This window comes from Leuciscus leuciscus, assembly GCF_965113295.1.
Source record: "Leuciscus leuciscus genome assembly, chromosome: 23".
In the NCBI taxonomy this organism is placed as follows: Eukaryota; Metazoa; Chordata; class Actinopteri; order Cypriniformes; family Leuciscidae; genus Leuciscus; species Leuciscus leuciscus.
This window is the reverse complement of record NC_138747.1, coordinates 22,077,824-22,199,502: the sequence shown is the minus strand read 5'-3', so window position 1 is coordinate 22,199,502 and position 121,679 is coordinate 22,077,824. Positions and strand designations below refer to the sequence as shown.

At 39.0% G+C, this 121,679-nt stretch overlaps 9 protein-coding genes and 1 long non-coding RNA gene across 10 annotated transcripts; 6 read left to right on the top strand and 4 right to left on the bottom strand.

Annotated features, from left to right (window-relative positions):
• Nucleotides 1-7,972: 7,972 nt before the first annotated feature.
• LOC309487579 (uncharacterized protein) lies at nucleotides 7,973-17,642 on the top strand (the record flags this gene model as incomplete). The annotated part of the gene is made up of 13 exons (XM_082155307.1): nucleotides 7,973-8,258; nucleotides 8,511-8,758; nucleotides 8,845-8,913; nucleotides 9,036-9,113; nucleotides 9,187-9,234; nucleotides 9,317-9,442; nucleotides 9,825-9,998; nucleotides 11,617-12,083; nucleotides 12,170-12,480; nucleotides 14,229-14,407; nucleotides 14,493-14,665; nucleotides 16,356-16,570; nucleotides 17,482-17,642. The coding sequence occupies exons 1-13, from the start codon at nucleotides 8,060-8,062 to the stop codon at nucleotides 17,640-17,642; spliced, it is 2,448 nt and encodes an 815-aa protein (XP_082011433.1). The 5' UTR covers nucleotides 7,973-8,059.
• Nucleotides 17,643-17,652: 10 nt separating this feature from the next.
• On the bottom strand, nucleotides 17,653-20,675 carry LOC309487735 (uncharacterized protein). The gene is made up of 3 exons (XM_082155530.1): nucleotides 20,652-20,675; nucleotides 20,341-20,525; nucleotides 17,653-19,126 (listed from the first exon to the last, which is right to left on the bottom strand). Exons 2-3 carry the CDS (start codon nucleotides 20,523-20,525, stop codon nucleotides 18,355-18,357), a joined length of 957 nt encoding a protein of 318 aa, XP_082011656.1. The 5' UTR covers nucleotides 20,652-20,675; the 3' UTR covers nucleotides 17,653-18,354.
• A 2,947-nt stretch (nucleotides 20,676-23,622) lies between these two features.
• LOC309488519 (uncharacterized protein) lies at nucleotides 23,623-26,305 on the top strand. The gene is made up of 4 exons (XM_082156796.1): nucleotides 23,623-24,049; nucleotides 24,372-24,509; nucleotides 25,159-25,284; nucleotides 25,508-26,305. The coding sequence occupies exons 1-4, from the start codon at nucleotides 23,880-23,882 to the stop codon at nucleotides 25,767-25,769; spliced, it is 696 nt and encodes a 231-aa protein (XP_082012922.1). The 5' UTR covers nucleotides 23,623-23,879; the 3' UTR covers nucleotides 25,770-26,305.
• Nucleotides 26,306-29,600: 3,295 nt separating this feature from the next.
• Nucleotides 29,601-33,050, bottom strand: LOC309488489 (uncharacterized protein). The gene is made up of 2 exons (XM_082156763.1): nucleotides 30,155-33,050; nucleotides 29,601-29,977 (listed from the first exon to the last, which is right to left on the bottom strand). Exon 1 carries the CDS (start codon nucleotides 32,998-33,000, stop codon nucleotides 31,264-31,266), a length of 1,737 nt encoding a protein of 578 aa, XP_082012889.1. The 5' UTR covers nucleotides 33,001-33,050; the 3' UTR covers nucleotides 29,601-29,977; nucleotides 30,155-31,263.
• A 20,675-nt stretch (nucleotides 33,051-53,725) lies between these two features.
• On the top strand, nucleotides 53,726-54,916 carry LOC309488584 (uncharacterized protein). Its single transcript, XM_082156820.1, has 6 exons — nucleotides 53,726-53,821; nucleotides 53,935-54,096; nucleotides 54,215-54,259; nucleotides 54,347-54,439; nucleotides 54,565-54,651; nucleotides 54,811-54,916. The coding sequence occupies exons 1-6, from the start codon at nucleotides 53,795-53,797 to the stop codon at nucleotides 54,901-54,903; spliced, it is 507 nt and encodes a 168-aa protein (XP_082012946.1). The 5' UTR covers nucleotides 53,726-53,794; the 3' UTR covers nucleotides 54,904-54,916.
• A 538-nt stretch (nucleotides 54,917-55,454) lies between these two features.
• Nucleotides 55,455-117,380, top strand: LOC309487613 (uncharacterized protein; the record flags this gene model as incomplete). Its single annotated transcript, XM_082155335.1, has 5 exons — nucleotides 55,455-55,501; nucleotides 55,584-55,742; nucleotides 55,818-55,881; nucleotides 110,269-114,154; nucleotides 117,303-117,380. The coding sequence occupies 4 exons, from the start codon at nucleotides 55,455-55,457 to the stop codon at nucleotides 110,422-110,424; spliced, it is 426 nt and encodes a 141-aa protein (XP_082011461.1). The 3' UTR covers nucleotides 110,425-114,154; nucleotides 117,303-117,380.
• Nucleotides 62,718-65,740, top strand: LOC309488513 (uncharacterized protein). The gene is made up of 3 exons (XM_082156789.1): nucleotides 62,718-62,741; nucleotides 62,868-63,052; nucleotides 64,267-65,740. The coding sequence occupies exons 2-3, from the start codon at nucleotides 62,868-62,870 to the stop codon at nucleotides 65,036-65,038; spliced, it is 957 nt and encodes a 318-aa protein (XP_082012915.1). The 5' UTR covers nucleotides 62,718-62,741; the 3' UTR covers nucleotides 65,039-65,740.
• On the bottom strand, nucleotides 65,751-82,709 carry LOC309487578 (uncharacterized protein; the record flags this gene model as incomplete). Its single annotated transcript, XM_082155306.1, has 12 exons — nucleotides 82,618-82,709; nucleotides 82,463-82,531; nucleotides 82,263-82,340; nucleotides 82,142-82,189; nucleotides 81,934-82,059; nucleotides 81,378-81,551; nucleotides 79,293-79,759; nucleotides 78,896-79,206; nucleotides 68,986-69,164; nucleotides 68,728-68,900; nucleotides 66,823-67,037; nucleotides 65,751-65,911 (listed from the first exon to the last, which is right to left on the bottom strand). The coding sequence occupies exons 3-12, from the start codon at nucleotides 82,317-82,319 to the stop codon at nucleotides 65,751-65,753; spliced, it is 1,911 nt and encodes a 636-aa protein (XP_082011432.1). The 5' UTR covers nucleotides 82,320-82,340; nucleotides 82,463-82,531; nucleotides 82,618-82,709.
• Nucleotides 69,812-78,879, bottom strand: LOC309488493 (uncharacterized protein). Its single transcript, XM_082156767.1, has 11 exons — nucleotides 77,244-78,879; nucleotides 76,729-76,801; nucleotides 75,725-75,840; nucleotides 72,779-72,874; nucleotides 72,399-72,541; nucleotides 72,201-72,285; nucleotides 71,897-72,068; nucleotides 71,452-71,645; nucleotides 71,038-71,185; nucleotides 70,803-70,930; nucleotides 69,812-70,718 (listed from the first exon to the last, which is right to left on the bottom strand). Exons 2-11 carry the CDS (start codon nucleotides 76,793-76,795, stop codon nucleotides 70,413-70,415), a joined length of 1,455 nt encoding a protein of 484 aa, XP_082012893.1. The 5' UTR covers nucleotides 76,796-76,801; nucleotides 77,244-78,879; the 3' UTR covers nucleotides 69,812-70,412.
• Nucleotides 86,767-89,424, top strand: LOC309488145. The gene is made up of 3 exons (XR_014202043.1): nucleotides 86,767-87,557; nucleotides 87,658-87,807; nucleotides 89,070-89,424. It is a non-coding gene; the product is annotated as an uncharacterized lncRNA (long non-coding RNA).
• Nucleotides 117,381-121,679: the final 4,299 nt, after the last annotated feature.

Here is a 121,679-nt window from a genome sequence, read left to right as displayed (position 1 = left end):
AGAGCAAATGTTTTATTAGTAATCTTTAAAAGTAAGTCCAGGTGAGATCATTTGAATCATTTCATAATTGAAAGCAAAGAAGGTTAAGTGAAAGGTCTGATAAAAAAAGAGAGATGTAGTATGAATAAAAAAGTGCCAGTAAAAAATTTAATAAAAAATAAGTGGGGTATGGTTAACATGTAAAATTAAATGCTCTTTTTTTTCCGTTCTACCGAAAATATGTGCTGGGAGCCGACTATTGCTATAGTAACAAACTAAACTTTTACTTGCATCTGATTGACAGATAAATCATGCAATCTCATTTCACTGTTGTTGAGGGTTTTCAGCTTTGTTTGCTTCGTACATTTAGTTTAATTGTATTGTTAAAGAGGGCGAGCTTTACCTTTCAAATGAACTGTGTTAATGTTTTCAAGACACTTACATTGTTCTTGCTCCGTCCATGCAATAACGGTGTCCATGTTATGAGCTGAGTTTTTTATTTACTTCAAATGCTCAGTGCTCTGGTAATATCAATGGGATGACCAGGGCCGGTTCTAGACATTAGGAGGCCCTAGGCAAAATTCATGTTGGAGGCCCCCCACCCCCAATAAAAAAACACTTGAAACAAATATGATTCCTAACCTTTTTTATTTATACAACATTTAATTTTAAAAGCAGTATATTTTTACTTACACAGTAAAAAACACTTTTAATGTTTTTGAAAGAAGTCTCTTATGCTCATCAAGCCTGGATTTATTTGATAAAAAATACAGAAAAATAATATAGGCTAGTGAAATATTATTAAAATTTAAAATAATGGTTTTCTATTTTACTATACTTTATATTTCTGTGACGCAAAGCTGAATTTAGTGTCACGTGATCCTTCAGAAAACTTTATAATATTCTGATTTATTATCAAATGTTAGAAATGGTGCTTAATATTTATTTTATAACCTGTGATACTTTTTTTCAGGATTTTTGATTATTAAAAAGTTGTTTTAAAAAAGTCTTCACTATCACTTTTTATATAGCCTATTTAACACATCCTTTCTGAATATTCCTATTTTTTTCTGTATTTTTGATCAAATAAATGCAGGCTTGTAGAGCATAATAAGAAACTTCTTTCAAAAACATTAAAAATAGTAATGGGTCCAGACTTTTACCGGTACATATTAATCAAACTTTATCTAAGGTAATCTCTTTTTTGTTTAATGAAGATGTTGTTGTTGTTGTTATTTTGCTGTTTTATTCAATTTATTCACAGTTCCAGAATCCCACTAAGTGCTTTTATATTGCATTGCTACCTTAAATATGCTATACATAAATCAAGTGGAAGAGAAAGACACGATCGCTACTGAGCAGAAAAAAATATATAAACTGATATTATTGGCGTAATGTCAGGGTATAATCTAATCATCAGCAGAATTTAGAAGATAGACCCATAGATATGAGATCCTTTATTTGAAACATTTAAAAATGTTGTATAGTGTGTTGGCTTTTTAACTTGTCTTTTAATTTTGTAGCTTTTTTACTAGTCAGCTCCCGACGCGATGTTATTCATTGTACGCGCAAATTCAAAGCGTCGCGTCTGGGCACGTTAATGACGCTCGCGCTCTTTTAAACTCGTAATAAAGCGGTGAATGATTTTTCCAGAAATGACGCTGGTCTACAGTACAAGTTTATATTTAGAATACATTGCAATCACTCCAAAATAGATGACGACAACTCACACACCTGCATTATGAGCTGTGCTTCTTTGTGTGCTTATTAGGCTTTTGCCTCGCAGCACCTGATGGATGCGTTCGTTACACATACTTTCAGAAGCCGGCACCCGCTTTGTAACGGACACATTAATTGGTTTAACTGCAGTAATGTAACAGTCTATGGTTAAGATAAACATCTTCACATTGTACATTTTATTATAATTTTTTTTTTTTTTTTTTTTTTTTTGTCCCTCTGTCTGGGCCCCATCCCGCCAATCGGGCCCTAGGCACGTGCCTAGTTTGCCTTTGCGTTAATCCGGCTCTGGGGATGACCCATTTCAGGATTTGCCATAATTACATTTTAAAATCAGAATATGAGCATAGCTCACACTTACATTCACTAAAATATGGAAACGTTAGCGATACAGATTCTAAACACGAGCGCCAGTGATTGAATGTCAAAGCGCGGTTTGAACGCCCCGCCCCCCAGCTGAACTGGAAGTTTTGATTGGTTTTGCACCCGAGTCAGACCTGTCTGTTATTGGCTGAAGCGCTTTCAGAACTGTCTGTGATTGGCTGAAGCGCAGGGCTGAGGGCTCAGCCTCCACCACACGCAGTAGTTTGAAAAGTGTTTGTGAAATGTTAGCTCGCCCTGTAGCTCCGTCGGCATCAAAGTACTCTGTACTTTTGGTGAAAAATAAATGTAGCGAAGTTGAATACTTTATTTTTATTCTACTCAAGTAAAAGTAAAAGTACCACAATTTAATTATACTCAAGAAAGTAGAAAAAATCGAAAAATCTACTCAAGTACTGTAACGAAAGTATTTGTAATTAGTTACTTTCCACCACTGCTTAAGGTAAACTTGCACTGTTGGACTACTGAGACGTTACTCACGGCCCGCTATTTCATTGTAGCCTATTTTGTTATGTTTTGTTTTTCTGTGCAGAGTTATCTTGTTTTCAACTTCTTATTTTTTTTTGTCCTGTAGGCCTAATTGATAACATGCAGTCAGAAAAACGCAGATGAAATAAACGATTAAACGAGGCTGCATGAAAGCATTCGGTAAGAATGAATAGCCTCGATTTCTAAAGGCTAACATAAGAAAAATACACGATTAATTAAATTAACATTATAACTTAAAGTTATGCAGTTTATTAGACTATAGGTTAGCCTAGGTCTTGTGAAGCCGAGGGAATGAGATGTATAGGGCAGGCACGACAGCGCGATAGCTACATAGCCAATAAGCCAATAAGAATATCGCTCTGTAAAAACAACAAAAGCATACTACTACAGGAACATTTAAGTTTATTGACCTTAGGCCGGCGACACACTAGCTAGCGTGGCGTGTTGAGGACTCGTTCAGTATGTGCGCACTAGTGGACCTTTCAAACGTAGCCTACACTTAGACCGAATGGACACAGGAACCTTAACGTGAAGGCTGTGTGCGCGAAAATCAATGGACTGTGTTAATGAGTAAATTTACGTCACGGTGAAAAATGAAGTCTATATTCAGACAAACTGTTGAAGGTGTTCATTGGAAAATGGAGAAGAGTGATGTGGAGGTCCATGCTCTGTCATTTGCGCAAATAACAGTGCGCGAGCTCAACAACAATTTGTTTGAAGTTCATGTCCAAGCTGATGAGATGCATTTGTCATAGTAAATGAGGAGGGAAGTTGTTGAGGTGGGGGGATTGGGGGTGTAAGAATGAGAAAAACAGTTTTTTTAAAGTGTTTTACTGCAAGTTTGAAAATACCCTAGCTTTAAGAGCACTTGGTTTCTTTTGTATCGTGTTGTATTCATAGTGTAGGCCTATCACTTTGTAGAAGTGATGAGATGTGACATTTGGCTTTAAGGTGTAGTGAAATACACGTTTCAAATTATGATTGTTTAGTGCTTGTAGTGGAAAAATTCAAGTGCCGTTTTTAACCAAAGTGGGTGGGGCTTTTATTGTGGGCGGGGGTTGGTTGTTTTCCTCAGTAGTTTTGGATTGAACATTGGGGGGTGGAAGTGTGAACCGTTTAACAGGTTACCAGGGCACATGCTCCATCGTGAGGTCTATTTGTTTGTTTGTTTGTTTTTTGCATAATGGTCCAAACATGCAAATTGGAGCATAACACATGCAACATAACTGCAATTAAGTAGCCTATAGTTAAGTTCGTTGTTTAAAAAGTGCAATGTAGAGTCCAACTAACTTTACTTAAAATGTACTCCAAATTGCCAATTTCCTGTCATCTTCCTGGAATATCTGTCATAGCAGAACACATTTTCTACATGGGGAAAAGCAATTGTTAAGTAGATAATTCAATAAGGTCTTTATTTTAAAGCTCTTTTTTTTTAATTGTGCTCGGCCTTCAAAGTAACATCTTGTAATTTTTTAACTTTAGCATGTGTTACAATGAGGATTAATTTACAAGTAAGATTATTGATGGCTCCTCATAAGGCCTATGCTTAGGCCAACGTTCCTTTTTTATTTTATTTTTTTATCTATAGCATTTGTTATGGCAAATGGCAACCTACTCAGTAAGAAACTATACCTAAAATATGCCACAGTTGTAGCTAGTAAATATTTAATGAAAAATCTATTCCCTTAACAGAGATTATCTATTAGGCTATAAATTCAACAACTTGTCAAAATTTACCACAATAAATAGAAAAAGCTTTCTAATTTGAGTGCCTCTCATGCAAAATTAAACTTCGGTCACAGTCATATTAAGCAGATAATTGATCCGTTCAGTTTGTTCAGATTATGAAACCTCTGTATGGAAGTAGAATAATGTCAAATGTTTTTGAAATAAAAAGCCTGTTGAATTGCACTACTTGAAAAAAAATAGGCATTGCATTAACCCCTTACCCGTCTGGGATCACTGGTGATCCCGGATTTCATATTGTTTACATTGATCGCGCGTTTACAGTATCATTTTGTGAAGTAATAAGGTTAACCAATACATTGTTTGAAAGATACAACACTGTATATTCGTCTCGTTATAAGCATTATACAATCAAGATAACTTTGCAACCGTTTTTTGTTATTCTGTATCAACATAAACAATGTGATACAACTATGAAGAGGAGGGGGGTCCTTACCTTTTTTGTGTTGTGGAAATGTAATGCTTGGCAGAATAATGATGACATCGATCTTTTTACCATGGGAAGAGTCCAGTGTATGATGTCCATGGTAAAAATTTGTCCAAAAATATGCAAACTGTTAAAAATATCCATAGAACTTCTATTGTTTACATCCTGAAATTTGCTAATCACGAGGGCGTTGTCCTGTTTATTCGACGAATTCTCCACATCTAGCGCATTATTCAATGAAACATAACATATCAGAGTATTTAGTAGAGTGTCTGGAAATGAATGAGATCGGCCCAGAAGATGTCCGATGAAAACTGGCCATGTAATTTTAGAAAGGATTGAATGATGACAGGCGCTTTTGGTGACGTGTGATCATGCATAATAGGTGTGTTCGACATCGGCTGCGGCTGGATGTAACCGATCGGCGAGAGTAGCCGCGTGCAGGTGGGGAGGAGCTGCAAACGGAGACGTGAAGTCGGACACTTTCTGGTTCCCGTAGTGACCGCTCACGTGGTGTTTGCATACTTTACCACAGCTGAAGTGAAATAAATGTAATATTGGCCAAATAATACACAGATGTTTCAGAGACATTTTCATTCAATAGGCCTACTATGGCAAGCCGTTTTAGCTTAAATTGTACCCAGCGTTACTCGTCGTAATTGCATTTTTACTAGTAAGAATTCAATTAGAGAGCTCTACAATTCAATTCTTACTAGTAGAAATTACAATTAGAGAGCTCTCTAATCCAATTATTACTAGTAAAAATTACAATAAGAGAGCTCTCTAATTCAATTATTACTAGTAAGAATTACACTTACAGAGCTCTCTAATTCAATTCTTACTAGTAACAATTCCAATTAGAGAGCTCTACAAATGAATTTTTACTAGTCATATGTCTCCATTGACTTCCATTCATTTTTAATTACAGAGCTCTACAATTGAATTGTTACTAGTAAGAATTACAATTAGAGAGCTCTACAATAGAATTGTTACTAGTAAGAATTACAATTAGAGAGCTCTCTAATTCAATTATTACTAGTAACAATTACAATTAGAGAGCTCTACAATTCAATTATTACTAGTAACAATTACAATTAGAGAGCTCTCTAATTAAATTCTTACTAGTAAGAATGTAATTACAGAGCTCTCTAATTGAATTTTTACTAGTAAAAAAACGAATTAAAGATATGTATAATTGCAGAGCTCTGTAATTGAATTAAAGAGCTCTAAAATTGCATTCTTACTAGTAACAATTGTATTAGAGAGCTCTCTAATTGGAATTGTTACTAGTAATAATTGGATTCGAGAGCTCTCTATTTAAATTGTTACTAGTAAGAATTGAATTAAAGAGATCTGCAATTGCATTCTTACTAGTAACAATTGAACTAGAGAGCTCTCTAATTCAATTAAAGAGCTCTGCAATTGAGTTGTTACTAGTAAGAATTGAATGAGAGAGCTCTCTAATTGTAATTTTTACGAGTAACAATTGAAATAGAGAGCTCTCTAATTCAATTGTTACTAGTAAGAATGCAATTGTAGAGCTCTTTAATTCTATTAGAGAGCTCTCCAATTGGAATTTTTACTAGTAAGAATGCAATCGCAGAGCTCTTTAATTAAATTCTTACTAGTAAGAATGCAATTGCAGAGCTCTTTAATTCAATTATTACAAGTAACAATTCAATTAGAGAGCTCTCTAATTCAATTGTTACTAGTAAGATTTACAATTAGAGAGCTCTCGAATTGAATTCTTACTAGTAATAATTCAATTAGAGAGCTCTACAATAGCTATTCCTACTAGTAACAACTGCATTGTGGAGCTCACTATTCAGTGCCATCTCATTATGATAATCGTGCCTCATGTTTATTCATCTGCCGTGTATAAATAGGCAGGCGGGAAAAATTGGCCCACATATGAAATGGACGAAGTAGGCCTACAAGGTGGCGACGGAGCACAGGATGCATTATCTGCATTTGATCGTGTTTTAAGCGCAGTTTCGCGTGTTCGACAAGAGTTGCAGCAGTCAGGGGACACTAATATTTTGTCATCTACAAGACAGTTGTTTCGCCGATCCCGGAGTGAAGGTAAAATTCGATGCAACAACACTTAACAAAAAACCGTCATGACAGTGCTGTCTGAATTACAGGAATGATTCATATGTATGTTTTTCATTTAGGATCAGGCCGTTACTCCCGATTTTCTTGGCTTAAGCATTGGTAGTAGTGGTGCATTTACAAATCTGTAACCGCACGTAAAGTTAGTGAGGCTGAATTAACGTTAAGTCATAACTTTTTCGAAATTTCAACGCTTCATCATTTATGTTAGCTTGTCAAAATTGATGGATGATCGAAACTTATAATTTCAGATCAGCCAGAACAATTATTACATCTTTTTATGAATGTTATCCTAGAGATTTCATTGTAACTTAGGCCTACGTTCAACAGGACGCTGGTTATAATTGTGAATTAACACCAAAATATGTTTTTACATAGGCTATTTTTAATAATAAAAAAATACCTGTTAACTTTGAGTTTTGTTTAATAGCACATGTAAGTTAGCCTATGTCTGGCCGACATCGGCCCATGCAACAACAAACGTCGGCCTCCCTCCTTATAACATCGCAGAGGTAGACTATCGGCCAGGTACCAGTAACTTATATGCAGATGTCCTGTCAGTCAGTGCTCTATTTGTTTATATTTGTTTCTCTATTTCTCTGCTGCTTTGGTCGCCCCTCTTTACGGGAGGCCAATGTCGTGTTTATATCTATCGCGTTTATATCTATTTGGCTGTAACCTGCCCCACCCCTACTTTTCTGAATATTACCATTCTTAAGTTGTATTACATTTCGTTGTGTCTGATTGTATTCTGCTGTATGCCCCGTATACATAATTCTCCTTACATGTACTTTTACTGTTCATTGTAAAGTGTCTTTGAGCCCTGGAAAATATAATATAAAAATAAAAATATATAATAAAACTTATTTTATGTTTGCGTGTGTCAATCTCTTTGCATTCAAACAACAATGTATTTTATAATTAACCATTTTAATAAAGGATGTGATAAATCTCTTCAATTCAATTAGAGAGCTCATCAGAGGAGTGAGGTTTATTCGCACAGTGACTACTAGCTGGCCTCCGTTACATTTGCAGATTCAAGGTTGATGAAGACAGGTGCATATGTGATTGAATGAGATGAGAGATGACAGAAGTTTTGCAGTCTAGGATATGTCCAGATAACTTGCATGTCCAGGGTGGGGGCAGTCTGGTTGCTACTTAAGTTTAATTTTGAATTCAAGATACTGTATGGTTGTGTGCTTTATTAAAATTATTCATGGTGGTGTAATGAAATTTGTTTGTGGTTACTTTTTATGTTGTGTAGGTCAGCCCGCTGGAAGAAGGGTGAGGCCGACATGGCATGTGAGTATTTTTCTGCTTCCAGGACCTAACATCTCCAGGCTACCTTCAGCCAGTGAACGTGCTCAACAATCACAAAATGGATTAGGTAACTAAACTTTAATAATTACTACTTGCTTGTTGTATGGTTTTGTAGCAGTCTGGAGCGTATTTATGTATAATATTTGAGCTGTAGCTTTTAAGTTACTTTTTAATAATGTGACTTTTAAATGACCAATTTAATGTTGCCTCAGACATACTCCTAAACTGCCAGTATTTATGAATTCAAGAGGGTTGGCTAGTGGGTGGTTTAGCCTCAGGAAGTGCAGTCTTTTTCATTAATGTTTTTTTTTTTCAATAGGGAGGCCGCTTCATGAAACGCAGCAAAATCAGTTCTCCAAAGTTAATCTAAATTGGAGTCTATCTGAGTTCAATCAATACATTTGCCAGAGTTACCCACAAGTAAGCCTAAATTTGGTAGGCTTTGAGTTGGCCAGGGCAGGCAGATGCAAGAAACTCCAAAAAGTTCAAGTTGCCTCTGTTAGGGAGCTGAAGGTAGCCATTGGTAAAAGTAGACTGTATATCATACCTTTGGCTGAGGTATATCAGGTATGTCAAGCAAGTTGTGTTGGTACTGTAGTCTCTAACATGTGATTTGCTCCTATGAACGGTCCAATATTGGCAATGTTTCTTAGGAATTGGGATCTGATGACATTGCATCTTCAGAACAAATTGAAGAAACAAGACATGCATGCATCACTGAGGTAACTAAAATAAGTTTATTTCTGATTAATAAGCAGTTGACAAGCTAATTTTGGATAAACATGAGTTAATTACTTTAAAAATGAAGTACTCCTTTCTACACTGAATTTATTTTTATTTTTAGACCATTGAGGAACGTAGGGCTATGTGCGAGCAACAGGATCGTGAATACAACGCATCATTATTGGCAGACAGAGAAAAGGTATGCTTTTACATGGTACATTCAAATAAATTAATTTAAAAGAACGCATTATCAACTAAATTTCCTACATTAGGAGATGAGACAGCAACATTTACAGGCCCTGGAAGAAAGACGCCTAAAGGTAACTGTTTCCTTAAACTTTGTAATTCAGTCTTAAACTTTAATTCTTAAAGCTGTCAAATATAATAATTGATTTGTTAAAGGCAATTGACGAAAGACGACAGAGGATGGTATTGTTCCCAGAGCCTTCTGATGGTGTGCCTCTTCGCTTTAAATTCCCAAATGGAATTATGAAAACCAGAAAATGTATGATGTCAGAATCAATTCAGGTAATCTGTCATAGTATGATGTTTTGTTTATGGTACTTAAACATCCCTGCAAACTTGTCATCTTTAGGCAAAATTCACCAATCTGACATTGAAATTAAATAAAACTACTGATTTCAGCACATTTCTAGAAGAATTCTAATTCTAGATCTGGTTGATCTGCCTGTCCTTCTCACAACCTGCTTGATACTGTTCAATCCTCAGCACCCATCCATTTATTAAAAAGTTGTAGCAGGGTTGGAAATATTACTGTTTTTGATTGCATATATTCAAATGAGCATTTTAAATAAAACAATAGCATTCCATTAAAAAAAAAAGAACTATCCATTTTGATTTCATGGTAATGTTTCTTTTTTTCTTTCTATTTAAATTTATTTTCCCCCAGACATTGTTTGATTTTGTGGGGCAAGAAGACTCATCCACTGAACATTTTAGCATAAGAGAAGCCACATCTGGCATTCCGATTCACAGTAATGTCCTGTCAGGATCAATCGAGGACCATTACATAATGGGTTTCTCAACTCTCTATATTCTATGGACTCCCGCAGTTGAGGAAGAGGTACAGTGTTTGGTGTTTTTATCTTTATTTTTTATTTGCAGTGTCTTTATCATTGATTGAACAAATGCTGCCTGTTTAAAGTGGTTCTATTATGCCCTTTTACAAAGTCTTGATTTTGGGGTGTACTAGAATATGTTTCCATTAGGGGTGGGAATCTTTAGCCTCCTCACAATGCGATTCTGGGAGTCACGATCAGATTCCAAAATTATTCTTTATCTACTGTTTCTAAGATTACCAACTCAAAATAATTTCATTACATACATAATCAGCGGGAGATCTAATAAGCTGCGTTAATGCACAGATCTCTTTAGAAATATACGAAGATGTGGTAAGTCGGAAGTTCTGTCCGTTTAATCACTTAAGACATGACTGACTGTTTACATTAATTTCGCGTCATAAATGTATTTTGAGATGCAAGTACATTTAACCACTGTAAACAAAGACATACACATAACAACATTTTAGTAACTAAACTGAATTTTATTAGGTTTAGTGACAATATGTTACAATGTTTACATGGTACAATTTCTGGTAAGCTACGCTTTTTTTATATTATTTCAATTCAATTCTTGTGATTTGATTTAATATTGACTCATTTGGATAAATATTAGGTACACAAGATAGGCGTTAATTTTTCTCAAAGAGTTGAGAAAGTTGGCAGCTCTGCTTTCCAAACATTATAAAAGATTATTTCATGGAATTTGTGTGAGCAATTGGAAACAAGCAGAACATGGGTGTTTCTCAAATGCATGCAGTGTCATCATGCATCTGCAGATAAAAAAACAATGGTCAGAATCAATTTTGAAATTCTCAACAGATTGTTTTTTTTGTTTTGTTTTTCTCCCACCCCTAGTTTTCATACTTGGTGGTTTGGAAAAGCACATTCTTATTCAGATTTTACATTACAGCTCCTCTTTCCCCTGTCTGGCTTGAATGCCCTGTTTAGTTCTTGTTTCGAGAAAGGCCCTCCATCCAAAATGTAGAATGTGCTGTGATTTGGTTTGCTGTAGGGAAAATCAATTCACATATCACTTGTTTTTCTATCTTCTGCCGATTTGAATCAATTTACAAACTTCTAAAATCGATGTTCCAAATGTTTATTAATGGGGTGATGTTGGGTCAAAGAAGGTGAAAGGCACTCGCGAGAGCAGTCTTACACATTAGAGCAAGCGCACAGGTTTGCAATGAGGGAAGCATTTTGACTGAAGCTGGCTTGATGACAACAACAGTTTCCATTTCTTTTAACCAATATAAAAAAGCCTTAATCTTTAGTTACAAGCAGTTCTTGCGATCATGTGTACTTTTTACACACAAAAAGTGCATTCAACGTGGACTCGCAAGCAGTTTTTCTGTGGTAATGCCTATAAAAGCAAATTAAAACATTCTGTGAGGCTAAAGTACTAATATTGAGAATGCAAAAGCCTGTATTATACATTTCTTATATCCACTATATCCACATCCACTGATAGGATTCAGCTGATAATCACTTTCTTTGATTCTAAATGTCAACGCTTGCATAAACCAATCATAAACTGTAAAATGGCCCCTTAACTGTTTTGATGTTGTCATTTATTTGTGTATTGTAAACCAACCTTTACCTTCTATTACCCATCACCAGGTACCATCAGAGTTGCAGATGGCCTACACTATTGCACCTCCACGCACATCTGCCCCTTCACCTTCATCTCCACCTCCATGCATGTCTACCCCTTCATCTCCACCTCCACGAACGTCTGCCCCTTCACCATCACCTCCACGCATGTCTACCCCTTCATCTCCACCTCCACGAACGTCTGCCCCTTCACCTTCACCTCCACCTCCACGCATGTCTACCCCTTCATCTCCACCTCCACGCACGTCTGCCCTTTCACCTCCACGCACCTCTGCCCCTTCACCTTCACATTCTCTCTCACCTCTACACATATCAATTCCCTCACCTACCCATACACACCTGCATGCACAGTGGTCTCCTGGACCTTCACCTCCTGGATCTCCTGGCATCTCGGGTTCTCGCTGGTCTCCTACGCCTCCAAACTGGTCCCCTTTAACTATTCCCTCTGAAACATTTGAGGAAACTGATTCTGTGTATGCGTTTCATGACATTGGCTTTTGTAGTATTGCTACAATATTTTATGTCATTGCTGAAATGTTTTTCTTTTTTTTCTTTACAGAGCTAATCTGCAGGCCATTTTAATGAAGCTGGTTAGCAAAGTGGATTCCAATAGATGTCCCACCAGCAATCAAATAAATGTGTGCAGAGAAAATATTTTAAATGGAAGCATGCAAGCATTTAAGCGACGCCGTTTTGACCCAAGTGGAAAATTAGATATTATTTTCGTTGACAAGGAGGGTGTGTCTGAGGGGGCTGTAGATGAAGGAGGTCCTTCCAGGGAATATTTCCGATTATTAATGAAGGCAATACAGCATGCTAAAATCTTTGAGGGGCCTGAACAATGTAGGCAGTTAACGCTTGATACACATGGTAAGTATCTAAAACATCTGTTACTATTGTTATTAGGGCTGTAGGATATTGGAAAGTGGACATTGTAATATGTTATTTTTGATTTTATATATTGCGATAAGAACTTCATGAGATGACTTGAATAGCTCTATTTGTAAAGAATTAATAATTCTAGAACAATTGGGATGAATATTGACACACAAAGACATAAGCAACTGCGATTTCAAGGATACCTTCTGAGATTGGCATTTTGACATTTGTGTGTATGTCCATTCTGGCGCAAATAGACGCCGAAGAGAACACTTCCACTGTGTTATGATGGTTAGACTTTGCAATTGGTCCATACAAATAAACAATCTCTGTAGTCTGTACTAGACGTCGCACATCCTGTAATGTGACTATTGCGGATACGCACATCACTGTATGAAAGCTTAAATATATCATGCAGCCCTAATTGTAACTCTTGTTTCCTGATGAAGGGAATGGAGACATTAGGCTTGTTAAACTTAAAGCGGCACTTATACAGAGCTGTCTGCTCTAATTGCTCTTGTGGTACTTTGTCATACACTGATCAGTCTGTGCAGTGCCTCTTTAAGTTTAACAAGCTTTTTATGTTTATACTGTCATATTAGGGTCTCACTTAGGAGCCTACTTACATCTGAGTAGTAAAGAAATTGCTAGTGGAATTTGCTTGGCAAGCTACTCCCCCAGACAAATGGGTATATTAGATGGCAGACTATTATACAAGATGGCAGCCTGCATCTGCTCCATTAGCTCTATGCTGAGGAGCTGAGACTGTCCTGGCCAGCAAGAGATATGATTATTTGTTTGATTGCAAACTGTGACTGGAAGAGCGATCGCTGTGTGCAACCATAGACAGTCAAAGAATTGGACACAGCGAACCCATAGACTTCAACAGAGAAAAGTGAAGCAAATTAGAAGCACTCACTTCCTGATGGCTGAGCGTACTGCGCAGACTCAAACTGAGCTTGACGACATAGATGTGACGTGAGCAACCTGTCTGTCTTCATTCCAGAAATCTGAATCATTCCCTTCCGAAACTTGCAGAGACGGAGATCGTGAGTAGGAGGTGTCCACGAGCTAGGAGCAGGAGCAACTTTTGCTATAAGTATTCTGATTAATAATTTTGTAATTTTGCCTACTAGTCCCCCTGATTGCGCACGAGCTTCTCCTCCTGTCTATACGTTAATCTCTCTACTGTGCGACAGAGAGTCGCGTGGTTATGACGCAATCGTTAGCCTATTTTTACAAAAACTGTTTCTACGGGGCCATAACGTAAGATACAATGTAATGGAGCCTTTTTTTACATTGTCGTGTTTCTTTAGAAATAAACAATGGATAAACAGAGTTTTTAAACACCTCAGATGTAAAGTTATTCGCTGTCTTAAGTGACGCCAACATGAATGGGAGTCAGTGGAATGCTAACAGCAGGTGATGGCTTGTTAGCCAATGGCAGCCCCCAGGGAAGGTATGCTTTCCAGGTGCTGGATTACCCCCTTGTGTGCAACCACTCTGCTTCAAAACAAAGATCTGAGTGGATGCAAGCCGCCATCTTGTATACCCCCATATGTCTGGGGAAGTAGCTTGCCATGCAAATTCTATTGATCATTTCTTTACTACTCAGTGGTGATTGGGCTTCCAAGTGAGAACCCAATATGTCAGTATTAACATGACGTGACACATTACTGACAGAAAGGGAGCTTTTAATTGATTAACTCAAAATATACACATCTGTGTTTTGTTTTCAGCTCTTGACACCAGGCTCTATGCATTAATTGGCATGATGATTTCAGTGTGTGTCATTCATGGTGGTGTTGGCCCACACTTTTTTTCCAAACGACTGTTCCTGCAGCTTTGTGGGGAAAAAACAGAACCTGCTGTCTTTGATGAAGTTGGAGACCACTCCTTCAAAGAAAAACTACTCAAGGTAATCTATTAAGACCATAATCTCACAGACAGGATCTATTTTAAACATCCAAAAAGTCAGCTGTTTTAGTAACTGCTTGTTTTAGATAAAGGAGGCAGAGACCGTAGAACTGGCAAACAATGCCATAAGTGAGGCAGAGGACAGCCTGAGCATAATGGGAGCACTTCGAACTGTCAGATCGTTGCAAGAAAGAGATCTCTTGGTCCAGTCGGCCTTGGGTTTCTACACCGATGGACGTACTCGTGCTGCTTTGGCACAGTAAGTGATTACCCCCTAACATGCTGACTTTTATGCTAGTACTGTTAGGGACCTCCGCACTAGGGATGAAACTATTACTTTTAAGTTAAGCAATATCTCATGTAGGTTTTATTTATTTGTGTTTTATATACTGTCTGCTTGGAGGTGCTCTAGGCATATGTTATCTTTGATTTTGTTTTCCCTGAAGAGAGAGATACGTGGTTTTTGAAAACGCAATTACACAATTACACGTTTGCTACATTTTATCTGTGAAATGAGAGTTTAGTGTGTCTAATAAAATCAACACAAATGATTTATCTCTCATGCACACGCGATATTATATATTTTTTTATTTGGTCTGCCTGATCCGCGGATATAACCTTGTTCCGCTTCGGACAAATCAGCATGATCATAACATCTGTGATCTTATTTTTCCTGTAGATAATGAGTAAAGAGACCGAATGACACAAATCAAGGAAGAAATCTTATTTCACTATTTAAAATAGCCCGTTGGGCTGGGCATTGATACATTTGGTAGCCCGACTGAAAGCTACAATAGCCCTGGGATGTCGGGATCACAAGATATTCCTCACGAATTACAACGCATAAAACTCCACAGGCGCACATACTGTAGCTTTGTAAAATCAAATGTTGAGGAACTCAGAGGAGTTTTTTTTGGTGTAGTTATGACTCAGAAAACTCTAAAAATGTCTTGAGGGCTTAAAGGGATAGTTCACCCAAAAATGAAAATTCTGTCATCATTTGCTCTCCCTCAAGTTGTTCCAAACCTGTATGATTTCCTTTCTTCTGCTAAACACAAAAGAAAATATTTTAAAGAAGGTTGGTAATTAAACAGTTGCTGGTCCCCATTGACATCCATAGTATTTTTTTTTTCCTACTATGGAAGTCAATCCCCCAAGCGACGAGAATACTTTTTGTGCGCAAAAACAAACAAAAATAACGACTTTATTCCACTATTCATTTCCTTCTCTCTGGGCCTCGTAGTGTTTTTGCGCTGCGCGTCTGTGTTATACGTCATCACGCATCACACACATGACCAGCGTCGGCCAATAGTGAGCCTACGTGGTGACGTGTAACACAGACGCGCTGCGCAAAAACACTATGCGAACCAACTAGAGGTCCAGAGAGAATGAAATGAATAGTGGAATAAAGTCGTTATTTTTGTTTGTTTTTGCACACAAAAAGTATTCTCGTCGCTTGATAAACTTAAGATTGAGCCACTGCAGTCACTTGGACTATATTAACGATCTCTTTAATAACTTTTCTGGGCCGGCAAGTTTCAATCACTTAGAAGCCTATGGAGAAGTGATCAGCTCTCAGATTTCATAAAAAATATCTTAATTTGTGTTCCGAAGATGGACGAAGGTCTTACGCGGTTGGAACAACATGAGGGTGAGTAATTACTGACAGAATTTTCATTTTTGGGTGAACTAACCCTTTAATAATTCAGTGAAACGATGTTATTGCGAATATTATTGTTACTTGTTAATCATTGTGTCAGTGTTTTATTCGCTTACGGGTATATGATATTGCATTTTTGTCAACAGATCCACCTAAATATACTGTATTGATATCCTCAGTTTTGCAGGACGGGAGATCTCTAGGAGCAGGATTGGGCACTCCTGGTTTAAAGGGTTAATGATTGATATTGTGACTTCCATATTTTTCCCCTAATCTGCTTGTTTTATAGGTTTGAGGATGGGTTACAAACCTTGGGTCTGCTTGAGGAAATCAAGAGTCAGCCTCGTGTTTTTGAAGACCTTTTTATTAACCTTGAAAAGCCACTACAGGCAAAAGATTTGTCGTCTTTGTTTGAAGTGTGTTTTTCACCAGTCGGAAGCAACAGACGGCAACAAGAGAACCAGACCATCTGCTTCTGGAGAGACTGGCTTATAGATGTGGAAGGTATGCATTACATTAGAATATGTGCAAAAATAGAAAAACATTACTTTCAATTGTAATATTTCACACTATTTTTGTTATTTATTTATTTTTGATCAAATAAATGCAGCTGGTGAACATATGAGACTTCTTTCAAAAATATTAATGTTTCCAAAGTAAAGTTTTGACCGCTATAAAACAGTTTGTTCTGGTTCTTGAACCTCATTGGCTGAGAGCCTTTTCCAGCCATGATATATTTGTGTTTATTGCTTTATAAGCAATACATTTTATTTTAATGTACATGTACAGTACTGGTCAAAAGTTCGGAAACATCACTATTTTTGATGTTTCTGAGAAGTCTCTAATGCTCATCAAGCCTGCATTTGTTTGATCAATAATACAGAAGAAAACAATAATATTGTGAAATATTAGTACAATTTAAAGCAATTGTTTTCTATTTGAATATACTTTTAAAATATAATTTATTTCTGTGATGCAAAGCTAAATTTTCATGAGCCATTACATTAGCCATTTTGCCACATTAGCCATTTTGTTACATTTTATCAGCTTGGAAAATACACCAATTTGATTATAAACACTGGAAATGTAATGCATCATTCTGGTTACGAGTCAGGTGTGAATTCCGTGTTCAGGAAAAACAGTGGAAACCTGGCTATTGACATACTATTAGTTTTTATTATTCATATTTTTAAGTTTTTCTTTAAAAAAGTTTTTTTTTAACTGAAGTACTGATCCAAGTAGACAATTTATTTGAGTAAATGTTGCCTTGGCAACTAGCTGAAATAAAATATGAAAATAAAAATTATGTATTTTTTAATTTTCAGTTTACATTCATTTTATTCCAATTAATGTAAATGCCTTTTATGGTTTTGGACAATTTTTTTAATTATTATTTATGTTTACCTTGTTTGTAGAAGGAGAATGCAGTCCTCTAACAATGGAGATGGTCCTTGAATTTGCTTCAGGAGCATCAACCGTGCCTCCACTTGGGTTTTCTCAACCTCCCCAAATCCAGTTTCTACATGGAACTTCAGACTACAAACGAATATATCCTGAGGCCAATACATATAATTAATAATACTCAGACTGCCACTTCACAACAGTTATGATGACTTCAAAACATACATGACTGACGGAATAATGCAGGCTCCAACCTTTGGTATTCCATAAGAATGACGTGACTCATTTTTAGAGTGCCATAAAAGGGTCAAATTGTGATGTTTGGAGACTAATTTACTTAATCAGTTCGTCACTTTAATACATTTCTTCTGAAGTCACATGGAGCTTCTAGACCTATTGTTAAATTGGTTTTCTGTTAATTTCTTGCAGTTTAGGAGAAGTTTATATCTAAAATTACTACAGCATTTCATTTTTTTCTTTTTTTTTTAAAACGATGCTGAAGTTTTGGAAAAACCTTTCTGAAAAAAGTGATTTTGAAAAACTACAATGGCTTTATGCTGGCTTTTTTATTTACAGTCACCTAGACCTATTGTTCGCAATCTGGTTATCTGTTGTTCTCACAGGTTAGGGGAAGTATATAAAATGTCTATTTTCCTGTTATAGAACAGAAATGGGGTTTTGAAAAACCTTTCTGAAAGCAATGATTTTGAAGAACTACAATGCATTTGTTTTATTGTAAAAAGAGTTTCAAATGTATTTCTACAAGTGAACAAATAAAGTAATGCATTTTGATAAACAGGCCTAATAGTACTGTACTGTATAAATCTCACACACTCTACAGTGTTTTAACTTGATGGCTGAATGGTCTAGTTATACATATTTTTAACCTAATCTTGTAAGAATCTGGAAATTTCTCTGCAGCAAGTCATATATTTTTCCTTCAGGTCAGTAATTCTTATCAGTGTATCTTTAAGTATTTGCCATTGTCTGTGATGCAAGTTAATTTGTGGTTGAGTAACCACTACAGCTCTTTCGAGGGCATCCTGATTAACTTCCAACTGAGTAAGCTGGACTCCATATCGCCCCAGCATGGTCTCAAGTTCTTCATTGTATGGGTCTCTGCTGAAAACGTTGTTAATGGCTGTTGTGTCCTGTTGACGGTTCGCAACCATACCTTCCATCCATATCTGGTTGGGTGTACGATTTGATTCAGTACGTAGCCTGTGACCGTTCCATGCTGCTCTGAAAGTGTCCAATCTTTCCTGAATGACTGGCAGGTAAACTTGTTGTACAGAAAATCTGTGTATGTCATTGTCTGGATCCAGAATTTGCTCATCCTCAAAGGAATAAAACAGGTGGTAAAAGTATTGAATTACCTGGGTAAAAACATCTCTCCAGAGCCTTTCGATACGCTGGTTGTGTACAGATCTTCCAGTGATGTGACTCCTCCGTTCATCACCATAAATCAAATTCATAAGCAAAGCAACCTGAGTGTTTTCTCCACCACTGTCAGACCTCACTCTGGATGGAAGTCCATACTGAAATGTTGCTCCAACAAAACTGGCCAACACTGTCAAAGCAGTGTTATCAAGGTTTGCTCTTAGGTAAGTGATGACTCGAGAGTGTCCATCGATCCCTCCGTGTGTCACTATTCCCCATCTGTGTATATAAATTAAATTATTCAATTTAGCAAAAAACTTGTTTACACCCCCTTTTTGAACAACAGTTAATGTTTTCACATTTTGTAATAGTTGTGAACAAGTCCCTTGATTGTCTTCAGTGTAAAATGTTGGATCTCAAAATCATGCATGAATCTGCAGGACCTGGAGAATTTGTGTACTATAGGCAGTTTTACTGCTTAGTTGTTTACTAGTCCCTTATTTAACCCATCAAAGAATGTGAAAAATCCAGGTAACAACAGAATATTAAGAATCAAAGTGTATATGTGAACTTTAGAATGGTTTTATAAATCCAGCAATTTTGTCTCGAGTATACGGTAGGGCTGCACGATATTGAAGAAAATTGCAATAAACTCATTAAATAATGCAATATGCGATACGATAATGCTTAAAGTGTGTAAAATAACTTAAATTATCTTTAAAATATATTTTAAATGATATAACCTACATGCGTGTTTCACATTCTTTTTGTGACTAGAAAACACCCCTACAACTTCTGAAAGTGAACAGCAGTGTTTTACTGTGGCATAAGAGGTGTTATTTTAACATCAGTGTAAACCATGGGGTTTAGGGTTTCAGGTTATCCTACATTAGGGTTATTTAACAACAGAAACTGAATAATCAAATGTAAAAATAAAACACTGCTTAGTTTTCACTGTATGAATTAAATATACAGTATGTAGTATACTGATTCTTATTAAAGCTACAAAAGTTATTCAGCCAAGAGCAGTGAGTGATTTTCTCTTTCTTTTGTTCATGACCCCAGTTATTGCAAGCTGTTGCGATATGCATATCATGATATATAAATTTGCGATATTTAGATCATTTTGATATATTGCGCAGCCCTAGTATACAGATGTAAACATGTATACTCATGCAAACTGTTATGTGAAATAGCTTATTTGGGGCAGTAAAAAAAAAAAAAAAAGAGAGAAATGCAAATTTTTTCTAGCACTTAATTGTGTTAAATTATAACATTTGCACATTCTGCAAAGTGTATGCAAACTTTTGACCATAACTATATGTGACAGAAACATATAGTTTCTGAGTGTGTTTCGACAAAATGTGAGTGAGAGAGATTGTGTGTTGCAACTTGCAACTGTAAGAGAGTGAGAGTGTTTAAAATGTGTGTATGAGTGAGAAAGTGAATGTACAATGGATTTAAGTGCACAGACAAAACGTTTCAGTTAATACCTTATAAGCCGCATGTGCCCATCTATGTGCCAAAGACTGTTTGGAAGCGGGACAAAGTATGTCCGTCTTGCAACAGCACAGCTCCACCGTTCAGCTGCTGCTGCTGGGTTAATTTTACTGAGCATTTTACGCACACGTTGTCTTGGTACATGTATCCCCTCAGCTGACAGGTATCCTTGCATCATCTGTTTTAAAACAGAAACTTGTGAAAACAGAGTGCTTGTTCATGGTTGATTAGAAACAATGATTTTTTATTTTCAAAAAAAAAAATTGTAAGAAAGTAAAGGTATGTACAGGCCAACAAAATGTACCTCATAACCTGATTTGGGATACTGTCCATGAAGACTTTGTACACACTGCTCTAGATCATCATCATCAATTTGGGTAAATCGGTCCCTCATTCGTATACCCAGGGCACGGAGTTTGTGGTACATGTAGGAGGTTGAGCATCCAAGCATCCTTGCCATGGCCTTGGCTTTGAACCCCTGTTTAAGCAACAGCTGCAGTTGTTCCCTGGTCACGTCTAAGCTTGGTCTACCCCTTGAACCTATTGCATAAAGTACAACAAAACAAACTGAATTATTCCTTCACAAAACAGAATTGAACATGTGGCAAAACACTATAGTTAAATACAGATTTAAGGTTTATTTACCAGAATATGTTATGGATGTCATATAACAATTTAAAAATACATAATCTAAAGATATACAATCTTTGGGGTCAGTAAGATTTTTTATGTTTTTAAATGAAGTCTCTTCTACTCACCAAGGCTGCATTTATTTGATTAAAAATACAAACAAAAACAGTAATATTGTGAAATATTATTCCAATTTAAAACAGCTGTTTTCTATGTGAATATACAGTAAAGTGTAATTTATTCCTGAGATCATAGCTAATGTTCAGCATCATTACTCCAGTCTTCAGTGTCACATGATCCTTCAGAAATCATTCTAATATGAGGATTTGATGCTCAAGAAACATTTCTCATTATTATCAATGTTGAAAACAGTTGTGTACAATTTTTTTTCAAAATTCTTTGATGAAAAAAAAGTTCAAAAGAACAGCATTTATCTGAAATCTAAAGTTTTTGTAACATTAAACACTACCGTTCAAAAGTTTCAGTTTAAATAAATGCTGTTCTTTTGAACTTTCTATTAATCAAAAAAAAATTACAAAAAAATTGTACACAACTGTGTTAAACATTGATAATAATAATGAATGTTTCTTGAGCATCAAATCCTCATATTATAATGATTTCTGAAGGATCATGTGACACTGAAGACTGGAGTAATGATGCTGAACATTCAGCTTTGATCACAGGAATAAATTATATTAAATTAATAAAACATTTAATAAAATATATTAAAATAGAAAACAGTCATTTTAAATTGTCATAATATTTCACAATAAATAAATGCAGGCTTGTTGAGCAGAAGATACTAATTTGTTTGTCAAGTTTTTGTCTTCTTTTTTAAAAACCATTAAAAATCTTACTGACCCCAAACTTTTGAACGGTAGTGTGTGTGTATATATATATATTGATTGTGTATGTAGACCGATGTAGACATACCTGTTCGTATGAGCGGGGCAGTGGTGGAAAGGACTTGCTGATGCCTCGATGTGATGGCTGTCCGTAATACCCGTAGACTGTCAAGGAGATCATTGTATTTCTCCAAATCATCTTGGCTTATTCTCTGTATATTGTTAAGCAACGAGTCGATCACACTTAAATCATAAAGCGTACAGTTCCCACGAATAAAATTTCGTTTGATAGATAAAATCTTTCTTCTGACTGCATTAATCACGGATAACGCCTCCATTTATGTTCTCTGTTGGCGGCACCGGATATAAACGCGTGACCTGAGACAAAACATTCAAAAGTGACGCGCATGCGTCTTTGAAAGAACACAGGTTATACCAGGCAGCAGGCACATATATGTTTTCCAATTAAAAACATGGTTGAAGATGTTGGCTCCTAGGCTACATCCCAGTCATCATAATGTAACAGTAATATGAATGCAATTTGTTATATAATATAGTAATGTCTAACCACGCCTAAAGGGGCTTTTATTTTGAAAAGTAGGAAATGGGTGTAATTTGTTTTTTTGCATCTAATGAATACAAGTTTTTACTAGTAATAATTGCATTAAAGAGCTCTCTAATTGTAATTCTTACTAGTAAGAATTGAATTGTAGAGCTCTCTAATTCAGTTTTTACTATGATCTAATTGAATTAGAGAGCTCTGCAATTACATTCTTACTAGTAACAATTCAATTAGAGAGCTCTACAATTCAATTATTACTAGTAAAAACTACAATTAGAGAGCTCTCTAATTGTATTATTACTAGTAAGAATGCAATTGTAGAGCTCTGTAATTACATGAAAGAGCTCTGCAATTGCATTCTTACTAGTAAGAATTCAATTAGAGAGCTCTCTAAATCAGTTTTTACTAGTAATAATTGCATTAAAGAGCTCTCTAATTGTAATTCTTACTAGTAAAAACTGATTTAGAGAGCTCTCTAATTGAATTCTTACTAGTAAGAATGCAATTGCAGAGCTCTTTAATATAATTACAGAGCTCTACAATTGCATTCTTACTAGTAATAATTCAATTAGAGAGCTCTCTAAATCAGTTTTTACTAGTAATAATTAAATTGGAGAGCTCTCTAATTGTAATTGCTACTAGTAAGAATTGAATTGTAGAGCTCTCTAATTGAATTCTTACTAGTAAAAATGCAATTACGACGAGTAACGCTGGGTACAATTTAAGCTAAAACGGCTTGCCATAGGCCTACTTTATGTACTGCTTCATACAGCGTCTGTTTGAACAAGAATAAAGTTCAACATAATTGTTACTATTAATGAAGTGGAGTCTATACGTTCAGTTTTAATTTGATAAACATGACACAATATAACATACGACATGAAAAGAGTGTTTACTGATATAAAAAACTGATTTGAGAGCTTTAGAGGAACTAAAGGTGATCGAATAAACACGGAAAACACGTGATCGTTGTCATGCGGTGAATCCGGCCAATCGTGGGACAGCTGTGTCGTCATCAGCCCTCCTGCAGCCCAGTGCAGCCGCTCTTGAGAAGCTGCGCTGGCTGAGTTCTCCGGCTACTCTCGAAATGCTCTCGCGGTACTTTGATGGCATATGTCACAGTCACGTGGCGTCGGCGCTGTATCAAGTCGGACAAAATTTCTAACCGGCATGCACTGCTTCAAGTCAGCCGCCGATCGGTCTGCGCAGAGCTGTATGAAGTCGAACAAGCCTAATGCTAATATGTGTGGTAAAAAATAAACCAATAGCAATGGGAAACTTTTTTGTTGTCATCCAATGTGAAGCCTATGCCATAACGAATACGCCCATGTGCGGTTTTGCATAATCTCGCGTTTATAACAGTGTTCCTTTGTTTGCGCAACCATTTGCTTCCTGGAAATTTACGCACACGTGCTTCTCGTGACGCACAGAGGTTGTCCTGCCTCCTGTTACACCTGCTCTCTAGCGCTCGCTCCGTTTACATTCGCCTGCTGCAATGGGTTCACGTCGGGGACAGAAGTTATTTTCTCCTGCTGCTGCATTGGAAGAACTTCTGCGAAGCAGTGATGAAGAAAACGGGAAATATTCAGAAGAGAGTTTTGTATCCAGCGTCGACTCTGAAGAGGAGGATATGTTTTTAGAAGGTCTCGATCCAGTTTTAGATCGGTAAGTGTCTAAACATTTTAGTGAGTTTGTGTTACATTGCTTTTTAGTTTTGATTTTCTGCACTATTGCCGCTTATAAGTACGTTACATTGAAATGCAGTGAAATTCCATTGTTATTCAAGCGCTGAATTAGAAGAAACCCTGTACAACATTGAACATATTACTTTATGTAACGTTAGCTATATAGGCTATTGCTTTGTATGTAGAACGCAAGACGAAGTTCAAACAACTTTTCAGAGAAGAACATGTAATTATATGTGTGTAAGATAATCAGTTCTGTTAGGTGTAACGTTAGTTCTAATCCTTTTTGTGTAATTCAACAGTGATGAAACTTCAGATGATGAGAGGGTACCAGAGGCCTCTGGACAACATGCAAAGCGTCCATGTGTGGCTGCAGCATCTTCAGCCTCCAGAAGTTCAAGAGGAAAGAGCGGAAGAAAGAGACAGCCCAGCACTTTGTGGTAAGTAAATAATGTGAAGCAAGTAAAGTAATGTTTAGTGAGAGAAAAAATTGCATTTTAGGGCATTATTATTGTCTGATTACAGTCTGCATTGTTAGCTGGTAGTGTAAATGTGCAATCAGGGAAGCAATAGAGTTGGTGTAGAGGTAGATTGCTGTATGTGAATGATCCTTTGAATATAAAATCTGTAAGCTGCTAGTGTAAATGTGCAATCAGGGAAGCAATAGAGTCGGTGTAGAGGTAGATTGCTGTATGTGAATGATCCTTTGAATATAAAATCTGTAAGCTGCTAGTGTAAATGTGCAATCAGGGAAGCAATAGAGTCGGTGTAGAGGTAGATTGCTGTATGTGAATGATCCTTTGAATATAAAATCTGTTAGCTGGTAGTGTAAATGTGCAATCAGGGAAGCAATAGAGTTTGTGTAGAGGTAGATTGCTGTATGTGAATGATCCTTTGAATATAAAATCTGTAAGCTGCTAGTGTAAATGTGCAATCAGGACAGCAATAGAGTTGGTGTAGAGGTAGATTGCTGTATGTGAATGATTGTTTGAATTTCAGATTTGAAAAGGCAATAATATGTATGTATTTATGTGCAAGATAATCAGTTCTGTTAGGTGTGTTTCTAATCCGTTTTGTGTAATTCAACAGTGATGAAACTTCAGATGATGACTGGGAACCAGAGGCCTCTGGACAACATGCAAAGCGTCCATGTGTGGCTGCAACATCTTCAGCCTCCAGAAGTTCAAGAGGAAAGAGACAGCCCAGCACTTTGTGGTAAGCAAATAATGTGACGTGCATGACTCTTGAGAAAATAAAATATGTTAGGGCATCATTATTGTCTGATTGCAGTCTGCATTATTAGCTGGTGGTGTAAATGTTCAATAATGTTAGCAATATATTGGGTATGAAGGTAGATTCCTGTATGTGAATGGTCATTTGATTTTGAAAATAAAATGTGTATATATAAAAATTTCTTTTCCTGTTTGTTATTCAATAGTGATGGCAATTCAGATGATTCACCCAGCACTTCAGGGACAGGATGGTGTAGTAACATGGACAGCACAGAACCTCCTGAAATCATCTTTAGGCCTCTTCATGCTGTTGGAGCAAAGCTTCTAAAAACAGCTTCGTACAGTCCTCTGCAGCTGTACAGTCCTCTGCAGCTGTTCCAGCTGTTCTTTTCAAGTGCGTTGCTACAGACACTGATTGCTAAAACATTTTTTTTTTTACATTTTTTGAGATGTTTAGCACTGTGTTGATTGCTAATAACTAAGAAACTGTTGTTTGTAACTATATACAGATGTATAAATAAAAAAAACGTTTTATTTGCTAAATAATGTGTCATTCTTAACCATTAAATGGATGGTAGTGAACAAAGACTTTCTTATATATACTTTTTATAAACAAGTTGCCAAGTGTCACTTTAGGGTACTTTTGGAGCCTTTTCCAAAAATGCACATAAATGTATTTTTATAAACATTTAGAATGTAAACAATACACCAGAGAAAGTATACAAGTTGTGCTTTGTCATAATGTAATAAGAAAATATATTGAAATGATCAAACAAACTTGTTATAGCTCATGGTAAAAGTTGGTTACCAAGTGTCCCTTTGGAGACTCCAAGTGGCCTTTTTGGGTAGGTGCCTAGACATGCGCTGAAATAAATGCTTGTAAAAAAATCATTTTTGCTTGTATGAACTTCAAATTTGAAACATACATTGTTAAGAACTATGGCTTTAGATTGCTTGTGTTTCCAGGCCTGTATATTTTTGCTTTAAGCTATTTTCTTTTTCATAAACATTTATAAAAAAAAAATAAAAAATTGTCCATTGTTTTTGAGCTTATTTATCTCTCTAATAGTAATTGCTAGAGCAATTCTAAGTATTTCATAGTAAACTGTCAAGTGTCAGCTTTTAAATGATATCTTGGTTTTGTGTAGTCAGAAGGACTCATTAGCAACAACCATTTTATTATGGGTATGTCATTTTGCACTCGATTGCCAAAAATGGGGGCGACTGGTAAGGGGTTAACCATGCTTGCATTTTAATGCATTGTATTTTTAGTGCTTACATTTTTATGGGCTAAAATTCAACATGGTTGAATATTTAAGCTGTGAATATTTCAATTAAAAACATTTCAAACACCTTTTCATTATTAAAAATTCAATAATCCATATTCACCTTTCATATTTCACTTCCAAAATATTCAAACTGTTTAAAAATACAACCAATAATATTCAACAGGCAATTTTCGGTCCATTTTATTTCGCTTTGCAAATTCGCTTCCACAAATTCAGTGGTTCAAATTCGACAGTAAATTCAACATTGACGTCCAGGAACTGCAGGAAAAGCAGTAGATTGCCGAGCATACTCTCCATCTGCTGTTAGTCGACCTCACCATCAGATGGTGCAAAAGCGCTTGTTGCTGACGAAGACATTCATTCATAAAATGAAAATGATTATCTGTGTCAGTATATGCGGAAAAGATGATAAACACACAAAAGCTGTGTTTATGTTTCATTCAATAACTTCATTGTTACTTTCCCTGTGTATTCTACATGTCATCAGCTTTCTCTACCATGAACAGGATTATAATCGGTTTCCCTCAATACCTCATACTCAAGGATTTCCCTTCCGTTGATAGTGATATGAAAGACCAATCTTGCACCTTATTAGGGAAGTAGGCTGTAGGCTATTATATAGCCTAGGCTACAGGCAAGAAGATGGACTCAGAATATGAACTTAACGCGCAAAGTTTCATGCTGAGCGTTTCGTGATATACTGGCATAAAATCAACACACATATATATAGTATGCATACGTGTATTGCATTAGCTTAAACTGTCACAGCACTTGCATATTGTCCTCCTATTGTTAGTTTAACTGTAAATCGCTTTGGATAAAAGCGTCTGCTAAATGACTAAATGTAAAAATTGGCTTGATATTGGACATTAGCACATTTAGGGATCGTCTCTAAAGTTGCATTCAACATTGGCATACACGTTTCTAACTTCAATAGCAAACTTAAATTTATTTGAATAAATATTAAAAATCCAAAGGGTGCGCATTATGCCTGACACTAAATGAACACTTTACAGTTGGTTTTATGACTGTAAGTCGTTCTATTCAAATTCTATCGGAGTTAGAAACGTGTATACCAAAGTCGTATACACTTTAGAGACGGTCCCTAAATGTGCGAATGTCCAACATCAAGCCATCTGTATGCCAATCTATCACTGGGAAACGCTCAGCATTAAGCTTTACGCGTTATTCTGAGTCCATCTGCTTGCCTGCGAGTTTGGTCTTTTACATCACTGTAGTCCATTAAGCTACGTTAAGCGTTGTATATGTCCAGCAGGGGAATCCTTAAGTATTGAGGGAAACCCTAATAGCCTGCATGCAGCACATCGCCACAATATAAAGTTAAGGCAACTAAACAACCAAGAGAAATATATGTCAACCTCAAAAATTTAACATTGGATCTGTATATCCGCATCGGGGAATAACATTATAATCTCGTTCACGGTAGAGAAAGTTGCATGTAGGCTACACAGGAAAAGTAACCGTGAAGACACTGAATTTAACATAAAACAGCCGTCATAATAATCACAAATACACTTACATTGCTGTAAATGAGTTTTATGAATGAATGACTTGTTCTAACTGTTGCTGGTCTTCAACACGCTTTTGCACCCCCTGCTGGTGAGGTCGACTAACAGCAGATGGAGAGTATGCTCGGCAATCTACTGCTTTTCCTGCAGTTCCTGGACGTCAATGTTGAATTTACTGTAGAATTTGAACCACTGAATTTGTGGAAGCGAATTTGCTAAGCGAAATAAAATGGACCGAAAATTGCCTGTTGAATATTATTGGTTGTATTTTTAAACAGTTTGAATATTTTGGAAGTGAAATATGAAAGGTGAATATGGATTATTGAATTTTTAATAATGAAAAGGTGTTTGAAATGTTTTTAATTGAAATATTCACAGCTTAAATATTCAACCATGTTGAATTTCAGCCCATAAAAATGTAAGCACTAAAAATACAATGCATTAAAATGCAAGCATGGTTAATGCAATGCCTATTTTTTTTTTCAAGTAGTGCAATTCAACAGGCTTTTTATTTCAAAAACATTTGACATTATTCTACTTCCATACCTCTGCATGTGCGATGTAGGCTACCTATACAATTCATACCCTGATTCTTAATTGCGTGACCCTAAAGTTTCATTATTGATCATGATTGACTTAAGATTATTTATTTATTTATGTATTTATATATTTTTTGTATGTATGTGAGGGACCGAGAAGCCAAAACCAAGGAACACAAGCTTTGCACAAAAAATGGGTCTTTATTTGAACCCAAGAAAAGAAATTAACTTTACAAACTCATAAATTTCTTACAATAAAAATAAAATAAACAGAAAATGAGATCAAAACAGTTAGACAAAAACCAAACAAACAAACTAAAACTGACCCGCTCAAATGAACAAAGCAACAGCTTATAAAGGAAGAGATGGGCCCATTACAAATTAAGAGGGGAAACAATTCAACTTTACATTCAACATATAACCGTCAATTAATCAAAATCAAATCAAACAGAGATATATAATAAATAAAGATAAGGAAAGCTAAATGTAATCAAATATCATAAATGTACAACTAAATAAATCAATTAATAAAGACAGTAACGTTTCTTCCTCCCCCGGGCAATTCCAGCAAATGGTATGTTCGGGCGGAACCAATAACACTTAAGTTCTGTTCCTGCCCGTACTCTAATCTTCGTCACGCCAGGATGCGGCTGCAGCGGACCATGTCTTTGACCATGTCTGAAGTTCATCACAGACGGTAAATTTAAACTCAAAATAGAAACAAATATAAGTAACATATACAACGTAACTAATTTGTGTGCACTTCAAATCAGTAACAATGTATATAAAATGTGCTGTAAACGTAAACAAAAACACAAAGAAATGATTAATATTGTTTGTTTTGTGTGGTTATTGTGATCCATCATTATACTGAAACAAATTAATATGAATAACAAAATAAGTTTAAATAAAGATTCCTTCGTGTAAATGTATGCATGTTAGCGTGCAGGCTTGGGAGGGTTACTTTAAAAATGTATTCCGTTACAGTTACAAATTACTTCATGAAAAAAGTATTCAGTAACGTAATCCAAGTACCACAATATGAAAGTAATGTAATCTGATTACTTTTGGATTACTTCAAGGTCACATATATAAATAAAGTCAAGCAAGAAGAAATATATATTTTTTGAAAACCTTTTATTTATTAAGAATTTGGTCCGGTGTAAAATATTTGAAAAATATAAACTATTTAAGAAAATGTCATATAGCTGTAAGTAACTATGTTGTAGCTAAAAACCTATTAAAACTAAGCAATCATGTCTCATTTCCACAACTTGGGAACACACAGCCCTGAATATTTATGTAAAGACATCTAGTGTCTACTGTATGGTATTACAGATTATTTTATTTTTATTTTTAACTAACATGTACAAGGAAAAAAACAAAAAACACAACATTTTAAATTTCTACTCAATCTAAATATTAGTTTATTTTAAAATAGGCCTAGGCTACATGTTGACTAAAGCCGTGATCTTTCTTAATTTGCCTGACTGAACTTGGGGCGTTGGCAGTGGGAGTTCCCCTACGTTACCTAGGCAGCGAACATCCCGTTAAGTGAGAAGAGATTAAGAAAGGACATATTGGTACAATCATGTTGTTTGCATTTTCTTCTTTGAAAACAAAATATCAGCAGAATTTCCATGAATATAAAGCGTTTTTGTCCCGCGGGCAACGTTTCTACTGGCAGCAGTGATTCATTCAGCATCAAGGAGATTGTAGAAAGCTGTTATTTGCACACGCACCAGCGGGTGGCACACGTGAGTCATTACTGGCAACAGAACGTACTCGGTTACTAACGTAACCTCGGTTCTCTCTAGAAGAGGGAACGAGTACTTGCGTAAGATATCTTACGCTAGGGGAAAACCTCTTTTCCTCGAGATATTGAAGCCAAAAATTATCCTTAATTTTGCAATAATGTAAAACGCATTGCAGCAGCATGCAGACATGGGCGAGACAGCTCGCGCGCCCATTGGCTGCTCTGCGGCAACTGCACCAGCCTATCGATAGAGGCTCCTCATGACGTCAGAACCAATGAGGGCGCTTCGCGCCCATTACGTCATGTCCCGCCGAAATCGGGTGGGGCCAGGGCTATAAATACGGCCCAGAGAGGCTGGTGTGGTCAGTTTTTCATCGCTGAAGCGAATCAGAACATGACGCATGCACGGCAAGATACGCAAGTACTCGTTCCCTCTTCTAGAGAGAACCGAGGTTACGTTAGTAACCGAGTACGTTCTCTTACGAGAGGTCTCTCGTACTTGCGTAAGATATCTTACGCTAGGGGAACACAATGTAAAACGTTGTGCGTGCTTGAGACATAACACTAAAGTCCCAAGGGCAGGTGCCCGGGGCTCATACAGTGCCTAATCACAAGGGACTCACAGAGAATCCGGGAAGAGGGGCTAGAATAGCATCATTCCTGTAATATGGAGCTCTGATAAGAGCATATTATATTAAGTGTTCCACACAGCCAGGGCGAACACGGCCTGGACTGATAAATATGGGGGACTTACGCACTGCCCACAGAAGTATACATACGATCAGTGATCGACGCTCTAGCGGTTTCAGCATCCTGAGCCGATAGGATCGGGCGGGCAATACTGAAAATTTAAACCGAGAGCAACCTAGCTTGTAAAGCGGGAACCTCGAGGTTATAAAACCTTATAAATGTAGACGGGGAGGCCCAGCCTGCCGCCATACAGATATCTTGCAAGGCAATCCCACTGGACCAAGCCCACGACGAGGCCATGCCTCTTGTGGAGTGTGCTTTGACACCTATCGGGCATTGCAGGCCCTTGGATGTGTAAGCTAGCGCTATAGCATCAACTATCCATCTGGATAGACTCTGTTTTGACGCAGCTAGTCCCTTAGAACGTCCGCTGAACAAAACAAAGAGCTGCTCCGTCTGTCTGAAAACAGATGAGCGAGACACATAGGCTCTTAACGCCCTGACCGGGCAAAGGAAGCCTGCGTCCCCTTCCTCTTCAGATACCGGCAGGGCCGACAGGGAGATAACCTGTGCCCTAAACGGTGTGTTGAGGGATTTAGGAACATATCCGTGCTTAGGTTTGAGTATGACTCTCGAGTCATTCGGCCCAAACTCCATACACGTCGCGCTCACTGAGAGCGCTTGCAAATCCCCTATGCGCTTCACTGAAGCGAGAGCCAGAAGAAACACTGTTTTGAAAGACAAGAGTTTCAGGTCTATTGACTGTATTGGCTCGAATGGGGCACCTTTCATGGCTTCCAGAACCGTGGAAAGGTCCCAAACGGGAACTGAAGGTGGTCTGGGAGGGTTCAGCCTCTTAGCTCCTCTAAGGAAGCGAATGACCAGATCGTTCCTTCCTAATGACTGGCCAAGCGGTGGTTCAGCGAACGCTGCTATGGCCGCCACATAAACTTTGAGCGTGGATGGGGTTCTGCCCTTATCCAGAAGTTCTTGTAAAAAGGAGAGAACCTCCGGCACCCCACAGCGTGAGGGTGAAGTGCCACTCGCTGTACACCAGCTAGTGAACACAGACCATTTTGAGGAATAGAGCCGCCTCGTAGATGGAGCTCTAGCCTGCGTGATCGTGTTTAACACTCCCGCTGGGAGGTTAACGGGTACCCGTTTATGGCCCACACATGTAGGGACCAAAGCTCCGGGCGAGGATGCCAGATCGAGCCGTTCGCCTGCGAGAGGAGATCCCTCCTCACCGGTATCGGCCACGGGGCGGTACTCGTCAGCTGCATCAGGACTGGAAACCAGACTTGGTTTGTCCAAAATGGGGCGATGAGTAACACTGGGCATCCGCTCTCCCTGATTCGCTCTAACACCTGGGGTAGGAGCGTGACAGGGGGAAACGCATAGAGCGGGCAGCGGGGCCAGACATGAGCCAGCGCATCCCTGCTCTTGGAGAAGAATTCCTGACAATGAGCGTTCTCTTGAGACGCAAATAGGTCTATTTCCGCTCTGCCAGATGTCCTCCATAGCATTTTGACTGTCTGTGGATGTAAAGACCATTCTCCTGTCGGCAGATTGTTTCTGGACAGTCTGTCTGGTCCCACATTCAGATGGCCGGGCACATGCGCTGCCCTGAGCGAGCGCAGATTGTGCTAAGCCCAGACCAGGAGGCGTTCCGTCAGCCTGTGAAGGATTCTGGATCTGATACCTCCTTGGTGATTTATATAAGCCACCACTGACATGTTGTCCGAACGGACCAAGACGTGGTGTCTTTTTATCTGGGGACAAAAGCGCCTCAGCGCGTTGTCGACTGCCATCATTTCCAGGCAGTTTATATGCAGAAGCTTTTCCCGTTCCGACCACTGGCCGAATAACGGTCTGCCCTCGAGCAGCGCTCCCCATCCCGAGGTTGAGGCGTCCGTAGACACCACCTTCACACTCGAGGAAGTCCCCAGGCCAGAGGTGGGAGTAAGTCACACATGTGCAAGTCACAAGCAAGTCTCAAGTCTTAACCTTCAAGTCTCAAGCAAGTCCGAGTCAATTTTGTGAAAAGCAAGTCAAGTCAAGTCAAGTCACTGCTTTATGTCAAGCAAGTCAAGTCAAGTCGTAGCTTGGGTCACAAGTCACTGGCAAGTCATACAAACGTTTGATGATTTCACTGAATTTATATATTAAAATAAGTTAAAACTACATAAGCTGTGGACTATGGTTTTATTTGCAAATTTTTTTTTAAAATATGCATTTCCACATACAGCTGAGTGGTTACTACAATAAAAAATAAAAATTTTTTTTTTTTTTTTAAATGTCAAACTACATAGCCTAAAATGTAAATGTAACTGAAATTAGGCCAACATTAAAGCATGAAAAATAAATATGCCTCAAACATTGCAGAAGACCATTAAAAGGTATTAAACAATTCACAATTCAAGTATAATGGTTCCTATGCCACCAAATGGCATTCTTCAAACTGGCATCCCCTTTATGGAACATGAACACATCCCAACAAGTTAGATCTTTCCTTTTTAACAAAAGAATAACAAGAAAAAAACAGTAATAATTGAATTGACACAAAACTTACACCTGTCAATCAGGTGGATTGACTATTGTACATTATTAATCTGTGTGAGTGAGTGATTTATTAATATTTGTGAATGAATGTGTGTGCATGTGAATGTGTATGTGTGAAAAGTGTATTGTTTGCATGTGTATTGTGTGTGTGTGTGTGTGTGTGTGTGTGTGTGTGTGTGTGTGTGTGTGTGTGTGTGTGTGTGTGTGTGTGTGTGTGTGTGTGTGTGTGTGTGTGAGAGAGAGAGAGAGAGAGAGAGAGAGGTGATTTGATTGAGTGTGATTGATTCATTAATATTTGTGAGTGAATGTGTGTGTGTGTGTGTGTATGAGTGAAGAGTGTATTGTTTGTTTGCATGTGTGCATGGTTGTGCTTGCAAGTTTGAATTTTTGTTTTGTGTATTTGTGTATGCATGGTTCGGTTCGAAAGTCTGTATGTTTTTTTTCTTTGTGTGTCGGTGTCTTTTTACAATCTTTTAGTGGTATTAACTAGCGATTTCTTTTTACTTACTCTATGCCCAATATACTAGCGTTATAAGCTAAACAGTTTTTAGAGATAAAACTCTTTACATTCGATTATCATGAAAACAAATCCCAGAGAACGGTAGACTGTACCAATGCATTATTAATTATTAATTATTCTCTCTCTCTCTCTCTCTCTCTCTCTCTCTCTCTCTCTCTCTCTCTCTCTCTCAAACCACGCTTGTGCATTTTTTTCTTCTTCTCTGATTCGATCATAAACTTGCGCATTACGTACCGTTTCAAAGCTGGCGAACGATCCCGCGCTTCAGCGTCATCACTACGACACTGCATTATTACGGCTTTTGTTCACACAGCGCGCGTTCCTGCTGCGTCACGTGATTGTTGCGGTGCGTTCAAATACAGATATTTATTTTTTAAAAGACAAGTTATTTTGAGTCATTTACCTCAAGTCCGAGTCAAGTCTCAAGTCATGAATATCAAGTCAAAGTCAAGTCAAGTCTTTTATTAATATTTGTCAAGCAAGTCTCAAGTCCTAAAATTTGCGACTTAAGTCTGACTCGAGTCAAGTCATATGACTCGAGTCCCCCATCTCTGCCCCAGGCTTACACCTGACCGGTACTAGTCGGTCACTGTCCAAGGTTTCAGAGCTGCGACGCATTTCTGATCGACCTTGAGGCGCGCGAGACCGGAGGTCCAAGCTCTGCGCGGCGTGCGCTTTCAACCAATACTGCAGCGGGCGCATGCGAAGCAGACCCAGCTGAAGCACTGAGGATGTGATGCCATGAGACCCAGCATCCTTTGAAACTTTTTGAGCGGGACTAAAGCGCCGTGGCGAAAAATCTCTGTCATGCGCTGAATACTTAGTCTGCGCTGCGGCGACAGCTGTGCTGTCATAGACAGCGAGTCCAGATCTGTGCCCAGAAAAGATATTTTCTGACTGGGAGACAGTGAACTCTTTGCGCAATTGACTGTGAGACCTAAATTCTCGAGGTGATCGAGTAATATGGTCCTGTGTTCTATGAGCTCCGACTGTGATCGAGCTAGAACCAGCCAATCGTCCAAATAATTCAGCACTCGTATGCCTCGGAGCCTGAGGGGTGCGAGCGCTGCATCCATGCACATCGTGAATACGCGAGGTGCCAGGGATAGGCCAAATGGCAGGACTGTGTACTGATATGCCTGGCCCTCGAAGGCGAATCTCAAAAATCGCCTGTGACGTGACGCTATTTGTATTTGAAAATAAGCGTCTTTCAGATCTATCGACATGAACCAGTCCCCTTGGCAAATTTGCGAGAGGATTTTCTTGGTCGTGAGCATTCTGAACCGTCGTTTCAGAAGTGCTTTGTTTAGTCGTCTTAGATCTAAAATGGGTCTGAGACCCCCGTCTTTTTTGGGTACCAGAAAATATCTGCTGTACATGCCCCCTTCGCTCTGAGCTTGTGATAGGGGTTCTATAGCCCCTTTGCTCAGTAACTTCGCTATTTCGGCCCGAAGTAGGTGTGCTACTTCCTTTTTCACCGTAGTATCGATTCGCGCCGCTTTGCGTTGCGGGCGTCGACCGAACTGTTGCGAATAGCCTCTTTCTAATGTCTAGCACCCACTTCGAAACCCCGGGTAGCCTTGCCCATGCGTTTGCACGAATGGCTAGGGTTGAATGCGAAGCGCGCTCTGGTCGCTCAGCAACAGAGGGGCTTCAGTGTGCTGCAACATAAGCGTCGCGCTTATGACATTTGAGGCATTTGAGGCACCACATTTAATGCGCAATCGATCTGGGTCGATTTCATGTGCGCGAGCCCTGTGCGACGGGCTGTGTTTCTGTGTAGGAATGAGCACTGGGCAGTGGGCATTTTGTCTACACTCATAACACCATCGGCCGTGGCCGGAACACCAGAAAATACACTCTATGGGATTTATCTGGGTAGCCGTAAAGCGGCGTTTGTGTGCAGGCAAGCGGGCTGTGTCGCCGACTTGTTTACTGCAGAATACACTGGAACAGTCGCATTTACTGGAACTGAACGACGAAGAAGTTGCCATAGAAACAGAGAGCATCAACATGCTGGCGTTTGTTTGCAGGCGTGCGTGCATTACAACAGCCTCGCTCACTGCAGTATGACATTTCCAGTCACCTGAACTTCAGAGGGAATGAGAAATGTGTGAGAAATAGAATTCGGCCCGGCCGCAGCGGGACATTAACACTCTTTTCTCCTTTCGCCAGTGACGCACGGGAACCATAGAAACGGTGTTTGGGTGCAGGCGAGCGGGTTGTACAACGCACTCGTTGGCTGCAAAATGCACATCTGCAGTCGCCTTTCAGGGAACTGACAGAGCGAAGCATTGGAGGCATAATTAATCTGCCGTTAGACCGAGATTCGAACACCGGTCTCTCGTGTGAAAAACCAAAGATTCCGCCACTGAGCCACAGGGGGGAACACAAAGGCTTTCAGATGCACGAGCATATAAGAGCGTCAACATGTTTTCTTCGGCGTTTGCTTGCCGGCGCTGCAATATTTATATTTCCAGTCGCCTGATCAGGGAACTGAGAAATGTGTGAGAAAATTCTGGTCAGTCCAGCCTCGGCGGGACTAAAACACTATTTTCTCCTTTCGCTGGTGATTGACGCGTGAATGGGGCGCAGAGGCAGGGTAGCTTTCTTGTACGTAAAGAAAAACGAACCCCGACCGTCCGCTTCCAGCCTCCCCTGTGAACGGCGCATTTTGCGTGGCTCGAACAGAGGGAGAGAGAAAGCTAGCCCCGTGACCGTCCGCTCCTGACATCCCCTGTGAACGGCGCGGTTTGCGCGGCTCGAACAGAGGGAGAGCAGGTATCATCCTCCAAGCAGGCAAGGCAAGCGGGCGCACCGGCGAGCTTTTCGGGTTAGGGGGGAAAGGGGCATCTTGAAAAAGACGCCCGGCTCTTTTAGTGCAATGAGAGTGTGTGTCGCGGCGGCGAACACACACACACATACACAAAACACAGTAGCAGAGAAAAGGATATGTACGCCGGAAAGCGTCAGCAGGAACGGCGACTGAAGGCGGCGAGTTGTCGACCGGCAGCTTCAGATGCAGACTAATCCCGCTGGGTGCTTGCAATCAGACGGCGCGGCTTCCTCTCAAGATCCAGCGATGCGTGAGCCCGTTGAAGAGATAAAAAACTGACCAAACCAGCCTCTCTGGGCCGTATTTATAGCCCTGGCCCCACCCGATTTCGGCGGGACATGACGTAATGGGCGCGAAGCGCCCTCATTGGTTCTGACGTCATGAGGAGCCTCTATCGATAGGCTGGTGCAGTTGCCGCAGAGCAGCCAATGGGCGCGCGAGCTGTCTCGCCCATGTCTGCATGCTGCTGCAATGCGTTTTACATTATTGCAAAATTAAGGATAATTTTTGGCTTCAATATCTCGAGGAAAAGAGGTTTTCCCCTAGTGTAAGATATCTTACGCAAGTACGAGAGACCTCTCGTAAGAGAACCAGGAACTACTGTATAATCAAGCAGCGCTTAATATAGTGTTATTATGCCAAAATACTGATTTATTTAAGTTTTAAATTAAACCATTGTAATCCTGAAAGTATTCCCCCTTTTTTCAAAATGTAACTATAATCTGATTACTACGTTTTTTGACGTAACTGTAACGAATTACAGTTGCTGGATTTTTGTATCCTGATTACATAACGCCGTTACATGTATTCCGTTACTCCCCAACCCTGTTAGCGTGTGTGTGCGTATCCACATTACCGCTCTTGTGCGGCCACCACTCGGGCCGTCACAATGTATATGAACATTTTTCTAACAAATGTACCAATCAATATTGCTATAGCTATTTGCTCTATTGTTGTGTTGTATATTTATTTGGCAAACAAAGTATAAATGGATGTGATTTTTCCAATTACATAATTGAATGAATCATATGCTCGATGCCTCTCTCTCTCTCTCTCTCTCTCTCTCTCTCTCTCTCTCTCTCTCTCTCTCTCAATAAACCTGTCTTCTGGGTTTCTTTTTTAAAAGGAAGGGTATTTGAGTTTCTCAACAAAGAACACTTTTTTGGACTTGGAGGTGATCAGGATTGTTGTTACTGCTCTTCTTTAGTTACAGCATCTAAAGATCATTTTTCTATAAAGCATCTGAGATTACTTTAAAGAGGGTGGCACAAGTGAGTAATATCTTGAGAATTAAATCTTGCAAATATTAATAATCTATTAAATGTATATGTAGAATTTACGTATTGAAACATTGTTTACAAAACATCTTATTGTCTTCGTAGGCAAGTTCACCATACCATGTCACTGTCCAGATCGTAAAAGTGGTAAAAGGAGCCACTGGCATTGTCCTAAGTGTGCCAAAATAATAAATAGATCCGGAGATTTCAAATCCCACTTAAAAAAGCATGGTAGGTCAATGTTAACAATTAAAATCATACTCTTTGGATCTTTGACAAGTTTAAAAGTCAAACTACATCTGTCAAATGTATTATTCCTTTTCTTTGCTACAGGTCTGATGGTAATAGCAACACCTTCTGGTGAGTACACTGATACATTTAAACCAAACAGAAGTAGAGATACAACAGTAGTTTATAACTGAAATTAGCATAATCAAAATGGAATGTATCTTATTTTTCTCAGATGTGGAACAACCTTCTGTGCCTATTGTTGAAACTGACCAAGCCCAACAAGGAACCAATGTATGCCCTATATGTGGGATTCATTTTAGCACCACCTCAAACTTGAGACGTCATGAAAAAGAGCAGCACGATGGACAAGAACCCATGATGTGCATTGACCCAAAAAATGGACTCTATGTGACAACAAAACATTCCCATGGTATTAGACTTCCTATACATGTACAGAAGTGTTTACCAGCACGGCTGTATGATTGTGAAGTGGATGAATGTAGGGACTTTATGAGCATAGCTGCCCAAAGTGGAAACCCTGGTAAAGAATGCTACCACCTAGAGAGGACCAGAAAAGCCCTTTCATATATTCCACCACCAATACTGAAAAATGAGTCTGTGAATGAGATGGTGGAAAAAGGACTCATCTCAACATCAAGGCAAGAAGAATGTGTGGCACTCAACCAACTTGACTACTCAGAGGAAGTCGACTGTGTGTTTCCAATTTTCTGGGGAAACGTCTTCTTCTCAGTCTACACTGGTGAGAAGGACAACTGGTGTAGGTTTGGAAGGACGATTTCAACATTTGATACCAAATCAGGTAAATGGCACTGCAAGTGTATAGGATCAAAAAACAGAATTAGCTGTTTACATAGATACTTGTCTATGTAAACTTGTCGTGGCTGTTCCAAGAGCATCCAAACCTGGCCAAAAATGCAGTGGATACCTCAAATGAGGATATTGAAGACATTGAGGAAATGGTCAGTGGAAATCTGGGTATGCATTATCAGCCAGAATTCACGTATAGTAGTGTGATCATTATGACCAACTACTTGTGGAATTCCAAGAGAATCCCAGAGGATCTTCCACTTGATTTAACGAAGACAGAGAAGCCCGTTCCAGAGAAATTTGAGCCTGCAGAAGCAAATTGTCCTTACTGTCCAGGGCCGTGTAATGGGAGATTTTTGATTTTCATTACTTACTTTGATTTTCATTAACATACACAGGATTGACTTCTATGTATGCTGTTGAACATGTGATATAATGATTGATGTGAAAGGCCTGCGAAGCAGGAGAAGAGGGGGAGAGCTTTGAAGGCGGAAGCCCTGACCCCTAAGGTCAAAGGGCTGTCCAATTTAGGACTTGCAGGCTGCAAGTTAAGCTAAACTAAAGTTCAGTGTATAATAGGATCACTGGTGGTGTCTTATCCATCTATGGAGTTTAAAGAACCTTGGAAGATAACAATAACACAGTATAAAGACTGGCCTGCCTCTCTCTCCTGGTCGCACTTGTTCCACAGACTGTACTTGTGACTTCTGTGTGGCAACTGGGCCTTCTTGCAAGAATAAATTACTTTTTTTTTTATTTTAACCTTTAGGTTAAAATACTTTAACCTTATTTGGATCCGGCAATACATGATAACTACAGACCTATTTCCAAATTGCCTCTCATGTCTAAAATCTTGGAGAGAACTGTTTATTCCCAGCTCAACTCCTATTTAAATACATTTAACATTCTGGATACATTTCAGTCTGGTTTTAGATGTTTGCACAGCACTGAATCGGCACTACTGAAGGTCACAAACGATATCTTACTCTCTATTGATTCAGGATCACCTGTTGTCCTTGTCTTGTTAGATCTCAGTGCGGCGTTTGATACTATTGACCATCATATTCTGTTAAAACGTCTAGAATATATGGTGGGCATCCAGGGGAAAACCCTGCAGTGGTTTTCTTCCTATTTAAAAGAAAGGACTTTTTCTGTGAACTTGGCCCAATTTTCTTCTGCCTCGTCTCCGCTAGTATGTGGTGTCCCTCAGGGGTCAATCTTGGGACCCTTGTTATTCTCATTGTACATGCTTCCCCTGAGTTCGATCTTTCAGAAATATAGTGTATCATATCACTGCTACGCCGATGATTCTCAATTCTATTTCCCTGTGAGTATAGACAAAAATTGCAACTCTGACAATGCTCTGAATTGTTTTAAGGATATCAAACATTGGCTGGCTAATAACTTTTTACAATTAAATGAGAGCAAAACGGAAGTTTTGGTTCTTGGCTCTTCCTTATCCCGCTTACCTGGCCTAGCCGTCGAACTAGGCCCGTTAGCATCTAACGTTAAAGACCATGTGAGGAACCTTGGAGTTATTTTGGACTCATCTTTACTTTTCAATAAGCAGATCAGTGCTGTTGTAAAAAGTAGTTTTTACCAGCTGAGACAAATTGCTAAAATAAAATCTCTTCTTACTCCGTCTAACTTGGAAATTGTGATCCACTCTTTTATTACATCTCGGTTAGACTATTGTAATTCACTGTACAGTGGACTGCCCCAAAATGCATTATCTCGCCTACAACTTGTTCAGAATGCTGCAGCCAGGCTATTAATGGGATTACGGAAAAAGGATCATATTTCAGCAGCATTGAAAACTCTACACTGGCTCCCTGTCAAATTCAGGGTGGATTTCAAAATTCTGATGCTTGTTTACAAAGCTATAGCTGGTATTGCTCCTAAATACATCATTGACCTGATTCATCTTTATTCTCCAACTAGAACACTGAGATCCTCCGACAAATTATTACTGACAGTTCCTTCCTGCCGCTATAAAACTAAGGGTGACCGTGCTTTTTCGGTGAGGGGCCCGAAATTGTGGAACAGTCTTCCCCTTCATGTGAGGTCTTCTTCATCTTTAGCCATTTTTAAGTCGTCTTTAAAAACATATCTGTTCTCTTTAGCTTTTAAATAGATCATGAATTGTGTATTTTGATATTGATAGAATGATTTAATTGACGAATGTTATGATGTCAATCAAATGTTCATTTTATTTTCTTATCTGTAAAGCACTTTGGGTCAACCTCTGTTGTTTTTAAATGTGCTATATAAATAAAGGTTGACTTGACTTGAAAGGTTGACTTTTTAACGATCATTTGATTCCAGACTGTCTCTTACGCCAAAGATGATTGTTTAGTGAATTAAACTGCCATAACAGTTGGTGTCAGAATATTGGGATCAAAATTCCTTGAAAGGCCTTCTGGACCTGATCAGCGGACGGTGGAGGGAAAACGCCCTGAATGCAATAGGCTTCAGTCTCACCTCGAAAGTGTTCAGAGAAGGAGAACCAGCCGCTTCAGGCCCGGGAGGACTTCCACTGGAATTCGGAAAAGAACCCAGGTGGCAAAAGAAAATCTTGGGTAAGAGATAGCAAATTTAATTTTTCATTTGGGGATTTTGGAAATGAAAATTTTGTGGATGAACCATAGTGGCTGTATTTGAGAACTGAAACTAGAGCTGTGGTACGAGGAAAAGAAGGCTTTTAAAAAGGGAACGGAAATTGAGACCTAGGGTAGGTCAAGAGATTGTCCAGACCGAAGCCGAGTACTCGTTATTGTGAGATTAATAGGAGCTGAAATAATTGATCACTGGAACACTTCCAGGGAGTCAATTGAGAGTATGCAGAAAAATTAATTCCAAACCTTTCCTGATTTCCGGTGAAAGTCAGAGTAAGCGCGCTGAAGTAAAATCCACAGGCAATAGTGAAGGAAGGAGAATAACAGCCATTATGGGGACATCTAATAGTAAATACTGCACACCGGTATACTGTGCAATGAAGAAAATTATGGGCAAAATGCATGCAAGTCAAATTAAGTGAACAAAGGTTTTATTAAGCAGAATGGGGAACAATTATATATTTTATTGGTAAAATAATGATGTCTAGAGAATTTTCGTAACAAGAGTTTAAGGAGGAGGCAGCTATAATGGCTGTCTGTGCATTTTAGGAATTGAGATATGAGTAATATGATTTTTATTTTATTTTTTTGTGAAACAGCAGAGATAAGTGGGACTGAGAAAATAATTATAACATTAAGTTGAATATGCAGACTAACCATTTGATAGAGGACAGAAGAGAGCAAACGCTGTAAGCAGCTGTGCTCTGAAGCTCACTTCAAAGAAATGTGGAGAAATTATAAAGTAAATGGTTGTCAGGGTTTTGATTGTGTTTGGAAATTTAAACAACAACTTGACTGGCTAAACAAAGAAAGAAACTGAAAATGTAAAATTTTTTAGCCTTGTATTACTTCCGATGATTACAAAAAACAAGTAAATGTAATTATGGGTTGGCGATCATTTCCTTGGACAAATGTGATTCATGTTAAACAGGAACATTGTGAAAACCCCTTGGAATATGTTGAGTGATTTTCTGTGCAGCTTATGAAAATTAATGTGCTGCCAATGATAATGATGAAGATTATGATGCGGCTATTGCAATTGAATCCGCCACTGGTGGACTGTCAAAAGAATACAGAGAACGTCTCGCATACGGATGTAACCCTCGTTCCCTGAGTGGGAACGGAGACGTTACGTCGGATGACGACGATTGGGGTTTCGCTTAGAAGCCTATCACCTTCGAGTATATAAAACGAGCCAATGGCAATGAAATGCCATGGGTCTGCGGAATTTGCATAGCGTAACTCCGCCCGCCGCAGGGGGTATATAAGGAAGTACGCTGGCACAATGCAGATATGTCTTCCCTGAGGAGCCGAGACTAGCCCCAGGCGTTTTTCAGCGGTACAGCGGAAGTGGCAGGAAGACGTAACGTCTCCGTTCCCACTCAGGGAACGAGGGTTACATCCGTAACCGAGACGTTCCCTTTCGTGGTCACTCCGAGTTACGTCGGATGACGACGATTGGGGTTCCAGTCTAATCACGCCACCTCGGCTGTCTTCCAGTGCCCTGCGTAAGTCTGAGCTCCCTGTTGTGAGACTAGCACGAACGAAGGAGTCCTACTTAACACAGGGATACCAAGGTACACTGGGAAGCATATCTCCAGAGAGAAATATGCAATTATGCCCAGCCATTGATGGGGGGGACTTAGAATACACATATGACCCAGAGGGCTACATATGGAAAATCACTGGGGTGTCCAGCCGCAGGTGGAATTTTAAACCCCAGGGGTGGCAAGGTGGCTTGCCAAGGGAAAGACACACGCTCACAAGGAGACTTTCAGTGGAATACACATGTGGGGGTCGCCCAGAGGGGAACCATGCACATGGAGGCACCTAGTCAAGCGCAAAAGCTGCGTTATGGCAGATTGGCATAACTCAGGCGTTGACGTAACCAGTGCTGGAGGAACTCAGAGCTTATCAGACTCACCTGAGAGAAATATCGCACGTATCCCGTCCGTGGAGAGGAATGGCGAGCAAGCGAAGACACCTGAGCAGAATCTAGCACCGGCTGGTTGAAGCGAGTACATGAGAAGAAACTGGCTCTACTCGGAGATTATAGAATCTCGCGAATGTGTTGGGTGTCGCCCAGCCTGCAGCTCTACAAATGTCTGTTAGCGAGGCGCCATCCGCTAGAGCCCAAGAGGAAGCCACACTACGTGTGGAGTGGGCTTTCACACCAAGGGGGCACGGACGACCTTGCTGCTGGTATGCCAAAGCAATGGTATCCACTATCCAGTGGGATAACCTTTGCTTTGAGAGAGCCTTTCCCTTCAGCTTCCCACCATGACAGACAAAGAGCTGGTCTGAGGTCCTGAAACACCGCGTTCTGTCTACGTAAGCACGGAGGGCGCGTACTGGACAGAGCAGTGCCAAGGCTGGGTCTGCCTCCTCCAAGGGCAGCGCTTGCAGGTTCACTACCTGGTCTCGAAAGGGTGTGGTAGGAACCTTGGGCACGTATCCAAGCCGGGGTCTCAGGATCACGTGAGAGTTAGCCGGCCCGAATTCCAGGCACGCTTCGTCAACCGAAAATACCTGCAGGTCCCCTACCCTCTTGATGGAGGCCAATGCAACCAGGAGCGCTGTCTTCATTGACAGGAACTTAAGCTCCACTGACTGTAAAGGCTCAAATGGAGCACTCTGCAGGGCAGTTAGAACCACTGAGAGGTCCCAAGAGGGTACGAAGGGAGGACGAGAAGGATTTAGTCTCCTCGCTCCCCTCAGGAACCTGACGATCAGGTCGTGCCTTCCCAGAGACTTACCATCAACTGCTTCGTGATGTGCGGCAATGGCGGCAACATACACTTTCAGGGTGGAGGGAGACAGCCTTCGCTCCAACCCTTCTTGCAGGAAGGAAAGCACGACACTGATCGGGCATTTCGTGGGTTCTTGATGTTTAGAAGAACACCAGTTGACGAAGAGGTTCCACTTCAACGCATAGGCATGTCTCGTGGACGATGCTCTAGCGGAAGTGATGGTAGCCACCACCGCAGGTGGTAGGGTACTCAAACCTGCCTCGTCCCGTCCAGGAGCCACACGTGGAGGTTCCAAAGATCGGGACGAGGGTGCCATAAGGTGCCCCGTCCCTGAGAAAGGAGGTCCTTCCTCAGAGGAATTGGCCAGGGAGGTGCTGTCGCGAGGAGTACTAGTTCGGAGAACCAGGTCCGGTTGGGCCAATACGGGGCAACCAAAATGACCTGCTCCTCGTCCTCCCTGATCTTGCGCAAGGTCTGCGCAAGAAGGCTCACTGGGGGAAACGCATACTTGCGTAGGCCCCGCGGCCAGCTGTGCGCCAGTGCATCCGTGCCGAGCGTGCCCTCGGTCAGGGAGTAAAACAGGTCGCAATGGGACGAGTCGTGGGAGGCAAACAGGTCTACCTGTGCGTCGCCGAACTGATCCCAAATCAGCTGGACCTTCTGGGGATGGAGTCGCCATTCTCCAGCGAGAGGCCGAACTCGAGACAGCTCGTCGGCCGCCTGGTTCAGGTGTCCCGGGATATAAATGGCTCGAAGCGACCTCAGATGCTTCTGACTCCATATGAGGAGGTGGCGAGCGAGTTGCGACATACGGCGGGAGCGTAGACCACCCTGGTGGTTGATGTACGCTACTGTTGCGGTATTGTCTGATCGGACTAGTACGTGCTGGCCCCTGAGCAGCGCATGGAAGCGGTGCAGGGCGAGACGTACAGCCAGCAACTCGAGGCAATTGACATGCCAAAGGCGCTGGGGTCCTGTCCAGGAGCCCGCGGCAGCATGACCATTGCACATGGCGCCCCAGCCCGTGTTGGAGGCATCTGTTGACACAACAACATGCCGGGAAACTCGTTCTAAGGGCACTCCGGCCCGTAGAAAATTGAGGTTCGCCCACGGGGTGAAGGTCTGACGGCAGGCTGGAGTCACTGGGACTCGGAGCGTGCCGTATTGCCATGCCCACCTCGGGACTCGATCGCGAAGCCAAAGCTGAAGCGGTCTCATATGAAGCAATCCCAGCGGCGTTACTGCGGCTGCGGATGCCATATGCCCCAGGAGCCTCTGAAAAAGTTTCAGTGGAACCGCACTCTTGTCCTCGAACTGACGAAGACAAGTCAGCAGTGACTGCGCGCGCTCGCTCGTAAGCTGCGCGCACATGGCGACCGAGTCGATCTCCATACCGAGAAAAGAGATCCTCTGCACGGGGCAGAGTTTGCTCTTCTCCCAGTTGACCCGAAGGCCCAGACGGACTAGGTGCCGGAGCACTAGGTCCCTGTGTTCGCAAACCTGGTCTCGAGAGTGAGCTAGGATAAGCCAGTCGTCGAGATAGTTCAGGATGCGAACCCCGTGTTCCCGAAGGGGAACAAGGGCTGCCTCGACGACCTTCGTAAAGACGCGAGGAGACAGGGCTAGCCCGAAAGGGAGAACCGCGTACTGGTATGCCTGCCCCTCGAAAGCAAACCGTAGAAACGGTCTGTGTCGAGGTAAAATGGAGACATGGAAGTAAGCGTCCTTCAGGTCGATCGCTGCAAACCAATCCTGCGGCCGCACACACTGGAGGATGTGTTTGGCCGTTAGCATCTTGAACGGCAGCCTGTGAAGGGAGCGGTTCAAGACGCGCAGGTCGAGGATTGGCCGTAACCCACCGGACTTCTTGGGTACAATGAAGTAAGGGCTGTAGAAGCCGGACTTCATTTCGGCTGGAGGGACAATCTCGATCGCACCCTTCGCCAGCAGGGTGACGACCTCCGCTCTCATGACAGGGGCATTGCCACCGACCATAGTGAAGCGGACTCCGCTGAAGCGGGGAGGAGATCGCGCGAACTGAATCGCGTAGCCGAGCCTGATGGTTCTCGCGACCCAGCGGGACAGTCTGGGAAGCTCTAGCCAGGCCTCCAGAAAGTGCACCAGCGGGGTCATACGAACCACAGACGTACCGTCGGTGGGGCAGCGAGGCGGAATGACCGGCACCGGCGAGGGTGGCATCGCGGCCCTGTGCGGGGGCACGGTCATTAACCGCGTCCTGCCAGAGGAGGCCAGGGGAGGGCGCGCGTCCCACGGGGGCGTGCTCTGGCAGGGGTCTGGCGACAGAGGGGGATGAGAGGAGCGTGGCCCGTGGGCGGCGCGTGCTGTCATCCCGCACCTCTGGGACAGAGGAGGGCGGCAGTGGCGGGACCCGAGGGTGGCGCGCACTGCGGCCCTCGGACTCTGTCGGCTCAGGATTGGGGAATTCAATTCTGTCTTCAACCACAACAGAGTACTGCTCGTCGTTGGACGAGCAGCGGGGAGTGGAGAACAAAAGATTCTCCCCCGGCCCTCCACCGGGGGAAGGAGTGGCCCTGCTACCAGCTCCTGGGACAGAATTGAAGCCAACCCTGAGCAGCCCGTCTCAGGAGCGCCGCTTGGCCTGGCGTTTAGCGGGCGGCGGGGCTGGAGAGGGCTGTGGCGCCTGCCTGCGGCTCCCTCCACAACGCGGCCCGGGTGAAGGTTGCTGCTGGGGCCGTGCGGGAGGGGCGGCCGCGGGAGGGCGCCCTCGGCGGCGAGCAGGCTGAGGATTCTGTGCCGACGGCTGAGCAGCGGAGCGTCGGGGCAGAATGTGCTTGATAGCCTCAGTCTGCTTCTGGGCGGTCGAGAACTGTTGGGCAAAATCCTCGACCGCACCGCCGAAAAGGCCGGCCTGGGATATGGGAGCGTCAAGCAGACGAGTCCGCTCGGGCTCACACATATCAACCAAGTTCAGCCAGAGATGTCTCTCCTGGACCACAGCTGTGGACATCACCAAACCCAGGGAGCGCGCGGTCACCTTCGTCGCTCGGAGAGCGAGGTCGGTGGCGGCGCGCAGCTCATCAACGAGCCCTGGGTCCGTCCTGCCCTCGTGCATGTCACGAAGCATCTGGGCCTGGTAGACCTGCAGGATGGCCATGGCATGCAAAGAGGCAGCTGCCTGTCCCGCCGCACTGTAAGACTTCGCCACGAGAGTGGACGAGAATCCACAGGCTTTGGACGGGTGCTTTGGACGGGATCACCACGTGATGAAGCGCCTGCCGGACACAGCTGCATCGCGACAGAACGTTCAACCGTGGGAATCCCAGTGTACCCACAAGCATCAGCTCTATCGAGGGGAGGAAAGGCGGAGAAAGCCGACGAACGATCGCGGGAAGACATGGGAGCCTTCCAGGACCGCGTGACTTCCTCATGCACTTCCGGGAAGAATGGTATTGGGGTTGGGCGGCGACGAATGTCAGCGGCCGCTCCCAAAAACCAATCATCCAGCCGCGAGCGCACTGGATCGGGCGGCGAGGACCACTCGAGCCCAATGGCCGCGGCTGCCCGGGAAAGCATGGCAGTCAGCTCGGGATCAGACTCGGGCAATGCTGGCACACCCGAGGGCGGCAACACAGCCGAATCCTCACTTCCCGAGGACTCATGCCCACCTTGTGATGCAGTGATCGACATTGCATCCTCCTGTGGAACGCCAAACGAAACGCGCGGGGCCTCCGTAGAGGGACCAGCGGTTTCGGTTTGCACGCTCGCGGGTACCAATGCTGAAGAGGGGTGTGTGGACCGTGGACGTGTCGGCGGTTTGTCCCACACAGATACCCTCAGGTCACCCTGGCCACCAGCTGAAGTACAGCCTCTCGGGGAGACCGTAGATCGGGGTGTGGATGAGGGGACTCTCGCTCTGATGAGCTCATTGAGTCTCGACCGCAGCATGGAGATGGTCATGTTCCCGCAATGAGAACATGAATCATCCACAAACGCTGCTTCAGCGTGATCAACGCCCAAACACGCTAAGCAGAGATTGTGCCCATCAGGAGAAAATACATCGCGACCACAACCAGAAGTGCACGGGCGAGACATCTTTAAAAAGACGTGCCACATGCAATGCTCTTTTTGTGAGAGGAAAACTCCGCGGATGTTGAAGCGAACAGGGAGAAATCACACTAACTGTCAGATCACTGACAAGATCAGCAGGGAAGTGTGCACTCGCTGAAATCGCCGTCACACCAACACCGGAGAGCTCGCTCGTCTCGAAGGAATGAGAAGAAATAACTCAGAATTTTGGCTTACAAGGAGTGGAGAAGTTCTCGGCTCCGAAGCGAAAACATATCTGCATTGTGCCAGCGTACTTCCTTATATACCCCCTGCGGCGGGCGGAGTTACGCTATGCAAATTCCGCAGACCCATGGCATTTCATTGCCATTGGCTCGTTTTATATACTCGAAGGTGATAGGCTTCTAAGCGAAACCCCAATCGTCGTCATCCGACGTAACTCGGAGTGACCACGAAAGGGAACTGCTTATCAGTGGCTCTGTTTACATTCCTGTTCGGGACACACTGCTTCAAGGGTGTGCAGTAAGTTGGAGCCGTTTGAAAGCTCAATGATCAAACTAGGCAAAGAGAGTGTTTTAATTGTGGTCAGCGGGGCCATTTAGCCCGTAATTGTAAATGGACACTCAGAAAAGAAAGTTAAAGGAAAGTGGATAGATGGAAGTCGTAAGAAGATTGAAGGTTAAAAGAAGGTTGAAAGATTTAAGTCGGGAATCCTTTTGAAGGAAAGAGCTGCTGAACAAAGGTTTTATTAAGCAGAATGGGCAACAATTATATATATAATATATATTATAGGATTGAGGAATACAGGTTGATGTAAAATGACAGATAATGACAAAATATGAGTTGCTAAATGTAAAATGTGTAGAAATGCATCTGATTAAACAAACAGCTTGTTAGTGTTTTGAACGTGGATGGAATAGTGTTGACCATGAAAGAACTAGGAGCTGATGTTTTGCTTTAAAAAGATAAGCTTGTAAATGGCTGAAACAGTTTGCTTATTGAATCTGGTGTGTGCTGTGGCTGAAACGGCCAGTGCGACAGAGACACGATCTGAGTGAAAATTTGTAATGTCTAAAATTCCCTGATGTGGGCAAAAGACAAATATGAAATATGGTTGTTGGAAAATACATGTAAATTCTGGCAAAGATGCCTAACGCTGGGCTAGAGTTAAAAGATGGTAGATAAAGTTTGATTTTAGAAGTTTATGAGAGTGCAGTGTTCCAGTCCTAAATGCTTCAGGGTCTCTCTCTCATTCAATGTCAGCTAAAAGCTGTTAGTGCACCAGATTAATGCATTTATCTTTAAAATGTACACATTTTCTTCCAGGGGGGCATGCCCCCCGACCCCCCTAGGGGTACCGAGCTCCACCCACAAACACAGGCTATATGATGGTCTATGAAAAATACAAATTTCATTATCTTATTATTAAAATGCATGATCAGGATTTTACCACTTCCGCCTAGTTTTGAGCCAGGAAAAACCCTGCATGTGCAATATAAAGTAATGAACATCGTTCTTTCTTTCTGTTTTATTGCTTTAAAAATAAATAGCATATTAAGCCAATTAAGCAAAAACCTGTCAACAAAAGTCTGAAAAAAACTGGTATTACACTTGACATTCTGTCCCCCTCACTTTTGAAATGATGGCTACGCCCCTGCCGCCTACAGTCGTAGGCCGAGCAAGATAGCCGGTGTGCCGCGCAGCTGTGCTAATGGCGGACAAACAACTAAAACTGCCAATTTCTCGAGTGGCACCTGCTCATACAACAAAGACAGGTAAACGGAAAAAGACCGATGACGATAAACAAGCCCGTCGGAGCCCATTTACTCAGTGTCAAAACTCTGGCCGCATAACATAGGCTACAGATAAAATGTCACGCACTGTGCAAAGCAACAATAGAAACCTGCTAATTCACTGGCTTGTCATGTTGCTGAAATAATGTACTAGCAAACCTTATTTAGCATTACACATCGCTAGAATAATTACTTACATACTTTAACGTTACCATTATATTATTTTGCTAGCTATTTATAACTTATAGAAAGAGTGCAATGTTATGAAGTTACATTACATGTAGGGATGCACCGATCCACATTTTTTCACTTCCGATCCGATCCCGATACCTGAATTTGGATATCGGCCGATACCGATACTATTCCGATACCAGAGCTGTGTTTGCTTTAATATTATTATTATCATTATTGTTTATTTTATATGATGCTGAAATAAACTCCTCTCTCAACAGGCAAGTATGATATGTAGGCCTACATATTTATGCATGTATGGTAAGTATAAGGTCAGAAAAGGAAGTCAGAAAAACAGTAAATCCTGTTAACAGGAAAAATCCCATTCTGAAAACAAATATGCAACTGTAGGTCATGTCAATATTTATTACATTCCCAAAATGTCAAATACTTGAGTCTTGAAATATAAGAAAAGTGCAAGTGTAAACATCTTACACACACACACTATCTAAAGGGTGATCCTCGCTCCGATGCTGTAACTCTCTCGATGAATGCTCGATCAACATCAGCCATGTTGCAAACAGACAAGCGGATTTCGCCTCAGACGCGCGTCAATTTCGCTTCAAACTTTTGCTTTTTGCGAGCATCAATTTCGCTCTGGGCGCGCGAATGGATTCAAAATATTCAAGCGTCCAACTAATTTGACGCGCTATTCGCGTTTGGTGTGAACGCACAGTAACGTGGTGTTTTTTAAATGTTTGATTGCATTCGTTGTGTTGTACGACGCGAGGGAGCTTCAACGAGCTCTGAATTACGGCTTTGCAAACATTGCATTTTGCTGTCTTGCTCTGCGGTGTTTCCAGTGTGAAGAATTTCCACACAGCGGCCGCAAACTGCGGAATGGATTTCCTGAGCGGTGGCGTGTCTCATAACTCTGTGTCTCATTGAGCCGCGCCTCCGTTCAGGAAATCCATTCCGCAGTTTGCAGCCAGCTAGCAGACTAACCGGCGGGAATCACTTTTGGAGTCATTTCAGCAGACAACGTTAAAGCGCAGACATGACTCAAGGATATCGGATATCTCCGCAGGTTGGATCGGGAAAATCCGATACGTGAATTACGCTGGTATCGGTCCCGATACCGATACTGGATCGGATCGGCCCCATCCCTAATTACATGTATTGCAAAATACATAATGATTTGAGGACCAAGTTTGTAGTCAAAGTATGGGCAGGCCATAGTCAATGTAAAGCATATTGTTGATGTTTCATCCCTACCAGTGAACTGTTTATCCGCCGTCATCAGTGGCCCTGCATGTTTACTAGCCTGCGCATTCGCGGCAGGCTCCGTTGTGGGGGAGGAGCTGTGGAGGGAGGGCTGTAGCGCACCAGAGAGCGAGGGGGAGTGACCTGTAGCTGTGCTTGTTCAAATTTTCAGGCTAAGTCAACGTTTTCTAAAAGTTCCCTACTGCAGCTTTAAGTTACATTTCTGTACAAATATTTAAGTAAAAATTCACAATTTGATTGATGCCATGCATTTTTATTGTACTTCAATTAAATACATGACAGAATGAACCTTACAAATTTCATTCTTTAGGTGCATCTGGCAATCCCTTTCAAAGCTCATTGTCATACTCTGCCTTTGCTCCATGGATGGGGCAACATACACGCACCAGTGACACCCTACCGAAAACTGAAGTTTTCAAAGGGCTATCCTTCAGTGACAGGGCCAGCAGCAGTCGTGTTGCAAAGGACATCTATGAGGACCAAATTTTACAAATTCTCGATGCAAAATCGGTAAAGTACAATGTACATTGTTTTCTTACATTCACATTAACATGCAACACATTACCTAAAAATACTGCCTTCCTAAACATTGATTAATGTAAATGATCATTTGATCAGCCAAAAAAGGATGACCTGATTAAAGCCTGCAATGTCCTCGGAGTGTCAGCAAGTGGATCCATCGCTGACATGATAAACAGACTTGAGGAGCTTCTCCTTTATAAGAATGTTTATCCTCAAATGTTTGAGAAACTCAAAAAAGCTGGAGGTAAGATGGGTTTTGTTACTCTTTGGCATGTATATAATTTATAGTAGGGAACAATATATTAGAAATGTTCTTTTGTAATACAATATCTTTTTGGTTAAAATAACCTACTCTGTTCCAAATATTTGTTGTAATACAGGTGGAGTTTTACACATGAGATGCACCCACGGAGTGGTCTACTATGCATCACCTTTATGGTGGCAGGAGTCCGCTCGGGACCATGGGGATGCCTTGTTGAGTTTCAAACACCCTCCCACTGTGTACATATGTGACATTGCTGGACATGTTGCCAGACATGTAAACAATCGCACACAGCAGCGATTTTTCCAGCCACATGATGTATGTGAGCCAACAGAGGCAAACATATCATTGGCTTCTGCTGGCAAATTGAGGGTACATCCTGACTGGGTTAACAACATCAAGATGAAAGCAAGACTCAACTCAGAATCCTCAACAATGGACAGTTTCTTACAAGCACATCCAGAAACTGGAACATCAGACCGCTTCTCCTTTTATGATAGGTTCCACCAAAAGAACCAAAAACGACCAGAGGAGAAATTGCGGAGTCTGAAAATAATCCCTGAACTGGCTTCTCTTATCAACACTTCAGAAGACGAACAAGTGAATAGGGAGCTGTCCTCAAGCCGGTATTCATTGTGCCAGATGAGAGATACACACTACATGTTTTCATTACGCCTGTACTTCCATCTACACAATACCAGGAAAAACTCTGCATTTTTTAAAGAAATGCAGAAACGTACAGAGGAAAACATATACCTAGGACTACAGGGAAAACTGATGTGTGGGCAAAAAGGTAATAATGTGAAATTTGAAGTAATGTGTGCGGTTACACATTTTCATTATAGCGAATCTGTAATATTTACTGTGGAGTAATGTATTCATAAATAATAGCAGAAACAAACACACGACCAATGGAAGAACAGGGCAGAGATCCACATGGCCCAACAAAATTTGACAAATTGCCTGAGGAGGGGAAGAAGTTTTCTGTGGCAATGTTCCCCATTGAGCAGATGCACAAGGTAACAACATTGGAATTTTCACACCAATGACAACCATGAACAACAATAAGAAATTGAACAGTACTATCAACATATACGCTTAATAGTAATTCGTTGTACTTTCTCATCATTAGGAGACAATCTCCAAACTGTACGCTGTAAAGAGGAAAGAAGATGATGTCATTGCCAGGATTTCTCGCTTTGCCATTTTATTTCTGAAGGACCTGAAATCTGTTCTCCCCCCTCATCTGTTGAGTGACACAAGCAGTATAGCAATGCCTTGGCTAACTGATAATGTAAGTATGAAATGCTATAAAACATTATAAAAGTTGTCTTATCCATAAATTTAATATTTATTTTGTGTCACCCCATACTGTATATAACAATAAAAAACGTTTTTGTTGTTGTTGAAAGGCTGTCAATTGCCGCATTGCTCAACTTGCGGAAGAGACTAAGGATGTAAGTTATTCAAACAGAACATATGACTTACCTGTGACATTAATAGTTTGTTATATAAAGACTAAAACCTGTGATTTTGCCTTCCAGGTTCTGGCTCTGAACACAGACACGTTTATTCTATGGCACAGAGATTGGCAGAGTAATGCAACAGTGTCAGACGAGCACTTGAAAGTTCTTGGGGTATTTAAAAAAATGTGCAGTACAAAATGCACATATTTTTCAGCATAAGCATCAATACTAATAGTTTGACATAATAGTGTCATAAATGTCTCAGAAGTGAATGTTTACAGTTTTCTTCATTTCAGAATGCTTCAGATCTCCAGAAAATAATTTTTCCAAGGATTGTTGGACCTGGAGATAACCCAGAGATGGGATGCCACTTCATTCTTTGGGTAAAAACAAATGATATACTAATGAAATATTACTAGTTTTACTAGTAACTATTACCCATTTTTCCAGCTTTAGGCTGCTTTAAACTGGACCACTATTTCATATCACAGTAGCCATTGCTTTTTCATATGTAAAATATGTTATTTATTTTTACTTAACAGGTTTTTGACATGACTACAAAAAACATTAGACTTTATGACAACACAAGTCAATATCTGACAATATCCGACCTCGACATGGAAATTCTGAAGTAAGACTTTCTTACTGTAATTCTTTTTACACACTATTTCATGTAATTACAAATTGTGCCCAATGTATAATGATTTGTAAATAATAAATTATAAAAAAAATTCAGAGATGCTTTTAGAAATATCGCATCCTTAGAAGATTGGACTGTGTCCAGTCCAAAGCAATGGAACAGAGATGATGGAAGGAACTGTGGTGTTTTCGTATGCACAGTGAGTTAACTGTTTTTATATAAATGCATTATGTTGATTTTGTTTATATATTTTGTGAAATATTTTTTATATGTAACTGTGACTGATTCTGTTAAATCGTTTTTGGACTAGATGGCAGAGATGGAAGCTAAAAATATTAAAATGTGCCAGGAAATTCTGCACAATGAGCAGATGGCATATCTTCGTCTTTACCTCGTGCATGGTGAAAAATCTGCAACCAGAGGTATTGCTGGGAATTTTAAAAAAACTTTACAGTTTACAGGGTTTGCCAAGCTTAACATGAAAAAAATTCCTAGGACTTTCCACCTGAGGTTAAAGCAGTCCAGAGTGCAACAAAAAACAGCTGTATGGCCCAGGATTTTGAACTCTGCATGTACCAAAAATATCGATCAAAGTATGTAATGACTTTTTCATTTCCATTTGGTCTACAGTTTTGATTAAGCAGTTACTCATTGTTATCATGTATCTGTCTGCAGAGTGATGCACCCACAAATCAAGTCACTGGGCTGGATTCAGTGTGACCTTTGCCAAAAATGGCTGCACGCTGACTGCGCTGGCATCAATCTTGAAGTGGTCACAGCAGAAACATCATTCAGCTGTGGATGTGACACTAAACATGTGCATACCTTTGAGAAGTATGTTTTACCTTAACTTATATCTTTTGCATAATAAATTACAATACAGCTTTTAATGCCACTTTGATTTTACAGAACATTGGCACTCTTGGAGCAGGGCTGGTTGGTTGACATGGTAATAGAGGATCAAGAGATCTTGGTAAATATTAACAATTACTAAGCAAACCATTTTACTACTTATATCCTAGCTGTATCATTCCCATTGATAAATACAGTGCAAATAGTTCCGTCTCTTTGGATAAAAGGGAAGTGGAAATAAAAATCAATAATAGGCTGAACTGTACCATGATAATATGTCCGTAACGTTTAGACTACCACTCTCGTCTTTTATTTACATCAAAAGGTAGGTAGGCGTGTGTGACATAAGTAGGCTATAAATAATTTTGAAAATTGAATAGAAACAAAATTTATATTTATGAATGTAAGCATGTGTAGCCTACTCAGTTCACATGAAAAGAAAGAGACAGAAAAGAGAGAAGCTAGAATCAGTGAACGTACATTAATACTGACAAAATTACCAGGTTTGGGATTAATTAAAATCACGTCGGTTGAAGAGCACGGCATACCTTTAAAATGTTATTAGTGTTATTATAAAACGAATAAAATTTCATTACATACTGAATTGGTCGATGTTTCTCTGAGTTATCTTTATTATGTTGGCTTAAGAAAGCCAGCATATATTTAAACATTATTATTATTATTATTATTATTATTATTATTATTATTATTGTTATTTATTATTATTATGAGAAATTGACTCCGCCTAGAACTTTAATGCTTCACCAAATTCAGCTCAGACCTTCAGACTGGTCTGACTCGCTTATATCTTTTCTAACTGGTCAGACTTACTTTCCCAAAAAATCCATTGACTTGCGTTATCTGAGCAATGAAGGCCGTACTACTTAATGCTGTCCACTAGAGGGGGCGACAGGATGTGTTTTCTACTTTTTCCCTGTTTGCATTAGTTTAAATGACAAATAAATGCATGAATTTCATTCATAAATAGGCCATATCTGTGTATCCACTCTCAATTTTATTTTAAGATATTGTTATTCACACTGGTTTTTGCATTTAATGTTTGTCATCTGGAACTTTTATTTGTCATGAGCTCTAAGATGTAGCCTACTAGAAAAAAAATATGATTCAACAACACAAACTCTGTTTTTACTCAGCAAATTTGTTTTCCTTTCAAGTAGGCTATAGCCTACAAGTCATCCTGCTTTTTGCCATGGCTTTCCATACTGCCCAGAATAAACAATATTTTCTCCACACAAGATGTTTAAAAAATCTGCATGTAGTTTTTGTGAAGACGAGCATATATCTTACAAAGGTTCCAGTTCTGTTTATGTTCCTAAATGTATATAGGCCTAACACATTTAAACATCTATCTATCTATCTATCTATCTACAGTAACATGTATTACGTAATCATATTTTTTTATATTACAAGTAATGCATTACAATAACGTGCATTACGAAATCAGATTACTTTTTGATCTAACAAGTAAAGTAATGACAAGTCACATACATTATGTAATCACATAACTTTTTTGATGTCAATGAAAATTACATTCTAATAATACAAATACATTTATTTACAGTCAAAAAAGTCACTGCAGATTAAGTATTTTCAAAAACAATATTCACAGTATAAGTATGAACTGTAGCTGAAATATAGCCATTGATGCATGAGGTCCACTATAGTGGACAGATGATTAATCAGATTTTTCTCCCAATCTAAAACCCAAACTTGGAAAATGTAACTGTGATAGGACTCATTAGATATTGCTTGATGCTGCAATATATATTTTTTTACCTACAAGAGTCTCCTAGGACAGAAGGAATGGGTGGATATTCCAGAGCAACTTGGCATGTCTGACTGACACTTGGCCATCTTGGTTTGGAGGGGGAAAAAATCAAAACACAACGGCTTGCCACTTGGTTGCAATGTATAGGATGATGCATCAGGGTCCAAAATGCTTTTTTAATAGCTGTCCACTGTAGTGACCACTATGCATGAAAGGGTTAATTCATTATATGTTTTTTTTACATTAAAGTTTTAGTATTATAGCCCAAATAATTTGCTGTTTAGCACGAACAATGTCATTTCCACCACAACCTGTCTTTACCACCACAATGAACACCGTGGTGGAAATGACTGTGGTGGAAATTACATTTCCCCCTTTCTCTCTAAAATATCATGCTATGTTAGCCTGCTAATATTAGTTTTAGAGTTAAGCATTAAATATACACAAATTACTCATTATTAAATTAAATTTCTCCAGTTATTTGTAGGTCCATGTGAAATATGAGCCGTTTGGAAATGACGACTAATAAACATACTCTCAGTTTTAGTCATATTTACCTTGATTTTTCTTCTTTTCATTACCCCCTAAAGAGGTCACCCTTTCACCCAGCCTTGTGTTCCACTGTGGGGTTTCTGTTGCTATGGTTACTAAGTATACAAACCTAAAACAATGATCCCAGGATTCTATTTTGTACAGTGTGGTGGAAATGACAGTGAACCCAACACTGTTAGCAATTGATGTAATTTTTACAATAAAATTTACAACAACATATTGTATTCATGTTTTTATTGTAAATACAAATGCATGATGGGAAATTTATGGACAGTCCTGTAATATTGTTGTAACTACACTGTAGAAGCATTATTTTACAGCCACCGCATAGCATTGTGGGATTGCTGCGATTTGAATTTTGAAATTGCGCGGTACCGTGGCGGCCAACGGCACCAGAATCAAACACTTTTGGAAGAAGCAGCTTTTGGAAGGAACACATCTCAGGTATGAAACGTTAACATGAAATCTATTTTTATAAGTCTATGGATATATTAATACCGGTCATATGAGTGGTGATTGTTTCGTTTGGTTTTATTTCAGTGACATTAGCTTCTGTGACGTTCGCCCCGACTCGACTCGCTCACTCCCGGTAAAACAACACCATGAACTGACCGCGGTGAAGTGGCGTCTTCTTACTCAACCCATACGGAAAAAAGTTACCACATGCAGCTACAAGGTACGAGATATTCACAATTTTTCGCTTGGTATATTTCAGTAACATTAGCTAGAGTAATGTTAGATATAACGTTAGCTCAACTCGCCCCGCTCCCTCCCGGGTAACGACGTTATAAACCTGAACTGACCGCGGTGAAGCGGCGTCTTCTTTAAGTTACTCAATCCATAAAGAAAATGGTAACGTTACCACATGCTATGGCAAGCCGTTTTAACATTTAATCATTTAAACCGACTAGTCTCTATTTTCATGCTACTAGTACTTATTTTTTAGATACTAGTATCTATTCCATTAAGTACTAGTGTTTATTCATTAGCTACTAGTGCTTATTCTTTAGGTACTAGTGCCTATTCTTTAGATACTAGTGCTTATTCTTTAGGTACTAGTACTTATTCAATAGATACTAGTACTTATTCATTAGATACTAGTACTTATTCATTAGATACTAGTACCTATTAAATAGATACTAGTACTTATTCATTAGATACTAGTACTTATTCATTAGATACTAGTTCTTATTTATTAGATACTAGTACTTATTCATTAGTTACTAGTACTTATTATTAGGTACTAGTACTTATTCATTTGATACTAGTACCTATTAAATAGATACTAGTACTTATTCATTAGATACTAGTACTTATTCCAATAGTGACTAGTAACTATTCTTTTGTTACTAGTAACAAATAAAAAAAATTGCCATTGACTTCTATGGGGATCTGTCATTCAGATATCAACTATTCAGTTCTGACTAGTATGTATTCCAATTGTGACTAGTACATATATATTAGATACTAGTAGTTATTTATTAGGTACTAGTACTTATTTTTTAGATACTAGTAACTATTACTAGATACTAGTATGTATTCAATAAACACTAGTACTAAGTCATTAGATACTAGTACCTTTTAAATAGATACTAGTACCGATTAAATAGATACTAGTACTTATTCATTAGATACTAGTACTTATTCAATAGATACTAGTACTTATTCATTAGATACTAGTACTTATTCATTAGATACTAGTACCTATTAATTAGATACTAGTACTTATAAATTAGCTACTAGTACTTATTCAATAGATACTAGTACCTATTTATTAGATACTAGTATTTATTCCGAATGTTACTAGTAAGATTTTTTATTTTACTAGTCACAACTGCTTTTTTACTCGTCTTATGTTATGACTAGTCAGAAATGCCACTGGATAGTTCAATTAAAAATCTTACTAGTAAAATAAAAAATCTTACTAGTAACATTTGGAATAAATACTAGTATCTAATAAATAGTTACTAGTATCTATTGAATAAGTACTAGTAGCTAATTTATAAGTACTAGTATCTAATTAATAGGTACTAGTATCTAATGAATAAGTACTAGTATCTAATGAATAAGTACTAGTATCTATTTAATAGGTACTTGTATCTATTTAAAAGGTACTAGTATCTAATGACTTAGTACTAGTGTTTATTGAATACATACTAGTATCTTATGGCAAGCCGTTTTAGCTTAAATTGTACCCAGCGTTACTCGTCGTAATTGCATTTTTACTAGTAAGAATTCAATTAGAGAGCTCTACAATTCAATTCTTACTAGTAGCAATTACAATTAGAGAGCTCTCCAATTCAATTATTACTAGTAAAAACTGATTTAGAGAGCTCTCTAATTGAATTATTACTAGTAAGAATGCAATTGTAGAGCTCTGTAATTATATTAAAGAGCTCTGCAATTGCATTCTTACTAGTAAGAATTCAATTAGAGAGCTCTCTAAATCAGTTTTTACTAGTAAGAATTACAATTAGAGAGCTCTTTAATGCAATTATTACTAGTAAAAACTGATTTAGAGAGCTCTCTAATTGAATTCTTACTAGTAAGAATGCAATTGCAGAGCTCTTTCATGTAATTACAGAGCTCTACAATTGCATTCTTACTAGTAATAATACAATTAGAGAGCTCTCTAATTGTAGTTTTTACTAGTAATAATTGAATTGTAGAGCTCTCTAATTGAATTGTTACTAGTAAGAATGTAATTGCAGAGCTCTCTAATTCAATTAGATCATAGTAAAAACTGAATTAGAGAGCTCTACAATTCAATTCTTACTAGTAAGAATTACAATTAGAGAGCTCTTTAATGCAATTATTACTAGTAAAAACTTGTATTCATTAGATGCAAAAAAACAAATTACACCCATTTCCTACTTTTCAAAATAAAAGCCCCTTTAGGCGTGGTTAGACATTACTATATTATATAACAAATTGCATTCATATTACTGTTACATTATGATGACTGGGATGTAGCCTAGGAGCCAACATCTTCAACCATGTTTTTAATTGGAAAACATATATGTGCCTGCTGCCTGGTATAACCTGTGTTCTTTCAAAGACGCATGCGCGTCACTTTTGAATGTTTTGTCTCAGGTCACGCGTTTATATCCGGTGCCGCCAACAGAGAACATAAATGGAGGCGTTATCCGTGATTAATGCAGTCAGAAGAAAGATTTTATCTATCAAACGAAATTTTATTCGTGGGAACTGTACGCTTTATGATTTAAGTGTGATCGACTCGTTGCTTAACAATATACAGAGAATAAGCCAAGATGATTTGGAGAAATACAATGATCTCCTTGACAGTCTACGGGTATTACGGACAGCCATCACATCGAGGCATCAGCAAGTCCTTTCCACCACTGCCCCGCTCATACGAACAGGTATGTCTACATCGGTCTACATACACAATCAATATATATATATACACACACTACCGTTCAAAAGTTTGGGGTCAGTAAGATTTTTAATGGTTTTTAAAAAAGAAGACAAAAACTTGACAAACAAATTAGTATCTTCTGCTCAACAAGCCTGCATTTATTTATTGTGAAATATTATGACAATTTAAAATGACTGTTTTCTATTTTAATATATTTTATTAAATGTTTTATTAATTTAATATAATTTATTCCTGTGATCAAAGCTGAATGTTCAGCATCATTACTCCAGTCTTCAGTGTCACATGATCCTTCAGAAATCATTATAATATGAGGATTTGATGCTCAAGAAACATTCATTATTATTATCAATGTTTAACACAGTTGTGTACAATTTTTTTGTAATTTTTTTTTGATTAATAGAAAGTTCAAAAGAACAGCATTTATTTAAACTGAAACTTTTGAACGGTAGTGTTTAATGTTACAAAAACTTTAGATTTCAGATAAATGCTGTTCTTTTGAACTTTTTTTTCATCAAAGAATTTTGAAAAAAAATTGTACACAACTGTTTTCAACATTGATAATAATGAGAAATGTTTCTTGAGCATCAAATCCTCATATTAGAATGATTTCTGAAGGATCATGTGACACTGAAGACTGGAGTAATGATGCTGAACATTAGCTATGATCTCAGGAATAAATTACACTTTACTGTATATTCACATAGAAAACAGCTGTTTTAAATTGGAATAATATTTCACAATATTACTGTTTTTGTTTGTATTTTTAATCAAATAAATGCAGCCTTGGTGAGTAGAAGAGACTTCATTTAAAAACATAAAAAATCTTACTGACCCCAAAGATTGTATATCTTTAGATTATGTATTTTTAAATTGTTATATGACATCCATAACATATTCTGGTAAATAAACCTTAAATCTGTATTTAACTATAGTGTTTTGCCACATGTTCAATTCTGTTTTGTGAAGGAATAATTCAGTTTGTTTTGTTGTACTTTATGCAATAGGTTCAAGGGGTAGACCAAGCTTAGACGTGACCAGGGAACAACTGCAGCTGTTGCTTAAACAGGGGTTCAAAGCCAAGGCCATGGCAAGGATGCTTGGATGCTCAACCTCCTACATGTACCACAAACTCCGTGCCCTGGGTATACGAATGAGGGACCGATTTACCCAAATTGATGATGATGATCTAGAGCAGTGTGTACAAAGTCTTCATGGACAGTATCCCAAATCAGGTTATGAGGTACATTTTGTTGGCCTGTACATACCTTTACTTTCTTACAATTTTTTTTTTTGAAAATAAAAAATCATTGTTTCTAATCAACCATGAACAAGCACTCTGTTTTCACAAGTTTCTGTTTTAAAACAGATGATGCAAGGATACCTGTCAGCTGAGGGGATACATGTACCAAGACAACGTGTGCGTAAAATGCTCAGTAAAATTAACCCAGCAGCAGCAGCTGAACGGTGGAGCTGTGCTGTTGCAAGACGGACATACTTTGTCCCGCTTCCAAACAGTCTTTGGCACATAGATGGGCACATGCGGCTTATAAGGTATTAACTGAAACGTTTTGTCTGTGCACTTAAATCCATTGTACATTCACTTTCTCACTCATACACACATTTTAAACACTCTCACTCTCTTACAGTTGCAAGTTGCAACACACAATCTCTCTCACTCACATTTTGTCGAAACACACTCAGAAACTATATGTTTCTGTCACATATAGTTATGGTCAAAAGTTTGCATACACTTTGCAGAATGTGCAAATGTTATAATTTAACACAATTAAGTGCTAGAAAAAATTTGCATTTCTCTCTTTTTTTTTTTTTTTTACTGCCCCAAATAAGCTATTTCACATAACAGTTTGCATGAGTATACATGTTTACATCTGTATACTAGGGCTGCGCAATATATCAAAATGATCTAAATATCGCAAATTTATATATCATGATATGCATATCGCAACAGCTTGCAATAACTGGGGTCATGAACAAAAGAAAGAGAAAATCACTCACTGCTCTTGGCTGAATAACTTTTGTAGCTTTAATAAGAATCAGTATACTACATACTGTATATTTAATTCATACAGTGAAAACTAAGCAGTGTTTTATTTTTACATTTGATTATTCAGTTTCTGTTGTTAAATAACCCTAATGTAGGATAACCTGAAACCCTAAACCCCATGGTTTACACTGATGTTAAAATAACACCTCTTATGCCACAGTAAAACACTGCTGTTCACTTTCAGAAGTTGTAGGGGTGTTTTCTAGTCACAAAAAGAATGTGAAACACGCATGTAGGTTATATCATTTAAAATATATTTTAAAGATAATTTAAGTTATTTTACACACTTTAAGCATTATCGTATCGCATATTGCATTATTTAATGAGTTTATTGCAATTTTCTTCAATATCGTGCAGCCCTACCGTATACTCGAGACAAAATTGCTGGATTTATAAAACCATTCTAAAGTTCACATATACACTTTGATTCTTAATATTCTGTTGTTACCTGGATTTTTCACATTCTTTGATGGGTTAAATAAGGGACTAGTAAACAACTAAGCAGTAAAACTGCCTATAGTACACAAATTCTCCAGGTCCTGCAGATTCATGCATGATTTTGAGATCCAACATTTTACACTGAAGACAATCAAGGGACTTGTTCACAACTATTACAAAATGTGAAAACATTAACTGTTGTTCAAAAAGGGGGTGTAAACAAGTTTTTTGCTAAATTGAATAATTTAATTTATATACACAGATGGGGAATAGTGACACACGGAGGGATCGATGGACACTCTCGAGTCATCACTTACCTAAGAGCAAACCTTGATAACACTGCTTTGACAGTGTTGGCCAGTTTTGTTGGAGCAACATTTCAGTATGGACTTCCATCCAGAGTGAGGTCTGACAGTGGTGGAGAAAACACTCAGGTTGCTTTGCTTATGAATTTGATTTATGGTGATGAACGGAGGAGTCACATCACTGGAAGATCTGTACACAACCAGCGTATCGAAAGGCTCTGGAGAGATGTTTTTACCCAGGTAATTCAATACTTTTACCACCTGTTTTATTCCTTTGAGGATGAGCAAATTCTGGATCCAGACAATGACATACACAGATTTTCTGTACAACAAGTTTACCTGCCAGTCATTCAGGAAAGATTGGACACTTTCAGAGCAGCATGGAACGGTCACAGGCTACGTACTGAATCAAATCGTACACCCAACCAGATATGGATGGAAGGTATGGTTGCGAACCGTCAACAGGACACAACAGCCATTAACAACGTTTTCAGCAGAGACCCATACAATGAAGAACTTGAGACCATGCTGGGGCGATATGGAGTCCAGCTTACTCAGTTGGAAGTTAATCAGGATGCCCTCGAAAGAGCTGTAGTGGTTACTCAACCACAAATTAACTTGCATCACAGACAATGGCAAATACTTAAAGATACACTGATAAGAATTACTGACCTGAAGGAAAAATATATGACTTGCTGCAGAGAAATTTCCAGATTCTTACAAGATTAGGTTAAAAATATGTATAACTAGACCATTCAGCCATCAAGTTAAAACACTGTAGAGTGTGTGAGATTTATACAGTACAGTACTATTAGGCCTGTTTATCAAAATGCATTACTTTATTTGTTCACTTGTAGAAATACATTTGAAACTCTTTTTACAATAAAACAAATGCATTGTAGTTCTTCAAAATCATTGCTTTCAGAAAGGTTTTTCAAAACCCCATTTCTGTTCTATAACAGGAAAATAGACATTTTATATACTTCCCCTAACCTGTGAGAACAACAGATAACCAGATTGCGAACAATAGGTCTAGGTGACTGTAAATAAAAAAGCCAGCATAAAGCCATTGTAGTTTTTCAAAATCACTTTTTTCAGAAAGGTTTTTCCAAAACTTCAGCATCGTTTTAAAAAAAAAAGAAAAAAATGAAATGCTGTAGTAATTTTAGATATAAACTTCTCCTAAACTGCAAGAAATTAACAGAAAACCAATTTAACAATAGGTCTAGAAGCTCCATGTGACTTCAGAAGAAATGTATTAAAGTGACGAACTGATTAAGTAAATTAGTCTCCAAACATCACAATTTGACCCTTTTATGGCACTCTAAAAATGAGTCACGTCATTCTTATGGAATACCAAAGGTTGGAGCCTGCATTATTCCGTCAGTCATGTATGTTTTGAAGTCATCATAACTGTTGTGAAGTGGCAGTCTGAGTATTATTAATTATATGTATTGGCCTCAGGATATATTCGTTTGTAGTCTGAAGTTCCATGTAGAAACTGGATTTGGGGAGGTTGAGAAAACCCAAGTGGAGGCACGGTTGATGCTCCTGAAGCAAATTCAAGGACCATCTCCATTGTTAGAGGACTGCATTCTCCTTCTACAAACAAGGTAAACATAAATAATAATTAAAAAAATTGTCCAAAACCATAAAAGGCATTTACATTAATTGGAATAAAATGAATGTAAACTGAAAATTAAAAAATACATAATTTTTATTTTCATATTTTATTTCAGCTAGTTGCCAAGGCAACATTTACTCAAATAAATTGTCTACTTGGATCAGTACTTCAGTTAAAAAAAAACTTTTTTAAAGAAAAACTTAAAAATATGAATAATAAAAACTAATAGTATGTCAATAGCCAGGTTTCCACTGTTTTTCCTGAACACGGAATTCACACCTGACTCGTAACCAGAATGATGCATTACATTTCCAGTGTTTATAATCAAATTGGTGTATTTTCCAAGCTGATAAAATGTAACAAAATGGCTAATGTGGCAAAATGGCTAATGTAATGGCTCATGAAAATTTAGCTTTGCATCACAGAAATAAATTATATTTTAAAAGTATATTCAAATAGAAAACAATTGCTTTAAATTGTACTAATATTTCACAATATTATTGTTTTCTTCTGTATTATTGATCAAACAAATGCAGGCTTGATGAGCATTAGAGACTTCTCAGAAACATCAAAAATAGTGATGTTTCCGAACTTTTGACCAGTACTGTACATGTACATTAAAATAAAATGTATTGCTTATAAAGCAATAAACACAAATATATCATGGCTGGAAAAGGCTCTCAGCCAATGAGGTTCAAGAACCAGAACAAACTGTTTTATAGCGGTCAAAACTTTACTTTGGAAACATTAATATTTTTGAAAGAAGTCTCATATGTTCACCAGCTGCATTTATTTGATCAAAAATAAATAAATAACAAAAATAGTGTGAAATATTACAATTGAAAGTAATGTTTTTCTATTTTTGCACATATTCTAATGTAATGCATACCTTCCACATCTATAAGCCAGTCTCTCCAGAAGCAGATGGTCTGGTTCTCTTGTTGCCGTCTGTTGCTTCCGACTGGTGAAAAACACACTTCAAACAAAGACGACAAATCTTTTGCCTGTAGTGGCTTTTCAAGGTTAATAAAAAGGTCTTCAAAAACACGAGGCTGACTCTTGATTTCCTCAAGCAGACCCAAGGTTTGTAACCCATCCTCAAACCTATAAAACAAGCAGATTAGGGGAAAAATATGGAAGTCACAATATCAATCATTAACCCTTTAAACCAGGAGTGCCCAATCCTGCTCCTAGAGATCTCCCGTCCTGCAAAACTGAGGATATCAATACAGTATATTTAGGTGGATCTGTTGACAAAAATGCAATATCATATACCCGTAAGCGAATAAAACACTGACACAATGATTAACAAGTAACAATAATATTCGCAATAACATCGTTTCACTGAATTATTAAAGGGTTAGTTCACCCAAAAATGAAAATTCTGTCAGTAATTACTCACCCTCATGTTGTTCCAACCGCGTAAGACCTTCGTCCATCTTCGGAACACAAATTAAGATATTTTTTATGAAATCTGAGAGCTGATCACTTCTCCATAGGCTTCTAAGTGATTGAAACTTGCCGGCCCAGAAAAGTTATTAAAGAGATCGTTAATATAGTCCAAGTGACTGCAGTGGCTCAATCTTAAGTTTATCAAGCGACGAGAATACTTTTTGTGTGCAAAAACAAACAAAAATAACGACTTTATTCCACTATTCATTTCATTCTCTCTGGACCTCTAGTTGGTTCGCATAGTGTTTTTGCGCAGCGCGTCTGTGTTACACGTCACCACGTAGGCTCACTATTGGCCGACGCTGGTCATGTGTGTGATGCGTGATGACGTATAACACAGACGCGCAGCGCAAAAACACTACGAGGCCCAGAGAGAAGGAAATGAATAGTGGAATAAAGTCGTTATTTTTGTTTGTTTTTGCGCACAAAAAGTATTCTCGTCGCTTGGGGGATTGACTTCCATAGTAGGAAAAAAAAAATACTATGGATGTCAATGGGGACCAGCAACTGTTTAATTACCAACCTTCTTTAAAATATTTTCTTTTGTGTTTAGCAGAAGAAAGGAAATCATACAGGTTTGGAACAACTTGAGGGAGAGCAAATGATGACAGAATTTTCATTTTTGGGTGAACTATCCCTTTAAGCCCTCAAGACATTTTTAGAGTTTTCTGAGTCATAACTACACCAAAAAAAACTCCTCTGAGTTCCTCAACATTTGATTTTACAAAGCTACAGTATGTGCGCCTGTGGAGTTTTATGCGTTGTAATTCGTGAGGAATATCTTGTGATCCCGACATCCCAGGGCTATTGTAGCTTTCAGTCGGGCTACCAAATGTATCAATGCCCAGCCCAACGGGCTATTTTAAATAGTGAAATAAGATTTCTTCCTTGATTTGTGTCATTCGGTCTCTTTACTCATTATCTACAGGAAAAATAAGATCACAGATGTTATGATCATGCTGATTTGTCCGAAGCGGAACAAGGTTATATCCGCGGATCAGGCAGACCAAATAAAAAAATATATAATATCGCGTGTGCATGAGAGATAAATCATTTGTGTTGATTTTATTAGACACACTAAACTCTCATTTCACAGATAAAATGTAGCAAACGTGTAATTGTGTAATTGCGTTTTCAAAAACCACGTATCTCTCTCTTCAGGGAAAACAAAATCAAAGATAACATATGCCTAGAGCACCTCCAAGCAGACAGTATATAAAACACAAATAAATAAAACCTACATGAGATATTGCTTAACTTAAAAGTAATAGTTTCATCCCTAGTGCGGAGGTCCCTAACAGTACTAGCATAAAAGTCAGCATGTTAGGGGGTAATCACTTACTGTGCCAAAGCAGCACGAGTACGTCCATCGGTGTAGAAACCCAAGGCCGACTGGACCAAGAGATCTCTTTCTTGCAACGATCTGACAGTTCGAAGTGCTCCCATTATGCTCAGGCTGTCCTCTGCCTCACTTATGGCATTGTTTGCCAGTTCTACGGTCTCTGCCTCCTTTATCTAAAACAAGCAGTTACTAAAACAGCTGACTTTTTGGATGTTTAAAATAGATCCTGTCTGTGAGATTATGGTCTTAATAGATTACCTTGAGTAGTTTTTCTTTGAAGGAGTGGTCTCCAACTTCATCAAAGACAGCAGGTTCTGTTTTTTCCCCACAAAGCTGCAGGAACAGTCGTTTGGAAAAAAAGTGTGGGCCAACACCACCATGAATGACACACACTGAAATCATCATGCCAATTAATGCATAGAGCCTGGTGTCAAGAGCTGAAAACAAAACACAGATGTGTATATTTTGAGTTAATCAATTAAAAGCTCCCTTTCTGTCAGTAATGTGTCACGTCATGTTAATACTGACATATTGGGTTCTCACTTGGAAGCCCAATCACCACTGAGTAGTAAAGAAATGATCAATAGAATTTGCATGGCAAGCTACTTCCCCAGACATATGGGGGTATACAAGATGGCGGCTTGCATCCACTCAGATCTTTGTTTTGAAGCAGAGTGGTTGCACACAAGGGGGTAATCCAGCACCTGGAAAGCATACCTTCCCTGGGGGCTGCCATTGGCTAACAAGCCATCACCTGCTGTTAGCATTCCACTGACTCCCATTCATGTTGGCGTCACTTAAGACAGCGAATAACTTTACATCTGAGGTGTTTAAAAACTCTGTTTATCCATTGTTTATTTCTAAAGAAACACGACAATGTAAAAAAAGGCTCCATTACATTGTATCTTACGTTATGGCCCCGTAGAAACAGTTTTTGTAAAAATAGGCTAACGATTGCGTCATAACCACGCGACTCTCTGTCGCACAGTAGAGAGATTACCGTATAGACAGGAGGAGAAGCTCGTGCGCAATCAGGGGGACTAGTAGGCAAAATTACAAAATTATTAATCAGAATACTTACTCACTTAAAAAAGTTGGGTTAAAAACAACCCAACAGCTAACCCAATGGTGGGTTGATATAGCACCGACCTATTGTTGGGTTATTTTAACCCAATTAATTAGGTTACTAGTTTAACCCAATAAATAGGGTTACAAACAACTAATTTGTTGGGTTATTTAGCCAAAATGATGCTTTAACCAACCTAAAATTATTACTATTATTATTATTATTATTATTGCCATGTAAATAAATAACTCACAACTTCAGTATATTTACAATGTTTTATTTTACTTCCAAAAGGTAAGCAATTGTTTCAATAAATAAATAAATAAATAAATAAAGTAATGCAATTATAAACTGCCACAAATAAACAGTTGTAAACATTACAAGTTGTAAACATTTTCATTGTTATAGTTGCAATTGTTTTAATTTACTTCCTTAAGGTAAGTAACTGTTTCAATAAATAAATAAATTAATAAATAAGGTAATGCAATTATAAACTGCCTCATAAGGCAACCATGTGTTGAGGAAACACCTCCAGGCACAGAATATCAATGCTAAAACTAAGAAACATGGAGCACAAAAATACAAACAAACAAACAAAACGAACCAAAGCTAGTCCAGCTTATCCGATTATAAACTGCCTAAGTAGGCGACAGTGAGTTGATGGAACTCCTCCTGGCACAGAATATATTGTGTGTTGTAGAAACTGCCAAACAGCTGCAGACGGCTTTGGATACTCAATGTCTAAAACATAAAATAATTTAAAGCATGTATCCACAGCTTGTAAAAGGCTGTCTTGCTCAAGAGCTACTCCTCCCACAATGACGAAGGCTTGTGAGCAGTTCAATTTATCCCCAAGCTGCAGGACATGAGGGAATTGCCTCCGTTGCTCCTCCTCCTCCAAATATTGAATGATGTTTGTTCCAACCTTTAAATAGAAATTTTAAATGGTAAATATGCACACATGGATCAAATATAACCCAAAATGTGTTGTCATAAATTATGTACCCACAGGCTGTAAATCAACAAATGCTTGTTTTGCCTCCTGGTAAGAGGGCCGGACCATCTTGCAGCCCGTTTTGTATGGCAATGGAGGAAGGATAGCTGGCAGGGTTTTCAGAGCAACATCTCCAAGAGTGTCTTTACATAAAACAGAAAGAACAATGGATTAATCTTTAAACAAGCGCATTACATTATAGGCAAAATATTATAACTTGACATGAAAGTACAGTGCAGGATTTTCTCACCAGAAGAAATGTTAGTCTGGACTGGAAGAAGATCCAAGGCTCTCTTCTCGGTCTTGCAATATGACAGGACTCGTTGAGATGCATGTCCCCAAAGCTCAAAAAGTTTCTCTTTGGCATGTGGGTATAAAATACCAAAGTCCTGAGCAATCTTAAAAAATATATAAAAAAAATAATAATAATTTAAATCACACCAACACCTCATATGATGCAGTAACAATGAAAGTGTGGACATTGTTTTTTCAATTTGAAAAATCAAGCTTAGTGAATCAAATCAAGTGGGATCATTTTTTAGGGCAGGACAGTGATTTTTTTAAAATGTCCAATCAAACAAATGAGTTGTTTAGATTAGGATGAATTGTTTATTAAAATTAATGCAAACCTAATTTTCTTTTTATAGATTAAACATTTCTTTACCATTCCAGGTGTGTCCAGAAGTCTTGGATACTCTTGGGTGATCTCTATTAAAGATTTAGATCCGTTCTCTCTTATCCACTGTGCTCTGTAGACAGCTGTTCCTCTCATATATTCCTCAACTTGACTAACTGGTTGCTTATTCTTCTTCAGCCACTCTGTCATTTTGTTACTGTCTGCCTCACTGATTTGTGAATCTGCATGAATCAAACAGAGTGATTAATATCACAACAACCTAAAGCAATGTTGCAAGACAGGCAACATTTTATGATTTAAACATGTAACAGTTACTACTAAAATTAGGATAACAAAATCTGTGGATTATTTAGACAGTTTCACATTAAACTGCTTTGATCACAGCACAATTTGGATTTAAGGAATAAAAAAGAAGAAAGTAGAAAGAAGAACGTCAATAAGGCTTCAGCACCGATGGTTACATTTTTCTTACCTGGCAATAAAGTGATCCTATCAGTCACAGTAGCTCGGCGTTCATCTGTGGTTTGTGACCTCTCTCTAGATGTAGAACTGTGACTGTGGAGTCGTTTCCTAATATTACGGAGTCGTTCCTCCAAAAACCCTGTAGCCGGATGGCGGTATCGCCCTGGTGTATACCATACCTCCTAAAACATCAACACAAATGTTAAATGGATAACATGTCCCAAAAATGTCTTAAAAATGTCTTGTTTGTCAAATATTCTACTACTGTGTGAAGGTGAGCATAGTTCTGATAAACTGGGGATCAGCATACTCACATATCCACTGCCCTCCGAATCTCTAAGGCATGGAAATTGTGTGACCAGGGTCAGAGCTAGCTCTTTCTTTCGGTCTGGTGATGGACTAAGTGGTAGAAGGATTGTACAGATATTAGGTTACTTATGAGTAAATTGAATTGACCGCTTATGATTGAATGACTTTATGTAAAGTGGTGCAATGAATAAAACATCACTTACTATTCCCCAAACTTCTCCATTAAATGGGACACCAAAATGCGAACCATTTTCCTTCGGTCTTCAAGACATAAGTTGTGGTTTTGTTCCAAATTGGAGAGAATAGAAGACCCATGTGTGCTTCCCTCTAAAATCTGTCGTATATCCTTAATGGAGAAAGAAATTGTTTAGAATTGCACATCAGCATAACTTCATAATGCTAGGATTGCCTTCCTAAGTTTTGAACAAATGAAAAAACACTTCCCACTTCTAACATATACATTTGACTAATTACAGTTTTTAGACAAAGAAATTGGTCAGAGAATTTCAACATCACTGATGAAGGTCTCTGTAAAGTGTGTATTTGTAAGGTACTTAAATATCAGGGAAAAGGAAATACGTACAAATGAGGTTGAATTTTCCACAATAGTCAGTGTCACAGTAGGAACCTCAGTTATGGTAGGTATCTCGGTTTCATTGTTTTCAGAGTGTTCTTCTGTCTGTATGTAAAGAAAATACATTTTAATTCCAGTTACAATATACTTTACATTCTCAACTAATATATATATATATATATATATATATATATATTTATTTATTTATTTATTTATTTATTTCTATAATTGGACAATACAGCTCCTGTAGATTACAAACCTAAAATATGCCTTGCAATTGATTCGTGCACCACACCAAGAATTGGCCTTTTAAAATTATAATAACAAACCTATTAATATATAAATATAACCTATGGTAAAGTGTGTATGTCTATATGTACAAGAAACTTCTATTTATAGCATGTATTTAATAAAGATATACTGATAAGGGGGAAAAAAGTAAAAGCTTGTACAACTCATTACATATAAAAAATAAAAAAAAGCCTTAAAAACATCTGTAGCGCAAGGGAATGTAGTACAAGTCATCCTCTACATTATATGATTTCACTGCATGCAAGGGTTGAAAATCGTGCAGTGAGTTCACAGAAAAAGCCTCGAGAGGTTCATCAGGGGACACCGTGTATGCAAAGTAATGGCGGTCAAAACCCACAGTGTGCCATTTTTTGACAACAAGTTTCACATCAACATTGAGGCCGATAGTTACAATAGCTTTTATCAGCCCAAACTGAGGTACCCCATCCTCTGTGCATCCTGTTGTAATGGTCATGCCTGGTCTGTACTCTGTGCCATTAACTACTACCCAATCAGGAACATAAACCTCAGTAAATGGGGGGTTTTCAAGACCCTTTACAAATTCTCCCTGAATTGCAGCAAGAAATGAGCCGTGTCCTGGTCCAAACTCTGTGTTTTTGGAGAATCTGATTCCTGAATGCCATAGTTTTGCAAATATTTTTAAAATTACAAACTACATGGCTCAGCTGTTTGAAGAAATTATGTCTTGCCTCAAATCGCATTGTCCAAAATTGTTTTAATGGTCCAATCATCCGGAAGGCTCTTGGGTAATGGAGGAGAAAGTGGTGTTTGGGTTTCAGGTGCAGATGTGGGTAAAGCTGCAAGAAAACTGTGTGGTGTTCCGCAATTAGATGTTTCAGGTATATGGTGGCCTCTGTTGTGATGGAGGGGGAGAAAATGAACTCCATGCAAGAAAGGAGAAGCAGCAACAGTTCCCAATGTTTGTTCCCTTTTGGTATTTTGTCTCCAATGATGATGGGTAAAAACCTTAAGAAGCACCACATTTGAGCCGCAGTCTGTCTCAATGCCCCATTAGGGTTCTTAAGTTCATGTTGTCCCAGTACAGTAGGTTTATTGCAACTATCAGGAAATCCATAATCAAAACTTGTCAATCTGTAGTTCAGTGTTTCTAGACTCACAAGCCCTTCAGCCAACAAGGATGCCAAGACCAATTTGACTTCAAAAGGTCCAATTCCCTCAAGAATGTCATGCATGATGTCCGGAGCTACATTGTCCACAACATTGAAGTACTTCAAATTATCCAAGACACATTTTCGTTTGAGTCCTGTTTCTGAATGGTTGTTGGATGACAAGTCTTCTGCATAATTCTGTGCATTGCGAACCATCTCTGGGTCTTCCACAGTCTGACTCCACAAATCATCTTTGTGCACCTTACACCAACGACAGCAGTGGTTAGCATTGAAACTTTCTGAGTAGCCAAGGAGTGAATTCAGTACTAAGTTGTCACCACAAACTTGTGCCACACTGATCTTAACGGTACCAGAAAAGTCTGGAGTGTCAATAAGGAGTCCCCTTTCTTCTAAGTCCATAATATCGTCAGTTATACGCTGCAGAACAGAGTCAATGCCATATGTTTTAGCATCATCTGATTTATACACAGCTAACAGAAAGCATGAAGACAGAGAAGACAACAGCATGGGGGGCAAACATTTGATCTGGAAATATATCAATCCTAATTTGTGCACAACAGTTTTGGAGCCCAAGGGATTAACCGTCTCACAATCATCGTTGTACAAAAGAAGTGGGATGGAAAGCTCTTTGGAAAACAAGTAGTGGCTTTTGTAAAGCTCTCCATCATGAAAGTCTTGTAATACCCCTGCATCACGCTCTGTGTTTTGATAGTCAATGATGATTTGCATTGTTCCAGGTGTTTCAAGAACTTTTTTCAGAAGTGGACGCAATGGAATGTACTGAAATGTATCACGTACTGCCGTCTGTTTAACCATTCCAGATGTAGAGTCATGCCGCTGACAGTAGGATACCCCTGGAAAATACTCTACAACAGGCTCAATGAAACACCCTGTTTTTGTGAAGTATTTCATTTGCTTGTACTCAGATTCAAGGTCTTTTAATGGCTCAGAAGCAGATTCAAATTGAGCTTTCAAATTTTTTACTGCTTGGTCATCTTGGTGTCCAAAGCGCTGAAACAAGGACATGGTCTTTTCCTGTAGACCTCCTACTATATCTGTAATTAAACTTGCAGTTTGTTTGACGACAAAGTTGACGGCGGAATATGTTTGAGAAGATTTAGCTCTCAACTTTGCAAGAAACAAAGCTAAACGGTTCGTTATTTCTTCTTTGTCAAAGTCATCCCACTCTTCCTCTGCCCCTACATCTTCAGTGTCTGATATTCGCACATTAGTGGATGGAGCAGTATGTTGATGTAAAACCTCAGAAGAGGTAGATGAAAATATTTCTTTTGTTGGCCTGTCATCTGCTTGCATGTGATCTCTCAGCAGATGTCTTTTGAATGACCACATGTATGCAAATGTTCTACCGCAGTTGTTTTCACAGCAACAGAAAAATTTTGACGAACTGTTAATGCCATGAATGGCATTAAGATGTAAGAAATATTCTTTGTGGTTTGGAGTGGATTTTTTACATTTGAAGCATGTGAAAGGCATTGTATGTTTAGTTACTTACAGTGTGCAACTGCTTAAAATAATTGGTAAATTTTATTCTTTGGCCAATTATTGGTATAAGTGCTGTTATGGTGGTGTCGTCAAGAAGTAGAAAGCTTTGCTGGTCAATTTCTTCCTCTAGAAAAGGAAAAATAAGAAGACAAATAAATGGCAGACACTGCTTTATTTGACAATATTTGTTAGGACATCTCATAGATCATTGTTTTCTTATAATATTTTCCATCTCCCTTAACCATCCATTATGCAAAAAAAATCAAAAAAACAAAAACAAACTAGCTTACAATGCTGTCTTCATCATGATATACCTAAAGGGATAATTCACCAAAAAAAGAAATGGTCCCATTGATCAACCTCATATTCTCCTCATGTACACTGTATACTCTTGGTGTTTGGTTTCCATTAAAGTCCACAGAGCCAATTGTATACACCAATTGTATAAAAAATATATACTTTTAATTTAAAAAATGATACATAATTTTTATTATTCACTTCTTAATACATGCTTTGTTTTGGGTGATACGTTGTACCTTTTTTAACCTATTTACAGCAAAGTTACTCAACTATACCATTAGATTGCATACTATGAAATGTTATAATTTTATAGAAAAAAAATCACTGTAATGGTGATCTAAATTAAATATAGGTTGTTTCTGAATATTGATCTAGGTGTTAGAGGCTGAATTCTGTTGTCTGCTGGTTAGGAAAAAACTGGGGAAATTACAGTATCAGTGTGTGTGTGTCAGAATTGTTATTTGGGGTGTTAAAAAGGTTATTAGGGACATGTTGAGAAAATTTTAAACAAAATGGTCATTTTTTGGTGGACTATTCCTTTAAAGAGAGGTGCCATTTGAATCATTTATGACCCTGTATAACTAGTACATTCTGGTTTACATGAAGTCACATTAAAAAGGCTTCACTATATTAATGATGACATTATTTAATTGTGAGGAAGGTTAGCAACTGAGAGAGAGTTTCCTTTTTCAGATTTGCTACATTATGTCTCACCTGCAAATCTGTCAATTAATGTTTCAAGGTTCCACTTCTGAAGCGTTTCCCTTACATATGAATCCATAGCATCCTGTGTAAAAATGTTTAGTTAATATAAAGTTAATTAACAATAATAAAGCCTATTGTCACTAACCTACTATAAATTCACTGTAAAATCACAGGAGATCATGCATGGGTGGTAAATGTCCTCCATTTAAAATGTCATTTTACTGCTTTTAAATGACTTATTTGTCATTTAAAAAGTAATAAAATGTTATTATAAAAGAATAAAGTCTCAACCGTAATTTTATTTAAAGGGCATAACGTTACATGTGGCGATCTGAAAAGTAATTATGTAACTGGCTATTAACGTTAATAGGCTAACTTACTATCCTGAACATAACTTTTTATCTTTATAGAGTTTTCTAAATGTTTAATACTTTGTAGTATTTTAAATTCACATGGGATAGCCTAAGTAGACATTTACGCTACAATGTAACGTTAGGCCTTTATATAAACACAGCATAAGTTACCTTTTTCCTGACCGTGACACTGGATGGAGTGGACTAGGCTTGCGCTGGGTCTTGAAGCTGAGCGCGTCGGTTAAATATCAGAAAAAATTTATAACTTCCCAAAAAGTATTGGAAAGAACATAGAAAGTAAGGAAGAGTATCACAACCGAGTATAAGAATAAATGGCTATATTGCAAGCATCGACGTCGCTAGTCGCAGATACCAGACAAAAAGCAGTCGACAGGGGAGATATAAACATGCAAATAATAAGCTACACATTTAGGAAAATGCGACAATAGTACTACGTAAGAGCTTAAAATCACTTTATAACGAAAAAAACATGTAACGTTATACAATATCTACAAGCTTATATAGTGTAATTAACTCACCCGTGTATCTTCTGTCACAGTTGCGGTGGTGGATTACCGTTGAAATTTGAACTTTAACCCAACGGTCTGCGTTGTTATAGAAACAACCCAATAAATGTTCGGAATAACCCAATAGAACGACCCAATATTTTTAACCCACCTATTGGGTACACAAAAATAACCCACCGTTTTTTAGAGTGTAGCAAAAGTTGCTCCTGCTCCTAGCTCGTGGACACCTCCTACTCACGATCTCCGTCTCTGCAAGTTTCGGAAGGGAATGATTCAGATTTCTGGAATGAAGACAGACAGGTTGCTCACGTCACATCTATGTCGTCAAGCTCAGTTTGAGTCTGCGCAGTACGCTCAGCCATCAGGAAGTGAGTGCTTCTAATTTGCTTCACTTTTCTCTGTTGAAGTCTATGGGTTCGCTGTGTCCAATTCTTTGACTGTCTATGGTTGCACACAGCGATCGCTCTTCCAGTCACAGTTTGCAATCAAACAAATAATCATATCTCTTGCTGGCCAGGACAGTCTCAGCTCCTCAGCATAGAGCTAATGGAGCAGATGCAGGCTGCCATCTTGTATAATAGTCTGCCATCTAATATACCCATTTGTCTGGGGGAGTAGCTTGCCAAGCAAATTCCACTAGCAATTTCTTTACTACTCAGATGTAAGTAGGCTCCTAAGTGAGACCCTAATATGACAGTATAAACATAAAAAGCTTGTTAAACTTAAAGAGGCACTGCACAGACTGATCAGTGTATGACAAAGTACCACAAGAGCAATTAGAGCAGACAGCTCTGTATAAGTGCCGCTTTAAGTTTAACAAGCCTAATGTCTCCATTCCCTTCATCAGGAAACAAGAGTTACAATTAGGGCTGCATGATATATTTAAGCTTTCATACAGTGATGTGCGTATCCGCAATAGTCACATTACAGGATGTGCGACGTCTAGTACAGACTACAGAGATTGTTTATTTGTATGGACCAATTGCAAAGTCTAACCATCATAACACAGTGGAAGTGTTCTCTTCGGCGTCTATTTGCGCCAGAATGGACATACACACAAATGTCAAAATGCCAATCTCAGAAGGTATCCTTGAAATCGCAGTTGCTTATGTCTTTGTGTGTCAATATTCATCCCAATTGTTCTAGAATTATTAATTCTTTACAAATAGAGCTATTCAAGTCATCTCATGAAGTTCTTATCGCAATATATAAAATCAAAAATAACATATTACAATGTCCACTTTCCAATATCCTACAGCCCTAATAACAATAGTAACAGATGTTTTAGATACTTACCATGTGTATCAAGCGTTAACTGCCTACATTGTTCAGGCCCCTCAAAGATTTTAGCATGCTGTATTGCCTTCATTAATAATCGGAAATATTCCCTGGAAGGACCTCCTTCATCTACAGCCCCCTCAGACACACCCTCCTTGTCAACGAAAATAATATCTAATTTTCCACTTGGGTCAAAACGGCGTCGCTTAAATGCTTGCATGCTTCCATTTAAAATATTTTCTCTGCACACATTTATTTGATTGCTGGTGGGACATCTATTGGAATCCACTTTGCTAACCAGCTTCATTAAAATGGCCTGCAGATTAGCTCTGTAAAGAAAAAAAAGAAAAACATTTCAGCAATGACATAAAATATTGTAGCAATACTACAAAAGCCAATGTCATGAAACGCATACACAGAATCAGTTTCCTCAAATGTTTCAGAGGGAATAGTTAAAGGGGACCAGTTTGGAGGCGTAGGAGACCAGCGAGAACCCGAGATGCCAGGAGATCCAGGAGGTGAAGGTCCAGGAGACCACTGTGCATGCAGGTGTGTATGGGTAGGTGAGGGAATTGATATGTGTAGAGGTGAGAGAGAATGTGAAGGTGAAGGGGCAGAGGTGCGTGGAGGTGAAAGGGCAGACGTGCGTGGAGGTGGAGATGAAGGGGTAGACATGCGTGGAGGTGGAGGTGAAGGTGAAGGGGCAGACGTTCGTGGAGGTGGAGATGAAGGGGTAGACATGCGTGGAGGTGATGGTGAAGGGGCAGACGTTCGTGGAGGTGGAGATGAAGGGGTAGACATGCATGGAGGTGGAGATGAAGGTGAAGGGGCAGATGTGCGTGGAGGTGCAATAGTGTAGGCCATCTGCAACTCTGATGGTACCTGGTGATGGGTAATAGAAGGTAAAGGTTGGTTTACAATACACAAATAAATGACAACATCAAAACAGTTAAGGGGCCATTTTACAGTTTATGATTGGTTTATGCAAGCGTTGACATTTAGAATCAAAGAAAGTGATTATCAGCTGAATCCTATCAGTGGATGTGGATATAGTGGATATAAGAAATGTATAATACAGGCTTTTGCATTCTCAATATTAGTACTTTAGCCTCACAGAATGTTTTAATTTGCTTTTATAGGCATTACCACAGAAAAACTGCTTGCGAGTCCACGTTGAATGCACTTTTTGTGTGTAAAAAGTACACATGATCGCAAGAACTGCTTGTAACTAAAGATTAAGGCTTTTTTATATTGGTTAAAAGAAATGGAAACTGTTGTTGTCATCAAGCCAGCTTCAGTCAAAATGCTTCCCTCATTGCAAACCTGTGCGCTTGCTCTAATGTGTAAGACTGCTCTCGCGAGTGCCTTTCACCTTCTTTGACCCAACATCACCCCATTAATAAACATTTGGAACATCGATTTTAGAAGTTTGTAAATTGATTCAAATCGGCAGAAGATAGAAAAACAAGTGATATGTGAATTGATTTTCCCTACAGCAAACCAAATCACAGCACATTCTACATTTTGGATGGAGGGCCTTTCTCGAAACAAGAACTAAACAGGGCATTCAAGCCAGACAGGGGAAAGAGGAGCTGTAATGTAAAATCTGAATAAGAATGTGCTTTTCCAAACCACCAAGTATGAAAACTAGGGGTGGGAGAAAAACAAAACAAAAAAAACAATCTGTTGAGAATTTCAAAATTGATTCTGACCATTGTTTTTTTATCTGCAGATGCATGATGACACTGCATGCATTTGAGAAACACCCATGTTCTGCTTGTTTCCAATTGCTCACACAAATTCCATGAAATAATCTTTTATAATGTTTGGAAAGCAGAGCTGCCAACTTTCTCAACTCTTTGAGAAAAATTAACGCCTATCTTGTGTACCTAATATTTATCCAAATGAGTCAATATTAAATCAAATCACAAGAATTGAATTGAAATAATATAAAAAAAGCGTAGCTTACCAGAAATTGTACCATGTAAACATTGTAACATATTGTCACTAAACCTAATAAAATTCAGTTTAGTTACTAAAATGTTGTTATGTGTATGTCTTTGTTTACAGTGGTTAAATGTACTTGCATCTCAAAATACATTTATGACGCGAAATTAATGTAAACAGTCAGTCATGTCTTAAGTGATTAAACGGACAGAACTTCCGACTTACCACATCTTCGTATATTTCTAAAGAGATCTGTGCATTAACGCAGCTTATTAGATCTCCCGCTGATTATGTATGTAATGAAATTATTTTGAGTTGGTAATCTTAGAAACAGTAGATAAAGAATAATTTTGGAATCTGATCGTGACTCCCAGAATCGCATTGTGAGGAGGCTAAAGATTCCCACCCCTAATGGAAACATATTCTAGTACACCCCAAAATCAAGACTTTGTAAAAGGGCATAATAGAACCACTTTAAACAGGCAGCATTTGTTCAATCAATGATAAAGACACTGCAAATAAAAAATAAAGATAAAAACACCAAACACTGTACCTCTTCCTCAACTGCGGGAGTCCATAGAATATAGAGAGTTGAGAAACCCATTATGTAATGGTCCTCGATTGATCCTGACAGGACATTACTGTGAATCGGAATGCCAGATGTGGCTTCTCTTATGCTAAAATGTTCAGTGGATGAGTCTTCTTGCCCCACAAAATCAAACAATGTCTGGGGGAAAATAAATTTAAATAGAAAGAAAAAAAGAAACATTACCATGAAATCAAAATGGATAGTTCTTTTTTTTTTAATGGAATGCTATTGTTTTATTTAAAATGCTCATTTGAATATATGCAATCAAAAACAGTAATATTTCCAACCCTGCTACAACTTTTTAATAAATGGATGGGTGCTGAGGATTGAACAGTATCAAGCAGGTTGTGAGAAGGACAGGCAGATCAACCAGATCTAGAATTAGAATTCTTCTAGAAATGTGCTGAAATCAGTAGTTTTATTTAATTTCAATGTCAGATTGGTGAATTTTGCCTAAAGATGACAAGTTTGCAGGGATGTTTAAGTACCATAAACAAAACATCATACTATGACAGATTACCTGAATTGATTCTGACATCATACATTTTCTGGTTTTCATAATTCCATTTGGGAATTTAAAGCGAAGAGGCACACCATCAGAAGGCTCTGGGAACAATACCATCCTCTGTCGTCTTTCGTCAATTGCCTTTAACAAATCAATTATTATATTTGACAGCTTTAAGAATTAAAGTTTAAGACTGAATTACAAAGTTTAAGGAAACAGTTACCTTTAGGCGTCTTTCTTCCAGGGCCTGTAAATGTTGCTGTCTCATCTCCTAATGTAGGAAATTTAGTTGATAATGCGTTCTTTTAAATTAATTTATTTGAATGTACCATGTAAAAGCATACCTTTTCTCTGTCTGCCAATAATGATGCGTTGTATTCACGATCCTGTTGCTCGCACATAGCCCTACGTTCCTCAATGGTCTAAAAATAAAAATAAATTCAGTGTAGAAAGGAGTACTTCATTTTTAAAGTAATTAACTCATGTTTATCCAAAATTAGCTTGTCAACTGCTTATTAATCAGAAATAAACTTATTTTAGTTACCTCAGTGATGCATGCATGTCTTGTTTCTTCAATTTGTTCTGAAGATGCAATGTCATCAGATCCCAATTCCTAAGAAACATTGCCAATATTGGACCGTTCATAGGAGCAAATCACATGTTAGAGACTACAGTACCAACACAACTTGCTTGACATACCTGATATACCTCAGCCAAAGGTATGATATACAGTCTACTTTTACCAATGGCTACCTTCAGCTCCCTAACAGAGGCAACTTGAACTTTTTGGAGTTTCTTGTATCTGCCTGCCCTGGCCAACTCAAAGCCTACCAAATTTAGGCTTACTTGTGGGTAACTCTGGCAAATGTATTGATTGAACTCAGATAGACTCCAATTTAGATTAACTTTGGAGAACTGATTTTGCTGCGTTTCATGAAGCGGCCTCCCTATTGAAAAAAAAAAACATTAATGAAAAAGACTGCACTTCCTGAGGCTAAACCACCCACTAGCCAACCCTCTTGAATTCATAAATACTGGCAGTTTAGGAGTATGTCTGAGGCAACATTAAATTGGTCATTTAAAAGTCACATTATTAAAAAGTAACTTAAAAGCTACAGCTCAAATATTATACATAAATACGCTCCAGACTGCTACAAAACCATACAACAAGCAAGTAGTAATTATTAAAGTTTAGTTACCTAATCCATTTTGTGATTGTTGAGCACGTTCACTGGCTGAAGGTAGCCTGGAGATGTTAGGTCCTGGAAGCAGAAAAATACTCACATGCCATGTCGGCCTCACCCTTCTTCCAGCGGGCTGACCTACACAACATAAAAAGTAACCACAAACAAATTTCATTACACCACCATGAATAATTTTAATAAAGCACACAACCATACAGTATCTTGAATTCAAAATTAAACTTAAGTAGCAACCAGACTGCCCCCACCCTGGACATGCAAGTTATCTGGACATATCCTAGACTGCAAAACTTCTGTCATCTCTCATCTCATTCAATCACATATGCACCTGTCTTCATCAACCTTGAATCTGCAAATGTAACGGAGGCCAGCTAGTAGTCACTGTGCGAATAAACCTCACTCCTCTGATGAGCTCTCTAATTGAATTGAAGAGATTTATCACATCCTTTATTAAAATGGTTAATTATAAAATACATTGTTGTTTGAATGCAAAGAGATTGACACACGCAAACATAAAATAAGTTTTATTATATATTTTTATTTTTATATTATATTTTCCAGGGCTCAAAGACACTTTACAATGAACAGTAAAAGTACATGTAAGGAGAATTATGTATACGGGGCATACAGCAGAATACAATCAGACACAACGAAATGTAATACAACTTAAGAATGGTAATATTCAGAAAAGTAGGGGTGGGGCAGGTTACAGCCAAATAGATATAAACGCGATAGATATAAACACGACATTGGCCTCCCGTAAAGAGGGGCGACCAAAGCAGCAGAGAAATAGAGAAACAAATATAAACAAATAGAGCACTGACTGACAGGACATCTGCATATAAGTTACTGGTACCTGGCCGATAGTCTACCTCTGCGATGTTATAAGGAGGGAGGCCGACGTTTGTTGTTGCATGGGCCGATGTCGGCCAGACATAGGCTAACTTACATGTGCTATTAAACAAAACTCAAAGTTAACAGGTATTTTTTTATTATTAAAAATAGCCTATGTAAAAACATATTTTGGTGTTAACTCACAATTATAACCAGCGTCCTGTTGAACGTAGGCCTAAGTTACAATGAAATCTCTAGGATAACATTCATAAAAAGATGTAATAATTGTTCTGGCTGATCTGAAATTATAAGTTTCGATCATCCATCAATTTTGACAAGCTAACATAAATGATGAAGCGTTGAAATTTCGAAAAAGTTATGACTTAACGTTAATTCAGCCTCACTAACTTTACGTGCGGTTACAGATTTGTAAATGCACCACTACTACCAATGCTTAAGCCAAGAAAATCGGGAGTAACGGCCTGATCCTAAATGAAAAACATACATATGAATCATTCCTGTAATTCAGACAGCACTGTCATGACGGTTTTTTGTTAAGTGTTGTTGCATCGAATTTTACCTTCACTCCGGGATCGGCGAAACAACTGTCTTGTAGATGACAAAATATTAGTGTCCCCTGACTGCTGCAACTCTTGTCGAACACGCGAAACTGCGCTTAAAACACGATCAAATGCAGATAATGCATCCTGTGCTCCGTCGCCACCTTGTAGGCCTACTTCGTCCATTTCATATGTGGGCCAATTTTTCCCGCCTGCCTATTTATACACGGCAGATGAATAAACATGAGGCACGATTATCATAATGAGATGGCACTGAATAGTGAGCTCCACAATGCAGTTGTTACTAGTAGGAATAGCTATTGTAGAGCTCTCTAATTGAATTATTACTAGTAAGAATTCAATTCGAGAGCTCTCTAATTGTAAATCTTACTAGTAACAATTGAATTAGAGAGCTCTCTAATTGAATTGTTACTTGTAATAATTGAATTAAAGAGCTCTGCAATTGCATTCTTACTAGTAAGAATTTAATTAAAGAGCTCTGCGATTGCATTCTTACTAGTAAAAATTCCAATTGGAGAGCTCTCTAATAGAATTAAAGAGCTCTACAATTGCATTCTTACTAGTAACAATTGAATTAGAGAGCTCTCTATTTCAATTGTTACTCGTAAAAATTACAATTAGAGAGCTCTCTCATTCAATTCTTACTAGTAACAACTCAATTGCAGAGCTCTTTAATTGAATTAGAGAGCTCTCTAGTTCAATTGTTACTAGTAAGAATGCAATTGCAGATCTCTTTAATTCAATTCTTACTAGTAACAATTTAAATAGAGAGCTCTCGAATCCAATTATTACTAGTAACAATTCCAATTAGAGAGCTCTCTAATACAATTGTTACTAGTAAGAATGCAATTTTAGAGCTCTTTAATTCAATTACAGAGCTCTGCAATTATACATATCTTTAATTCGTTTTTTTACTAGTAAAAATTCAATTAGAGAGCTCTGTAATTACATTCTTACTAGTAAGAATTTAATTAGAGAGCTCTCTAATTGTAATTGTTACTAGTAATAATTGAATTGTAGAGCTCTCTAATTGTAATTGTTACTAGTAATAATTGAATTAGAGAGCTCTCTAATTGTAATTCTTACTAGTAACAATTCTATTGTAGAGCTCTCTAATTGTAATTCTTACTAGTAACAATTCAATTGTAGAGCTCTGTAATTAAAAATGAATGGAAGTCAATGGAGACATATGACTAGTAAAAATTCATTTGTAGAGCTCTCTAATTGGAATTGTTACTAGTAAGAATTGAATTAGAGAGCTCTGTAAGTGTAATTCTTACTAGTAATAATTGAATTAGAGAGCTCTCTAATTGTAATTTTTACTAGTAATAATTGGATTAGAGAGCTCTCTAATTGTAATTTCTACTAGTAAGAATTGAATTGTAGAGCTCTCTAATTGAATTCTTACTAGTAAAAATGCAATTACGACGAGTAACGCTGGGTACAATTTAAGCTAAAACGGCTTGCCATAGTATCTAGTAATAGTTACTAGTATCTAAAAAATAAGTACTAGTACCTAATAAATAACTACTAGTATCTAATATATATGTACTAGTCACAATTGGAATACATACTAGTCAGAACTGAATAGTTGATATCTGAATGACAGATCCCCATAGAAGTGAATGGCAAATTTTTTTATTTGTTACTAGTAACAAAAGAATAGTTACTAGTCACTATTGGAATAAGTACTAGTATCTAATGAATAAGTACTAGTATCTATTTAATAGGTACTAGTATCAAATGAATAAGTACTAGTATCTAATAATAAGTACTAGTAACTAATGAATAAGTACTAGTATCTAATAAATAAGAACTAGTATCTAATGAATAAGTACTAGTATCTAATGAATAAGTACTAGTATCTATTTAATAGGTACTAGTATCTAATGAATAAGTACTAGTATCTAATGAATAAGTACTAGTATCTATTGAATAAGTACTAGTACCTAAAGAATAAGCACTAGTATCTAAAGAATAGGCACTAGTACCTAAAGAATAAGCACTAGTAGCTAATGAATAAGTACTAGTACTTAATGGAATAGATACTAGTATCTAAAAAATAAGTACTAGTAGCATGAAAATAGAGACTAGTCGGTTTAAATGATTAAATGTTAAAACGGCTTGCCATACACATGCAGATACACGGCACTATTTTCAATGGAAAAACAAACATGGTGAGTAGAATCGAGTAGAGCTGAGCTTGTAACGTAACGTTAGCCTAACGTTAATGGAAAACAACCACCACAATGACGATAGCTCAAATAACGTTAGCCCAGACTGTTAAAAATAAGCATTAACGTTAGCCCGATCAGTTAGCTCAGGTTATTATTGCATTGATTACACGTGCTACTGGACAGGCTGTCGTAACATTATTAGGACTTCTGCTTTGCTGTCTTGTAATCGGGGGTCTTGAAGCCGTGGTTTGCACACTAGCATAAACGAAGTTTGTAGATTTTACGGTCACTGAATAAACACAAGCAAACTTTAGTTGAAATATGGGTTTTAATTAAACGACAATGCTGGTATCTTTAATTATGTGAGTCAGCTATAACTGTGAGATAAGCTGAATATAGCATCTGGTATGCTCATATGTTATAACATTACTTTGTGCTTGGCAAACCAGGTTGGAAGAGCAGTCATGTAACTGTCTGTATCTAAAATAAACTGCGCGTGCGCAACTAAATCCAACCAGCATCGTCATAAAATTATTATTTTTTCCGGAGCCTGGGTTCTGTTGAAAAGCTTTCAATGCTCTCTTTGTCTTCAGAAAAGGCAGCAAATTATCAGTAGTATTAAAATTAAGTTAACCATTTTGTTTGTCTCAAATTACATGTGGCTGCCTGGCAGACTATATGGACTAAAATAATAATAGATTTTTTATTTGGTATTTGTGTAATTGGTAATACATTTGGTAATGTTTACGTTTTTTATTCCCTAGCCTAGCCCTCTGCCACAGCTGCTGATATCCAGAGAGAGAGAGAGAGAGACCTATCCAGCACACTTTGCTAAATTGTGCAAGGTATATTCTTCCATTATTTTATAGAGTAGTTCACTTTTAAATGAAAATTACCCCATGATTTACTCACCTTTTATTATCATATTGTGTTAATGCATTTCAGAAGAGACACTAATAGCAACAAGTGTTCATAGAAGGAACAGTTGTGATGGGGCCCAAATCAGTCTTTTGAATGGAGTGGCTGAAACCTTCGCTGCTTACTATGTGTTCAACATGCAGTATCCTAAAGACGCCTCAGGGACTTTATACAAAGGTATGTTTAAACTGTTTACACACTAATAAAGAAAATGAGGTAACACTTTACGGTAAGGGTACATTAATTATCATGAATTCATGTATAAATTCATGCATGAATTACGCATTCATTCATGCATTAATATCTCATGAATCATCAGGAAATAACACAAGTTCAACGTTTTTCATTCATGACTTCATGAGTGAACAACACCTTAATAAAAAAATTTACTAAGATGAGTATATCATCATGAATTATGATTTATTACGCATGATCGTGATGCTTTTCTTTGTTCACAGTTATGCGACCATTAGCACATTGTTCATCAGTGTTTCTAAGGACCAAAGAAAACACTGTGAACAAAGAAAACATCATGATCATGCGTAATAAATCATAATTCATGATGATTTACCCATCTTAGTTATTGTTTTAATTAAGGTGTTGTTCACCCATGAAGTCATGAATGAAAACGTTGAACTCCTGTTAGTTCCTGATGATTCATGAGATATGAATGCATAATTCATGCATGAATTTATACATGAATTCATGATAATTCATGTCCCCTTACTGTAAAGTGAATCCATCATTCTCATATGTAACGTCCCATGAATTATTACCTTATTACCAGTATTGTTAGGTTCTATGATATATTCTATGCAATGATGTCAATAGATAGGTTTCCATCCAATTAAAACCTAACTTTTAAACGCATTCGTAAAAATTTGGCAAAAAAACCCTCTAATTGGAGAGCATTTCAATCAACTCTGTAATGCGAATTATAAATGGTCACGCACCTAGGAGTCGTGAACAGCTGTGGGATCAAAACGTAAGGTTGACAGGGCAACTTGAAACACCTGATATAATTGCAAAAAATGCAAATTTGTCAATCCACATAGAAGTTTTTGTTCACATTAGAATATTTTATGTGAATTTTAACCGTTTCCAGTCAGGATTTCTTTTTCAAATGGTTAAAATGTGCATTAAAAAGTTGGATGGAGACCCACCTATTGCTGTTAAGTGTCTGTTCTATAGTAGAGTTGGTTTTCCCCTGCAGGACATAATTTGTGTAAACAGAAGAGACTGACGGACAACAGTTTAACATTACAACTTTCATTAATTCATTAAATTAAATTGTATGGTTAAAGTTGTTAATGTTAAATAAATACATCAAAGTCATTTTATTTTATGAGCAAGTAGGTTACTTATGTTTTTTACACAGTATTTGTCATTATTTAACAGATATGAAAACTTAAACTTTTTTCCTCTCTCTCGGTTTTCAGAGCTTTTTGTGGAATCCACTCCCAGACGGGCAGTAAAGCCGAGAAGAGACACAGGCTCAACGCACCTGTTTGCACCCTCCTAAGAAAACTGGACTTTGAGTTGATGGGATAGTAACATGAACAACTTCCCCTATGCAGTTCAAGTCTGGCTGGACACCTTTGTTCCATATCATGGTGTTCCCCCTGACGATAGGCTGCCTGGACGTCTGGAAGTGAGCTTCTTCATTAAAGGGATACTCCACTTTTTTGGAAATAGGCTCATTTTACAACTCCCCCAGAGTTAAACAGTTGAGTTTTACCGTTTTCGAATCCATTCAGCTGATCTCCGGGTCTTTAGAAGAATGTCAGAGTTTTTGGTCCCATTGACTTCCATAGTATATATTTTTTCCTGTCTGGAAAAACTGTCTGGTTACTGACATTCTTCTTGGTCCCATTGACTTTCATAGTAGGAAAAAATATATACTATGGAAGTCAATGGGACCAAAAACTCTGACATTGTTCTAAAGACCCGGAGGGAATGGATGGATTCGAAAACGGTAAAACTCAACTGTTTAACTCTGGTGGAGTTGTAAAATGAGCCTATTTCCAAAAAAAGTGGAGTATCCCTTTAAAAGTAAAATTTTGTTTGTGTGTGATAAAGTGGATACTTTTGTAATATGTATTTTTGCACAGTTTGTTAAAAAAAAAAAAGAAAATATACCATTGTTGTGTTTTTAATTGGCCAATACGGAAAATGACAGCTTTTTACTTGTAATATTTATACTTGTAATGTTTTACAGTATATTGATTTGTCCTGTGAAATTACAGGAAATTCCTGGCTACTGAGTTGCCGTAAATATAACATTTTGCTGTAATATTTACAGTATTCTATCCTGTGAAATTACAGGAAATTCCTGGCAAATACCCGTAAATTTACATGATTATTGTAATTAATTACAGTAGGGATGTTGTATTAAGTATTACAATAACAGTCCTGTATACTGTTTACAGTAAATTTACGGCAACTATTAGCCAGGAATTTCCTGTAAAATTACAAGAAATTTCTAACAGTGAAGGGACAAGGGTTCTACTTATGAAAAATATAGGAAAATGTGAATAAATGTTGCAATATATAATATGTATAATTGAATTAGACATTATTTTATCATTTGTACTTGAAATCTACATTATTTAAATATTTAATTTAGAATTAAAGGTGGTATCAGTGATTTCAGGCCCAAAAATATTTTTATCACATTCATCTAATCTTTCCTAACGATCCGCTAGCTGCCCGCCCCATAAGCATGCCGTCAAAAAAACGTGTCTCTGTAGGCAGCCTAGGCTCTGAGATCTGCACACAAAAACAAATGGTTTAGCCAAACACTCAAAACCAAAACAAATAGTGCTCCAACCAATCACTGACAGGGGGAGGGTGTTGTGAGGTTTTGAGACAGCTTTTTCTTCAGCTCTGACTTCGCGTGCAGCCGTGCACGAGCACAAAACCTCACAGCACCCTCCCCCTGTCGGTGATTGGTTGGAACACTATTTGTTTTGGTTTTGAGTGTTTGACTAAACCATTTGTTTTTGTGTGCAGATCTCAGAGCCTAGGCTGCCTACAGAGACGCGTTTTTTTGACGGCATGATTATGGGGCGGGCAGCTAGCGGATCGTTAGGAAAGATTAGATGAATGTGATAAAAACATTTTTGGGCCTGAAATCACTGATACCACCTTTAAGCGAGGTTGAAGGTACAAAGTCTGGCTTAGGGACAAAGGGAAAACAGTAAAAACCATGCATAAAAGGCCTCATATTATATAATAAAAAGAATGATTGAGCCATGATACATTTTTTATAAGTTCCCCTTGGGGTGAAGTAAGTGTGGCAAAAACAAAAAAGAAGAAATGTTTTTTAGATTTTATTATTTCATCCTGGGACAAGAAAAGTGGGCTACCATAGTTAAAGAATCACCTAATGGAAGTAGCTTGCAAGTAGCAGCAGCACGAATCGACCAGCAACATATTTCTGCTTCAAATATTGTGCGTAGTTAAAGGGATAGTTCACTTTGAAATTAAATTTTGGTATGTTTTAGCTTACCTCAAGGGCATCCAAGATGTAGGTGTCTTTTTTTCCGCAGTAGTTTCAATTTTGATATTTTTAGGTCAAACCGTTCTTGTCTGTCAGTCATATAATGCAGGTCGATGGTCACCACCTCAAAGAGCATGCACAGAGTCCAAATTAAAACAATTCCCCATCGTTCAAATTAAACAATTCCCCATCGTAAGTACACATTGATGGCCTAAGACACGAAACAAGCGGTTTGTGTGAGAAAACGAACAGTATTTATATCGTTTTTACCTCTTGTACACAGCCACGTCCAAGTGATCTGAGAGCGCGGGCGGGTATAGATATATACACTATAGATGTCGCCTTGGCTACGGTTTCGTTCCAATGAACTGTCGTAGCCAAAGCGACTTCTATTGTATATATCTATACCCGTCCGCGCTCTCAGATCACTTGGACGCGGCTGTGGACAAGAGGTAAAAACGATATAAATACTGTTCGTTTTCTCACACAAACCGCTCGTTTCGTGTCTTAGGCCATCAAAATCCGTGTATCATTCGTTCAGTCGTTTTTTGAATTAATATTGAATATAGAAAAATGAGAAAACGGTCCCTTTTTCGTTTTTTCATTTTTTACAAAAAAAACGAAAAACAAGAATTCAGCTGGATTTCTCGTTTTTCGTTCTCAGTTAGAAAAATGAATAAACAGCTTGAATATTCGATTTCTACACGTGGGCGGGAATTAAACGCCCCTTTCCTCTGATTTGTCAGCCGAAGATCAAACTGTTCCGTCATCAGTTCTGCACAGCAGAATAAGAGTCCTCCGTTGTGCGGATTCTTAACGTATTTATTGTAACTACATTTAATCTTTTTCTCATCAAACCACCAGACTAACGAATGTCTTGACACAACCCGTACCGGGGAATAGACTAGATAGGGCTTTCTTCTGTGTATATATAAATTCACCTACGATTTGCATCAGCCGGCTGTTAGCCTATATTGTCGCACTCGCCCAGTAATTAATATATATATATATATATATATATATATAAATTAAGATATAAATCAATATAATTAGTTGTAAATTAAATATTTTTAACACTAATACAAAAAGAAAAGAATAATGCATTGACTATATAATTGGCCTATATTAACGTTAACGTATAAACTGTCATTCAGACTGACTAGCCTATCTAACAACTGGAGAAGTTTTATGATGTAGGCCTTGTGTTTCATTAAAATGTATTATAATTTATATCTCTAGGATGCGCGCTTGTGCGTGGCGCGCCGGGTCATGTTGAGAGGGAAACGCGCGCGTCACATCGTTGTAAAAAAAGCATATTCATAAATAGTGTAAAAGACCGGTAAATAAAATACAACATTAACATTATAAACACTATTAATAACATAATATGCGTATTTTAACGAGAAACTGAAACTGTACAGGAGCAGACGTTGGTTTCGGGCATCTCTCATTCGTCCAGTAGCCTATCCATATTTGCAATGTAACATTTGGATGCTAATTAATAATGTAAAGAAGGCTTCGTACTTCATTCGAGTCCCAATACTACACGTAAATCAGCATCTCCACAGCAAGGGAAATTAGTTTGGAATGTCAACAGACCAATTAAGCAGAATAACGTTTTATATGTTTGGTTGACTGTTTTATTTTAATAACGAACAGGCTGCGACACCCGACATCACTTGGATGTGTTGCTCAACAGGGGATTTAATAGCTACTGTCGTTTAATACTCTCATTCGAAACAGTAACATTATATGTCTATTTGTGTACTTTCAAAATGACTACAACATATCATATGCCTTTGAAATTATTATATAAGAATAATAATTATTATAAATGATTATTATATTCTTTCTGGCGCACACCAAAAATCAACCAAAATAGCCTACAGCCAATAGCCTTCTTGGCGCGCCTATATATTTTTGAAGGTCAACATTAAGATTAATCACAGCGTGCTTGTTAAAAAAAAAAACCCTGTGACTTGACTTTACAATCCGGAAAATAGCTAATTATTTCACGGACCCCCTGGCACTTGAGAACTCCTGGTCTACACAGAAGAAAGCCCCGTCTAGTCTATTCCCCGGTACGGGTTGTGTCGAGACATTCGTTAGTCTGGTTATTTGATGAGAAAAAGATTAAATGTAGTTGCAATAAATGCGTTAGGAATCCGCACAACGGAGGACTCTTATTCTGCTGTGCAGAACTGATGACGGAACAGTTTGATCTTCGGCTGACAAATCAGAGGAAATGGGCGTTTAATTCCCGCCCACGTGTAGAAATCGAATATTCAAGCTGTTTATTCATTTTTCTAACTGAGAACGAAAAACGAGAAATCCAGCTGAATTCTTGTTTTTCGTTTTTTTGTAAAAAATGAAAAAACGAAAAAGGAACCGTTTTCTTATTTTTCTATATTCAATATTAATTCAAAAAACGACTGAACGAATGATACACGGATTCATCAATGGTCAGGGGATCTCTGGATATTCCGTAATTCGTTTGTAATTATAAAACGAAAATACCGTTTTTCTGTTTTTTGTTTCAAAACGAAAAACCAAATAACCGTTTTTGGTGTCAGAATCAAAAAACGAAAAGCCAATTAAAAACGGCCCGTTTTTCGTTGTTGGCGATCATTTTATCGTTTATAAACCAAAAACGGAAGTCACCCCTTTATTCGTTTTTCGTTTTTTCAAAAAAACGAGATTTCGGCTTGATTTTTCGTTTTTTATTTCACAGGCAAAAAACGAATAAATGACTTCAAAATTCGTTTTCCACATGTGGGCGGCCTGACACGCCCCCTTCCGCCGATTGGTCAAGCAAGTCTGAGCATGTGACGTCATCAGTTGTCGCTCAGGTCTGTTCAACAAAATAATAGTCCTGTACTATGGCTACAGATTCTTAAACTGTACAGGGCAGGTCCGGGCTTTCTTCTGTGCAACTTTACACGTTTCACAGAAATCTTTACATCAGAAATATGAATTATTAGTCTGCCACCAGACTAGCGGGAGAGGCTCACTGACCAATGTTCAGTCAGCAGTCAGAACTTTTCTGTTAGACGCTCCGTTTTGCCACGGGATGGTGATTGCAAATACTGTAATGCCAATCGGCTGAGGGTGGGTAGGCCTACCGATGATTGTGAAATACATTTTTACTGAAACTGTAATCATAGCCGCGCCCCCCGAGAATGAGACAGATGATTGACAGGACGATAGCGGAGGCAATTAAAGGTGCAATATAACTTCTGTTAACAAAAACATAAATACATTTTTTTTTTAATATAAGTGACTTTGTCTTTGTTTTATTGTTTTTGTTGGTTTTAATCAAATCATTGTGAACCACAAACTGAGCCTTCGTTTTAAAGGGCAATTTCCAAATATATTTTATGTATTTGTTATAATATGGGTATTTTATTATACAGCATAAATAAAAACAAACACACGTACGTAATATGTATGCCTATAGGCAAAACACCACAGTTTTTTGGTTTTGTTTGTGTGAACTTTTATCCCCAACCATATTTCTTCATGGGCTCCACGCCAGGGGTCACGCTCAGCACCCCTACTTCCCATGGTACTAACTGTCATTATGCTGACCCAGTTTATATGTAAAATCTTTGGTATATGTAATATCTAAAAACACTTTACAGTGTGATGGAAATAAACTTTTCTTAAAGCGTGTTTGTTGTATATCACCACAGATTTATTGACACCCTTCTATCTGTGTTGTATACTGTAATAGACAATTGTCCTGCAGAATGATGAGATTTTTTGTAAGAAAAACATTGCGAGCAAATGTTGAATTGTTGTTTGAAATTATAAATCAACAACGTAAGAGGCTTTAGGCTGTCTGATTAACTCTGTATGAACAAACACCCAGCTTTGCAGTATAGGTGGCACAGAAGCAGCATGTTTGATTATACAGCCAGGACTGGACTTCCGTTTGGGTTCCACCAGTAGGTGATCCTGCCTTTACACATATATACATACACACACACACACACACACATATATATATATATTTATTTTTTATTTTTTTTTTTTCATGGTGTAGCGGGTATGACGTAGGCAGTGGGAATTGTGCCTTGATTGAACCAGGTGGTGGTCATTTGGCGCTACACCTTTAAATCCAGCAAGCTGGCGGTCTCTCTCATTACTGTTTTGCTACAGACTCTTGGTTCTTTGGACTCTTGGTTGGTTGTACGAGTTGATGTGAGTTCATGCTTAAATGTATTTTAGCCTCCTTGTGAAAACATGGTTGGCATGGATCTGGTATATTCAGAATATTGTATTGTTTTGTAGCGTGATCTGGCGTTTGTGCGGTTATTCAGTGCCGTGGTTACATCCAGCTTCCTGTCTTCACGAGCCCTCACTGGCTATGAATTGTGTCTGCGCGCTTCAACGAAAATGTAAGTTTTCTGCTTTTACTCGTGAGCAGCGTTCAGTTTTCTTTTCTTCAGGCACTGGCCGTAATGAACTTTCATTGATTCGTGTTCTGTTTATATTAGTTACGGGTTTAGAGTGTGACCACTGTAAAGTTTGCTGCGTGCTGTTTGTTGTGCTGAGAATGTAAGTTCACTGGCTTCCTTTCTCCCTCACGTGTGTACATTTTCATCACGGAACGCTTGTTCATATGTATGTAGTCATGTTGACTCGCCATGTCTGTATTATAGTTTGGCCTGGGAACATACGAGTAAAAACCAGACGGAATAAATCGATCGCTACGATATTACAACTAAACAAGCTCTTGGCTCGACGCTGCGGTCTGCATTCAGCATTCATACAGGTTGGTAAAGTAGGCTACTTTAGCACCTTGCCCTGTTCCGACTGCTTGTATTTAATTGAAGATTTTTTATGTTTTAAGTAATTTTTAGCCCATTGATGTACAGGTTACAAACTAAGCATAGCTTTGATTTGACCTGTATAATTACTTGTATGGTATTGTAATTTTTCTTTGCAGGAGGACCGTCACATGCCATCTTGGCCACTGTTTTTCCTGTGCTTTTGTTTTTAGGATTTAGATGTGCGTATGAGTGTGTGTGGGAGGGAGGCCCGTTGTGTCGTCCATCAGTCTCTCCCTTGTGTGTGTTGTTGTATGCTTCATGTTTGTGTATGTAATGTTTGTATCTTAGGCCATTGGGTTGGTGCAATATCCTGGGGGGGGGAATAACAATTGTATTGTGTGTGTGTGTTCACTTATTTGCTGAGTGTAAACTACTGTTTTTTTGTGTGCATGTGATTTTGTGATGTGCCCTATTTATTTTGTGTTTGAATCTTGCTGAATTCTTATTGAGTGCTATTTATTCAAACACCTTGATTTTGCACTTTGTTGTCCCCATTCCTGAAATTTGTTGCCCAGAGGCCTAAGGTCTGTTCTTCATGTGTGTGTGTCCAACTTGAGAAAAATAAAATAAACTGTTTATATTTTTATAATACTCCAGTCCCTCTCTCTCCTTTCATTTCCCTTCATTGGGATAGCCTGCTGGTAAACATCTAAAATTTATATGGTTGGTTATCCACTTGAAATTGATTTAAAAAGGCCCCCTTGGGTCACATTTGGCGTAGTCGGGGCAGGGTTGATTGGGACTGGTGTAATTTGTTTTTGTTGTTTTGTGTGTATTTATTGCAGGTAGAGTACAGGAAAAGCAGTGGTTGAGGACTGGGCCTGGACAGCGGTTCTGCAAGTGATAAGTGGTTTGTATTTAAAAAAAAAAAAAAAAAAAAACGTAACTTCTTTTTTTTCCCTCTGGCTTTGTGCGGTTTAAAATGTCTCAGGAGCCGGAGGAACGGGTCGGGCAGCTAATGGAGCAGATTAAACAGTTGCAGGCTGACAATGAAAGGCTACGTCAGGGAAATGTAGCATCCGCTGGGGCTGTAGAACAGGGAGAGCAGAGTCAGCAAGAGTCAAATCGCCAAGAGCCAAATTCTCAGGAGCCAGGGTCTTCTGGATTGAGGTATGTGTATGTTCCTAGAGAACGTAAATATCCCAGGTTCTCTGGTAGTTCAGAGTCTCCTCCGGTGGAGGAATGGATCGAGGAGGTCCGTCGATGTTTACAGGTTAGGCATATGTCTATAGGTGAGCAGGCGCACTTTGTGTATGACCTTCTAGATGGGGAGGCAAAACTAGAAATTAAACTCCATCCAGCTCTAGTTAGATCCGAGCCTGAAAATATTTTTTCTATACTGACTGAGACTTTTGGCTGTAGTCAGTCTTATATTGACGCTCAACAAAAATTTTTTCAATGTCGTCAACGGGAGGGAGAAACGTTGCGTGAATTTTCACACTCATTAATGTCACTTATGGAAGTCGCACAACGTAAAAATACAACTGCAATGGCTAAACCCGACTGTGTTCTCCGTGATCAATTTGCAGAAAACGTTAGAGACAAAATGCTGCGTAGAGAATTAAAACAATATATCCGCCTTAATCCTGATTCCTCCTTTTTGGACTTGCGTCGTGAGGCATTTCGCTGGGCCGATGATGGCGAGGGGCCTCGTTCTGTCCGTGCAAGGGCTTTTTCGTGTGACGCTAGTTCAAGGGTGGTGGGAGCATGGCAGGCAGAAGCCCAGGTCGTTGTAGCACAACCAAGTAATGAATTGACCGAGCTCAAAGACTGTTTGCGTAGGCAGCAGGCCCAATTAGATACTATTCTTAAACATTTGTCCCCTGGCTCAGGGCCATCCAATCTACCAAATAGGCAGACTAATCATCAGAGGCGGTTTCGTTTTGATGTGGATGGCAGACCTATTTGTCTGCGTTGTGAGCAAGTAGGCCATATGGCTAGGGATTGCCTGGTTGGCTCACGGCAGACACAGCGTGTGGGGGTTGGGTCCAGGCCACCCGTGGGGAATGAGAGGGATGACTCCTCCGGCAGGCAACAGGGAAACTAGCACCCTCTAGTGCATGGAGCCAAGCACTAGAAGGGGGTTTGATGGGCTCAGATTCGTTTACATCTCTTTTGTCCTGTCCCTCTGCATTGGTGGGCGAGTGTCCAGTGGTAGATGTTCAGATGGGCGGTGTAACTGTTACTTGTCTTATAGATACCGGTTCTATGGTATCTACCATTACGGAGTCCTTCTTTAATAACCATTTTCGAGTCCTGGGGTGTGACCAGCTACGTTCCTGTGGGTGGTTACAGTTAAAAGCGGCCAATGGCCTAGAGATTCCATATCGAGGTTACTTAGAATTGGATGTAAAAGTCTTAGGAAAAGTTTTTCCTTCCATAGGCGTCTTGGTGGTTCAAGATCCACCTGAGTCCAGATTTAAGACAAACAAGGACTCTGTCCCAGGATTGATTGGGATGAATGTCCTTCGTTGCTGCCTGCGAGAGTTTTTTTGCCGAGACGGTGCAAGTTTGTTTACTACTTCCGGGGTAACGGTCCCAGTCGTTTGGGAACATGCCTTATTAGCGTGTCAACGCCTCGAGGACTTTTCTACGTCTGGTGTTCTAGGTAGGGTTTTGACTGCCCCTGGGTCCTCCATTTGTGTTCCAGCCGGATCTTTAAAGTTTGTGTCAGCCACCTGTAGGCAGGGGCTTGGCCCATTGATTCCTTCTGTACTGTTAGAACCAGCAGCGGCAGGGTGGCAGTTGCCACCAGACTTAATTGTCCCAATCTCATTGCTCCCCATTGGAAATGGTACAGTACAAGTGCCAGTTGTTAATGTGGGCCAGGTAGATCGGTGGATAAAACCACGTACCCTGTTGGGGGAAATGTATTTGATCACTGCACGTTCCGCTAACAAATCCATCTGCTTTCAGGAAGAAAATGGCACTCAAGGCCCTGTCGCGTTTATTCGGTCAATGGAGGCTGCTACAACTCCCTCGTTAGGGTTTGCGGACCTTTCCTGGCCTAATCTAACTGAGTCCGAGCAATGGGAAGCAAAGTCTTTACTTCAGAAGTATAGTGATACGTTTAGCTGTAGTGAGGCACTCTTGGGCTGTACCAACTTGATCGAGCACGAGATTCCTGTGGTTGACGACATTCCGGTGCGGCAACGCTACAGACGACTTCCACCATCCCAGTATGATGTAGTGAAGGCACATATCCAGGAGTTGTTAGATCAGGGAGTGGTAAAACCGAGCTGTAGTCCTTATTCCTCACCCATCGTGGTTGTGGAGAAGAGAGATGGATCTATTCGTCTTTGTGTCGACTATAGACAACTAAACGCAAAGACTAGGAAAGATGCCTTTCCATTGCCAAGAATTGAGGAGTCTTTGGATGCCCTCACAGGTGCGTCTCTCTTCTCCACTCTCGACCTTGCGAGTGGTTATAACCAGGTGCCAGTTGCTGAGAAGGATCGGGCTAAAACCGCTTTTTGCACGCCATTTGGCCTCTTTGAGTTTCAGAGGATGCCATATGGGTTGTGCAATGCACCCGGGACTTTTCAGCGGCTGATGGAAAGAATATTTGGGGACCAGCGTTTCCATTCCCTTCTCCTGTATTTAGATGATGTGGTCGTTTTTTCAGCTACGTTCAAACAACATCTGGAACGTTTGGAGTTGGTATTCAGTCGTCTACGCGAGCACGGTCTTAAGCTCAAACTAAAGAAGTGTCATTTTTTTCAGCCTGAAGTAAAGTTCTTGGGCCACGTTGTCTCGGCCTCTGGGGTCTCTACGGACCCTGACAAGATCAGTGCAGTTAGGGATTGGAGCACTCCATCTACAGTTGCAGAGCTGCGATCATTCCTTGGGTTCGCGTCGTATTATCGGCGTTTTGTGCAGGGCTTTGCGAGGTATGCGGCTCCTCTACATAAATTGGTGGCAAAGCTCCAGCCACACCCTAAAAGGAATAGGACGGGGCGTAATGCCACTTTGCGGGACCATTGGGACTGGGGCTGTGATCAAGCATTCAATACTTTGAGGGACAAACTGATAAGCGCACCAGTTTTGGGTTACGCCGACTTCAGCAAACCATTTGTCCTTGAGGTAGATGCTAGTGGGCTGGGGCTCGGCGCCGTTTTATCTCAAGAGCAGGATGGAGGGCCTCGGCGTCCAGTTGCTTATGCAAGCAGGGGCTTGCGACCAACTGAACGAAACATGGATAACTACTCAGCCATGAAACTTGAACTGTTGGCACTTAAGTGGGCAGTAACAGACAAGTTTCGGGATTATCTGCTGGGTACCAAATTTACTGTTCTGACCGATAACAACCCGCTCTGTTACTTACGGACAGCTAAGTTAGGAGCCGTAGAGCAACGTTGGGCTGCGCAATTAGCTCTTTTTGACTTCACCATACAGTACCGTCCTGGCGCATGTAACAAGAATGCGGATGCGCTATCTCGCTTGCCGGCACCATCAGTCCCAGTTTCTATGGAGGAGGTGGCCTTGGGGATCTCAGTGCCAGTCGAAATTAAGAGTGTGGTCATGCCCCCTTCTGTTGAAATACAGGCCATAGATGCATGCCCTACAAGAACCAGGGCAAATCTCCAACTCTTGCAGGCTGAGGATCCTGTTTTGAAGGCCTTCCTTGTATATTGGAAGAGGGGAAGTCCTCCTACAGCTCCAGAGAGGTCCAATGAGCCCCCTGCTGTTGTGGAGCTTGTCCGTCAATGGGCAGACCTAGTAGTCTACGAGGGTGTCCTATATAGGAAGACACATGTCCCTGGCAGTACTAAAGAGGTCTTGCAGCTACTGCTGCCTCAGGCTCTTCAGACAGAAGTGCTCACAGCTTTGCATGATGATCATGGCCACCAGGGGGTAGAACGAACAACTAATCTTGTCCGCCAGCGATGCTATTGGCCCTTTATGCGGAAGGATGTCGACCGGTGGTGCCGTGAATGTCGGCGGTGTGTGGTGGCCAAGGCAACTCAGCCAAAACTGAGGACCTTTATGGGTAGTCTGTTGGCATCAAGGCCTCTAGAAATTGTAGCCATTGACTTTTCCATATTGGAAAAATCTAGTGATGGGAAAGAGAATATTTTGGTTGTCACCGATGTGTTCTCTAAATTTGCGCAGGCATATCCTACGGCAGACCAGAAGTCGTCAACGGTAGCTCGAGTCTTGACAGAGCAGTGGTTTTACATTTATGGTGTCCCATTACGTATCCATACCGATCAAGGGCGCAATTTTGAAGGTGAGCTGTTCCAACAATTGTGCAGAGTGTATGGAATTCGTAAATCCCGCACTAGCCCATACCATCCAGAGGGCAACGGACAATGTGAGCGATTTAACCGCACATTGCATGACCTGCTTCGTACACTACCTCCTGACAAGAAAAGACGGTGGCCCCACCATCTGCCACAGGTTTTATTTGCTTATAACACCACAGCCCATCAGTCTACGGGGTTTTCTCCGTATGAACTTATGTTTGGGCGTAAGCCCACTCTTCCACTCGATTCTTTGTTGGGCATAATTGACACTCCATCAGACTCTACTACTGCCGAGTGGGTTCAAGAACACCAGGAGCATCTCTCTGCAATCTATAGTCAGGCCCGAGCTCATTTGGAGGCAGCCGCTCAACAACGAGCAAAGAATCATTTGGTTCCTTTGCCACTTCTGCCCCCTGGTACGCTAGTGTATCGTCGTAGTCACCCGCATGGACGGCACAAGATTAGTGATCATTGGGAAAATGTGGTGTATGAGATTGTGAGTTGCCTTGACGAGGTTGGTACACTTTATAAAATTAGGCCAAGGGATCAGTTAGGTCCAGAGAAGAATATCAACCGGAAAGAACTACGGCCCCTCCCAACTGACCCAGGTTCACCCTATCTTGTACCTGGGGCTGAGATGCTTAACGTAAGCATGCCAAACTCTATAGGGGATGATGTTGATGGTAGTATGGAGGAAGGTGATGATTTTGGAGTATTGGTGGCAATTGATGCACCTCTTGTAAGAGGATCAACACCTCCCACTGAGTTTGGAGCGTCGCAGCCTCCAGCTCTTGAACAGCAGGGGCAGACCACACCCCAACATTTAATATATGACTCCTTGGGTGTTGAGGGGGAAGTATCAACATCTGGCAATAGCCTTGTTTCAAGGAGAACTGCTAGAACAAATGCAGGCCACCATCCTAACCCTCACAATCTCCCATGCACGACTGTTAGAAGACCACCAGTGGCCTCGGCAGAAAGCGCTCTAACCATTTCCTCCCATAGCGTTTTTAGACCTTGGGTTTGACCCTTGCCCTAGTCACCGGGACGGTGACATTCAAGGGTGGGTGAATGTAGCGGGTATGACGTAGGCAGTGGGAATTGTGCCTTGATTGAACCAGGTGGTGGTCATTTGGCGCTACACCTTTAAATCCAGCAAGCTGGCGGTCTCTCTCATTACTGTTTTGCTACAGACTCTTGGTTCTTTGGACTCTTGGTTGGTTGTACGAGTTGATGTGAGTTCATGCTTAAATGTATTTTAGCCTCCTTGTGAAAACATGGTTGGCATGGATCTGGTATATTCAGAATATTGTATTGTTTTGTAGCGTGATCTGGCGTTTGTGCGGTTATTCAGTGCCGTGGTTACATCCAGCTTCCTGTCTTCACGAGCCCTCACTGGCTATGAATTGTGTCTGCGCGCTTCAACGAAAATGTAAGTTTTCTGCTTTTACTCGTGAGCAGCGTTCAGTTTTCTTTTCTTCAGGCACTGGCCGTAATGAACTTTCATTGATTCGTGTTCTGTTTATATTAGTTACGGGTTTAGAGTGTGACCACTGTAAAGTTTGCTGCGTGCTGTTTGTTGTGCTGAGAATGTAAGTTCACTGGCTTCCTTTCTCCCTCACGTGTGTACATTTTCATCACGGAACGCTTGTTCATATGTATGTAGTCATGTTGACTCGCCATGTCTGTATTATAGTTTGGCCTGGGAACATACGAGTAAAAACCAGACGGAATAAATCGATCGCTACGATATTACAACTAAACAAGCTCTTGGCTCGACGCTGCGGTCTGCATTCAGCATTCATACAGGTTGGTAAAGTAGGCTACTTTAGCACCTTGCCCTGTTCCGACTGCTTGTATTTAATTGAAGATTTTTTATGTTTTAAGTAATTTTTAGCCCATTGATGTACAGGTTACAAACTAAGCATAGCTTTGATTTGACCTGTATAATTACTTGTATGGTATTGTAATTTTTCTTTGCAGGAGGACCGTCACATGCCATCTTGGCCACTGTTTTTCCTGTGCTTTTGTTTTTAGGATTTAGATGTGCGTATGAGTGTGTGTGGGAGGGAGGCCCGTTGTGTCGTCCATCAGTCTCTCCCTTGTGTGTGTTGTTGTATGCTTCATGTTTGTGTATGTAATGTTTGTATCTTAGGCCATTGGGTTGGTGCAATATCCTGGGGGGGGGAATAACAATTGTATTGTGTGTGTGTGTTCACTTATTTGCTGAGTGTAAACTACTGTTTTTTTGTGTGCATGTGATTTTGTGATGTGCCCTATTTATTTTGTGTTTGAATCTTGCTGAATTCTTATTGAGTGCTATTTATTCAAACACCTTGATTTTGCACTTTGTTGTCCCCATTCCTGAAATTTGTTGCCCAGAGGCCTAAGGTCTGTTCTTCATGTGTGTGTGTCCAACTTGAGAAAAATAAAATAAACTGTTTATATTTTTATAATACTCCAGTCCCTCTCTCTCCTTTCATTTCCCTTCATTGGGATAGCCTGCTGGTAAACATCTAAAATTTATATGGTTGGTTATCCACTTGAAATTGATTTAAAAAGGCCCCCTTGGGTCACAATGGTATAATTATGTAATCTGCTTATTGTGAGCCTAAATGAGTAAATTGGTATTCAATCATTATCAGGCTGACTTGCCACCAACTACTGGTGTTTTTTAATATATTGAAAGTGGTGTTTCATGTTGTCACTTCACATTTAATAGCCTCTTAGAATGAAATTGCTATGCAAATTCACAGTGCCTCCTTTGAGCTGCATTAGACAGTGTGTAATGTACATCTAAATGCAGGTCAGATGCTGCTTCTGTGCCACCTAAACTGCAAAGCTGGGAGTTTGTTCATACAGAGTTAATCAGACAGCCTAAAGCCTCTTACGTTGTTGATTTATATTTCAAACAACAATTCAACATTTGCTCGCAATGTTTTTCTTACAAAAAACCTCATCATTCTGCAGGACAATTGTCTATTACAGTATACAACACAGATAGAAGGGTGTCAATAAATCTGTGGTGATATACAACACGCTTTAAGAAAAGTTTATCTCCATCACACTGTAAAGTGTTTTTAGATATTACATATACCAAAGATTTTACATATAAACTGGGTCAGCATAATTACAGTTTGTACCATGGGAAGTAGGGGTGCTGAGCGTGACCCCTGGCGTGGAGCCCATGAAGAAATATGGTTGGGGATAAAAGTTCACACAAACAAAACCAAAAAACTGTGGTGTTTTGCCTATAGGCATACATATTGTAATGTATCAGTATTACTGGCGTTGATGCAAGCAGTTGTCACTAGAAGGCGCTGTTGCCGGAAAAGAAAAGGAAGTGTAAAACATTCAGTAAAAGAAGCGGAGTGGAGGAGGTTGAGAATCAAAATATGGTGTTCGTGTGTTTATTTGATTAAGACAGGGATGCAACACTGGCGACGAGGATAAACTATAAAAAAACAGTACATCTAAAATTGTGAACCGAAACAATGACAGAGAAAAGCGGGATCCAGAACTTTGAATGTTTTTCGGACCCAGCCACGCTAGGACCGAGATGGACGCGATGGCTAAAGTCTTTCGAATTGTATGCAGATGGGAAAGGACTCATCATCACAGGGGATGTGACGGACGCGACTAAACAACGGAGGAGAGCTTTAATGCTACACCTCGCGGGACCAGATGTACAAGATGTCTTTTCAACTCTGGAAAACACGGGGGAGGTAACTGACTATGTTACCTCCAGCGCAGTGACCGCTTTGAATTCTTATTTCGTGCCTCAAGTCAACGCAGCGTTCGCCCGACAAGCTTTTCACATGTTGACTCAGAAAACAGGTGAGACGATACAACAATTTGCTACTCGCCTGCGGCAAGCTGCAAAAGACTGTGGGTTTCAAACAGACACAGACAATCAGATAAGAGATGCTATTCTCAGCAAATGCATGTCAGATTATGTTCGTCGGAAATTATTAGAGGAAGGTCCGAGTCTAACGCTCGCTCGTTCAGTGGAATTAGCGTCACAGTGTGAGAGAATTGAAGAGCAGATGTCAGTGATGTCGTTGAAACCTGAAACAGGTGTGGTTAATCGAATTGTGCAAAAAAGAGAAAGGATACACCAAAAACAGACCTGCATAGAGAACAGATGAAAAAGTAGAAAGGAAATGTTTCAGATGTGGACACAAGGACCATTTAGCCAGAGACCAAATATGTCCAGCACGGGGTCAAGTATGTCATAAATGCAACGGAAAAGACCATTTTTCCAAGATGTGTCGCACGAAACACCAAAAAAAGAATCGTGTAAATAATGTGGAGGAAACTGATTATGCATTTGCTGTCCAAGAGAATACAATGTCAGAGAGGTTGACTTTCCTTGTCGGCGGAGTAAAACTAACACTGTTAATCGACTCAGGTGCCACAAATAATGTAATTGATGAAGATACCTGGGAGGATCTCAAACAGAGTAAAATTAAATGCAAGTCATACGTACCTGAAGCTGAAAGAAAGCTATACACATACTCTTCCAACCAACCTCTAACAGTCAAGGGTGCATTCAAATGTGAGGTGAATATATCCAATAAAACGGAGCAGGCTGAATTCATTGTGATAAGAGGGAAAGGAGAACCACTTTTGGGAAGAGAGACTGCTATTAAGCTGGGAGTGTTGAAAATAGGAGCTGACATCTCTGCTGTGATGGAAATAAAGCAAGCACTGCAACAAAAATATCCAGAAGTGTTCAGTGGGGTTGGCAAGTTAAACACCAACCAAGTTACCTTACACATAGACCAGAGTGTAAAACCTGTAGCACAGCCACTCAGACGCATTCCATTCAATCTCAGAAGAGCAGTAGAACAGAGAATAAAGGAGCTAATGGACATGGACATCATTGAACCCGTCAGCGGTCCCACACCATGGGTGAATCCTGTGGTCATTGTACCAAAGGCTAACTCAGAGATAAGATTGTGTCTGGAGTACATGAGGCAGGCTAACCGTGCTATAGTGAGGGAGCGTTACCCCCATCCCGACAGTGGATGAAATTCTCCAAGGCGTCAATGGCTCAACTATATTCAGCAAGCTGGATTTAAAGTGGGGTTACCACCAGCTGGAGCTCAGCCCTGAATCAAGAGAGATCACTACATTTGCGGTGCATAATGGCGTATATCGTTATAAAAGGCTGATCTTTGGTGTATCCTCCGCCAGCGAACAGTATCAACACGAGATTGCCAAAGCCTTAGCAGGAATTGAGGGTGTAGAAAATATCTCAGATGATGTCATTGTTCATGCTTGTGACAAAGAAACGCACGATCAACGTTTACATGCGGTCATTAAAAGGCTGAGCGAATGGGGATTGACATTAAACGCTGAGAAGTGCCAGTTCAACATGAGCAAACTGATATTCATGGGAATTCTTTTGTCTGAGAAAGGAATCGGCCCAACAGAAGAAAGAGTGCGAGCTGTAAGGGAGGCAAGAGAACCAAAGACGTCTTCAGAGGTTAGGAGTTTCCTAGGTCTGGTGGGTTACAGCAGCAGATTCATCCCGCAGTTTGCAACATTGTCAGAACCACTTAGACGCTTGACCAAAAAGGGGACATGCTTTGAGTTTGGGCCAGAACAAAGACAATCGTTCAAGGCGCTAAAAGAAGAATTGGCCAGAGCAAGCACGTTAGCCTATTTTGATAAATGCGCACCAACCAAAGTGATCGCGGATGCGAGCCCAGTGGGGCTGGGAGCTGTCTTAGTTCAGATCCAAAAAGGGGAGACAGTGCCATGTGAGTCGCTGCTTAACGGACTGCGAACGTAGATAATCACAGACAGAAAAGGAGGCACTGGCTCTCGTGTGGGCATGTGAGAGACTACACGCTTACATTTATGGCAGAGAATTTGAGCTGGTTACTGACCACAAACCGCTAGAGGCCATATACAGCCCCCGCTCTAAACCCTGTGCACGTATAGAACGATGGGTACTCCGATTACAGCCATACAATTTCAGGGTCACGTACTTACCTAGCAGGCAGAACATTGCAGATCCGCTGTCAAGACTGCTGGGGGAAACAGCAAAAACTGAGAGACACATCCATAATTCAGAGGAATACGTCAGATTCATTGCAGTGAGTGCAACTCCTAATGCTTTAACCACCAGAGAAGTCGAGAGAGCCTCTGAGAGCGACATGGAGTTGAAAGAGGTGCGTTTTGCAATTAACAGTGGACATTTTGAGAACTGTAAAGCATATGCTCCAATAGCTAACGAGTTGTGCTGTATTGGCCATTTGGTCCTCCGTGGAACACGGATAGTGGTACCAAAAGCGTTACAACTCAGGGCATTAGCTCTAGCGCACGAAGGACATTTAGGAATTGTGGGCACTAAACAGCATCTCCGGTCCAAAGTGTGGTGGCCGGGTATGGATAAAGCCGCAGAGAAGTACTGCAAATCATGTCACGGGTGCCAGGTGGTATCCAGGCCGGACGCACCTGAACCACTAAGACCAACGCCACTACCAGATGGACCCTGGCAGGATGTGGCCATAGATCTGTTAGGACCACTCCCAACTGGTCACTCCATACTTGTCGTGGTGGATTATTATAGTCGCTACTACGAATATGATGTATTGATGTCAACAATATCAGAAAAAATTATAGACAGCCTGGAGTCTATATTTAGTAGACATGGCTTACCTGTTACATGTAGGTCAGATCAAGGACCTCAGTTCAAATCTGAACAGTTTGGTGCGTTTTGTGAGAACAATGGCATTGAACATGTGAAAACTACTCCCAAATGGGCTCAGGCTAATGGGGAGGTGGAACGCCAAAACTCCTCTCTAATGAAAAGAATTCGAATTGCACAGGCTGAGGGACTTGATTGGAAAAAAGAGCTGAGGAAATATGTCACTGTGTATAGGAGTATAGAACATACCACGACAGGAAAAAGCCCAGCCGAATTGCTTTTTAACAGAAAGATTCGAGGGAAGTTGCCCAACCTTTCAGAGGCATGCAAAGATCAGCAAGTATGCAATAGGGATGCAGAACAAAAAGCAAAAGCAAAGAAGTATGCAGATGATCATCGAGGGGCAGAGTACTCAAAAGTAAATGTCGGTGACACAGTGCTTGTGCAACAAGAGAAGAAGGATAAATTCACAACCCCATTCAATCCAATCCCACACCAGGTCGTGAGCAAAACTGGAAATCAGGTGACTGTGGAATCACCCACTGGGGCGAGATACACGCAAAACACCACTCATGTTAAAAGATTCAACACCGACAAAACGGCCGACGTAGGAACTGGACGTGAACAGACAGATCAGAACACAAACAGCTATTGTCCTGACTCTAATTCTCATGATCAAAGTTCCCAGGCTGATTTCCCAAACACACCGAAACCGGATAGACCCCAAAGGACCAGACGATTGCCTGAGAAGTTGTCTGATTATGTCGTAGACTGAAAGGAATAAATGCCATAGAGGTTAGAGTGTGTGATCTAATCCCAGAAACCTGGGGAAAATGGCAAGTGAAGTATATAAATATGTTGAGAATTGTAAAAAAAAAAAAAAGAAGGGGTTCAAAATATGTTCAGTGAGTTAGTATAGAATTTAGTCTTAAACTTGTTCAGTTAAGTGATATGATTTTATATCTAAGAAAAGGGGGGATGTAATGTATCAGTATTACTGGCGTTGTTGCAAGCAGTTGTCACTAGAAGGCACTGTTGCCGGAAAAGAAAAGGAAGTGTAAAACATTCAGTAAAAGAAGCGGAGTGGAGGAGGTTGAGAATCAAAAGATGGTGTTCGTGTGTTTATTTGATTAAGACAGGGATGCAACACATATTACGTGTGTTTGTTTTTATTTATGCTGTATTATAAAATACCCATATTATAACAAATAAATAAAATATATTTGGAAATTGCCCTTTAAAACGAAGGCTCAGTTTGTGGTTCACAATGATTTGATTAAAACCAACAAAAACAATAAAACAAAGACAAAGTCACTTATATTAAACATTTTTTTTATTTATGTTTTTGTTAACAGAAGTTATATTGCGCCTTTAATTGCCTCCGCTATCGTCCTGTCAATCATCTGTCTCATTCTCGCGGGTCGCGGCTATGATTACGGTTTCAGTAAAAATGTATTTCACAATCATCGGTAGGCCTACCCACCCTCAGCCGATTGGCATTACAGTATTTGCAATCACCATCCCGTGGCAAAACGGAGCGTCTAACAGAAAAGTTCTGACTGCTGACTGAACATTGGTCAGTGAGCGTCTCCCGCTCGGCGCTGTCAGCAGATTTAACTCCGCACAGCTAAATAAAACAGGCTGGTGGCAGACTAATAATTAATATTTCTGATGTAAATATTTCTGTGAAACGTGTAAAGTTGCACATAAGAAAGCCCAATAGGACCTGCCCTGTACAGTTTAAGAATCTGTAGCCATAGTAGAGGACTATTATTTTGTTGAGCAGACCTGACCTGAGCGACAACTGATGACGTCACATGCTCAGATTTGCTTGACCAATCGGCGGAAGGGGGCGTGTCAGGCCGCCCATATGTGGAAAACTAATTTTGAAGTAATTTATTCGTTTTTTGGCTGTGAACTAAAAAACGAAAACTCTTTTTGAAAAAACGAATAAAGGGGCCGTTTTCTCGTTTCTGCTTATTTCATTTCAAATTGGAAAACAAACTATCAAAACGTACACGGACCCGTTTTGACCAATCAGATGAAAGGGGCGTTTCAGCGCCGCCCACGTGTGCAAACGAAATATCGAACCCATAAACCGATTTGTAAACCACTAACGAAAAATGAAAAATCGAGCCAAAATCTCATTTTTCGTTTTTTAAACTAAACTAAAAAACGAATAAACGAGCTGGTTTTCATTTCTCGTTATTCCATTCCAAACAGGAAATGAAATGATCAAAAAGTACACGGACCACGGTGGGCCTCTTACCCCTCACACTGGGTCAAAACCAGGCCAGCATAGGGCAAAAGACACAAAGTATTGATACAAATGCTTTAGCTAAAATAATATGCTTTTAATAATGTCTAATTTAATACTTGGCTTTATTTTTACAGAGTTTGGAGCAAACCCTTCAGGACTGTGACTCTCCAGGACGAGTGGTGGCCACCCCTGCTCTAGACTCTATAAATGTTTCAAAATCCACAAATGCACAAGAAGTGATCTACAAAAAGCATTCCATAAACGAATGCCTGGCAGAAATGTGTTTGTGACATAAAACATATTTGTTGGATACTTTTTTATTTGCCTTTTTTTTTTTTTTTTTTTTTTAAAGGAATTTATTTATTTATTGTTGTTCCAGTTTATTCTTCTCTCCTTTTTCTCCCTTCTTTCTCAAATGATCTGCCTTACACGACCAAACTTTCTAGTTTGATTGTTTTGATTGTCAAAGAGTATTTATTTATTATCAGAATAATTATTTTAAACATAATTTGAAACGAGATTTAAACATAAATCTATGAAGAAGTGTCAAATGAGCCAGTGAGAGACGCACTGCAGACATCTAGTGGCTGCAGTTGAAATGTAATGTTATTTTATTTTAGTGTCTGTTTTCCAGTAGTCTGTTTTCCAGCAATCATCCAATAAACCATGGCACACTGAGAAAAATGAAATGAATGAAGTGAAATTGAGAAATGTCTTTTTTCTTTATAGAAAAACTAACTTATTCCGTGCATCGAAAAATAATATATGGATATATTTCAAGGCATTGAATACAAGAACTAACTCATTCGTTTAATTGTGCAACAATGCAACAGTATCTCTTCAATGCATATCGGAATGAGTGCAACACCCACAGAGGGCCATACAGAGGTGCCTTTCTGACCTATTGAACTTATTTTGGTCATATACAGTATTGTATGACTGACATAACATCAGAAGAGGTAAATGAGTATGTTTAGAAAGTTAGGATCAAGTACTCCTGGGCAAGAAAGGCTATGTTAGGTAGGTCAAATGTGAACTACTGTCTGGCTGATATAACATCACAAGAAGTCAATCTGTATATTTAGTCACTTAATGTTCAAGAACTCTTTGGCCAGTGTTCAGTAGGTCAAAAAGGTACCTCTCTGTGGCAGATTTAACATCAGAAGGAGTCTATAAGTTACACTGTTTAAAACCTTTTGAAAACCCTTTGACCAGAAATAAATTCAATAGGTTAGAAATGGACTTCTATATGGCTTATGAAGAAGTCTATGAGTATGTAAAGAAAGTAAAGAAATGTAAAGATCAAGTACTCTTGGGCCAGAAATATGTTCAGTAGGTCAAAACTCTGTCTGGCTAATATAACATAAGATGCCAATCTGTATGTATAGTAACTTAATGTAAAAAAGGACTCTTTGGCCAGAAATATGTTCAGCAGGTCAAATAAGGTCTATTGTATGGCTGACTTAACATCAGAAAGAGTCTATGAGGATATAAAGTTAAAATTTGAGGAACCTTTGACCAGCAATAAGTGAGATATGGACTTCTATATGGCTTATGGCTTATGAAGCCTTCTGATGCTTCATCAGGAGTCAATAAGTATTGTTCACTATAGAAAGCTTCCTCTGAATGTTAAGTTCAATAGGTCAGACACAAGATCAAACGTGCATTGAGAATAACTTTTGCATTGAGAATAACATACAAGTAATAATAAAAAGCAATAATATCATATAAACTGTGCGCTTGTTGCATTACAAATCATACCAGAACTAACTCATTCCGTTGTGCATTAAATAGATAACATGAGTGCTGTTTTATTGCATTGCATAAAAGATCTAACATTGCTCTGTGCAATGAAAACACATATGTGCTTTTGCATTGCTTTGTACATCATTTGTGTGATGAAGAGAAATCGCTGCATTAGCTGTTGCTTTACAATGCATACAATAACTAACTCATTCCGTTGTTCAACAAAGAAACAACATATGCTGTTGCTTGCATTGCACAAACGATCTAACGTTGTGCATTGAAGAATAACATATAGGTCATGCACTTCTTGCATTGCCATTGTATTGCACACCAGAATTAATTCATTCCCATGTTCATTAAAGAGATAACATATGTGTTGTTGTATTGCATTGCATTGCACAAACGATCTAACGTTGTGCATTGCAGAATAACATAGGCTATGAACTTCTTGCATTGCATTGCACACCAGAACTAACTCCTTCCCATGTTCATTAAAGAGATAACGTGTGCTGTTGCATTGCATTGCATTGCACACACGATCTAACGTTGTGCATTGAAGAATAACATACACTGTTAGACCTTACCACGGGTTTTTTACAGTAAAATACTGGCAACACTGTTGCCAGTAATATACTGTTAATTGTACAGTTCTTTACTGTAATCTACAGTATGTTACTGTAAAAATGCACTAAATTAAAACTCAAGTTAACTAATTACACTTGCAGAAACTGACTGCCTTAAATTGACCAACTGTTATTAACTAAAATGTATAATGCATAAATAATGTGAGCAAAGTATTACTGTGAACTTCTTTCATTTGAGACCACTAAAAAACTACTGAACATAAAAAGATTTCCACTGGACCAGCAACTACACAGTCACCGCCTATTAAATAGTGTTGCCAGTATATACCTGTTTTATAACTTACATTTTATTACTGATAAAATACATTCAGTGGGTGTGACTTTTTATCTTACACTGTTAACCCTTTCAACCCCACAGGAAAATCCACACTACAAAGAGTAAAAAGTAACATTGACGTTGCAGTGAGATAATTAAGGGAATATTTTGAATAATACAGTAAGTGAATAAGTGAAATAAGTGATTGTTGAGCATTAGTGATGAACACCTGTTGTTGTTAACAAGCAGAATCACTGAAAGAAAGAGGAACACAAGAACAGAAAATGAGAAACACAAGAACTACAACTGACTTCCAGCCTTTACACATTATTACACTTATTATTAACAGTATGACTTTATTTATGTCATACATCTACAGAAGTTGTTACTGAGATGTTTAATTGAAAATGTTTGGTTTGAAGTTACCATTATAGAGATCAGTGTTTGCTTTAGTTGGGATGCAGACCCTTGACTTTTTAACATTAGTTTTTCACTGGTTGATTGAACTGTGTTATTGCACTTGTGCACACACATGGTTTGTGAATGATTGCGGTTATATTGATTATGATGAAAAAAAGATCTGTTGTTGTATTGCACAAACGATCTAACGTTGTGCATTGAAGAATAACATATTGTCTATGCACTTCTTACATTGCATTGCATTGCACACCAGAACTAACTCATTCCCATGTTCATTAAAGAGATAACATATGTGTAGTTGCATTGCATTGCACAAACGATCTAAAGTTGTACACTGACGAATAATATAGGCCTACGCACATTTCGCATTGCATTGCATTGCACACCAGAACTAACCCTGGTTAGTTCTGGTTAAATCTGATGTTCATTAAAGAGATAACATATGTGTTGTTGCATTGCATTGCATTGCACAAACGATCTAACGTTGTGCACTGAAGAATAACATATAAGTTATGCACTTTATGCATTGCATTGCATTGCACACCAGAACTAACTCATTCCCATGTTCATTAAAGAGATAACGTGTGTTGGTGCATTGCATTGCATTGCATTGCATTGCATTGCATTGCATTGCATTGCATTGCACAAACGATCTAACATTGTGCACTGAAGAAAAACATATAGGTTATGCACTTTTTGCATTGCATTGCATTGCACACCAGAACTAACTCATTCCCATGTTCATTAAAGAGATAACGTGTGTTGTTGCATTGCACAAACGATCTAGCCGTTGTCCATTGAAGAGTAACATAGGCTATGCACTTCTTGCATTGCATTGCACACCATAACTAAATCATTCCAATGTTCAAGAAATAACGTGTATTGTTGCATTGCATTGCATTGCATTGCATTGCACTAACGATCTAACGTTGTGCACTGAAGAATAACATATAAGTTATGCACTTGCAGTGCATTGCATTGGATTGCACACCAGACCTAACTCCTTTCCATGTTTATTAATGAGATAACGTGTTGCATTGCATCGCACAAACGATCTAACTGAAGAATAACATATAGGTTATGCACTTGTCACATTGCATTGCATTGCACACCAGAACTAACTCATTGCCATGTTCATTAAAGAGATAGCATGTCTGTTGTTGCATTGCATTGCATGATTGCACGCACAATCTAACGTTGTGCATTGAAGAATAACATATAGGCTATGCACTTCTTGCATTGTATTGCACACCAGAACTAACTCATTGCCATGTTCATTAAAGAGATAACGTGTGTTGGTGCATTGCATTGCATTGCAAAAACGATTGTTGTGGCAGTTTAATTCACTAAACAATCATCTTTGGCATAAGAGATAGTCTGGAATCAAATAATCATTTCAAAAGTAATTTATTTCTTGCAAGAAGGCCCAGTTGCCACACAGAAGTCACAAGTACAGTCTGTGGAACAAGTGCGACCAGGAGGGAGGGGCAGGCCAGTCTTTATACTCTGTTATTGTTATCTTCCAAGGTTCTTTAAACTCCAGAGATGGATAAGACACCACCAGTGATCCTATTATACACTGAACTTTAGTTTAGCTTACTTACAGCCTGCAAGTCCTACATTGGACAGCCCTTTGACCTTAGGGGTCAGGGCTTCAGCCTTCAAAGCTCTCCCCCTCTTTCTCCTGCTTCGCAGGCGTTTCACATCAATCATTATATCACATAGTCAGCAACACACATAGTAGTCAATCTAGTGTATGTTAATGAAAATCAAAGTAAGTAATGAAAATCAAAAATCTCCCATTACACTCCTCCCTTTTTATCATTCATTGATAATTGTTTCATCAAAAACACTCACACAGTACTAATAATCATAATGAAACGTACCAAGTTCAAGTCTTACATCACACTTATACTTCTCATTTCTGAATTTCATATAACTGATCATACTCTTAAACTTAATAGGCAAAAAGATTAAAATTAAAACTATTAGGAAAAACCTTTAGAATTAAAACTAGTTTGAAAAAAGATTAAAATGAAATAAGCTCAGGCTATTTTTTCAGGGATAGACCCTTAATTTTACAGCAAGCAGATAAAGGTTTATTCTGGAACCGGGCTAACGTTGTGCACTGAAGAATAACAAGTAGGTTATGCACTTTTTGCATTGCATTGCATTGCACACCAGAACTAACTCATTGCCATGTTCATCAAGAGATAACATGTGTGTTGTTGCATTGCATTGCACTGCATTGCACGCACGATCTAACGTTGTGCATTGAAGAATAACATATAGGTTATGCACTTTTCGCATTGCATTGCACACCAGAACTAACTCATTCCCATGTTGATTAAAGAGATAACATGTGTGTTGTTGTATTGCATTGCACAAACGAACTAACGTTGTGCACTGAAGAATAACTTATAGGTTATGCACATTTCGCATTGCATTGCACACCAGAACTAACTCATTCCCATGTTCATTATAGAGATGATATGTGTGTTGTTGCATTGCATTACTTTGCATTGAATTGCATTGCACTAACATCTAACGTTGTGCACTGAAGAATAACATATAGGTTATGCAACTTTTTGCATTGCATTGCACACCAGAACTAACTCACTCCCATGTTCATTAAAGAGATAAAATGTGTGTTTTTTTTCATTGCATTGCATTGCACGCACGATCTAACGTTGTGCATTGAAGAATAACATATAAGCTATGCACCTTGCATTGCATTGCACACCATAACTAAATTCCCATGTTCATTAAAGAGATAACGTGTGCTGTTGCATTGCATTGCACTAACGATCTAACGTTATGCATTGAAGAATATCTTAGAGACTATGCACTTGCAGTGCATTGCATTGGATTGCACACCAGACCTAACTCATTTCCATGTCTATTAATGAGATAACGTGTTGCATTGCATCGCACAAACGATCTAACTGAAGAATAACATAGGTTAAGCACTTTTCGCATTGCATTGCGTTGCACACCAGAACTAACTCATTGCTGTTCATTAAAGAGATAACGTGTGTTGTTGCATTGCATTGCACAAACGATCTAACGTTGTGCATTTGAAGAATAACATAGGCTATGCACTTCCTGCATTAATGCATTGCAAACCATAACTAAATCATTCCAATGTTCATTAAAAAAATTACGTGTGTTGTTGCATTGTATTGCATTGCATTGCATTGCACATTGCATTGCATTGCATTGCATTGAAAACATATAGGTTATGCACTTGTCGCATTGCATTGCACACCAGAACTAAATCATTCCCATGTTCATTAAAGAGATAACGTGTGTTGTTGCATTGCATTGCATTGCATTGCACGCACGATCTAACGTTGTGCAATGAAGAATAACATAAAAGTTATGCACTTTTCGCATTGCATTGCATTGCATACCAGACCTAACTCATTTCCATGTTCATTAAAGAAATAACATGTTGTTGCATTGCATTGCACAAACGATCTAACGTTGTGCACTGAAGAATAACATAGGTTATGCACATTTCGCATTACATTGCATTGCATTGCACACCAGAACTAAATCATTCCCATTTTCCCTAAAGACATAACGTGTTGTTGCATTGCATTGCATTGCACTGCATTGAACCCCAGAACTAACTCATTGCCATGTTCATAAAAGAGATAACATGTGTGTTATTGCATTGCATTGCATTGCACGCACGATCTAACGTTGTGCATTGAAGAATAACATATAAGCTATGCACTTCTTGCATTGCATTGCACACCAGAACTAAATCATTCCCATGTTTATTAAAGAGATAACGTGTGTTGTTGCATTGCATTGCATTGCATTGCATTGAAAACATATAGGTTATGCACTTGTCGCATTGCATTGCATTGCACACCAGAACTAACTTTTTCCCATGTTCATTAAAGAGATAACGTGTGTTGTTGCATTGCACGCACGATCTAACGTTGTGCAATGAAGAATAACATAGGCTATGCACTTCTTGCATTGCATTGCACACCAGAACTAAATCATTCCAATGTTCATTAAAGAGATGTGTTGTTGCATTGCATTGCAATTGCAATTGCAACGATGTGCATTGAAGAATAATATATAGGTTATGCACTTTTCACATTGCATTACATAGCACACCAGAACTAACTCAATCCCATGTTCATTAAAGAGATAACATATGTGTTGCATTGCATTGCACAAACGATAAAAAGTTGTACACTGAAGAATAATATATGCACATTTCGCATTGCATTACACACCAGAACTAACCCATTCCCATGTTCATTAAAGAGCTGTGTTATTAAAGAGCTGATATGTGTTGTTGCATTGCATTGCACAAACGATCTAACGACGTGCACTGAAGAATAACATAATAAGTTATGCACTTTTTGCATTGCATTGCATTGCACACCAGAACTAACTCTTTCCTGTGTTCATGAAGAGATAACGTGTGTTGTTGCATTGCAGCACAAACGATCTAACGTTGTGCATCATTAAAGAATAATATAGGCTATGCATTTCTCCTGTACGCGGTAAATCACTGCAAAAAAAAACCGATAAGATGAGTATAGATATGTATAGCACTGTGTGCTTTTGTGTATCATAAGGAGTGTCTGATGGATTTAAACAGTGAGAGATTTTGTGGCTGGTAGTGGCCGGTAGTGGCTGGCGCGATCGTGCTAATAGAGCCACGAGCGCGCACTCCCATATACGGGTAAAAAGAGCGAATAAAAAATAAGATTTAGTTGAGAAATAGGTAAATAAGATCTGTATTGCACTGTCTTTGTGCTCTCGTGTATCATTAGGAGTGTCTGAAAGCTGTAAACAGTGAGAGATCGTGTGGCTGGTAGTGGCCGTAAACAGCGAGAGATTGTGTGGCTGGTATGGCCGGCGCGATGCTATAGAGCCACGAGCGCACTCCCATACGGGTAAAAAGAGCAAATAAAAAAACAGATAAGATGAGAAATAGGTAAATAAGATATGTATTGCACTGTATGTGTGCTCTAGTGTATCATTAGGAGTGTCTGATGGATGTAAACAGTGAGAGATTGTGTGGCTGGTGTGGCCGGCGCGATGCTAATAGAGCCACGAGACGCGCGCTGCATTTGTTTTGTTTTTTAAACCTTACATATTGTGTAAGTTCGAGTGGCCGGCGCATATATCCGTGACTGGTCGAGTGGCCGGCGCATATATCCGTGACTGGTCGAGTGGCGGGCGCATATAACGCAGTGGCAGGCGCATATATCCGTGACTGGTCGAGTGGCCGGCGCATATAACGCAGTGGCAGGCGCATATATCCGTGACTGGTCGAGTGGCAGCTCCCCCTGCCACGCAAAGATTTTACCCCTACAGGGAATATTCAAACTTGACCTGTAAAAGGCGCGCATAGCTGCCATTGGCCAGATTCCTGGATGACAGTCTGAATAACCAATCATGCTCAAAACAACTCGAAGAGACAGCCAATAATGTGGTAACATTGCAATTACAGGAAAAGATGACATGTTTTAAAAGAAAGAATATGAAAAAAACGTGCACGTGCTATTTATTTAGTTGTATTTGTAAGCTGGCTGTTATATTTAATCAATTGGTTAAATGGTGTCTTCATTGCAGTGCATGATAAAAAAAAAAAAACTTACAATAGCATATAAATAATAATAATAAATAACATAAATCATATATACCATATATAACAAAATTATATTTACCACTGCTCTGCCAAACAGCAGTTTAAAAGAGCAAACATATTATATATTAAACAGAGCAAACATTGCATATGTAGGCTATTCATATACAATTCTGTATACCTACCTACATGAAAAACTAATGGATTGGTGTCATGGTGACATTAGAGTTACATTCATGTGACCCATAATGATCCTTTTGCACTTTAACAAAATATTGACCTTTCCTTTAGAAACACTCTTATGCCTAATAATGTCAACTTGCTTTTCACCCTGTGTGGCACAGTTACACAACCTGTTGGTTTAGAGTTAATCCTCTGTCCAACACAACACTTTGCTAACATTGGCATAATTCTATACAAGTTGCAACATATACCCCGGGTTTCACAGGCAAGGTTTAAGCCCGTAGTCCCAGACTAAAATGCACGTTTGAGCTGTTTTACCTGAAAGCAACTTGCACTGACATATCTTAAAATATGTCGGTGCCATTATTTTGAGCCATTACTCAAGATGCACACCAGTAATGTTTCTTTTTTCTTTTTTCTTTGGCACATTTTTAAAAGCTAATTAAATGCACTAAGGCCTAATCCTGGCTTAATCTAAACTCTGTGAAACCGGGTCTGGGTTAGAAATTAAGGGTTAAGGTTAACCCTAACTCTAACCCTAACCCTTGTCTACAGACTTTTATTTAACAGCATGGATACTCCAAGGTGTTGTGGTTAGGCCTTTAGCGTTGATACAGGACAAATAACTTCTCACTGTGACAGTCTGTAATGTATTTTAGCAAAGAGTGTTTGTATGGATTGTCCCTAATTAAGCTAGAGCTATTGGTGCATTCAAGCCATGTCATAAAGATCGTATTTACAAGTTGAACGCCACCACAATGATGAGAATATGAGTAGGAAGCTCAGGATTTTCTTTAACCCCGATCTTGAAGAGTTAGGGGTGTGTAAGTGAGAAACATTGTGGGATACCACTATACTTAGGTATTCAGCAGTAACAATGAAGTAAGCTAATGCCTGCACAAAATATGATAGCATTATAATATAACAATATAATATGTGATGATAAAGTTTACAGTGGCTTCATTAATATAAAACATTAAAAAAATTGTAAAACCTCATGAATACAAACTTCCCAGGAGGACTTAAACGCACCATATGTTCCATCGTGAACCCTGTTGGCCTGCTGTCAGACCAGCAAGCTCAATTTAACAATAATTGTGTAGTTTGATTGCTAAATGTCACATTTGAAATGTTCTAGTTTTGTTAACATGTCACATTACAAGAACGTTTTTTTTTAAAAACACTCATCATCTCAGGTCTCAGTGATATCCTCAAAACATTTTACGAACGTTGTTTTGATAATGTTCCTCCTCTGTTATTATGGAACATTGTGCCAATGTTTTACTGAGAACATTGTATAATCTGTTATCTCAACAACATCCTCAAAACATCCTCAAAATGTTGCAAGTAAAATGTTCTAATTGCGTTAACACATAACATTACAAGAACGTTTTATAAAGAACATTCAACATCTCATCTCTCAATGATATCCTCAAAACATTTTCCTAATGTGACAGAGAGAATGTTCTTCTTTTGTTTTTATGAAACATTGGGACAATGTTATATTGAGATCATTGTACAAACTTTAACTTTAGCAACATTCCCAAAATATGCTCAAAATGTTGCAAGTAGAATGTCCTTCTTTTGTTATCATGAAACATTGGGACAATGTTATATTGAGATCATTGTACAAAATTTAACTTTAGCAACATTCCCAAAATATTCTCAAAATGTTGCAAATAAAAAGTTATAATTTTGTTAACTCGTCACATTAAAAGAACGTTTTATAAAGAACAATAAACATCTCATCTCTCAATGATATCCTCAAAACATTTTCCTAACGTGACAGAGAGAATGTTCTTCTTTTGTTATAATGAAACATTGGGACAATGTTATTTTGAGATCATTGTATAAACTTTAACTTTAACAACATTCCCAAAATATGCTAAAAATGTTGCAAGTAAAATGTTTTAATTTAGTTAACTTGTCACATTAAAAGAACGTTTTATAAAGAACAATAAACATCTCATTTCTCAATGATATCCTCAAAACATTTTCCTAACGTGACAGAAAGAACGTTCTTCTTTTGTTATGATGAAACATTAAGACAACGTTATTTTGAGATCATTGTACAAACTTTAACTTTAACAACATTCCCAAAATATTCTCAAAATGTTGCAAATAAAATGTTATAATTTTGTTAATTTGTAACATTAGAAGAACGTTTTATAAAGAACATTAAACATCTCATCTCTCAATGATATCCTCAAAACATTTTCCTAACGTGACAGAGAGAACGTTTTTCTTTTGTTATAATGAAACATAGGGACAATGATATTTTGAGATCATAGTACAACTTGTTACTTCAGAAACATTCCCAAAACATCTTTTGAATGTTGCAGTTAAAATGTTATATCTTAGTCTTCATATAACGTTATAGGAACATTTTTTTAAATGAGAAAACATCCTTAAAATGTTCGGTAAACATTACATTCAAATGTTTTCTTTAGAACATTAACCAAACTTGTAGGGAATGTTAGCGAAAGTTCTGAGAACGTTCCCTGCTAGCTGGGATATTTCTGGCCAAAGAGTCCTCGATCTTGGGCTTTCTATACATACTCATAGACTCCTTCTGATGCTTCATAAGCCATATATACATGTCCATATCTGACCTTTTCAACTTATTTCTGGTCAAAGTGTCCTCAACATTTTTCAAACTATATAAAGTTATAG

Excerpts from the sequence above, each read along its gene's own strand:
- LOC309487735 (XM_082155530.1), bottom strand. The coding sequence starts at position 20,525 with ATGATGCAAGGATACCTGTCAGCTGAGGGGATACATGTACCAAGACAA. Across the intron at positions 19,127-20,340 it reads GGGCACATGCGGCTTATAAG|ATGGGGAATAGTGACACACG; the intron begins GTATTAACTGAA and ends TTATATACACAG.
- LOC309488519 (XM_082156796.1), top strand. The coding sequence starts at position 23,880 with ATGGGTTCACGTCGGGGACAGAAGTTATTTTCTCCTGCTGCTGCATTG. Across the intron at positions 24,050-24,371 it reads CTCGATCCAGTTTTAGATCG|TGATGAAACTTCAGATGATG; the intron begins GTAAGTGTCTAA and ends GTAATTCAACAG. Across the intron at positions 24,510-25,158 it reads AGACAGCCCAGCACTTTGTG|TGATGAAACTTCAGATGATG; the intron begins GTAAGTAAATAA and ends GTAATTCAACAG.
- LOC309488489 (XM_082156763.1), bottom strand. The coding sequence starts at position 33,000 with ATGGGGAGCGCTGCTCGAGGGCAGACCGTTATTCGGCCAGTGGTCGGA.
- LOC309488584 (XM_082156820.1), top strand. The coding sequence starts at position 53,795 with ATGTTCCCCATTGAGCAGATGCACAAG. Across the intron at positions 53,822-53,934 it reads CCATTGAGCAGATGCACAAG|GAGACAATCTCCAAACTGTA; the intron begins GTAACAACATTG and ends TCTCATCATTAG. Across the intron at positions 54,260-54,346 it reads TTGCGGAAGAGACTAAGGAT|GTTCTGGCTCTGAACACAGA; the intron begins GTAAGTTATTCA and ends TTTGCCTTCCAG.
- LOC309488513 (XM_082156789.1), top strand. The coding sequence starts at position 62,868 with ATGATGCAAGGATACCTGTCAGCTGAGGGGATACATGTACCAAGACAA. Across the intron at positions 63,053-64,266 it reads GGGCACATGCGGCTTATAAG|ATGGGGAATAGTGACACACG; the intron begins GTATTAACTGAA and ends TTATATACACAG.
- LOC309488493 (XM_082156767.1), bottom strand. The coding sequence starts at position 76,795 with ATGGATTCATATGTAAGGGAAACGCTTCAGAAGTGGAACCTTGAAACA. Across the intron at positions 72,875-75,724 it reads ATTTTAAGCAGTTGCACACT|ACAGAAGAACACTCTGAAAA; the intron begins GTAAGTAACTAA and ends CTTTACATACAG. Across the intron at positions 70,931-71,037 it reads CCAGACTAACATTTCTTCTG|ACACTCTTGGAGATGTTGCT; the intron begins GTGAGAAAATCC and ends TTTTATGTAAAG.